General features: G+C 40.4%; 1 long non-coding RNA gene and 1 pseudogene across 1 annotated transcript; one reads left to right on the forward strand and one right to left on the reverse strand.

Annotated features, from left to right (window-relative positions):
- Positions 1–26290: 26290 nt before the first annotated feature.
- LOC121478226 lies at positions 26291–60386 on the reverse strand (annotated as a pseudogene).
- Positions 60387–88671: 28285 nt separating this feature from the next.
- Positions 88672–106790, forward strand: LOC121475914. The gene is made up of 4 exons (XR_005983851.1): positions 88672–88777; positions 94279–94361; positions 99163–99304; positions 105094–106790. It is a non-coding gene; the product is annotated as an uncharacterized LOC121475914 (long non-coding RNA).
- Positions 106791–144179: the final 37389 nt, after the last annotated feature.

Here is a 144179-nt window from a genome sequence, read left to right on the forward strand (position 1 = left end):
CCTTCAGCAACTTCCGAGTCTCTGCCTCAGGGAAACTTTCTGGGCCTTTTGCTCTCCAGGTCAGACCTCCCTACCTCCACATGCTCTTAACACTATGATCTTTCTTTGCATGTCACGGATGTATCATCATGAGGATCTGCATGAGCACTTGCTTGAAGTCTGTCTCTACCCCTGCTCTGTAAGCTCCACAAGCATTGGGGCTTTGATTTTCTTCACCTCTCATCTAATGGCATGTCTGGCCCATATTTGGTAATTACTATATTGCTAAATATACTTAATAAACATTGGTAAATAAATGGATGAAGAACAACATTGTAAACTAAGCATTTCTAGTTTAAAAGCCTTGTGCTAAGAGACTTATTATTATGAAAAAAAAGATGATGTTTCACCAAATATCAACTTGTGCCATTCAAAACTGACCATGTGCTCAGTGGATTGACCACAGACCAACCCTCATGCTCAAGAGCAGAATGTACGGGGTGCTTTTAACAATCAAGAGCACTTCCACATAGAAGTATTTCAGTACATGTGGTGAAGTCCCGTGGAAAAGGGACTTCAGATGTTGAGTTGCTTTTGCATATAGTTTTTTCATTCAAAGGCATGAACTAGGGCACTCGTTATGCCATGGTGTCAGCAGGAAATACAAGTCTACCCAGATGGTCCAGGTAAAGCGACTTCAGGAAGGCACTCTTTGCAGAGAAGAGAGACTAGACATGAGCAAGAGATGTCCAGACATGTAAAGATGTATAACAGCAGGAAGTCATTACCATCTCCCTCAGGACTGCTGGACCCTGGGGGGAAACAGTGCCATTGGAGCCCCCTAAGAGCTGGAAGCCTGAAGAAGATGGCTACTCTCGTGGGGACAATAGTCATGGAGAAATGCAGGTATTGCCAAAGATGTGGCACCAAACAGGGAGGAAACAGAGAAGAAATACTCTAACCCCCTCCTCTTTTCCTACCTGCTACCAGCAGTACCCCTGTTGGCTGAACCCAAGCAGAACCCAGTCAGAGGCAAGCCCCTGGCAGGAGAGCCCAGATGTTGAGCCACCAGAGAGAAAGGCTGAGAATAGCTCATGGGAAGGGGTGAGAAGTGGAGAATGACAGCACATACTCTCTGCTCACGAATCTATAGGGAGAATAATCCCTGTTTGAGAAAATTCCTTAGGTATTACACTAAGCCCAGAGTGAAATGACAGTGTTCACTTGTAGGAGACTATCTTTGACCCATCTCACAAGAAAGGTTCGAAAACAATCCATAATTACAAAGGCACTGAACAGGCCAAAACTTGTTAAATATCATTGGTAGCACTTTTGTTATTTTTAAATCTGTTATGTTTCAAAATATGTTTAAAGTAGACATATCATTGTCATATATGTTCAGTTTTCTCTTAAGCTTTATCTCTCTGGATATTTTTCTATCACTGTTTGACTCAAGAACATTTTTTTTCCTATAGGAAGGCAGGAAATGGAGAAAATTCAAGGAGAGAAATAATAATAATATACAATTTTTTGAGGTACTCTGAAAATCTATGCTACTCACCCTCAAATGCTGATCTGAGTACACCAAAGGTTGTAAGGCAGATACTTTTTAATATATTTTTATGACTCTAAAAAATGAAAGAGACTCTTTTCCTACCTGTAGTTCAGGGGTGAGGGGCTGGCTTTGCCATTTCTAATCAATAGCATGGCTATGTTACTTGGTTGGTATTTCATTTGGCAACCTATAACTAATTCTACATTTTTAAGGATGATACAGGAATTTGATGCCAAATTAGTCAGGGGTGGAGAGGTTTTCATTTTTTGGTTTTGTTTCTGTTCAACATTAGTTGAGAAGCACTAAGGTGTGGCTTGGGAGGGAGGAAAATGAGTGCAGTTTGAAGGCTCTTTTGATGGTGACGAAGAATGATCCAAAGGAGGAGTTGACTGTCAGGGCTCTCTGTGGGTTTAGAGTGAGGTAATTGGTGAAGCTCAAAGCCCAGGTCCTTTAACAGAAAGTCCTCCAAGCCCCTCTTTGTGGGCTAATCTTTTGGGAAGACTGTCCAAAGCAGTCTGACTGTATTGTTACAGTCAATACTGACTGTATTGTTAAGGCATCTGAGCTCTGGCCAAGTCAGACATTCCAAGGCTCCTATTTGCTGGACTGTGAATTTCAGTGCAGTTTTTAAGTAGTTGACATGGTTTTCCAGTCTTGTCCTAACACCCTAACAATCAGGGCTGGTCCTCTAAGTAGAGAAATCTCTTTGCTAAAATGCTCCATTCACTTCGATAGAGGTGTGTTTGTGTTACCAAATCGAAGCTACTGAAATCTTCTCTTTAAAGATATGTTAGCTATCTCCAAGAATTAGATCCCAAATAGTAACAGTTTAGGACAGAAGTTTTAAGGCAGAGAATTGAATGATGGGGACATAATGATCCCAAAACTTTCTTTCATCCTGTGGTGTGCAGACATCGTAGGGTGTATGCTTCCTAACATTTTCATTCTTTTCATTCCTCCTTTTTAATTATTTTATTACATTTTCATAGAATTTTCATAGTCTCAGTGACATGTAATAGGGCAAGCGCGAAGTTTAGGGTCAGAAAACACAGGTTGCAAGTTCTTGATGCAATGGCAAGTCACATAGCCTCCAGGGGTCTTACTTTCCTTATCTGTAAAATAGAGCTGTGATGTGTCATGGGCTCTACCAGGCTCAAGCACTGGGAAGTGAGAAGGCAGTTTTAGAAAGTACTGAAGCTTCCTTGGTTCTGGTGAAAAGGTCCCACTGAGTCATGGCAGCAGAGCATGAGATGAACAGAACCAAGTCATCAGCGTCAGACAAATTTTTCCCAGCTCCGAAACCTTTTGCAGATTTTGATCTTTAGAGCATAAAGTCCAAATGCTTCAGTGTGATGCCTGAAGACTTCCTTTCTCCAGCCACACCCGACTTTCCATTGCAGCTGGAGAGGCAGCAGCTCCTTCAGCTACATGTTCATTCTACTGTCTCTCCTTCTTACCTCAAAATAGCCCATGCTTTTCCTGTTGTCAAGAACAGCCTCCCGTTTTTCCTCTGCCCACCCAATTTCTACTGACTGCTTCTGCAGTCTTGAATTAATTCAGCTGCCCAACTGCTTGTTTCTTGAGGGATAATGCTTTAGAGAGGGAAGAGAGAAGAAACCTGGCATCACTGAGTATGAAGAAATGCTGTATCTCTCATCTCAGTTTGTGCTCGTACCCACCCTGCAGTAGATGCTATTTCCTTATTTTACTTATGAGAAACCCAAGGTTCAGCAAAGCTAAGTAACCCGGCCAAGGTCACATGCTATTAAGGGGCTAGTGTCTCACCAAACCCAGGTCTGTGCAGTGCTTGTTGCTGCCTGCCTTTACCGATGCGCGGCTCTCTCCTAATGCTGATGTAAGTAAACAGGCATTTATTGACTGATACAGCCTCAAAGGACTTCAAACCTTTTCCAACAACCAATGGTCAATCAGAGACTGTTAATTCCTTTGTAAACATTTGACAAGAACAGATGCCTGCACATGATATTCAGGTAGTTTTCACTTTTTCTAATCAGGTAAAGGATTTGTGATTATTTTTCTTAAACTGTACAATGGAGGAATGGTTAATTTTGTTCATATTTAAGCCTAATGAGTTGTTAGGGTGTACTTAGAATGAGCTGGCAGTCACAGTTCAGAGAAATAAATTCCACATAATTTTATTGCCAATGTAACTTTTTTAGAATTTAATTGGCTAGGTCTGATTTTTAAAATATGTCCATGTTAGGGCCTCCATTGACACTCGCGGCTAGTACTTCCTTCACGGTGGAGTGAAACTGGCCCCATGGAAGCAGGTGGGCTGCAGCTGGCTCCTGCTGAGGTTTAGGGGGTGGGGCATTTTAGACTCTTTTCTGGAGAAACTAATCTCACACCAGGCTACACGCACACCAGACAAGAAGTTACCAAACCCTGACACTCTGTCAGACACACTCTCAGAGATCTGAAACCGTGCTGGTTAAGGTTTTTTTGTTTTTTTGTTTTTGTTTTCTTCTTCTTCTTCTTCTTCTTCTTCTTCTTCTTCTTCTTCTTCTTCTTCTTCTTCTTCTTCTTCTTCTTCTTCTTCTTCTTCTTCTTTCTTCTTCTTCTGCTTTTAAGCTGCCTGAGGTGATGATGACTCATTGCAAGGTTAACGCATTTCACCTTTCACCAAAGCTGCAGCCAAAATATTTTTCCACCTTTATGACTCACCCTTTTCCCAGGCCATTAAATTAGTAGGAGTTTAGAGAAAATATACCAGGAAGGCTGAGGCTGTCCCCCTCATTCACCTGATGAGCATGGGTGTATCCCAGCTGTAACCTGGAGTCTCCTGTGTTGGCCAGGTTCAGGTTGAACTTGGACTTCAGGACTCCATGGGGTTCGGATGGAAAAGGCACTACGGTTTTTAGAACGCTGCTTTTCCAGTTTCGGAGTCATAGACTTTCTCTGGTTGCTATGAAAACAAGGGTCTCCTTGATGAGAAAGTGGATGTCATGAGTCAACCAGAGAAACGTGTTTATTTGTGGTGCATTTCTAGGTCCAAGTCTTCAGAGAGCTTCTGAGCGTGCACTCTGACCTAGCTTGACCGCACCTCCCTAAACGTGTCTTCTGCCGGTTTCCTACATTATTGTTTCAGCTAGACCATTCTTTCCATGGACTTGAAGCCTTGCCACCATCTCTTCACTGAGGATTTCCTTCCCACACCTGTGGCCAGAATGTCCTCCCTTCCTTTAATCCATCCATCTAAACCTTAACCTTCTTTCCTTCTTTCCTGGCTCAGGCTAAATCCTACCTTTTTGGTGACATCTGCTTTGACAGAAATTGCGTCCTCTCCTTTGCCACTATAAAAGTCTTTCACTGCTTTTAAGAACCTCTCTTTGCCAGTGATTCTGTGGCTTTACCTCGATGTACCTATGTGTAGGTTTCTTTTTATTTACTTAGCTTATGATTTATACCTTTCATATATTCTCAGCCTTCATTTCTTTGAAAATATTTTCACCTCTTTTTTCTTTGCTTCTTGATTGTCTCTCTTTTTGGAACTCTGACTAGATATAGATCAGACCTTCTTGTACTTCTGTCCAACATTCTTTGCCTCCATCATATTTTCCATGTCTTTCTTTTCTGTGCTTTGTGCTGTATCTTTGGATCTGTATTCCAATTTTGACAGTATCTAATCCAAACTTCCCACTGAGATTTTTTAAAACAAGTTTATTGAGCTATAATATAAACATATAATTTGTATACATGAATTCAACCATTTTAAGGACTTTACAGGTCAATGACTTTTAGCAAATTTACCTAGTTGTGCAACCATCATCATAATCTGCTCTCAGAACATTTCTGTCTCCCCATAAAATGGCTCATGACCATTTACAGTTAATCATTATTCCCACAGCCCTAGGAAATCCACCAATCTAAATGTATCTACAGATTTGCCTCTTGTAGATAAATGGAATCATATAGTATGTGGCCTCTGTGGTTGGTTTCTTTTACTTAGTATAATGTTTCTGGGCTTCATTTATGTTGTAACTTATATCAATAGTTTGTTCTTTTTCCCTACTGAATAGTATTCCACTGCATGGAAGATACCACAGTTTGTTTATCCATTCATCTCTTGTCCACTGACTTTTCAATGTCTAAGACTCTATGTTTCTTTCAATAAGTTCTATCTGATTTGATTTCAAGTTGATTTCATAATTGTATTCAATCTAGTTGTTTTCTTATATTTATGCCATCATTTCATGTTAGTTATTTTAAACATATTTTTAGTTGGTTTTGAAAAATTCTAGAGATGAAAATCTAAGCAGTCTGAATCTGGTGTTTTCTGATGGTGTGATTCATGTTTATTCTGCCTCTGTTTCTTATGTTTGGATTGAATTCATGTTTTGTGGGAATCTTGTGTGTTCTAAATTTTAAGTCTCCTGGCCAGCACCCAGGATGACCCTTTTTCAGGTTCATTTTCAGGTTTAGAGTTTCCTAGACTTGGTGGTAGTGTAAAAATTCTATAAAAGACTTTTTATAAAAATTTTATAAAAGACTTTTTTCTCCTGAACAAGAGTGGAAGAAGGACAACTTTTCTGGTTTGCTCTTTTTTTTTTAATCCCCCTTTTCCCTCAAAGTATGGTTCTTTGAGTCCCAGCTCAAATAGTATATGCCAGTGTCTCAGTTCTGAGTCTTTGATTCAGGCAGGTCCAAATCCTTGACTCTTGGTCTTTAAAACAACAACAACAACAACAACAACAACAACAAAAACCCAAGGTCTTACCTGAGGCTACCTGAGGGTAGCCAATGTACTAGTTTCCACTTATCACTTGTGTTTTCATCTTACTCTTAATTTTTGGTCCTTTATTTTATTTAGGAATATAATCACATATACCTTTTTAAAGTGTTTTTTCTATTTTATATAGAATTTATGAGTGTTTTATACCATGAAGTTTTTCAGTATTTAATGTACTTTGGAACACAGATGAACGTAAGCAGTCAGTGGTTATCTTGCTGTCCAGACATCAGTGTGTTCACATCTGAAAGTGTGTGTGTGTGTGTGTGTGTGTGTGTATAAACTGTCAGTTTCTATGTGTGTGTGTGTATATATATATATATATATATATATACATAAATATATATATATATAGTCAGTTTCTATGCTAGAAACACAAGCTCACTTATCATTAACCCAGAATTAGTGCCTGAATAGAGGAAATGTAGGTGTTTATAGAGCTAAACTGTATTTTAAGTTTAAGTAATAGCTTTTAAAGGTCACACTGAATACTTCTGGAAGGGTCTTTTTTTGTGTTTTTTTTTGAGCTTTTTGACTTGTGGTATGAGACAGTAAATTTCAAGGAAGTAATACTGTAATAATTTTTGGATTTTGTGGAATATTTTCTATCTTTATTTTAATAGTTTTTGTAATACAATGTTATGCATTAAAATTCACAAACATATATTTTTTTTTTATTCCAAGGGTTGTATGCCCAGAATAAATGTTCCTTCCCAAAGCTGTTAATGTGTGGCACACTGGGCCATCTTGTCTGCAGCAGGGAATAGAAGAGTTATCTTCTGATTATCCCTTTCATAGTGAGGTTCCTATTTGAAGAAGAACATAAAATTATCTGACTTTGACAGGACCCAAGGAATCTATTTAATGTCCTCTGAAGGCCTAATTTGAAAGCTTCAGATATATCTGTCTTTGAAGAGTTCTATCTTATTCCTATGAATTTCTTAAGAACATTGTCTCCAGCTACTCATGTATTAATTTCCCAGGGCTGCTGTAGTGAATTATCACAAACTTGGGGGCATAGAGCAATAGAAGTTTATTCTCTCACGGTTCTGGAGACTAGAAGTCTGACAGCAAGTTGTGGGAAGGGTTGGTTCTTCCTGGAAGCTCTGAGGGAGAATCAGTTCCATTTGTCTCTTCTAGTTTCTGCTTTTGACAGCAACCCGTCGCATTCTTTGACTAGTAGACACATTGCTCCCATCTCTGCCTTCTTCTTCATATGGTGTTCTCTTCTGTAGTATCTGTGTTTCCACATGACCTTCTGATAAATTATTAGATTAGAGCTCACCCTGATGCAGCATAACCTCATTTTTAACGAATTACAACTGCAAAGATCCTATTTCCAAATAGTGTCACATCTTATGGTCCTGGGTAGATAGGATTTATAGAGAGATACTCTTCAATTCAGTCCAGTCCAGTGCTGTGGGCTGGCCAGAATGAGTACAAGCTCCAGAGGTCTCCATTCCAGAGACCTTGTCAACACTATATGTATCCTCTCTCAGTTGATAAGTAAGGTATCAGTAGCAGTTTCAAAGACCCAGAGATCCCTAATGTAGAGCCCAGATGTAAAAGCCCTCGGAGAGAAACATCATTTTTATTGTGAAAAGCATTGGCAATCCACAGTAGCTGGGCTTTGCTGGATCCATCCATCTGGATGTCTTGTAAAGATGCATTTCAAAAGGTGAGAAATAATACAACTTACCTATAAAAGAAATAGGGCTGGGGCTATTGGGAGCCACTGGTAAGGAGGGAGACTTAGTTTTCAAAGCTGGCAGGCACCTTCTCTAATTCTTGAGAGTTCCTAACATTCTGGGCAATTATGAAAATAAATGGAGCAAAACTGCCTCCAGCCATGACCTTCCACCTTTTCCCAGTTCCCGCCGGATCACACAGCAAAGATCCCAGGGTCTCTACAGATATTCAGCTCCCTTTAAAACACACTCTCATAAAAACTAAGCAGTGTCATCAGAGAAGAAAAGCAAACATATTCAGATTTTTTTTAGAGCCCAGGAGGACTTGAACAGTACTAATTTTTAGTTGGTCTGATGAAAGCAATAATGTGGTTTTTCACCAAGAAGCATTAAATGCCAGATCTAAAGTCTCCCATCTCCCATTTCTCCCCAGAAAGCAAAAAAGCTTTTTTTACCCCCTTTTGCATTGTTCTAACTGCACACCTTTTATGCTATAAACCTACACTAGCTCCAACCACACAAACCTGTGGTTTCCAATGAAGCCTCTTCATGGATCGCCATAACTCAGGCATAGAGAAATTGTGGTACAAAAGAGAATGCTTCTTGGAATTCATAACACTTCCTTACTTTGCTGACTTTATTTTAGAAAGTAATACCTAACTTCCCAGGGGGATTTTAAAGGAGTCGTTGGCTACGTACAAAAATGAAAAAATATGAATTAATTTTAATTCCGTAATAGATCTCTATGGTTGCTGTCTATCTTAAAGGAAGGATTACAATAAGGAAAAGGTTTCATTATATTCACAAAAATCATAGTTAATACTATTCTGACATGAAATCTTTGTTTACCTCTTGTAGGCGGTGTAATAGATTTGTCAAACTAGTTCTATTAGAGGTCCTGATTTAAATCTCCTATAAATCAACTTTAGTTGGCTCAATATCCTCACCCACAGTGATTTTAATTCTGTAGAAATAATGACTTGGCTTTCCACTCAAGCTTTACCTTTATTTGTGGCTTTAAAAAGTGTTGTCAAGGCCAACACTTTTCCCCCTGGGCTTTCCTGACTAGCTGGCATAATATCAGTATACCCAGGTGCCCCAAGCTCTGAAACTTTTTAAAGTCAAACGTTGAGGTAAGGGATGGGGATACCAACACGTTACTTGAACTCATGATGGGCAGGGATAAGGCCAATTGTTAATCCCTTCCTATTCTGAGTAACCACTTCTAATTCTTAATCACTTCCTAAGATTGAGGTTTAAGCAATTTTTGGTGGCAATATGTTTTCCTACTTTTTGTAAAAATAAAAAAAATTTTATGTGCTTATGGTTGTTAAAATAATATATTCAAATGGATGTCTGGGTGGGTCAGTGGTTGAACATCTGCCTTCAGCTCAGGTCATGATCCTGGGGTCCTGGGATCGAGTCCCACATCGGGCTCCCTACAGGGAGTCTGCTTCTCTCTCTGCCTGTGTCTCTGCCTCTCTCTGTGTATCTCTCATGAATAAATAAATAAAATCTTTAAAAAAATATATGAACTGTTAAAAAGTATTCCAACAATTACAGCAAAATAGCTAAAACATCTACCCTTCCAAAAAAGCTTTAAAAAGTTAAAACATCTTAATTTGGGTCACTTTGAAATAACAAGCATTAGTATTTTAGGGTACATCTTCTTGGATTTTTTTTCTAAGACAGTACATATATTGAATAATATGTAATAGATTATAGTCATAAAAGTTGTATTATAGCATATATTAAATAAATATCAACTTCTTTTTTTCACTCTGCATTAGCTCATGTATATCTTTCAGTATCTAAATACAGATCCTCATCATATGTCGAAATGGCCCAATAGAATTCTCTAGATTTTATGGATGAACTTTAACTAGTTTCCTCTTGGTAGATCTGTTATTTTTCTCTGCTACAAAAATTAAACATATTTTGAGCTTTTATTTCCTTATCCACATGCAGTTTGTATTTTGTGCAGCTTGAATCAATTATTTGTCGCCTTACATGTTTGTTTGTTTGTTTTTTCTCCTATAAATAAATTTAAGCACCCTCAACTAATCACTCATGGGCAACTACATCTACAAGAGTTGGCCTGATCCTGTAGGGATCAACAGGAGGGGATGTGAATCTGGGTGTCACTGCCACCATTCTTTTTCACAGCTTATTGAATTATCCTCCCTGTTCCTCATTGTGATATGCACATTCGTCAGTGGGTATACATGTATGTATGTGTGCACACATATAAGTATGCAAGTCCATAACAAACCATTTTAGGAAACTGAAGTTCTCCTTCCACATAACGCTGACCAAATACATTCCCAAACATGCTGATTTCAACATTTTGTGGATACTCCCACAGTTGGCTATTATCTTTGGAAAGTATGTTTCAAATATCAAGTCCAAATATGAAAAATATTTTGAGTGTTCTAACAAAGCAAAAAATGGCAACACCAGCATTATAAATAAAGCATACTGTAGTCAAGTTTTTCAGAAAATAACCTCACTTGGAAAAATCATCTTTGAAATTCTTCATTTTAGAGACACATATACATCTAATGCAATTGCTGGGAGATAGTATAGCGGTTGTCACTACCAGCATAATACAGTGTGACTTTTTTGCTGAGTACTGTGTTCATATGCATTTTGACTTTTGTTATTTATAATAATTCTGTGAGGGGAGCTGTGCAATATTATTATCTCCATTTCATAGATTCATAGATGAGAACCCTGATCTTAGAAAGGTTGATGACTTGTCTAAGGACACCTTCAGCATGGGATGGGAAGGTGTCTGAGTCAGACTCTGGAGTTTTTGTTTTTGTTTTTTTTTAAATCTCATATGCTTTGCTAGCGTAGGTGCCACTGGTTCACTTATAACTCCATAAAGTCTGTCTGTTGTGGTAGTTTTCCCTTACTGCTGAGTTTGGGTCCATGAGCATCATTTGGAATGAGATCATTTTCCTATAAGACTTTTGTTAATAAAACTGTTCCACAACTGATTCACTAGGTATCGGTCAAGCATGAGTTTGCCTCCTTGGTCGTTGGCATTTTTAAATGTTTCTAGGGCTTGGTTATGGGGAAAAGAGTTGCCTCTGACATACTTTATTTTCCAATAATTTTGTCACTGGGCTGGTGTGACTGTTAGATGTACACATCCCCTCTACGTCCATTGCTAGCTGCCCTCTCTGGGTGCCTCTATAAGACCATGCACCATAGTTCTTTATCAATCTATGTATCTTATTACAAAAATATATCAGACCATGCTTTGCTGATAATCCTTAAGCCAATCTATGTTCAGTTGCAACCACTGTTAACATTTAGATGGAGTTCTCCCATTTTTTTTCCCACATCCTCTCCATTTTTTTTTTTACTGCCATACTTGCTTTTGGTTTGTTTTTAAAAATTTGTGTCAGATTGTAATGAAAAAAGTTTGTATCCTGCTTTTTAAATGTAGTTATATCATAACCATTTCCCCATGTCATTAAATAAATCAAAGCACATTCTTATGGTAGACAATTTTACAGCTACGTTTATAAAAATATTTAACCATTCTTCTATTTTAGGCCCTCTGATTGTTTAAGCAAGATTGTGACAATGACGAAGGACAGTAAGCCTGGATCATTTCCTGAAAGTTGCTGGCAACTTATGTTTCATTGATGGTGCATGAGAATGTCTTTGTCATGGACTCTTCTAAAAGTCTCATCACCTTTAAATATTTTATTAAAATTCCTTGCCAATTTTTAAAACCAAAATAATACCTTATTTTATTGTAGTCACTGGATGTGGACATGTTTGCTCTTCTGAGGTCTACTAGAAGCCATTCCAATTCCTTTGCTTTGTGGTATTTGCCATCCTTCCCTTTGGCCCATTTCCTACCTTAGGAAGAAGGGAAGGTGGTCGGCCCAGGCACTGTTGGTGAGGTGTTGACTTGCACAGCTCCCACTTACCGTTCATTCACAGGTTAAGGGGAATGTTCTCTCACCTGCATCTCCTGGCCCAACCGATATGCCACCCAGTTAGGTTCTGCAAAACTGAGTTCTCTCCCCTCTCTGACAAATGGGAATGCTCAAGTACACAACAGAGCTCCCTTCTTCAGAATGTCCTGTGACTTAGTCTGTTTTATTGGTGTTTTACTTCATAGGACCATAGCTCCTGGGAGGCACTGTGTCATAGCCACCATCATGCCAAGCTGTCTTGGGGTTAGGAATTGCACTTGTTTTGATGAGAATGGCAGATATAGGATGAAGAAAGAAGCATCTAAAAAGAAAAAGATACCTCTTGGGCATCTGGGTAGCTCTGTCAGTTAAGCATCTGCCTTCGGCTCAGGTCATGATCCCAAGGTCCTGGGATCAAGACATGCATAGGGTGCCCTGCTCAGCAGGGAGTCTGTTTCTGCCTCTCCCTCACCACTCATGCTCAAGCTTTCTCTCTCTCAAATACATAAATAAAATCTTTTTAAAAAAATGATACTCCTGCAACAGAAGGAGGGTTCTCAAGTTGCTTGAAGTTCTCATCCTTCAACAAAAGGGCTGACAATAAGGAACACACGGAGTCTCAGGCTCTCTTTTCAAGTGTCAGAGGTAGTCTGTTTCAGGTGGCCACGCATGAGTCACCCACTAGTCCATAGTTATGGAAGTAATAGAAATCTTCTCTAGGTTGGTGGCCTGTATCTGTTTCAATGTGAGACAGTTTCTTCTTTCATTGGATGCATCTTTACAGATATTTTGGATTGGAGTATCAGAAGATTCCATCAGTGAATTATAACCACGCTCTTTAATTTTTATTTAAAATTAGAAGCTTCCATTGGTTTATTTTATTTTAAGGGAAGTATCTGTCACCTGGGACTATTATTTGTACAGACAGCATACCTTTATGTTTCTCTTGCCTTTAAAACTAAGAGAACTTTTTGCCACCCAGAGAGCATGTCATCCATTTCTTGTTCCATGTTCTGTAACAGCATTTTGCACAGCAGATGGTTTTTCATGCTGACTTCCTCAGAAGAACCTGCCAAGTAAGGGAGAGAGTTGATATTTTTTCCTTCTTTGGAACACCCACCGTGTTCCATTAACCACCATGGAGGCCACCAAGCTCTCTGGACAGTGACCCTTATGCTCTGTAAGGCTTATTTGGCCCTTACACACATCAAAAGACAAAAAATAATGCAACATCAAGCACCTTTATTTTTTTTAAATGTTACAAGTTTGGTGATTAAAAATAATACCTCTAATTCTAATTTTTCTCTTTTTGATGTGTATAACTTTGCCATTTTTGGTTTTCGTGGATTGCCTTGGAATAGAGTTCCTCTTTCCTCATTCATGAAGTGTGGTTCTGTTTTATCTTTTCATTCCCTCTGGGGAGGATTTTTCCTTCAAGTTGCCTATACCTTCTAGTTTCCAGTGTCTTCTCCCCACCTCTGACAGCCTGTATGACTTTTAAAAATCATATTGCACCATCCTGCCTTTCTCTTCCCAGAAGCTTTCCTTGATCCAACCTGTTTAGAAAAACTCATAGTGTGATTTCTGCTTCCACTGCTCTTCTGGTATTGCTTTCTGAAAGGCCATCTGTACGTTTCTGAATCAGTGGAGTGTCCCTGCCTCTATTCTTTGAACCCTCTGTGGCATTTGGTACCTGTCATCCTCTCTGCTTCCTATGGAAACTGTCCTCTTTGGAGTCTCTGACCTGGATTCTGCTCCCAAGGGTGATCTGTGACACTGTCAGGGCCACAACTCTGTTAGCAACTTGTGCATGGCACTGAGCGGGGTGCATGACACTTTAAGGTTTTCCTGTTTGTTAAAGTTGGGTTATAAAATCTACTTCAGAAATACATTATTAAGATCATAATGAGAAGGCATCATGGATACAAGGATGCTACTTCTCATTCTTTCCTTGTAATGACGGCTCTTCCTTCTCTTGACCCTTAAATGTACCCCCTTTCTAGGATATACAATTTATATCCTAATTGTACAATACATCCTAGTCATACATCCTAATTGTAATGACTTGCTGGTATATCTTCCTAGTGACCTAGAAATTCAAGCTGCTCTCCGCAGATGGAGTCTAGAAAAATAGCTCCAACTTCCCCCTACCGTGGCCCTCATGACCCATCAGTCAGTCATCACGTTACATGGTGATATCTAGTGAATCCAGTCAACCTACCATGCCTCTGTAATAATTTCCTGGACCATCATGAGATTATCTCTGTGAACCCTGTCATGGTCCTCAGATTTGCTTGGTTCTACTTTGTCATACACAGGGCCACTGCCAGGTCAGTATTTCAATGGGCATTTTTGATTATGGCTTTTCCCTGCGTAACTGCCCCTAACTCTTTACACTGATCCTACATTCTAGCCAAATGGGTTTACTCACTGTCCCCTGCCTCCACCTTTGAATCGGATGGATGTACTGGTTTGCTCCATTCCAATGCTATTCTGCCTTTATTAACATCTGTTGCAATTCGGATCCTTGTTTATGCCTCAGTTGAAATACCACTGTTGACAGGAGACATTCGTGGACTCATCCAATTCTACATGAAATTTCCTTCCTCTGACCCTCTTATAGCACTTTACTTCTTTCTCTCTAATGACACATATGGCACAGGGATTTGTAACTATGCGCATATTGTATATTTGTCTTACTCTTTCTACTGAGCTCTTTCCCCCTTGAGCTCTGGGACCACAGATTACTCACCTGTGTATTAGTTATAATGCTTATATCTTTGGCTTGCATGAGGAGGATGATTGATCAGTATTTATCAAATCAGCCTCTCTGTTGTGATAGTAAATAATGATGCGTGTATAATGCAAACTCACTTTCCTATTTTTCACCACATTTGCTGCATCCTTTTGGAAATTTGGAGGAAATACATTTTTAATTATTGTTAAAAATTATAATAACTCTTTACATCTTCAAGTGTATAAAGAAGAAGAGCAAGATATTCTTGAACTTTAGGTTATAAAGAGAAGAAAGAAAGAGGCACACTGAACAATTCCATTTACGTTTCATCCTGGTTAGAAGCCAACGTAAATGCTTGTGCTACATGAACAAGCATATTTCCTGCCGTGAAGCCTTGGCTGTTTATCCTGGGACCCCTCTCCACCACTGGCTGCCCTCAAACAACTATTAACCCCTGCTTTGAGCCAGCAAACCAGATGTGAGTTTTTTTCAGCAAATTATTGGTTATTTCGCCACATGTCGTTTTTTTGCAGTTAAGTGTTTCCAGCTTCTCAGAGCATTCCACAAGAATAACATCATATTTTTCCTCCAACCTGTTAATTAACATAATTATTTATCAGCTCTAAACCACAGCTTGAGTTTGTTAAGTGGCTAGCAGAATGTATATTCACTGGCTGGAACACAGTTCTGCTAGAGAACAAGGTAACATTAAAAAGTAATTAAAATTAATTAATTAATTAAAAGTAAATTTAAAAATAAAATAAAAGAGAGTTTTGTCAGGGAGGAGGGACACTTCATTCCTCCCTTTGCTTCTGGGGATCCATCACTCTTTGCTCAGGCTATACCCCAGGTATTGGCTTGATGCCCCCAATACTTTTCTTGTCATTGAGGCAGCATGGTTTCCAGAATGAAGGGTTTCTTGTGCCATCTCTAGCTCCAGTGTTTGAAATCTGTTTTTGTAGTTCCAAAGGGTTAAAGGGTGAAGAGGGTTAAGCTCTATTTTTCCTGCCATTCCCCAAATCTGCAGGTTCTTAGGCTTAGCAGAGTTCCTCTTGATATCCCTGCTCACCATACTCCCCAGAGTTACTGTTTTTGCATTTACTGGGTGAGAATAATTGTGCCTTTCCTCTACATCAGCAGTTCCCAAAGTGCTTTCCAGGAGCTCCGAAAGTCCCTCTTTCGGGGGATCTGCTAGGTCAAATCTATTTTTTCAAGATGGTCAGATACTACTTGTCTTCTTCCCTCTCGTCATTCTCTTACCAGGATACAATGGAGTTTTCCAGCAGATCAAATACAGAAACAGAAATGAGAGTCCAGCTATCTTCCATGGAGCCAGATAGGAGTGTGATATACAAAAGGGCAAAAGCAGTGCCATCCTTCTCATTCATATTTTTTTGTTTTGAAAAATATACTTATTCACAAAAGTATGATTTTACATTAACACATAATGTTTTCCTGTTATTTTGTAAAGATTTATTTATTTATTTTAGAGAGAGAGAGCTGGGGGAGGGGCAGAGGGAGAGAATCTCAAGCAGACCCCCTCAAGCAAACTCCCCTCTGTTGAGTGCAGAGACTGATATGGGGCTCTATCTCAGGACCCTGAGATCATGACCTGAGCTGAAAGCAAGAGTCAGATGCTCAACCAATTGAGCTGTCCAGGTGCCCCTTGCTGTTATTTTTAAAGTAAATTAAGACAAGTCATCGTCAGTTTTAATTTCTAATATAGTTACCATTTATAGATACTATACCCACATAACCAAAAGCACTCTGGGAGCCTTAATAATTTTAAAAGTGTGAATAAGCACTGAAACCAAAAAGTCTGAGAATCAGGGCCTGTCACGTATCATTTACATGAAATGTCCTTGTCTTAGCAAGCTTCCATTATTACATGAGTCCAGTGGCATGTTCCTTAGAAGAGAAGTCAAATACACCAGGCATGTGTAAGTGTGTTAACACTTTGACAAGGGCTATAACAAATGGTTCCATCATCCATGGAGATGACCTCTGACCACCCTGAGCCAGCTTGCTCTAGAAAGTAACCTCATGCATGATCATGCTCTTATGGGCAGAAGCCAAAGGGCTGAGCATGAGGGAAGCTGGTGGCTATGGGGCCAGGAGAAGGGAAAGACAGTCTTGGACTTGGATTGGTGCCTGGGGATACAAACACTCATGGGGAGGAACACTGGCTATCTACAAAATTTTTCCCTTTGGTATTATTCCTTGAGAGCAGAAAATCCATTTTCGGAATTCAGCTCTTGCCTGCACTGCGGTTTTTGTGAAGACAATAATTAGTAGCTTTCAGTGGATTTCATGTGAAAGTCAAAGTGGCTCCAGGCTGGACCAGAGATGGATACATGTCCAAATGTTTAAGCAGAAATTTAAATAGCTGAACCACAAAATATTTGGATTTGATTCCAATTCCCGTAAAGTAGGTGCCATCTTGGAACTTCCTGTGACTGTATTCTGCTTTTCTCAGAGCTCATTGACAAAAAGTCTTTCCAGCAAGCAGTGCTTTATTAGCACATTAGTGCTCCCCCTCACCATTCCATTCTAAGAAAAACCTCACACACCCACAGCCAAAATTCATTTCCATTCTATTTGCAGAATCCAAATAATAGCTTATTCACACCAGATTTGACAAAAGTCATAGTCTCCTTAGGAGTAGAAACAATTATAGCTTTATTCAACTAATTAGTTTTTATTGAATAACCCAAGACATCACATGATAAGAATGAAGAGACACCCAGCCCAGTCTTTGAGCGCTGGGTTGTAAGTCCCTTAAACATTAATATTCAGATTTCAATGATTCATTGTTTCTTCCTGCTCATGCATTGCTACACATACCTCAAAATTACCTTCAATAATTTTAGGACCCCGTAAGGTGAGGATGCTTGGTTATGTCCAATCAGCTTAGAAATTAGCTCCTAAGTACATTCCTTAATTATCCAACCTAAATAGCACTTTTCCAGCTCTGATACTTTCAGAATGCTATATGTAGCACTGAATTCTACTCCTGAAACTAATATTACACTGTATGTTAATTAATTAGAATTTAAATAAGAGCTTGAAACATAAAAAATACAGAATGTTATTTGTCATTATTTGAGCTTGTCTTTCTTATTTATAGGTGTGTATTTGTTCTGACACCCTCTTTTTGTTAGAATGGAACTCCATGAAGCAGGAACGTTATATTCCTTAGTGCCAAAGCAGTGACTGGTACATAGTAGGCTCTCAGTATTTGTTGACTAGAAGAATGAAGTTGCAATATACATTCTGAAAACACTTTTTCTCCGGACACTGCCACTTACCTCTGATGGGTCCACTCTGAATCTCAGGGTTTTAAGTTCTACTAACATCTGTGGTTGTATCTTAGCGGGAGACAGGCTCAGAGAGAAGCATAAGGCAGGGGATTCTATCACCAAATTGCCCATAGTCAACTTGTGAACAGTATTAGTCAGAGTCCTTCAGGGAGCAAAAGTTAACCCTAAGTGGACAATTTGAGGAGAGGGTAATAAAGGGACTATCTATAAAGGTGCAGGAAAGGTTTAAAGAATCTAATGAAGGATGCTGTTGTCCACTTTGGCTAATGATTCCCGGAGCTGTTCTCTTTCTGGAATCCCGAGAATGTGATCATAAGGAGAGGGCTACCTGAGAGGGGTTGGGGCATTCGGGAGAGAAAATATGGCCCCCTTTGCAAAGTGCTGCTGGAACAGAGCCAGAATTATGAAGGGAAGCTTGAGAGGCTGCCAGTAGGGAGAGGACAAAGAGAGATTGGAGAGTAAAGCCCTCTTGGACTTGCTTGGTGGGAAAAGAAGCATTATGTACAGCAACTTCTGGATGTGTGTTTGTGATTGCCTGATGGTAATGTTGTCATGTTCTCAAAGTGACGACAACCACAATTACGGGCTTTATCCTGAAAAATTACCTGTAGATCCTCAGACCTGTGCTATTCTAAATTGGGAGTAACAGAGATCTGCCTCCATTCTCACCCAGGGAGGATGAGGAGGACAGAGCAGGCAGTGTGTTGGGGAACAGGACACCCTGTCTCCCCCATACAGAAATCATGTGTTAAAAGTGTCTGGCAACCAGTGAGTGACCACAACATGGTCAGTAATAATTGTATTAGACTCCCAATAGATAGTTGGGCTTTTGTAGGTTTTTGTGGCCTCTCTTGGACACTTGAAACAAGTGGAACTGGAATTTGTGAGTGATCTTTCAGTGATATAATCCAGAGTTGTCCTCAAAAGAAGCAGATCTAGCCCAATTCACACTCAGAAAGTCTGGCTCCAGAGCCTTTGCTCTTAAAGCATTTGTGGGTGCCATACTTGTGTCTCTTTGGTTTCTGCTGTTCTTGGGCACCAACAGCTACTTACTGCTCCCTAGGCTCTCTCCTGATGAATCTCTGACCGGAGGCTCCAGTAGACCAGAAGCACTGAGGAGTTAAAACTAAGGAACATCCCTCCACCAACAGTCAAGATTTAGTCACTGGAGTGACTCATTCCTCCAGTGGGAGAACTCCCATACCAGTTCTTCACCGTCTTGCATGGCTTCCTGGTGGGACTCAGCCCTGGGAGTCTTGCTCACCCACAGCATGACCTTACTCATTCCTGCACCCTGATTTGCTGTCTTCCCTTCTCTGGCCTGCTGCCAACTCCTCTCCTAGTTCTTTGTGGGATCTTCACCCTCACAAACTGTTTATACTAAGATTCCTGTCTCAGGGCCACTTCGGGAGCAAAACAAGCTTAACGTACTGCCCAATCTGATCTCCTTACCTTAAATCTCCCTCCTTGCTCTAGTGTTTTCAACCTTCTCGTAAACTCCTCCATTAGGAAACAATCTTATATTGATTATTCATACCTTCAAGTGAATTGAAGTTAAAGTGTCATGATTCTCAAAATTTCTTACATTTAATGCAGTCAACCAAACTGATTATGCTTTACCTTTATCCTTCATGAGCTCTAGGAAGAATTCAACAGAATTGACTTTCTTTTACTTAAATCATTCTTCTGCTTTGCATTCCAAAGTGTCACCAAGCTCTGTCCCTCCTTTCTCTTCAATGACCTGCTATGTGTTCATTCTTTGGAAAACAGCTACTTTTTGGAAAAAGAAAGGAAGGACACGTGTATGATTCTTGTCCCTTTGCTCTTCCTCTCCACCTGCTGGAAGTAGTCCGTTGGTTTTTATGGTGTTAGTGATTGCATTTAAGCTGATCTAAATCTGTATCACCATCACTGGCTTTTCATCAGAATCAGGGTCTCCCATTTTTTATGTTTCGAACATTTCTATATACATGCCCCTTTTTCTCAAGTACAGCCTGTGTATATAAAGGAGAATTCCTGATCTTCACTTTAAAATATCTCCTTTTGGGATGACTGGGTGGCTCAGCGGTCTGCCTTTGACTCAGGATGTGATCCTGGAGTCCTGAGATCGAGTCTTGAATCAAGTTCCCTGCATGGAGCCTGCTTCTCCTTCTGCCTATGTCTTTGCCTTTCACTCTCTCTCTGTGTCTCTCGTGAATAAATAAATAAAATCTTTACAATAAAACAAAATAAAATATCCCCTTTTATTAAGTTGCCTATTTATACGAAAGTTAACACCATTCTACAATCATCTATCTTTAAAAGTCAGCAGTCAGGTGTGACTCGTCCTTCTCTTTTGGCTCCTCAACCACTTATCACTTCCTAACTCTTCTCTAGCCACAGAATCTCTCTATCTAGTTTGCCCAATAGAAGACTGGGCTAATTTTCCTCAAATTCTGCATACATCATGTCCCTATTGTAGCACAAAACAAAACAAAAAAACCAATAGTTCTCAACTGACTTCAGGATAAAATTCAAATTTCTCAAAACTGTGTGTGTGCTTTCCTGTCTTTCTTCTTTTTAAATTTTATTGCTTGAAAAACCTGTTCTGGTCTAATTAAAAACTCTTTATTCAATTTATTTTTCTCTATTTTTCCAAAACAAATTCTCCTCTCCAGCCAGACTGGTTGATCCAGTGTTCCTAAACATCATGCTCACTCTTATCTCTTTCTGCTCACTATGTATAGTGGAGAACATATTTTGAGCCCTTACTGTGTGGTAAGTGTTACATAAAATACTCTCATTGTATATTAGCTCATTTGTTCTCTACTGTAGCTCTACAAGCTAAAAATTATTGTCTACACTTTATAGATAAGAAAGTGAGGAATGAAGAACTTAAGGTACATTGCACATCACGTAGCTGGTAAGTGGTAGAACAAGATGAGAACTCCCTTCTGCCTCAGAACTGTTAAGGAAATACCTCCCCTTCCCCCAAACCTGAAGATCTTTTCAATATCATGTCCTTTCAGTGTTATACTGGAGTTTTGTGTAACGGGCTTCAAGAAAGCACCTGATTCCTCAGGAAAATGTACTTTTGTTTGACTTCCAATTGACCATTGATCAGGACCCAGATTCCATAAAGTTATGTTAACTTAGTGAAGATTGTTAAGTTGCAAATGATATTTATGCAGTAGAGATGTAAAGATTTGTGTCCAGTAGAAAAGGGAGCCCCAAAAGTTATAGTTTTCTTGTCCTATAGAAGAAGAACCAATTTTATTTTTAACTTTGCAATTTCATTTCGACATTCTGACTCTAATTAACAACAAGTCTTTTGATTTCTTCTTTATTCTGTTGAGTCAGCGTTATTATACTACTGATTTCCTCATTAATGGGCTAAGTGAATCTTAGAAAGATGTATGTTCTATATTTTTACAAAAGTCATACTTTTAGCTTTTTGAAAATTATGCTTTGACAGCAAATAGCTTGCACTCTGAATTATTGTGCTAATATTATTAACTCAGTACCTACCAGTTCCAGAATGCCTGCCCCTTCTCTAGACAAACTTTCAAATTTAAATGAAGGCTCACCTCTCCTTTTGAAATCTTCCCTAAATATCCTAGCTCATGCTCATCTTTTTCTTCTCAGAACTTCTAGAATACTTACTGGTTTTAATGACACACTATTTAATTTTACCTTAGTGTCTTACTCATTTATCTAGATCTAGATGTAGCCATCCATCCATGTATTTTCTATCCCCTCCAGGTGAATAGAGAGAACCTTATGGAGTATTACTTCAAGAAGATTTTGAAATTATTCATGCATTCTCCCAACCTACTCTGTCCCCAAGGTGCCTAGAATAGCTTTGGGCACAAGGTATATGTTCAATAAATACATAATGAGTAAAATTGAATTGAACTTTGAAGATTAGCCTTTGCTATAACTCATACTTCTCCTAAATTATATTTAAGCCACTCCAGACAAGACAGAGAGGGACTGTATCCAAGAATGAGTAGCCTTTAAGAAAGAATACTAATGATGAGGAAATTTTGTTATCACACAAGGAGGGGGAAAACGTCTTATGTAAGCCCGAGGATCCTAACAGTTAACTTTAGAATTTTCCCTCATAGTTAAATCTCATTCCAAATGCCACTTCTCTCAAAAGCCAGCCCAGTGGCAATCTGTGCTTTCCCCTTTTAACCACAACTCTGTTTAATTTCAAAACAAGGGCAGATAAAATATGCTAATACACAGCAAGTCTCCTATTGCTATTCATTAGGAAGTCCCTTTCCAGTGTGAAAGTCCAGTCTTCCGTGAATTCACAAACAAATGATTGCCCTTGTTACTGGCATTCCACACCGGTGATAAAACATGGGAGAGAATCAGCCTTGGCCCAATTGTGTGGGTTTTTTCCTGGAAGGTGCTGTGTTCTTTGTCTTTAATATATATGGAAATGTATCTATGTACACTTGTAGGATGTTTTAAAATAAGTGTATTTCTACCTGCAGAAACATTAGTAGAAATCCTCTGAGATTTCCATTTGGTGGTGGTGGTGGTGGTGGTGGGAGCAGCGGTGGCGATGGTGGTGGTGATAGTGGTGTGTTTTATGAGTTCAAAGTCTTTGCGCTTGAGCTATAGGAGCCTGCTGTAAGCTGTGGACTATTTAGCATGCCATGTGGGCCACAGTCTCTGACATCTTTAACTAGAATAGCAAAGGGCTGGGAAAAGGAGCACGGTAGAGTACTAGCAGCCACGAGAGAGCAGGGTTGGAATGTTGGTTCTGACCACAAATTGGTACACAGAACTTGTGTTTTTCATTAGAGTTGCTGCAGTAATGCTGGTTTCTAACATTCCGAAGGCTATTCAGACTTATATTAAATTAAATTCTCCTTTAAAATCACTCTGTGTTGGAACAACATGAAGGATCAGACTGCAATCAAGAAACTTCAGGAAATAAGAAAAACTAAGTCTAGCTCTGGCCTTTGCTTATGCTATTGGTATGAATGTGCAACACGCATTATCTGTGATTCAGTAGTTAATTTGGAATGTATCTGAAAGATACAGTATTGCTTTGAGCTTTTAATTGACTACTTAGTTCAAGTTTAATATATACAATATATGCAATTTGTGGATTATAGAAGCAACTCTGAGTGACCATAATACATTTATATACCAAAGCACAAAGATGAGAGAGTATGTTTTATACTGTGTATAAATAAACACTTATGCAAACCACATATTTGTTTAAATATACTTAAACATTCATTTGTGCAACCTACAGCTAAAAGTTCTGACTGGCAAAACTCAAGCATTAAGAAATTTGCCTCTTATTCTATAATCAAACCCTCACCATAGTCAATTCTATCATCTAGCTAGCTAGCCAGCTCTTTTTCTCAAACATACATATACACATACCACACACATACACAGAATTTATACCTGCACAATGTTTTGAGATCCTCAATCAAGCACATGTATTAGTCAGGCTAGGCGGGGCGATGTTGCAGTAATGGACAAATTTCAGTGGGTTAACACAATCAGAGTTTATTTCTCCCTCATGTATGTAAAACACCCAAGGAGTACAGACAATCTTCCGGACCACTGTCCTCTGCGAGTTGGCTGAACAATCCAGGTCTCTTCTATCATATAACACTTCCACATCAACATGTGCATCCAGAACTGTAGTAGAAGAGAGGTAATAGCCTAGAGAGTCAACCATAGTATTATTGCCTGTTGTTCCCATGCATACTTGGCCAAAGTAAGTCATATTGCCTTATGTAACTTCAAAGAGGTAGAGAAAAGCTATCCTCCCATGTACCTGAAAGTACATATTGGTATGTGACAAAATCGTATCACATGATTAATATAACCTAATGAATGTGACTGATTTTGAAATCAATCAACTAATCAATCTGTCTCTCTGTCACACACACACACACCTGTGTGGGGGTGCGAGATTTCTGGGGCACAAGTGAAGGCCATCCTTTCTTTCTGCAAAATATACCAGCCCAGATTGACTACAGAGGCAAATGGGACATTTCTTTAACTGAAACTTTATTTATTTATTTTTTTAGGTATTTCACATTAGGCCAACATCCAGTCTTTAATGAGGAAGATTTTCAGTTCTCTTTCTGAAAGTAAGTTGTAAAACAATGATAGCAACAACAAAGCCACAAGTTTCTCTTTCTCAGTAAGAGTCAAGATGAGAAAAGAAAAGAGGAAGCCAAGCAGGACTCAGGGAGTGTTTTTTTTCCTTTTTTTTTAACAATTTTATTTACTTAATCATGAAAACCACAGAGAGAGAGAGACAGGCAGAGACACAGGCAGAGGGAGAAGCAGGCTCCCTGTGGGGAGCCCAGTGTGGAACCCAATCCCAGGACCCCGGGGTCATGACCTGAGCCAAAGGCAGACACTCAACCACTGAGCCACTCAGGTGCCCCAGGAAGTGTATTTTGTTTCAAGCCAAAAGCCTGAAGGCTTGTAGGCTTGGGGTCCTCCCAAGAAAAAAGTGTATTTTCAGCTGTGATGGGTCTAACAATGAGTAGCATGCAACAGGTTTTTCAGGTTCTAGAAAGGAGGAGTAAGGGAGTCCACTTACAAAAGGCCTTCTCAGCAGTGTTTCTCCCATGAAGGCTGAGAGAGATTGGGGCATCAGGGAGAAAAGAGACATTCTCTGTCCAGGAGGGCTTCACAGCATCCAGGCACACTGCACGCAAGGACAAGTGCTGTTGTATATACCCAAAGCCCTGCATGATCTAGCCCCTAGCTAGCCTGCTCCAGCTTGGTTTCAGGCCACCTGCACCACTTCATCACCTGCCTATTGTCTCTGTTCCCACCATGCCCAATCTTATTCTAATTCTTGAGTGAGTAATGTGCCCTCCTGAACAGGGCCTTTGCATAAGCAGTGCCAAGATTGCCTTTCCTCATCTCTCCCCACGTAAGTAAAACCTATTCATTCTTCTGACCTCAACTCAAATACCACTTCTCAGAGAAACCTTCCTTGATGGTCAGAACCATCATTATTCATGTATCACATGCCCTGCCTTTTAACAACTTCTACGGTTTGTGATTATATATGGATTGGTGTAGTGGTCTGAATAATGTTGCTCTTCTACGGGTCTTCTAAGCTTCCCAGGGACTGTATCTTTTTTTCCCTAACTTTGTATCTTTATTCTCTTTCTCTCTTTTTTAAAAAAGATTTTATTTTTTTATTCATGAGAGACACACAGAGAGAGAGAGAGAGGCAGAGACACAGGTAGAGGGAGAAGCAGGCTCCATGCAGGAAGCCGGATGTGGGACTCGATCCCGGGACTCCAGGATCACACCCTGAGCTGAAGGCAGGCGCGAAACCACTGAGCCACCCAGGGATCCTTGTATCTTTATTCTCTATCCCAGTGGCCCAAATGTGTTAGGACTTCAATAAATATTTGCTGAATAAATGCAATATCATACAAATAAATGACCACAATTTCTCATATTTTTATAGCTCTATTTAGGTATCAAGTACTTTGCCTATATTTTCTGATCTTATATTCAGAATAGACAAGTTGAGCAGTGATACATGCTTTTAGGGCCAAGGTGGATGGTGCTCCAAAGCTATAATTTTCTATCCAGTGCTCTGACCCTGTAAAAGTTACCACACTCCCTTGAGTCTCATCCCTCTGTATGTAAAATAAGTGCCAGATTCAATGCATATAAAGTGGTCCTCCAAATAAAGAAGAAAAAGATCAATCCCCAAGAAACAAATGGACAACTGTATAAATAGAAAATTGGTAACAGAGGAACTATGATTAAAATATATATAAAAGATATTATTCCTTAGTGAAATGCTGGGAAGCAGGTCACAAATGTACTCACGTTGTTCAGATACCCAGAGGAAATGTTTCTTTATTCTAAAATGTAATCTGGTCTCCCTCTAACTCTTACTCACTGTGCACCAGGAAAAAAAATCCGCATCCTGATTTCAGAAAATCCACATTCTAAGAAATGTATCCCAATTTAGTAACTGTAGTCTGCAATGATGTGATCATTTAAACAGTCTGCCAATAGTTTTGTTCAACGGCCCTAGGTAAAGAGGCCTGTGTCCCAGAATTCTACCTATTTTCCTTGTTTCTCTGTAACCTGACATTGGATATAAAAAGAACCTTAGTGGGTACCTGTGGTGTGAGATTAATGGGGAGGAAGCCCCAAACCTGTATATCATGTCTGTGTAATGCCTTCTACTCCAGTGTTCCTGTCCACCTGCTTTGCTGGGGACCCTGATGAAGACCATGAACTTGTCCACTATCTTTACTGACTTGGTCATAGCCAGCTGAACTCAGGGACTGGCTATACCTCATCTCGGTGCTCACTGGCCCTCTTTCTGTCTCCTGACCACACCTTTACCCAGCCTCCTGCCTACTTCCATAGCTTCTTCTGGGGGGCCAGTACACCATGCCACAGTTGATCCCATGTCAGAACTGTTGGCTGCCAACTCAGCATCTGTACTATGAAGGAACCATGAGAGGCTTAGAATGTCAACTCAAAAGAGAGCATCCTCCAGCCTCTTATGTGAAAGCTTAGATTCAATGAGGGTAATTTTGCTGGGTTGACCAAAAATGGTGTGGTTGGAGCAAAGTATTTTGAGTTTAAGAAGCAGAAAATGCTTAAACCTGCAGAAAGAGGTGGCATTTAGCCAGCCAGTCTACATGAAAGAATGGGCTTCTTAGAGTTGTCTGAGGAGACATCATCTAGCATCCACTTCTCTGCAGCATGCAGGTGGGAACTGAACTGGGATGCTTTGGGGTTGAGTGAAGGATGTATCCTGGCTGGTGGTATTGACAGCAGTAGCCAAGGACTCTGGGGACGTCCCAGAGACTGTCTTCAAGAGAGATACAGACAGGCAATGAGCCTGTCAGAATAGATCATTGTGAAACGAAAATACAGAACCCTCCTAGAAGGCTCTGGAAGGCGTGAGACTTCTAAAATTAGTCCTGATGGTGTGAGGCCATAAGAGAAAACGCCCAGAATCTACTGGAATGGAATTTCCCACCAGCACAGTGAGATGGGGTTTAGAGCAGATTACATTTGTTTAGGGCTAGAAATAAATGTGCTATTTCTCTCACTCTAGTGGGTGAACTAAAATTGTTACACACAAGAATGTAAATATGTAAAGAGAGGTCAGGAAAAGAGAAGAACTGAATGGTTTTCCAGAGTAACCTTTGCGGAGCAGTAGGGGTAAGCTGGAAGAGGGGAATGGCAATAGGGACCTTTCTGGGTTTTATTTATTTATTTTATTTATTTATTTTTTCTTTTCTGGGTTTTAATCTGTATTTATTTTTATTGTAGATCATTGGCCTCAAGACTCCTTTCTTGTCACTTGTGTAATAAACATATACACTAACAAGAAAATGCTTGAGTCTGATGATCCCTGTGAGTTTCTGACCACTCTGCCATCCTCCCAGCTATGTGATGGTGCCCCCTGAGGCAGCTGGCTCAGCTCTGTAGGTGCTCCGTAGGTGCTCCCCACCAGGGGCCATAACCCTCCGCCACAGGACCTTGCTACTTTTCCTGCTTCACCTGTGGTGCTCCCAACTTACCCCTTAAGGTCGCCTGAGGGAGCTATCAAATCACAGGAGACATCTAGACCCCCCTCCCAGAGACTCAATGTCCATTGGTCTCAGGAGGGCCTCAGGCCTCAGAGCTTTAAAAAGCTGCCAGGTGAGTCTAATAGCAGCCACACTCAGAACCCTGAGAGACACTCTCTGGAGGTCAGCCTGAACACAGCAATTGCTTCCTACCTCCGTTTGTCCTCCCTCTGCCTCCTCCCTAGTCCTTGCTATCTCCTTCTGTCAAAATCCTATCTCTCCTGGAAGACTCTGCCCAAATCCTCCCTTCTCCAGGAAGACTTTGTTCACTTCCATCCTAAGCGCCCCCCAATGGACTTTATTCATCCTTCTTGTGTGATCTTTATTTTGGCACATTTTGCACTGTAGCTAGTTGGCTGTTTGCTTATGTCCAAGACTGGAAGCTCCTTGAGGCTGGTGGCCGGGGTTTATTCCTCTCTGCCGAGCCTCTTGGGGAATACTTTGGGTCTTACACACAAACAGTGGGGAATCGAATTGCACCGAACCTTCACACTTATTTTAGTCCAACTATATCCACACAGACTAAAGTACATACGTTTTTGAGGGAAATGGAAGGATAAATGAATCATTCATTTTCAGAAAAACACAGCTAAATGCTTCTTCCTTAAGAATGTATTCCGTAGAGTTACAATCTCTGTACTTACTGGGTGTCCTGCCCATTGTTGGGACAGTGTCTACTTGATTGGAGGGTCTTGGATTTAGAAATTCTGACTTCGTGGAAATAAACTCATAAATTTAATCTTGTTAATGTCCTCTGGGAGGAAAAATATATCCAAAATTTTAGTTTAGTCCTACAATTACAGAGAAAAACCAAGTCCCTAAGAATCGGGAATGCATTAAGTGGGAAAGGAGAGAAAAAATACATTCATCCTTTCCAAAATATGCACTCATCTCAAACTCTGACTCTTGGAAATGAAAGTGATAATGGAAACATTGCCATGAAGTGGTGTCATCCCATAGTCCTTGTCGGGATGCAAATCTAAATCATGCAAGCCTCTGGATTTAGCTACCAGTTTATTGGAAACACAGGGATAGATAAATACATTAAAGGACAGGACAGGGATACAGGCAGCTAAATCCAGACTGGGAAAATGTATAGGGTAAATGATCTGGTTGTGTCAACAGATAAACTGCAAAGAGTGATAAAAAATTGCAAAGGGGAATAAAAGAAATAGAGAAGTAAGGTAAAAGAGAACTTAGGGCCATTTTCTTTTTTTTTTTTTTTTTAAGATTTTACTTATATATTCATGGGAGACAATACACACACACACACACACACACACACACAGAGAGAGAGAGAGAGAGAGAAGCAGAGACACAGGTGGAGGGAGAAGCAGGCTCCCTGCAGGAAGCTCAATTCGGGACTTGATCCCAGGACTCTGGGATCACTCCCTGAGCCAAAGGCAGATGCTCAATAGCTGAGCCACCCAGGCATTCCTAAGAGCCATTTTCAACCTGCTGCAATAGATGCCTTCATTATGGTCCTGATTCAAACAAAAAGCTATAAAACAAAAAGCATCTATGAAGTAATTAGGGAAATGTGAATAAATGAAATATATTTGATAATAGTAAAAAATTATATATCTTGTGATAATGGGATTATAAATATAATTATTACATATTATATAAAATACTGTTATTAAATACATACATATATAGTAGTATATATTAATATATACTGTATTTATTAATTATATCATTATATGTTAATATATGAGAATACGTATCTTATTATATGTCATAACATTATTAATATAATACGTAGTTTTATTTTGCCATAAAATGAAAGTGTTTAGCATCTTGTCTGCTCTCCCAACTCTTGACAAAACTGTTGAGGTCTCCAAGGCTGTGCTGAGCTCCACCAACTCATCCGCAGAAGTGTTATTCACCACCCCTCAGCCTGCCAGAAAATCCATTAGGTGGTCATATAAGGCCCGGGCCAGGGAATGGATGTTGAGTGTGTAATTCATGTCCTTCCATTCAGACTCTCCAGGGGACTGAAAGCTCACTTTCCTGCTGGACAAGATGTCATTCTTGTCCTCTTCTTGCCCAAGCTCATCTTCTGGATTGTGACAGTCCAGCAGAAGGGCCTTCTTGCCACCATTCTTGATAACTTCAGCCACAAACCTGGGAGTGGCCGTCAATTCAGGCTCCTGTTCTTCAACCATGTGTCCTTGGGAGGGCTCCTCCTTCCTATCAAATGTTGGTGAGATGGTCTTGTTAACGTTCCAAGTGACAGTGATCTTTTCTCCAACAGTTTTCTGCACTAATTTGGCTTCTGTCCCATTCACTTCCAGCTCCCAACCTCCAGACATCTTAGGGAAGGGACTTGTGCTTCTGTATCTTCCTTTTCTCCTTAAGCCCATCATTTAGGAATTCAACAAATTTGTCCCCTTAAGTGTGCAGCACATCACAGCTGCAAGCGCAGGCCCCAGCACCTGGGAGTCCCAGAGCTGCCAGGCCAGTGCCCTACTAGTGCCTTGGTGCCCTAGTCTTGAAATCTCAGAGCAAAAAAAAAAAACAAAAAAAACAAAAAAAAAAAAAAAAAAAGAAGAAGAAGAAAGAAATCTCAGAGCAACAACATAGAGTTGAAATTATATAGTATCTGGGATTTCCTTCAAAATAATCCTGGGTGGGGCACCTGGGTGGCTCAGTGGTTGAGCGTCTGGTCTGTCTTTGGCTCAAGTCATGATCCCTAGGTTCTGGGATCGAGTCCCACATCAGGCTCCCCGTAGGGAGCCTGATTCTCCCTCTGCGTGTGTCTCTGCCTCTCTCTCTGTGTCTCTCATGAGTAAATAAATTTTAAAAATCTTAAAAAAAACAACAACAATATAATCCTGGGGTAAGGGAGTAAGTGGGGGCATAGACAAAATGAAATTGTCCTGAGTTAATTTTTGAATGAGTACATGAAGTTTATTATATGATTCTTTACTTATGTCGTATTTTGCAAGAGCATCTAAAGTATTTTTTTTTAAGATTTTATTTATTTATTCATGAGAGACACAGAGAGAGAATGAGAGGCAGAGACACAGGCAGTGGGAGAAGCAGGCTCCATTCAGGGAGCCCAATGTGGGACTCGATCCCTGGTCTCCAGAATCAGGCCCTGGGCTGCAGGCGGTGCTAAACCATTGCGCTACCAGGACTGGCCGAGCATCTAAAATATTAACAAAAAGGCATTAAAACACATCACACTCATTTAAGTAAAAGCAAATTACTAATAAAACTGTATAATCATCACATTTAAAAAAAAATATCTGGGACCGGATTAATGTTAAGAACTGTCCGGGCTGCTCTTGATTTCCTTGCAGTATCTAAGGGATAAAGCATATTCTGGCTAATAATAGGGAAAGGGTAGGGGCTGGAGGGAGAAATGGTGTTGATTCAAGAAACTGTTTGACTCTTGCCTTAAAAGCTGATTAAAACAGAAATCAGAGTTTCAAAAAATTAAGACAGTCTGGAGGGGCGGTAGGTGGGGGGAAGGGATAATTGGGTGGAGGGCATGTGATGGAATGAGCAGTGGGTGTTATAAGCAATTGATGAATCACTAAATTCTACCCCTGAAACTAATAAAAAAAATTAAGGCCGTTTGACTTATGATAAAAAAACACTATCTGATAGTGAAAAGTAAACACCTGGAGGTTTCATCTAAAGGTTACAAAGTGAAAAATATAGCAAAGAACAATTGGTTTTTACAAACTTTCTTTTTTTTAATAATATTTTTTTATTGGTGTTCAATTTGCCAACATAAGAATAACACCCAGTGCTCATCCCGTTAAGTGCCCCCCTCAGTGCCCGTCACCCATTCACCCCACCCCCCGCCCTCCTCCCCTTCCACCACCCCCAGTTCGATTCCCAGAGTTAGGAGTCTCTCATGTTCTGTCTCCCTTTCTGATATTTCCTACCCATTTCTTCTCCCTTCCCTTCCATTCCCTTTCACTATTATTTATATTCCCCAAATGAATGAGAACATATAATGTTTGTCCTTCCCTGATTGACTTACTTCACTCAGCATAATACCCTCCAGTTCCATCCACGTCGAAGCAAATGGTGGGTATTTGTCGTTTCTAATGGCTGAGGAATATTCCATTGTATACATAAACCACAGCTTCTTTATCCATTCATCTTTCGATGGACACCGAGGCTCCTTCCACAGTTTGGCTATTGTGGCCATTGCTGCTAGAAACATCGGGGGGCAGGTGTCCCGGCGTTTCATTGCATCTGTATCTTTGGGGTAAATCCCCAACAGTGCAATTGCTGGGTCGTAGGGCAGGTCTATTTTTAACTCTTTGAGGAACCTCCACACAGTTTTCCAGAGTGGCTGCACCAGTTCACATTCCCACCAACAGTGCAAGAGGGTTCTCCTTTCTTCACATCCTCTCCAACATTTGTGGTTTCCTGCCTTGTTAATTTTCCCCATTCTCACTGGTGTGAGGTGGTATCTCATTGTGGTTTTGATTTGTATTTCCCTGATGGCAAGTGATGCAGAGCATTTTCTCATGTGCATGTTGGCCATGTCCATGTCTTTCTCTGTGAGATTTCTCTTCATGTCTTTTGCCCATTTCATGATTGGGTTGTTTGTTTCTTTGGTGTTGAGTTTAATAAGTTCTTTATAGATCTTGGAAACTAGCCCTTTATCTCATACGTCATTTGCAAATATCTTCTCCCGTTCTGTAGGTTGTCTTTGAGTTCTGTTGACTGTATCCTTTGCTGTGCAAAAGCTTCTTATCTTGATGAAGTCCCAATAGTTCATTTTTGCTTTTGTTTCTTTTGCCTTCGTGGATGTATCTTGTAAGAAGTTACTGTGGCCGAGTTCAAAAAGGGTGTTGCCTGTGTTCTCCTCTAGGATTTTGATGGAATCTTGTCTCACATTTAGATCTTTCATCCATTTTGAGTTTATCTTTGTGTATGGTGCAAGAGAGTGGTCTAGTTTCATTCTTCTGCATGTGGATGTTCAGTTTTCCCAGCAGACTGTCTTTCTTCCAGTGGATAGTCTTTCCTCCTTTATCGAATATTAGTTGACCATAAAGTTCAGGGTCCACTTCTGGGTTCTCTATTCTGTTCCATTGATCTATGTGTCTGTTTTTGTGCCAGTACCACACTGTCTTGATGACCACAGCTTTGCAGTACAACCTGAAATCTGGCATTGTGATGCCCCCAGCTATGATTTTCTTTTTTAAAATTCCCCTGGCTATTCGGGGTCTTTTCTGATTCCACAAAAATCTTAAAATAATTTATTCTAACTCTCTGAATAAAGTCCATGGCATTTTGATAGGGATTGCATTAAACGTGTAAATTGCCCTGGGTAACATTGACATTTTCACAATATTAATTCTGCCAATCCAGGAGCATGGAATATTTTTCCATCTCTTTGTGTCTTCCTCAATTTCTTTCAGAAGTGTTCTATAGTTTATAGGGTATAGATCCTTTACCTCTTTGGTTAGATTTATTCCTAGGTATCTTATTCTTTGGGTGCAATTGTAAATGGGATTGACTCCTTAATTTCTCTTTCTTCAGTCTCATTGTTAGTGTATAGAAATGCCACTGACTTCTGGGCATTGATTTTGTATCCTGCCACACTGCCGAATTGCTGTATGAGTTCTAGCAATCTTGGGGTGGAGGCTTTTGGGTTTTCTATGTAGAGTATCATGTCATTGGCGAAGAGGGAGAGTTTGACTTCTTCTTTGCCAATTTGAATGCCTTTAATGTCTTTTTGTTGTCTGATTGCTGAGGCTAGGACTTACAGTACTATGTTGAATAGCAGTGGTGAGAGTGGACATCCCTGTCTTGTTCCTGATCTTAGGGGAAAGGCTCCCTGTGCTTCCCCATTGAGAATGATGTTTGCTGTGGGCTTTTCATAGATGGCTTTTAAGATGTTGAAGAATGTTCCCTCTATCCCTACACTCTGAAGAGTTTTGATCAGGAATGGATGCTGTATTTTGTCAAATGCTTTCTCTGTATCTAATGAGAGGATCATATGGTTCTTGGTTTTTCTATCGCTGATATGATGAATCACATTGATTTTTTTACAAATGTTGAACCAGCCTTGCGTCCCAGGAATAAATCCTACTTGGTCATGGTGAATAATTTTCTTAATGTACTGTTGGATCTTATTGGCTAGTATCTTGTTGAGAATTTTTGCATCCACATTCATCAGGGATATTGGTCTATAATTCTCCTTTTTGGTGGGGTCTTTGTCTGGTTTGGAATTAAGGTGATGCTGGCCTCATAGAACGAATTTGGAAGTACTCCATCTCTTTCTATCTTTCCAAATAGCTTTAGTAGAATAGGAATGGTTTCTTCTTTAAACGTTTGATAGAATTCCCCTGGGAAGCCATCTGGCCCTGGACTCTTGTGTCTTGGGAGGTTTTTGATGACTGCTTCAATTTCCTCCCTGGTTATTGGCCTGTTCAGGTTTTCTATTTCTTCCTGTTCCAGTTTTGGTAGTTTGTGGCTTTCAAGGAATGCGTCCATTTCTTCTAGATTGCCTAATTTATTGACGTATAGCTGTTGATAATATGTTTTTAAAATCATTTGTATTTCCTTGGTGTTGGTAGTGATCTCTCCTTTCTCATTCATGATTTTATTAATTTGAGTCTTCTCTCTCTTCTTTTTAATAAGGCTGGCTAATGGTTTATCTATCTTATTAATTCTTTCAAAGAACCAACTCCTGGTTTTGTTGATCTGTCCCACAGTTCTTCTGGTCTCGATTTCATTGAGTTCTGCTTGAATCTTTATTAACTCTCTTCTTCTGCTGGGTGTAGGATCTATTTGCTGTTTTTTCTCTAGCTCCTTCAGGTGTAAGGTTAGCTTTTGTATTTGAGTTGTTTCCAGTTTTTGGATGGATGCTTGTATTGTGATGTATTTCCCCCTTAGGACTGCTTTTGCTGCATCCCAAAGATTTTGAACGGTTGTATCTTCATTCTCATTAGTTTCCATGAATCTTTTTAATTCTTCCTTAATTTCCTGGTTGACCCTTTCTTCTTTTAGCAGGATGTTTGAAATCCTCCATGTGTTTGAAGTCCTTCCAAACTTCTTGTTGTGATTTAGTTCTAATTTCAAGGCATTATGGTCGGAGAATATGCAGGGGAAGATCCCAATCTTTTGGTATCGGTTCAGACCCGATTTGTGACCCAGTATGTGGTCTATTCTGGAGAAATTTCCATGTGTACTTGAGAAGAATGTGTATTCAGTTGAGTTTGGATGTAAAGTTCTGTAGATATCTGTGAAATTCATCTGGTCCAGTGTATCATTTAAAACTCTTGTTTCTTTGGAGATGTTGTGTTTAGAAGACCTATCGAGTGTAGAAAGTGCTAGATTGAAGTCACCAAGTAGAAGTGTATTATTATCTAAGTATGCCTTAACTTTGGTTATTCATTGATTTATATATTTGGCAGCTCCCACATTCAGGGCATATATATTGAGGGTTGTTAAGTCCTCTTGTTGGATATATCCTTTAAGTAAGATATAGTGTCCCTCTTCATCTGTCACTACAGTCTTCGGGGTAAATTTTAGTTTATCTGATATGAGGATGGCTACCCCTGCTTTCTTTTGAGGACCATTTGAATGGCAAATGGTTCTCCAACCTTTTATTTTCAGGCTGTAGGTGTCCTTCTGTCTAAAATGAGTCTCTTATAGACAGCAAATAGATGGGTCCTGCTTTTTTATCCAGTCTGAAACCCTGCGCCTTTTGATGGGGTCATTAAGCCCGTTCACGTTCAGAGTTACTATTGAAAGATATGAGTTTAGTGTCATCATGATATCTCTTCAGTCCTTGTTTTTGTGGTTTGTTCCACTGGACTCCTTCTTAAAGCAGAATTTTAAGAGTCCCCCTTAAAATTTCTTGCAGAGCTGGTTTTGAGGTCACATATTCTTTCAGCTCCTGCCTGTCTTGGAAGCTCTTTATCTCTCCTTCCATTCTGAATGAGAGTCTTGCTGATAAAGTATTATTGGTTGCATGTTCTTCTCATTTAGGACCCTGAATATATCCTGCCAGCCCTTTCTGGCCTGCCAGGTCTCTGTGGAGAGGTCTGCTGTTACCCTAATACTCCTCCCCATAAAAGTCAGGGATTTCTTGTCTCTTGCTGCTTTAAGGATCTTGTCTTTATTTTGGAATTTCCAAGCTTAACTATTAAATGTCGAGGTGTTAATGGTTTTTATTGATTTTATGGGGGGGAATCTCTCTATTTCCTGGATCTGAATGCCTGTTTCCCTTCCCAGATTAGGAAAGTTTTCAGCTATGATTTGTTCAAATACATATTCTGGACCTCTGTCCCTTTTGGTGCCCTCAGGAACCCCAATTAAACGTAGGTTTTTCTTCCTCAGCTGTCATTTATTTCCCTTAATCTGTCCTCGTGGTCTTTTAATTGTCTCTTTTTTCCTCAGTTTCCCTCTTTTCCATCAACTTCTCTTCTATGTCACTCACTCGTTCTTCCACCTTGTTAACCTTCGTTGTTAGGACCTCTAGTTTGGATTGTATCTCATTCAATTGATGTTTAATTCCTGCCTGATTGGATCTAAATTCTGCAGTCATGATGTCTCTTGAGTCCTTTATGCTTTTTTCTAGAGCCACCAGTAGCTGTATAATAGTGCTTCTGAATTGGCTTTCTGACACTGAATTGTAATCCAGATTTTGTAACTCTGTGGGAGAGAGGACTGTTTCTGATTCTTTCTTTTGAGGTGAGGTTTTCCTTCTAGTCATTTTGCTCAGTGCAGAGTGGCCAAAAACAAGTTGTATTGGGAAAAGGAGAAAAAGAGAGAAGAGAAAGAAGGAAAGAAAAGATAAAAAAAGAAAAAAGGAAGGAAAAAGAAAAGAAAGAGAAGAAAAAGAGCAAGAGAGAGGAAGAAAGCAAAAAGAAAAGGGTGGGGGAAGCAAACAGACATCAAAAAGCAAAAACAAAACAAAACAAAAAAACAAACAAACAAAAAACCACGGGGAGTATCTTCTGATTCTGTACACTTTAAGTCCCTTGACTTCCCCTGGAACTGGTCCGTCTCGCTGGTCTTCTGGGGGAGGGGCCTGCTGTGCTGATTTTCAGGTGTTAGCATTTGGGGGAGCTGCTCTGCCCCTGCCTGGTGCAGGGCTCAGGGGGGTTGTTTACCCCGTGAGGCCCCAGGAGGAACAGCCCCAGTGACGGGGCCAGCTCTGGAGCCCTGGATTCAGCCCTGGCAGTAACTCCGGGGCTCTCGGTCTGCAGGGCCTGGAGGCTCCGGGGCGGAGCCGCTGATCTGCTCAGCTCTGGGCAGGAGCGTCCTTGCTGTCCTGGGCCCTCCCGGCCTCTGCCTGTCCCGGGGGAGGCCGGATCCTGGGCTGTGTCCTGGCGCCCTGTGCTCCGGGGCCTGCGCTGTTGGATTCGCGCTCCCGCCCCGCAGCCCCCTCCGCGGAGCCGCCGCCCGAGCCCCTCCGAGCTGCTCCGGGTCCCGCCGTGCGCGCTGCAGCCCTTAGGGAGCTCGGCGCATCTCCCCGGGGCGCAGGTGCCTATTAGTGTCCCAGGGAGCCCGAGGGCATCCCCGCCCTCCTGGGTCCTGCCCTAAGTCCCTGCGAGCCCCTTTCCGCCCGGGAAGATGGTGCAGCTCCTGCCTCTCCGGGACGGGGCTCTCCTGTCCTGGGGACACTCGCCCCGGCCTCAGCCCGGCTCCTCGCGGGGCCCCTCCCCCTTGGAGGCCTTTTGTGTCTTTATTTCTTTTTCCCCGTCTTCCTACCTTGATAGAAGCGGGAACTCTTCTCTCTGTAGCATTCCAGCTGTTCTCTCTTTAAATCTCAGGCCGAATTCGTAGATTTTCAGGATGATCTGAAGGTTATCTAGGTAATTTGTTGGGGACAGGTGATTTGGAGACCCTATTCTTCTGCCATCTGGCCCCTCCCTCTTTCGGTTTTTACAAACTTTCAAGCTGACTGGGAAATAAAAAGTGGAAAGAAAGAGAAATACAGAATGAGGGGAAATGCCAAATCAGAGGCTGGAGGCTGGAGGCTGGATGGCAGAGATGGGGCCCTTCATGGATGGTGAGATGTTGCTTGCTATCCTGTTATGACGTTTGCAAGGATACCCACGAGTCCATTCTTTTCCAATCTAGTCACGTGTGTAAGATGAGAAAGAATCCATAATCCGCCTTTGAACGTGAACTTCTGGAGAATGACAAACAATGAAGAGAAATAATGATAAAGATCAACGTCAAGCTGGAATGGAGCAAGCAGAGGGGAAAGAAGTCAGCATGGCTTAGTGTAAGGAAATGTGTAATTCCTCCCCACTCTGAATTTTTCGTTATTCCTGCCCCTTCTCAGCGTGGATCATCGGCTGCCCTGGTTAGCTGTGATCATCCCAGGACAGGATTGTCGTAGGAAAATGAACTGGGAAAAGACAACTGACTCCGAGCGTCTCAGGGCAAAGAAATAACTTGTGGGGTGACTGCATTCACATCACTCGACACACACACCCCCTAAGAGAAGACTCCCCGTGCTTCAGGAAGCGGGAAAGGCAGACAAAAGGGTGAGTGAGCTCAGCAAAAATCATGGAAATGCAGGTTGAGGAGGCATCAGAGACCACCCAACCTCCCTTCAAGGATCCACCCCAAAAAGCATATCTGGGGGCCCTTGAAATCTTGGGTGGCTGCACTGTGTGCCTTCTACATCAAGAGTTCTTGTGGGACTGTCCCTTCTATCCTCCAGGAATCTCTGAGAAGCCTCAGGAACTGGAGCAAGAGGAATGTCTAGAAAAGGCCCATTGAGGGTTTGGGGGCATGGGCGACTTGATTGAAATTTTGCACAAGAAGCTGTCAGATGTGTGATACAACTGATAAAGTACCCGATGTGTAGAATATCTGTGTAAGAAACTAGGGATGGGTTCATAGAAATTAAAAAAAAAAAGTTTAAAAATTTTTAAATTAACTCCAGAAAAAGCAAAATTTTGTTCAAGAAGAGAATGTACTTTCAGTATATTACATGGCTCAGTATGAATAATATTCATGTTACCATAATAATGGAAGCAATGGAAGCTCATTTATTTAAAAAAAAGTAACAACTCTGTTGGGTAAAAGGGTAGGATATTTATGTGGGAAGGTAGGGAGAGCTAAATCTTCAATGATCATAATATGAAAACAATGAATATTTAAAGGTGGTTGGAATCAAGAAATTAGCAGTATATTCGCTGGTTATTTTGAAATAAGGATCTAAATACCACAAGAAACATTAAGAATATGTGGATAGTGGTTGCCTCTGGAAAGCTGAAATTGGGGACAGAAAGCATGAGGCAAGGATTGCTGGATTCTTTTCTTTTGGAGGGATGACACTTATATTTGAGCCTTTAAGCCATAAACATGTATTACTTAGATTAAAAACATTAAATAAAAATGTATAAAGTATTTGTGCGTCATTATATTACTGACCTAGTCATTAGTAAATTCTTCTAGCTTTTAGAACCTATGATTCTCCACCAAAATATGTAAAAGCCTGCAATGTAGTGCTTGGGGCAGAGGAGGCACTTAGTCATTGTTAGTTCCCAGAAGCTTCCAGAGTGACAAACATTGTGCCCCTATTGGGAGTGGATTTGTCTGTTGAAATGGGCTTTCACTTTGGCCATGAAAATCTGCTTTAGCTCTCTGCTTTGCCTTTGTGGTGGTGTGTACGCGTGTGTTCATATGTTACACCGTTGTCAATCAAAAGAGACTTTTATTTTTTTTCAAGATTTATTTATTTATTCAAAAAAGACTTTTAAAAATAATTTTGTTATTGAAGCATAACATACACATGATAAAGTACGCAAAGCTTAATTGCCTAGCTTGATAAGTTTTTGCAAAGTGAACACACCTACACAATCAGTGCTCTGATAGAGAAGCAGAGCATTACTAGCAGCCCTACCAAATAACCCTCCCCTCCACTCTCTCCAACTAACCAACCAGTGTTCTCAATTCCAAACTAAATATAGTATGTATCCTTTAGTGTCTAGATTTTCCCTTCCCTCAACAGTTTTCTTATGTAATTCATCAATTGCCACTTATCACAATGTATCTATGTTGATGGGTGAATAATGCTACTGTGAATAATCTGAATTTCTCTTGGGCAATTACCTATGGGAGGAACCACCATGCCACAGGTGTTCTTAATGGTCAGCATTAATAGACATTATCAAGTTCTTCTCCAAAGTGATTTTTTCCAATTTACAGTCCCAAAGGTTGGATATGACTGTGGCCGTGCACCTCAAGCTTGCCAACAATTATACTGTCAGCTTAAAAATTACTAGGCTCCTTGGTGAGTCGTATCTTATTATGATTTTAATTTCCATTTCCCAATGGACTAACAAGTTGAGAAATTTTTGTAGATTTTTTATGATTTTCTTTCTATACTTTTGGCTTGTCATTCATTGTGCACCTTGAACCCACAATTTGATATCTTTATTCAGGTTCTAAAAATCATTTCAAATAATACTTTTATTCCATTTTCCTTTCCTTCCTGGGACTTTAATAACGCATGGATTAAAATTTTCTACTATGCCTCTTGTCTTACCCTCTTCCCTAGATTTCCTATTCTTTGTGCTTCATTATATATGTATCTGATCTAACTTATCATCAAGTGTCTAATATAACAATAAATTCATTTGACAAGTATTTAATATCAATTACTACATTTTTTAGTTCTAGAATTTTCATGTTTAAAATATTTTCCATTTTACAAAAAAAAATTTCATTTAATTTCTCAAACATAACTCAACATCATGTTTTTCAAGTCTGTAGTTGATAACTTTAGTTTCTAGTTACTTTTTTCTCTTTGTTTTCAGTCAACTGATTTCAAATAAACTCATATTCTTATATGTCAGGTTTTTAAAATATATAAATATATTTTTACTTTGGGATATATTTAGATGTACAGAAAAGTTGCCAGAATACAGAGTTCCCATATGTCCCTCATCCAGTTTTAGTTTCTCATGTTTTCATCTTAAATCACCATGGTACAAATTTCAAAACAAAGACACTAACAGTATTAACTGAATTCTAGACTTTTCCTGGCTATTCTTCATTGAGTGCCAGCCATTTTTCTTTTCTTTTTTTAAATATTTATTTATTTATTTATTTATTTATTTATTTATTTATTTATGAAAGAGGGAAAGAGAGAGAACACAGAGGGAGAGGGAAAGGGAGGAGTGATGTCCTGCTGAGCAGGGGGCCTGATGTAGGGCTCCATCCCAGGACCCTGGGATCATGACCCAAGCCAAAGGCAGATACTTCACTGAGTTACCCAGGTGCCCTGTGTGCCAGGCATTTTTAATGATACATTGTAAAGACAATTTGAAGCATTGATGCCATTATCTTTTTATAGTGAGAATTTACTTTTTCTTCTTTTGGCAGGTTGTTAAATTAGGGGAAGATCATCTTATTCCACACCAGAATAGAAATAATCTGAACGTAGATTTCAATCATCCTGAAGGCCAGTCCATGTTTGGTTTACCTTTATCCTTTGTTACTGTATCCATTTGGAATCCCAAACAAAGCCATGGAAAGTTTATCAGGATACTCCTCTTTCTTGGCCCATGAACTCCATTTTTTGTCCTTTATATATATATATGTAAGGTGACCAAAAGCTCTGTCTAGTTTCTCAGGCTTGCAGCCACTACTTTCACTTTCAGAATTAGTAATGAGTTTGAGGGGAAAAGTGGCCCCATATGTGGGCATCTTACCTTAGCCTCTTTCAGTTCTTGAGCCTAGAAATCTTCCCTGTCTTGTTTACTCTCTGATGACTTAAAGTGGAGTATATATATATATATATATATATATATATATACACACACACACACATATATTTATATTTATATATTCATCTATATCTATATATACTATTTTTTTCCTGAACCCAACTTTTCTATTTGTTCTTAGAAAGTTGGCCCCAAGTAACTATTTAGCCATTACTAGAAGTTAAGTTTTCTGAAGCTTTTTAAAAATTAAAATTTTTAATTTTAAAAGTTGGCCCCAAGTAACTATTTAGCCATTACTAGAAGTTAAGTTTTCTGAAGCTTTTTAAAAATTAAAATTTTTAATTTTAAAATTTATCTGTTGATGTTCACTTGGGTTGCTTCTATTTTTTGACTTCTGTCAATAATGCTATTATGCATGTGAGTATATAAATATCTGCTTTCAATTCTTTTGGTTACATATGCAAAACTGGAATTCCTACTTTTTGAGGAACCACTACAGCTGCCATCCTATTTTCCATAGAGACTGCACCATGTTGTGATCCCACCAACAGTGCATAAGTGTTCCATTGTCTACACATCTTCCCTAACTCTTGTTATTTCCTTTTTTCTTCCTTTTTTCTTTTATATTAGCTATTCTAATGGATGAAAGATGGTATCTCATTGTGGTTTTGATCAATGCACTTTTGATGTTAACCGCCTAAGTTTGCAGTTTGGAGTTTGTTTTATATCTGTAGATTATCTTAAGAAGGAACCTATATGTCTTCCTAAATAGTGTGTAGCAGGGACTCAGCTTGAGCCAAGCTGAGAATTTTATTCGTTAGGGCTGCCAGGTGAACTGATGTGATATGCCAGTTGGAAGTCTGTCTTTATGATGACAGAGCCTCAGTTAAGGCCTAGGGCTCTTCTTGTCCAATGCCATTGCTTATTTCTGCCCCAGGCCCAGTCCCTGGGACTTCTGTATCCCTTGGATCCTAAGAAAAGGCTCACATTAGTAAAAACTAAAAAAGGTGATTTTAATCAAAAATCTATTTATGACATTGCTTCGTGTTTCCCTAAGGAGTAAACACACTCAGAGAGAAAAGGAGTTGTCTGGCTTTGAAAACATCTTCCAAAGTGGGAGCAATTGGGTTATGAAACACAGAGAAAGTGGTCAGAAGTGGAATGGAGTCTGTCCATGTGCTCACTCTCCTCACGAGGAAGCTGACTGCATTCTGAGGGGCAGTGGATTTGGTAGGAATCATGCTCTATTCTGCAAGTGACAGCAGCGCCTGGGGGATGTCAAGAAACATCTGACTAGACTTGTTAGTAAGCTCATCTGAGCCACCCTGGATTATGTCAGGAATATTTTGGGGAATTTTTTATGGAGAATAAATTTAGAGTGCAAAGGAGAGGGCTGGTTGGGTGAAATATGGACTATTTTTGTTAATGTGACTTCATCTGTACCCAGAGTTGGTGAAATATCAGGAAACTTAAGATGCACACAGGTAGAAGGTTTTGGGATCTAGTTGCTAAAAGGAGGCTAGCTGGAGCCTGCTGGGGTTAGCAACTGTCTGAGGAAACCTATCCCCTAGCTCTTCACACACATTCCTGAGACATAAATCACCCATGTTTCTGGAGGCCATTTCTCCCATAGCATTTCTCACTTTGTTGTACTAAAAAAGCAACAACAAAAAACCCTCATGTTCATATATTTTCAGGAAGTGATATCATATGTACATAATGGTGGAATTAGCCCCAGGATTTTGCTCTATTGAAATACAACAAAAGAAAGCTTTGTCATAATTACTTACAAACTTATTGTTGGTGTCATGTAACTGTATAGGCAGTGATTGCAGCAGAAAAACAAGAATTGTATGCAGCTATGCCAAAGTACCAGCACAACCCACACATTATCAGTAATAATGGTACTCAAAGTAGCTTACTCTCAGGCCCTTAAAAGATCTTGGTTTGTATGTAATGCTTGTGTCAACTGTTGAAATATAATTTGAGATAGGCCCATTTTTAATACCTAGGGTGAATAGAGAGTAAAGTGATGTGTGTGTATACGCGTGTGTGTGTGTATGTCCAACCTGCAAGAAATCCTTTTCTATATGGGTAAAGCCATGTGAACATATATGTGTAAATGCATTTATGAAGATTTTAGAATATGGATGAATATAGCTTCATTTTTTTGCCCTCAATGAACATAAAATCTAATTAGACACAGTGTTTATCAGACCTGGGAAAACAGAACTGCCTGGGAGTGGGGTAAAGTTTGGGTTATATTTTGAAGTACCAGATGAGCTAGGGCTCAGGTCTGATCAGGCCTGAAGGGTTAGGAAGAGTCCCAGCACCAAAAGTTAAAACAGGAAGGTGGAAAAATGAAAGCTGGGTAGATTGATATATCCCCAGAAAGCTTGAGGGAGAATCTGTGACATAAAGCTCCCCTTGCCCTGGCGAAGAAAATGGCCAGAATCTTTCTCAGAGCAAGGGAGAAAGCTGATCTCTGAAAGTAAGGCAACTGTGTTGAAGTTTATGCATTGAATCTTCTGTGTGTGAAAACTTTATTTTCTATTACTGAACTCATCTTTCTCTGGAGTCCTCCAGCTAATGTAAACTTGCCAAATTGAAGGTAATCCAATCTCTTTTGGTTTAAATTCAAGTTCAGTTCAAGGTTAAGTCTCTATCAGGATGGCCCCTTTCTTCCCTCCTCTCTCTAATCTCCCAAACTGGAGGTTATATGTGTGTGTGTGTGTGTGGGCAGGGGAGGGAGGCGTGGGGAGACGGGGATGTTTCCACTATGTCCTGGCAGTAAGAGCCAGAAGGACCAGAAGTTTGAACACTGTGTGCTTGGTCTTCATAAGTTTCTAATATACTAGGGCCAAATAATAAGGAAATGGTGCCATCTGGTTCTGGGCATTGGTACTGGCAGCCAAAGCATGTGTGGGTAGGATGAGTTATGGTCCCTCTCTCCTCATACATAAGATGTCATGTGGATTGTTTTGGGGAATTTGTCCCTTTCCTCAAGTTGGGCCGAACTTTATTTCTTGTTATGTAGATCTGGCAAAGTCTTGCTGAGTCTACCATATAGTCCTAGGGGTGGGCATACCATGTGAGAGCCCCAGTGGTTTCTCTGCCCCACTATGGTAGATCTCCCTGGCGAGCTAGCTAGCATTTCCCTACTAGTTGTCTTTTGTGCATCAGCTCCAGCACTTGTAGAACTTCTGGATCCCTCATGTAGTGCAGGGAGACTAGGGAATGCCATGTTAGGCTCATCTGCTTAGAAATCTCATACTGCCCTTGCTATTCTACTGTGCTTGGCCATATTGGTTTCCATGGGAAAGTGGAAAGCCAGTCTGGATGTTCTGAGATTCCCCTTCATCTATCCAAGATTTCCATCAGTTTCTGTTGTCTCATACTCTTCCTTTGGCTGAGCCTACGACTGTCTGGCACTCGGTTAGACTTCTCAGTTAAGTCATATGTTTTCCTTTTCTCTATCTCCTGCAACTTGTCCTATCCTCTTATTCAACCCTATGTCCACATAAAAACTCTGTTTTCTGAGTAGACAAGGACCAATATATAATGGTGATATTTATAGAAGGGAAGACTAAAAATATATAAGGAGGAATTCAGAGGAAAAAATTATTCTCAGAAAAGCCTGGCTTTTAACAATATTGTCTTCCTATGAATCCAGAATAACTAACTTTGTGAATGGAGGTGGTATAATAATCTCTTTACTGAAAGTATCTACCCCTCCTTCCCTAGGGTAATAGACTCCTGAATTATCCTCAGTATAAGATAATTCACAAGGCAGTTTATTTGCGGGAGGATGAAAAGAACATTGCAGCTATTTTTGACGTATCTACATACCTTCAACTACTGAGTAGATACACTTCTAAAATACCTTCATGCCCATCTTTTCAGCAATGTTCTCAGTGTGTCCACTTTGAGTTGGGCAATAAAAAAAAAAGACAACTAGTGCACCTATATGGCACGGTCAATTAAGCATCTGACTCTTGGTTTATGCTCAGGTCCTAATCCCAGGGTCGTGAGATGGAGCCTGGTGACAGGCTCCAAGCTCAGTGCAAAGTCTGCTTAAGTTTCTCTCTCCCTCTTTCCCTCCCCCACCTTAAATAAATGAATAAATCTTATTTTTAAAAAAAGCAACTTGTTATACCTCAGGAGTATGGACAGGTGTCCTTAATAAGTAATCACCTAGAATGATGTGTGGGTGCACAGATCCTGACAGGCTCCACACACATCCTACTCCATGTCATAACTTTGATATTAAATGGTACATGTCAGGGATCCCTGGGTGGCTCAACGGTTTAGCGCCTGCCTTTGGCCCGGAGCGGGTCCTGGAGTCCCGGAATTGAGTCCCGTGTCAGGCTCCTGGCCTGGAGCCTGCTTCTCCCTCTGCCTGTGTCTCTGCCTCTCTCTCTCTCTATGTCTATCATGAATAAATAAATAAAATCTTTAAAAAAATAAAATAAATGGTACATGTCACTAGGTTTCATTTTCAAAGCATTCCCTCGAAGTTCAATTTTTATTTTCTTCTTCAAGCAATGCTGCTAATGAGATAGAACATCAAGTCATCAAGGTGAGGCTCTATTTCCCAAGGGCTCTTCTCATGTAAAATTTTTTTTTTTTAATCTAAAAAGGAATTTAAATAGTATAAATTCTTCCTAGATGTAAATAAATCATTTCAGTTTTATAGGTGAGTTTTAACTTCCTACTACTCTTGCCTGAAATTCTTCCTACACACTGAGTTAGATTTTCCTTCTAAGTACAAGGCACCCGGGAGACAACTGTGATTCCTGAAATCTTCCCATAAATAACAATAGTCCTCTGGAGCTTATGTTCCAATCCTGGATATTTCCATATTGTTCATCATTACGGGTATAAAAATAATAGAATTTTGTGGAGGCAAAAGATAAAATTAATTGGGAGTGGCAACCAGATTATAGTGCCTTGATGTGCCTTACATTAATTTAATTAAAATATATTTGATAAATATTTATTATGTGCCAGGCATTGGGCTGGAAGGAGATGCAAAGTGATACTATAATATTTTTAAATGATTAGTATTAAAACCATGACTTACTAATATATAAATATCTGCACCTATGTTAGGTCAGTTTATTACAAGATAAAATATATTTATTTAGTAACCATTGATCAGATCTGGCTTCTTCGCCAAGGATTGTGCCCACTGGGACAGGAGCAAGTGAGACGTTATTATCCTAATTCATAATTCTATTACTAATCTCACTATTTTTATCTTTCTACATAAAGGTTTGCTGTGAGTCTTTAAAAAATAAAAAATTCATAACTACCTTAACACAAGTCAACAATGAATTATCTGAATTTGCCAAGCAGTGTTTAGTGAGAAGGGCTTTATGTGAAGTGGTGCTTCTTTGAAGATGTTCTCTTTGCTATTCGTTTCAGAAGACAACTCATAGCATTTTTAGTCTTGGTAGCTGCCATTTCTCTTCTGCTTGAAAATATTTCTTGCAGGTTATTATTATTATTTTTTAATCATACAATAGAAACAAGAAGACAAAAATGTCTGCTCTTGGTGAGGAAATGCTGACAGCATAGATTCATAAAAATAACCACACACACATATATATAGGGCTTTTTATTTCATAAGGTACATCTGCATGTATTATTTTATTTCTCTCATAATAAGAACTCTGGCGATATCAAAGACTTTTAAAATAGAAAATAGAACTGGCTTGGAGCCATCAAAGTCAGATTCAGGGTAGGAAACGGATTTCCTTTTGGTCTGAGGAATAAAGTCTCTCTTTGATTTTTTTTTTTTTTTCATGCTATGCTGGCCTTTTGAATGTATGTGCTTTGGCTTATTTAGATCATTGGAATATGTACACTTCAAACCATCCAAAAGGGCAGTTATGGTAAAGGGGCTTTGACCCAATTAACCAAATATGTGAAGTCCAAGCCAGGGAGAGTTTACTTCCCGTGGACTGTAAGGGTACATTTTATTATTTCTCTATCTGTACATAGTGAGATGTTTCTCCTGATACATTAGAGCATTAGAGGCCCTTTCTTTATTACAGAGCCGCACTAGCTCATTATGGTGTAACAATACTAGGTGATGGAGGGATTGGAAGACTATGGGCAGTGGAGGAAGGCAAGGAAGAAAGGAAAGAATGAATGAAAGCAGAAGGCAAAAAAATCTGCATTAAATAAAGGGAGAGAAACAAACCAAGTGTGCAAGTGGGAGGGGCCAGGGCAGGGTTGGGTGTCCAAAGACCCTCAGCTTGATTAGAAAGGATCTAGTTATTTCTTTAAGAGAAAATTTTAAAACTATATGCCTTGTACTATCTCTAGAACTATATATATCTAGATAGAGCAAAAATTAGCAACAAGTATGCTAAACATTAATAGTGATTAGTTCCAGGCTGAAATATGAGTGATTATTATTATTGTTGTTGTTGTTTTCATTTTTGCACTTCTCAGATCACATCTGACCAGACCAAGCCAAAGTCAGCTCAAATGAACCCTCATGAACTCCTTTCTGGCTTTATGATTGACAGCTGGCCACATTATTCCCTCTCTGGAGAAATTGTTTTATTTATGCCCAAATGCAATTACTCACAGCCATGACCATATCATAAGTCAAAAAAGTTGAACATGTAGTATGTGCAACTTGGGCTGGGTCAAAGAGAAAATTTAGAGAGCGTTTTATAAAGTGAGTTTAAATTTCTAATTCCTAAAATAAAGCTTTTTTTTTTTTCTTCTGCCAGCAAGTGCTTGTATCCCTTTGGTTCATTCTGGTCTTTGGAAAGTAGAACTTAGTATTAGTAAATGTAGGAAAACACATTTATGCACCCTGGAAAGTTATTGTTGATGCTGGTCATCGTCCAAATAAACAACCGAACTGAACTTTATTGAGATGAAAGAGTTATTACAGTTAACTCCCAGAATTACTTGGTTCTGTCTGGATTCTTGTTTTAATTGATTTAAATACTGTATGCTATCAAATTCCTATTTCCCAAGTTCAAAGAGAAGTGGATGATCCAGAGAGATGAATGGTAATGATAAGAAAAGGACAAATTCAATACTCCCAGACTATCCAAATAAAAACACAATATATTTTGATCCTTGGCCTACTAGGGAAGGAATTTAATCTTTAGTAACATAAGGCTTTTGGCTCAAGATTTTTAGACTGCTGACAAAAAAAGATGGTTGTGAACAATTTATACTTGTAAAAATAATTTGTAACTCATTATTTATTCTTCAGTAATGAACTCATATTTATTTAAGACCCAGTCACATGGATGACATGGATGTTATTGCCACAGGATTTACTTGTTTATTTAAATGAAGTTAAAACCTTTGGGTTTTGGCCACTTTATATGCATTTTGCAAGCTGGGAGAATGAGTTTTTTTTAGTTTGATATCAGAATCCAATAACATATCTCAGAGCCTTTGGTCATCATTGTGCACTTTCACTGGAGAGAAGATCGTTTTTAACTTTTAAAAGACTCAGTTGGATGTAGTTCATTCTATTGCTAGTTCATTCATTGACCATCAATATAATATGGGCATGGCCCCAGCCTAGAAGCAGAGTGTTTACTAGTGAAGGCTTCGGAGGTAGTCTCACCTATTCTCTCTGGGCAAATCTCTTTCCTCTCTGAGCCTCATTTTTCTGCATCTGTAAATAGGGACTAAAATGTTATTACATGAATTAAGCGAGATGATGTAGGGAAAGCATTAAGACAGTTTCATAATACACATTTAACTTTTAAGAAGAGGCTTAAAGCTATTTTGTTATTAACAAAAATAGCTTGTTCAAAATCAACCAATCCCCCAGTGTCCTTATTGAAAACCTACCTAAAGCCATTTCTAAGCTGCCATTTCCTTCTCCACCCCTCATGTCTCTCATCTGTTCACTCAAATCTCTTATTCTGTATGTCATTTCCCACATAATCACTCCTTTCTTGAGTCTCCTGAAGATCTTTCCCCTCTTTTAAACAGACTTTTCATGCAGCAACATGGATAGACCTAGAGGGTATTATGCTAGAGAAAGACAAATGCCATATGATTTAATTTATATGTGGAATCTAAAAACAACAACAAATGAACAAACAAACAAAAAGCAGAAACAGACCCATAAATACAGAGAACAAATAACATCGGCTACTTCTTGATAAGATACATTGAAAAGGATAGAGAATCACTTCTGTGCAAAAAAACCAGGAAAACAATGCACAAACTGATTTTAGTCATGAGGAAACAAGCCCAAATTGCTTGACTTCTTCAAAAACATCAAGGCCATGGAGGAGAAATGAAGACTAAGAAACTGCTCCAGATAAAGAGACAGAATAAACATGTCGAGTAAATGCTTGCTGCGTGTGATTCTGGGTTTGACCCTGGGTAAGATTTTTTTTTTTCTCAAAATGACATTAGAATAATTAGTGATATCTGAATAAAGCTTGTAGATTAGATAATAGTGTTCTATTGTTAAGCTCCTGGTTTGATCATTGCACTCTGATTTTGAAAAATATGCCAGTTCATAGGGAGTATGCACTGAAGTATTTAGATGTATCTGCAACTGGATCAGACAGTTCACAAGAAAAAAAGAGCATGTACACATATTTACAGAGACTGAGAAAACAAACATGTAAAATAATAATAGCTGAGAAATCTATGTGAAACGTATATAAGAATTCTTTGTGCTGTTCTCATAACTGTTTTACAATAAGAAGTAAAAAAAATGAGCTCTTTCTATGATGACAGCCATGATGAGTAGTATGCCACTTAGTAGATATTTTGGGGAAAAAAAACCTGTAAACTGCTCCTATTAGGAAAAGTGATGTTTTAAACAATAAGTCATTAAAAAAATGCTTTTAAAATAGAAACTGGCAGAAAGAACATTTTGCTAATGAATGTTTGAAAATATTTCTTATTATCATGACTTTAAAAATTTTGAGTATACCAATAAAACATTTCCGTGTCTACACCACTTGAATGAAAACATGAAAATAAAATTAACCCATTGAAAAGTCTTCCAAATGTAGCATTTCAGTAGAATTCTTTTCTACTGTTTGTTATGCAGCAATATTATCTGTTTGTTATGCAGATAATATTGCTGCATAACAAACCACTCCAGGACTAGGAGGATTAAAATAGTTTACTATTATCTCCAACAGCTCTGGGTACAGACAGGCTCAACTAGATGGTTCTCACTTGGGGATCTTTCACACAGCCACAGTCACAAGGCCACTGGGGCTACAGTCACCTGAAGTTTCTTTCATCCACGGGTCTGGTGTCTGGGCAAGGTTGGCTGGGAGTGTTGGGGGCTGGCCAAGCCTCTTTCCTTCCCTACCCACAAGAATTGCCTGGGTTTCCTCATAACCTGGAACCTCCGGGTACTTCATCTTATATGGTGGCTGGCTTTCCCCAGAACAAAAGTTCTAAGAAAGAGGAACAGATGGAAGTCCAAAGGTTTCTTTATGATCAAGTCTGAGAAGTAAAGAGCTTCACTTTAACAATATCTTATTGACTAAAGCAGTCACACATTAGCCAAGATTCGAGGGAATAGAAGAATAGACTCCACCTCTCGGTAAGGAAATGACTTGCATTTACAAGGAGGGAAGGAATTGATGGTGGCCATCTTGAAGACAAATTGCCAAACTTTTGAATCCAATTTGTTAAAAATACAAGAAAAAAAAAAGTGCCACATCTTTATTACTTTATAAGGAGAACATACTGACATACAGGAAAAAATGGACATTTATCAGTCAAACTTTAAGAAAAGGCTATGATTAATTAATTGGTGGATGGGATTTAAAAGTGAGCATCAAGATTTGGTCAGTACAATCAAGCATGTACTTCTTCTCTATAAGTTTATCTCTGTGGGATAACATTTTCAGCTGTGACAGACAATTAACTGAACTTAGAACAGAGTTTTGAATTCTGTATCATAAAGCATAGAGTCAAATTTTTAAAAAAGGGAGCATATTCGGGTGCCCGGATGGCTCTGTTGGCTAAGCATCTGCCTTCAGCTCAGGTCATGGTCCCAGAGTCCTGGGATCGAGCCCCACATCAGGCTTAGTGGGGAGTCAGCTTTTCCCTCTCCCTCTGCCCTTCCCCTTGCCTGTACTCTCTTTCTCACTGTGTCAAATAAATAAATAAATAAAATCTTAAAAAGAAAAGGGAGCATATTCTATTGTTTATTCTTAAAAAAATTACTATTAAAAGAAAAAGCTTTTGACTAATAATATTGTAAAATAGTAACTAGGTTATTTCATTTCTTTTAACTTCTATTTTTGTTTATAGTTTAGGTACATAATATGTCCACACAGTTACACATTCAAGACAGGCAACCCACTATTGTGCTAGGAACATATATTCTGGGGTGAGGTGACCAGATAAGAATTCTGGTTCCTATTACTTGCTGTGTGACTTTGGACAAGTTACTTGACCTCTGTGCACCTCAGTTTTCTCAACTCTAAGTAAGGGCAATGTTAGTACCAATATCATAGTTGTGAGGACTGAGATAATATAGATTCAAGAATGTAATATTTAGCTATAACTACTACTATTTAGCAGTATCTTTGAAAATGAAAACCTGCAGGGACACCTGGGTGGCCCAGTCAGTTAAGTGTCTGCCTTCAGCGCAGGTCATGATCTCAGGGTCCTGGGATGGAGCCTGGAGTCGGACCCAGAAAAGTCTGCTTTTCCCTCTGCGCCCCCCACCCCCCACCATGCTCTCTCTCTTTCTCTCTCAAATAAATAAAATCATCAAAATAAAATAAGAACGTGCATCCATTTGACCGACGACTCAATATCTAGATATGACTTTGGAGAAACGCTCATGAGCACAGAGCAGCTTTGTGCAAGGATGCCCATGGAAGCATCACTTGCAATAAGGAAAAATGGAAAGTGTGTAAATGTACATGCATAAAGTACGGTCGATAGACACAATGGAATACTTCACAGTAGTTTCAAAGAGTGAGGTAAATTTACACGTATTGATGTGGAAACGTCACCATGACATTAAGTTAAAAATCAAATTATGGAACAGTGGGGATAATATGATTCCATATATGTAAAAGATAATCATAAAATTAAATCATGTACCTTTATATTATAGTTGTGTATAATATAAATATTTGTATTTCTATATAAATATTAGTGTGTTTATATATGGATATAAAAAACGGTCTGGAAGGATATATGCCACACTTAGTTTACAGAGGAATGGGTTAAACAGGACTGTGGGCTGTTCTCTAGTTTATAAGTGTTTCATAAGACTGTGTCAACATGGGGCACCTGGGTGGCTCAGCGGTTGAGAGCCTGCCTTTGGCTCAGGCCCGGATCCCGGGTCCTGGTATCAAGTCCTGTATTCCGCTCCCCTCAGGGAGCCTGCTTCTCCCTCTGCTTGTGTCTCTGCCTCTCTCCTTGTGTGTCTCTCATGAATAAATATATAAAATCTTAAAAAAAATAATGTGTCAATATAATGATTGTATAACTTAAGATAAATGTTACAAAGTGTGAGAGTCGTTCATCTAGGTGGTAGAAGGGGGAGTGCATAGAACTTGGTAATTTCTTACATAATGTGGTCAGAATGGGGGAAACAGATAAGTAGGGTTTTGATCTTTCTTAAAGACTGTTTCATCCCTCAGCTTCAGGATAGTAAGAATTTTTTCCTTCATTTTTCAAGTTCACAAGTGATGGAGACGGATTTCTTGAAAACATTTATGTAGTCAGTATGACAAGCAGAACATCCAAGTATTCCTGCCTTTGTTCTGTTCAAAACTCATCATTGATCATAGTTTGTAAACTTAAAAAAACAAAACAAAACACAGTACCGATTAATCACATCCATGGCAAGAGATTTCTTTTATTACTGTAAGTATTCCACTCCCTTCTTTGAGGAAAAGAAAAAGACAGCAGTATGGCAGATTATTAAATTCATATCATGTATTATTCCTGAGTGAGAATCACTTTTCAGAAGTCCTGAGTGTAATCTTGTCTTAATACATAACTTCACTACATGCCTCCAAGTCATTGGCAGGTCTCCAAAGAGACCAAACAGAACTTCAAATATTATTTCAGACCACTGAGGGAACTTGGGAAAAGTGAGATTGATTTTGCTTTAAGTGACTAGAGTCCGGCCCACACGGGTGAGTCTGGGCCACCTCATTCTGGGGGTGTCACCTGCGTTGCACCAGAGCTCCGCAGAACAAAGAGGCAGAGAGGCGCCCTCCAACAGGTGTCCGCCGCCCTCTGGCCAGGTCGCGGCCCACCTGTGTCCCCGGGGTGGGGGTGGGGGGGTAGGGGGGGACGGCTCAGGGCAAATGGGAAGAAAAAGTGACTCCTGGGATTGCAGGACCCCGTGAAGGAAAGGGCGAGTGCTCAGGGGTAGACAGGGTCCAGGGAGAGGCCCCATCCGCAGACTCTGCCCTGCCCCAGGCACAGCCACCCTGACAAAAAACCCAAACACAGCTCGGGAGCCCGGGAGGCATCCTGCCACGTCGGGGTGCTCGGAGCCGGCTGGGGGTCGCGGGGCTTTGGTGCCTGGAGGACGGGAGGGGAGGAAGAGCTTGCTCGCTCTGCCTGGTTTCCCGGTGAACCCAGTAACCCCGACTGGAGAGCTGGGAGCGGGGCGCACGCTATCATCCGCAGCCCTAGGGTGTTTCCAGAAAGAACGTCTTCTCAAAAGGCACGGGGCGACGTGTGAGGAGCACAAAGCCGCGAGGGGCTGGAGCGCCACGGAGGCAAGTGTCCAGGCGCCAGTGGCCCAGGCCACCGAGAAAAAGGGGTCCCGCCAGCAAAATGCATTCATGCCCCGCTGTGCGTCTGGGGTCGCAGGGCTGCACTTCCCTGGGGGGCGGTGGACGGGGGATGGGGGGATGCTGGACCGTGGAGGGGGGATGGGGAGATGATGGGCAGTGGAGGGGGGACAGGGGTCGCGGGGCGGTGGACGGGCGGCTGGGGGGTGGGGACGGGGGGCGCAGAGGACGGTGGACTGGGGACCAAGGGTGGGCGACGGGGGACGGCGCAGGACCCACACCCCGAGCAGAAGCATCCGTGCTCATGCTGAAACCACGTTCTTGGAAACTCAGGTTTGGCTTCCCGCGTCCAGGCGCCCAGGGGCCTCTAAGGCACAGCCCTGGGATTGGGCGGTAGGACTATTTCTGCTTTGTGGGTGTGTGGGTGTGTGGGTGTGTGGGTGTGTGGGTGTGTAGGGGGTTAACTCCATTCAGTTTCATTTCATTCAGATGGGCGATGCTTCCCCGCGGTTCAATAGGCAGACGTATTAGTAGGCATCAGGATTTTTTCCATCCTCCGGGCCCTGCCCCTCCCCCCGGGCAGTCACCTCCCGCTAAGGGTCCTTCTAGCGTCTCTGCAAATACACGCACATGACACATGAACATAGACTATGCTCCCCTTTTATTTACGCATTAGCGTTAACTTAATAGAGAATTTTCATCCCGGTTTTTTTTTTTTTTTTTTTTTACAGTTTTATAGTCTCCTATTGTATGACATATTCATGGACTAATTCAACCAGCAGCCTGTAGATGAACCTTAAATTATTTCTAGTCTTTAGTGATCATACAGCATAGCTAAGGATAACTTTGTCATGTCACCTGTAGGCAAATATTCTATATAACAGATCTCCAAAAGTAGAATCATAGGGCCAAATGGCATGTGGATTTTAGAGATGTGGCCAAATTAGTCTAGATGCTCATAAACCATAAACTTACTTCACTTAGCATTATACTATCGAGCTCCATCCATGTTGTTGCACACCCACCCAGTGATTTAAAAAAAATTGGTTACTATATTTTTCTTTTCTAGAACTTTCCACTGTTTCCTCATTGCATTTTCTCTCTTTTGGCTGTGACTTTCTATCTTTTCATTTGTTTCAAGAGTTTATAATCACTTCAAAATTGCAACATGTGTGGAAGGGCTGCTTTAGCATTCTCATCAGATCATACCAATATCTGTGTCATCCGACGTCTGTCGATTGCCTTTTTTAAGTTAAGATTTTTATGGGTCTCAGTGTGATAAGATTTTGGATTGTTTCCTAGACATTTGGGTACTATGTGACTGATTCTTACTTACATTTTTATTTTAGCAGGCAGTCAACCTATATAGCTGAGAATCATGTCCTGATCCACTTTGTGGGCTGTGGTTCAAGTCAATTTCAAAGCCTTGGCAGTGATGGCATGCCCTACCGTGTGTTCAATCCCGAGGCCAATCTGGAAGCAGGGTGATGTTTCAAATCAGTATTGAGCTTTTCTGTCTTTTTGAACCATTGCTGTGTTGTTCCTTGTGTGTTTTATGTTCAGGTCACTGAGTGTTCTGCCTGGATTCATACACCGATTTAGAAATTTACTCTTTCCAGTTCTGTCCTCCATATAACCTCCCCCACCATGTTCTAGTTAGGAGGGGAGGGATATTGCCTCCTTGTTGCAGGAGGAAGAATGGCTCCTACCTGTAGCACCTGGTAGGGAGGGGAAGGGGCAAGCCTTTTTTTTTTTTTTTTTGACATTTGACTGCCTAAGGGCAATATGTAGATACAGTCATTATGTTTTTGCCCTACTGGAAATTTTGGTCCTTTGTCTATAGAAAGAAGACTTTTCTTGGGCTTTAAAAAATCTGTACTCATGTACCATGCACCCATGGTGTTTCTGGGTGGTCCTCTCCAGAGCTCTTGTGGTCATATATAGGAAGTGAAAATTTTAATGAAACAAAGCAAACAGCGAACAAACCCTAGGGACTCACTGCTGGATGGGTTCTTGAGCCTGGAGGACCCTCACCAGTCTAGCTTCTTTTCTGTAACTTCTCAGTCTCCTATCAATCACTTTATAAATTTTGTCCAGGGCTTTTTAATGTCATTGGTGGGAGTAACAGGGTGGAACATCCTTGTTCTATCTCGTTTGGAACCTAATCTAGAACCTTATTCTATCTAGTTGTAGAGATCTACTCACCTTTGAAGAAACGATAACCCAGAATCTACTCTTTACATGCCCAACTTCACTGGTCCCTGAAAACCCTTGTAGGCCATTTCCCTAAGTCTGAGTCACTCAGTTTGGGTTGTGGTCAGGGCCACTTTCTGATCCCACCTCTGTCCAGCAGGAGCTGTAGTGTGCACTGACTCCAGCTCCACTTGTCTCCCACCTGGGTGAGTTGAAGGCTTTCAAGCCCTCGTAAACCATGCTCTCCCCATGAACCATGGTTATTGAGGTAGTAACTCTTGGATCAGTCCTCCTGTTTATCTCCGGAGGGCAAATATTAATGTTCAGAGGCAGCTGCTTAAGCCTGTAAGAAGGAAATACTTGCATAACCACCTCATAATATGCAAAATCCTCTCCCACTAAGTCTTCAAATTTCACATTATTCTGCCTCTTCTAAAATCCTGCACCTAAATTATGCTCCCACAAGGCTGCCAGGCAAGGAAAGGGACCCCTCCCTGAGCCAGCTGAGTCCCTGATGCTTCCTTGCCTGTCAGTACTCTAGATCTCCCTCTGCAGGACTTAATTATGTTCTCAGTCAAGGGTCTTCACTTGAAGCCCTTGCTGTTTGTCCCTCCATCTGGTTCTTTTACTCACATCTCTTCCTTTTTAACAAACAAAAAACCCAGCATGGAAACAGCAACAGCCACAAGAAGAGCAATCAAGCAAAAACTTTCTTCACTTTGCTCTTCTCCTCGAGCTACCTTCACTTCTTGTCTTTCCAGCCAAGTTCATTTCTTTTTTAAAAATTAATTTACCCATTAAAAAGAATTCTTTTTTTTTCTAGTTTTATTAAGATATTATTGTCTTACAACACTGCATAAGATTAAGGAATACAGCACAATGGTTTAACTCACATGTGTTGCAAAACAATCACCACTATAGGTTTAGGTAGCACCCATCATCTCATAGAGATACAGTAAAAAGAGAAAAAGGAAGAAATATTTTTTCCCTCGTAATGAGCACTCTGAGGATTTATTCCCTTAACAACTTCCCTGTATCTCACACAGTGTTGTTGTCTATAGCCATCACACTGTGCGTTATATCCTTAGTGCTTATCTGTCTTGTAACTCGAAGTTTGGACCTAGTGACCACTTCCTCCTATTTTCTCTTCCTGACCCCTGCCTCTGGTAGCCACAAATAAGATCTCCTTTTCTATGAGCTTGTGGGTTTTTGTTGTTGTTGTTATTTTTAGATTCCACATGTAAAGTGAGATCATACAATATTTGTCTTTCTCTGACTTATTTCACTTAGTGTAATGCCGACAAGGTCTATCCATGTGGTTGCAAATGGCAGGCTTTGTTTCTTTATATCCTTCCAAGTTCCTTAAAAGAACAATCTCTGAGTGTTCATATCCCAATTCCTAGCTTTGCTAAACTCCTACCATATCTTTAAAAATTCCACATCAAGGTCCCCAGCAACCTGAATATTGTCAATTCCGGTGAGAATACCCTAGCTCTCCCTACCCTCACTCTTTCTCAAAACTGTGAACTCTTGTGCTTCTATGACCTCCTCCATTCTTTGCCCCACCTCTCTAACAGTTCTTGGTCTCCTTCTTGGTTGTCTCAGCAGCCCATCCCTTTGACACAAATTATGATAATGATAATATGAATAACAACCAACTGTCATTTTTATTGAGCTCTTGACCAAACTCTAGGCTAGGTACTTGGACAGTATTATTACATCAAATATCATCTATTCTCATTAAAAACCCACATAAAAATCCATTGTGGAAATGTGGACACTGAGAACTGTCAGGCTATTTGCCTAAGTTCATGCAAGTTATTCCATGACAGAGAATATTCATAAGTTTTCTCAAGCTGTGCATCCTTAACCAATTTCTGAGTTCACTTAATATCCTCTCCTTGTCCACTTTCATGGTCTTTAATGAGTGATATCTATGAAGTGTTTTTCCCACTAGATTCCTAACTCCTAACCAAGTTTCCTTCGAACTTGTCAATCTGGGTGTTCCTAGCAACCTCTAATTCACCATATATCTATCTTGCCTCATCCTATTCCTCTCCCTACCGTACCTGATCATCCTTTAGTATTCTAGATCCTTGGAATTGGGATACCCAACTTCCACCCACTGTACAGGAGACACAGAGACTCTTCCTCTCTTCTTTGCTCATCATTTAACATGAAGTCTATCAATTTGCTTCCTGTTTCTAGAATACTGCTTTTCTTCGTTGTCCCCACTGGCAATCTCAGATCCAGGCTCTCATCTTTCTTTTGACTATGGCAATGGGGTCCTACCAGGTCTCCCTACTTCCTAAGTCAGTTACTTGAGTCAATAAGCTGTACTCCAAGGGTTTTTTTCCCCTCTAAAATATAAAAATGACAATTCTGGTTATCTGTTGCTATGTAACAAATGAAGACTTAGAAATCTAAGACAAAATTGATTATCTCTCAAATTCTGTGAGTTATTGGGGGCAGTCCTCCTCTGGGGTCTCTCATTCAGATGGTAGCTAGGACTGGAATCCTCTACAGGCCTAATCTTGGCTGTCCAGGTCATTCATGATGGCAACCCACATGATGGTTTTTGTCTGGGAGCTCAGTTGGGTGATTGAGTGGAACATCTACATGTGGCATCACCCTTGGTTTGGGCTCCTGACAGAGTAAGTTTGCTTCCAAGAAGAGGTGTCATGTCCCCAGAGCAAATGTTCCCAGAGACGAGGAAGAAGCTGTAAAACTTAAGAGGTACCCTTGGAATGTTTTTTCTGTTACCTTCTTTTAGTTAAGCAGTTGCTCAGGCCAGATCAAGGTTCATGGGGAAGGAAATTAGACCCCATCTTTTAAAGTGATGAGTACCACACATGTGCAAAGGAGGGAGGTGCTGAGTTGATTTTTGTGGAGATTATTTACCTCAATACCCATATTATTTTTGTGTGTTTATGTCTTTCATTCATTCTCAGTTTCTAGAAAGTGAAGCAGAAACTCCTTAGAACAGTGTGCATAGACTTTCCATGGTTTGTGACACCTACTTCTCCAACCTTTTTTCCTTCCACTCCCAACCTCCCACAACTATTGCTTATAAATCTCTCCATCCCATCTCTGCCATAAGTCTTAATGGTTATTTCCTCCCCAGTCCATCTTAAAATTTTTACTTATCCTTCTTCGCTTAGTCAACTCCTACTTCAATCTTAAAGACTGTCTAGACACCACATCCTCCAGAAAAGCTCACCTGGGTAGAATGAGCCACTTTTGTGGGCTCCTATTATACCCTGGGTGCCACTTTTGTGGGCTCCTATTATACCCTGGGTGCATTCGCTTATCATAATACTTGTTATAATACCTGTATTGATGTTTTGTTTCTCTTTCTCCACATACTCCCAGACAGCTAGCCTTTTAAAGATGGGACCCAGGTTCCATTCACCTTTGCAGCTTTGGTGCACAGCCCTTGTGCAAAGGAGGCACTCTAGGCATCTGTTGGTGGCAGAGCCGGGTTTTCTCCACTGTCTGTGGTTACATACTTCTACATAGAATGTTGAAGCTCCTTTAATGCAAGAAAACAGGGAGAAAAGAGTGTGTGTGCACAGTGGCTTTGTAATGTATCAACTTGCCTAGACTGAGCTTCATTTCCCACAATTCCTTCCCCTGTATGTGTCGGGTTAGGGTTGGCCACAAGAGAGACACGGTGGGAGATGTGGAAGGTGGAAGTGAAGGAGCAGTCGTGATGTAGCTCGCACATTGTTGCTGTCTGCTGGCTCATCTCGCTGGTGTGGGGCAGCAGCCAGGTCTGCAGCTGCTCCTCCTCTCACATTCTCTTTTGGGTTCTCTGACTCCTGGGCCAACTCTGTGATGAAGGGCACCAGCTTGTCCTACAAAACATTAACACCAGCAAATTCAGAGACATGATATGAGTTTCTGTTTGTCCTTATGGGGGGCTCCAGCTTGTCCTTGCTTTTCCATGGCCTGCTCTGTGGACAAAAGCCTTATAGAGACTGATCCGCTCCCACAATTTTGTAAGGTAACAGAGATGTCTGTCTGTGTCTATAGCTATGCATATGTGTGCATGTACATACATACTCATGTATTACCCCCTGGTGCTTCTGCTTATCTGATTGAACTATGACTGACTGACATGGGTGGGGGAGTTCACTGGGCAAAAGTCGAGACACATCAGAAACAATAGAAAACCATCTGGCTTTGCTGATAGCCATTGCTGTAATAATAATAATACAACTCAACAGATCTCCATGATAGCTCTTTACTACCTCACAGGACACCACAGAGTCAGTCACAAGCCTTTGGAGTCAGAGAGACTGGATTTTATGTCTGGCTCCATTATATTCCCGCTACGTTCATTGGGCAAACTCTTAATCTCAGTTTCTTCATGTTTAAAATAGAAGGAACAATTATATCCACCTCATGTGTTCATGGAGGATTAAGGGATAATCCATATGTTGGGTGACAGGCACTGAGGAGGGCACTTGATGGGATGAGCACTGGGTGTTATTCTATATGTTGGCAAATTGAATTTAAATAAAAAAGTAAAAATAAAGATAATCCACATGTAATTTTTAAGTATGTAACTAGCATGTATTAATGCTTAAACCAAGTTAGCTAATATTAATTATGAAAAATACATAAGTACTTGTAGAGACTACTTTTGTCCTTAATGTATAGTCTACTGATTTACATTTTTATCCATAACTCATAAATTAAATTTATGAAGTACATGCACACTCCATTCTATTCTTAAAGATCATACATGTATTTTGAAACCATCCTTAGTCATTATGGGCTAAAGAAGTTAGAGTAATTAAAAAGTCAGAAATATTAATAAGATTAAAGATTAAAATGATATAGTCAGCTTGTTTTGATAATATAAACTCAGAGTTCTAGAACCCTTTCATTTCTTTTGCTCCTCCAGAAATCCTCCTTTAGCCTTAGATTAAATTCCACCTGCCTTAAAAATTGAATCAAGTGACCTACCAAAATAAGGAATTAAACACATGTCTTCAAAGTCCAACTGGCTGTCAGGAATGAGGTTTGCAGGAATATGCAAACCAGAGAGTGAGAAAAGGATCTTGGAATGATTTGACTTTTCTTTTTGCCATTTGGAACATTTGATTTTTCTGAGTTTTCTTTGTTTATGAATTGAAAATGCTTTTGTTTATTAAGCTAATTAAATTATTTTAAGAACATAAACAATGCGAGATAAGGGACTCAAACATTGTGAGCCTCTCTGTCTCTCTCTGTGCTAACAAACGGTCCGTGTCATAATAAAACAAGTCTATTTCTAAATAAGGCAAAAACGACTGGGTCTTGTCTGGTGAAGCAAGACACCGAACACAGCATCCCACTGTGTCTGCTGCCCCTGCTACATCTTGGGAACTTCATGAAACCCAGTATTATGTAGCAGAGACCAAAGGTCACTTCCCAGACCACAAAACACAAGGCTCCTGATATTTGCTTATCACCCTCAGTTATTGGGGAAGGCTCTAGATTATGAGAATTTAAAGTAAGTTCTTCTTCATATCTTCCTGAGATTGTGATAATCTGAATTTATTCATGTTCTTACCTCTCAAGCCCATAAACACCTTAAGAAAACTACATAGTTTATATTCCCACCTGTCATATAGGAGGCGTTAAACATTGATTTTATTCTACAGAATAGAGAAACAATTTGCATTTTTTTTGGAAATGAAACTGTAGTCAAATGTAATCTTATTCAAAACACCAATTTATGAGAAAAAGCAAAGACAGAGCTATAGCCACTCTTCTTTCTTTCCTCTCCAATGGGATTCTTAGGAGTCTTCGAACAGTGTCTTGACGATAAAAGATGAGTTGAAAATTCTTGCATTTCTAAATGTTACTTGCCGAAAAACATGGGGTAATATTCTTCAGGTCCAAGAAGTTAGGGGGGATGTATGTATCTTAGGCAGAGACAGAAAATATACATTTTGCTTGGTGCATCTTGGAAGGTGTGCATCAATACTGGGCACTGTGCAGGACTTACAGGTTCTGAATCCCACCTGGCTCAAGTGGCATTTCCAAGGCCACCTCCTGAAGGGGTCCAGGGCAGGACTCAGAGCCCTGATATGCACTCTCCATATCTTTCCTGCCTTCCCATCCACAAGCCTCCTTCCACGACTTGATTTACTACAGCTCCAGGGAATTCACTGGAAGCATTTTGTTTACCTAAAATCCAGGAGCAATAAATAAATAAAATAAAATAAAATAATAAAATAAAATAAAATAAAATAAAATAAAATAATAAAATCCAGGAGCAAATACAAGCTGGGGAAATCAACATTTTTAAGGAAGCAAAAAGAATTAGCATTTGAGTTGCTACTATGGGACACATAACATTCTTCCATCAGAAAGCAAGCTCTATAGTTTAGAATATGCAATCTCTTCGAGAAATGGTGTCATTGGAAAGGTAGCAGGTGCTGCCTTGTGCTATGGATTTGTCCTGAGGGCTAGATGATGCCATGCCTATTGCAGAGCTCTTTGGTGCAAGAGTAGGGTTCTAACCATGCCTGGGACTGTTGATCATTGTGAGCATGTGGTTGTGATGCACAGACATGATCTAGTCCATTCTTAAGTTTCTAAGTACATTTTAGGAGTCCTCGGTGTCATGATCTCAAAGATGGAATTCAGAGATGACGGTCTACATTTATCTGCTGTTAAGGGGAGGCCCAGGTTACAGGAAGCAAGGACCAAATGTAAAGTCCTCTTGTTGTGCTTTTGGGTCCCTCCTATCCTGGGTGATTTGTCAGTCAGGAGGGTGAGAGGAAGTGATATACTATGTCTGGGCCATAAAACAGAATTTATGAAGATCATCATTCTTGAGAGTCATGGGTCTCATTCTTGAGTAGCATGGGGTTCACTGCTAGCTATTGTAAAGTAAAACCTCCACAAGTGGACACAATCTCTGGTGAGTTCATGAGACTGTAGCCATGGGACTGGCATCCAAGATGGTAGCTTGGTGCCTGTCGTTTCCTGTTTAGGTGATAGAGTATGTGAACACCCAGATTATAGCCAAAAGAGTGAGAAAGCTGACTTGCTTCGTGTATAGCTGAGTAATGTTTTTATAATGACTACTGACAATTTTTCAAACATCAGTGATATATACTATGAGGTACTCAATACTTAATACTTTGCTTCTACCTCAAAACATAATCTATTGTGCTTTCTCAATTCTTCACCAGGAACCCTTGTCTGGAACATAAATGACATGTTTTTCATTATTTTTTTAAAATGGTTTAGGCAGGCCTTCATTTAAGAAGATCCTAGGCCCCAGAAGGGATGTGTGTGGATACTTTCTAGTGCTTTTTCTCACACCCATCATGGCCAGGATGCAGAATTTTCTATTTTCTTCTTTTTTGATGTGGCCCAAGCAAGCAGTCTAACCTGTCCCCTGTCTCAACACTTGGGTGTGGGGAGCAGCACCCTATCAGGGAAGGAGAGAGGAAAGAGGTAATGGTGACCCTTTGTCACCAGGACCTTTTCCAGCTCTGCTCACTGGCCCAATGTTGGGCTCCTCAGCACCATCTTCCTTTTGTCTCTCTTCTCCCTTCTTCTCCTCATATTATATGTTGGCAGGTCGAACTCCAAAGAAAAGTATACAAAAACAAAACAAAACAGAACAAAAAAACAAAAAAAAAAAAAAACAAAGTGATGGAGGGGTTGGGCGGAGAGGCCACAAAGTTCCAGATTCAAGAAGACAGAAGGGAATGCTGGTGAGAGCAGGGCTGAAGCCTGCAGAGATGGGGATGGAAACCCCCTCCTCATTCTCTATGCCCCTCTTGATAACAACCCTTAGTTTCCAAAGAACCCAGGGCAGAGATTGAGAGACAGAGCTGCCCAGCGTGTCTGAGACAGCAGGGGGATGGCAGCTGTGGTTGGCAGTGAGCAGAGGTTCTGGGGAGAGGAAGGAAGCTGATACCGGAGGAGGAGAGATGGGAGATTGGTGGGGCCATCCGGAAGCATCTCCAAGGATTTCTGTTGGCAGAAAATCCTTGACCCCCAGCCGCTGGAAGACCCCATCTGTGCTGCTAAGTCTTCCTGGAGACTTTTCTGCTCTGTCCTCTGTGTCTGACCCCTGCCTTCCTGTGGTCTTCTCTCCTGCCTCCATGAAGACAGCCTCTCCCCAGGACACAGGGCCTTCTGCTGCTCTTCACACCTGTCTGGTCCCAGGGAAAGGCAGAGAGGCCTCTGGCAGAGGCAGCTCCTGCTTAGAGCATCAGGATGAGGGCCCGGGTCTAAAGCTGACCCCAAACCCCTGCAGAGGACACCCCCAGCCCAGATAAGAGGGAGGCCATTTAAATATCAGAATGGACTACTGTAATTCTTGAGCCCTCCCAGAATTTTCAGGGCTGCCACCTGCTTGCTTCAGAGGCCATGGTGCTCCCCCGGGCAGGAAGCCCCCGAGCGTCTGCTGGGGCACTGGCGGAGAACTTCTGCTGCCTGGCACGCTGGGAGGAAGAGCTCATGAAACAGATTGTAAAGCCCTGGGCCATGACTTGCTCTCCTGTGACTTGGCACTTACGTAGCTTTTTCCACTGGTGCAGACGGAGCAGGAGGCCAGGCCTCCCTCCTCAGATGGACGCCTTGCCCAAAGCATGCTTATGAGGCTCTAGTCCTTTGGCCCTCGATTCTCCAGTTCTGCCCCCAGGCCCCCCAGAGGGTTTATTGAGTGGAGCTGTGCTTGACACGGAGGTGGCAGGTTGGAGGCCATCCCTATTACACATTCCAAGTGTGAAATGGCTTGAATCTGTGGGCCTGGCCCCAGGAGGCCCAGAGGCACAATACTGGCTCCCAGATCACAGCCAGTCCCAGTCACTGGGTATGAATCTGCTTCCCCACTGGCCGCCCTGCCAACATGGGGCTCCTGGCTGCTGGACCCGGGGTTGGGGGGGGGGAGTGCTTTGCTTCCTCCCCTCCCCCCCACCCCCGCAGCGCTGGAGTTGCAGGAGAGCACGTTTCTGGCCTGTGGGGGAGGGCCCCCCGCCAGCTAGTTCCAGGCCTCCAGGGTGGCTGCAGTCACAGCTGTGATGACTTCATGATTCTCAAATGGCAGAGGGGCTGGGAACAGGGCTGGATTGTATTTGCAAGGTGCAAGCAATAAGCGTGGAGGAGCCCGGGCAGACTGGCCCTCCTGCCTCTTGGGTTGTGAAAGTTACTCCTATCTCCAGCACCAACTCTCTGAGTGTCTCCTCTCTTCCTCCAAAAGCCCCTTTGATGGTAAAGAGTGAGTGGGGCCTTTCTTGGCCGGGTGATGAGGAGGGAATGTTAAATGCCAAACTACTGTTAGGTGGGTTTGCAGGTTTTAGGGGGAACAATGAATAGTTCATTTGAATCTGCAAACGGGCCCAAGTCTGTTTGAGCTGGTTGGGGGTCTACCAATAATAGATGGCTCTGTTTCTCCATTAGCTTCTCTGCCCCACCCAGGAGGACAATCTGATGGGAAATGGGACCACCAGACCCCCCTACCAAAAGCCCTGCCTTACCAAGGTCTAAATCAGGTGAGAATCAAGACCTGGGCACCATGTCACTAGGTTGTCAAACTTCCTGACATTTCACCGTGGAGACAATGGTCTTGGACACGATTGGGGTGGGGTGTATGTGTGTGTGGAACACGTGTACACAGACTGTCAGATATGATTACGTCCATTGCAGCATTGTTTGCAATGGTGAAAATTGGAAAAGCCTAAGTATCTATCAACAGGGGAATGGGTAAATAAAATATGGTGTATTTATATGATGAAACTGGATGCAGCAGTTCAAATAAATAACCAGCCTGGCATAGAGCTCAAAAAAGAAACAAATGAGCAAGTTGCAGAATGATAACTACAGGATGAAACCATTTATGTAGAGAGAGAGAGATAAAAAAAAGAAAAATCCTTACAAAGCACAAGGCAATGTTATGTTCTCCATTCTGTCCTGCATTAGGCATATTTATGTACACATTTATATTTATGTTTATATGTATATATGTACATGTGTGTGTATATGATCCAGAAGCCAAAACCCCAAACCCCACATTGTCTATGAGAGGGTGGGAGGGACTGAAATTTGGGAAGGTGGCAGAAAACTCCTTTTGAGTAAACATTCTAATGTTTAAGGGGAGGATGATTTCACTTCTTTCTTATGTAATTAAAGATTCATTATAAAATAGAAGAAAATGAGGTGTTAGTGGTTTACAAACTTAATCCATCCAGATTTAGCAGATGTAGCTTTGAGTGTTTGGCCTAGTTGTGGATCGTCAGTGGTTTGGGTTCTTTATTCCCTTTTCCTCTGCTGAGATGCAGCAAATTGATATGATGTAGAGGGTGACAGAAGGCAGCACTAATGTGTGTTCTTAAATCAACAGATGATGCATTAGGTAACACGCAAGAAGGTCCTTTTCTGAGTAGTTAGTCTGTCACACTAGCAAGATGTGGCCTTGCTGAGCCACAGGGCCATCATCCTGTCCCGCCAAGTATGGGAGTGCAGCACTCATTGCTGTCACTGGGCCATCTACAAGGGGTGGGGCCGGGTGAGCAGACGTGGTGTATGGCACGTAGTCCTGACATCTCCCTTTGCCCCTTCCACTTGGAAAATATTGCAAGTAGATGTAAGTCAGCAATGCAAGCAGCATCTTGGAGATTCACTTTATTTGGCGATTAAGTGAATAACAAAGTGAAAACTGCAAACCTACAGGTGGTGATTATTAAAGTCACAGATTTTCAAATACAAGGTGTCATTTCATGTGTGTTTATATGTGTGTATTAATACTATATAATTTTAACGATAATACAATAAAAATGCTTTTTTGTAGAAAACATTGAAAATCAAAAAAGAAATGACAATAGTTATTTTAAAAAATAATCTTTTCCCTAACTTAAAATAATTTGTGTTCTCATTGTAGAAAATTTAGCAGTTAAAGAAAAGTATAAATAACAGAATTAAAAGCAGACACAGATGAAGCAGTGGCTAAGTCTTGATGCCTTGATTATGGATGTTTTCGATTATTAATATCACAAAATTGCCATCCTACGAATCATATTGTTTTGTAGCCTATTTTTATCCTGCTGTTATTAATATCTGAAAGCCCATCACCCCCTAGATTTCCCTCATACACTTTTCATACACTTTTCTAGTCAGTTTTCTACCCAGAGTCCCTGTCCCATGCTCTCAAACCACCACACAGCTTTCCTTCTGAGCACTAGCCAGAATTGCCATTTTGTTAGCATTTTACTTAACTGTGAAGTTGTTTGCTTCCTCATCTAGAACATGACCTCCATAGGACAGATGTGGACACAAGCCCCATCTTTGTTTATTATTGCTTCATCCTCCATAGTCTGGTGGCTGAAATATCATAAGATCTTAATATTTTTGAAAACTATGTTGAATGAGTCCCTCTCCAGCTACTTGGGGGCCTGCCTCCTGAGATTGTTCTAGTTGTCTCATCATAGGTCAGAGTATGCCATCTATGCCTGCACACCAAGCCTCCCACACTCAGTGATTCTTTTTTTTTTTTTTTTGTAGATTTTATTTATTTATTTGAGAGAGAGAGGGAGAGAGAGAAAGAGAGAGAGAGTTGGGGGAGGAGCAGAGGGAGAGGGACAAACAGACTCCATGCTGAGTTCAGAGCCCGATACAGGGCTCAATCTCACCACCCTGAGATCATGACATGAGCTGAAATCAAGAGTTGGATGCTCAACCAACTGAGCCACCCAGGTACCCTAACTCAGTGGTAGTTTTTTTTTTTTTTAAAGATTTTATTTATTCATGAGAGAGACAGAGCACAAGAGAGAGAGGCAGAGACACAGGCAGAGGGAGAAACAGGCTCCATGTAGGGAGCCAGACATGGGACTCGATCTCAGGACTCCAGGATTACAACCCAGGCTGAAGCGGTGCTAAACCACTGAGCCACCTGGGCTGCCCTCAGTGGTAGTTTTTATGGTAGCATTTCTTATGTACTGACTTAGTTGACTTCCGAGCTGGAAGATCCAAACACTTCTAGGAGGACAGACACACTGGAGATTCTTCTGCTGTAGCATAGATAGAAAACCACGTGAAAGCAGAGAAACAGTTTGAATGTAACTATAGTAGACAACCCTTGGACTCATGGGAAACTGCTGGCTCTTTTGGCTGAAATCTTGGTTATAAACTTCTAATTTTGTGGCTTGACATAGCATTTCTCATTTCTGGGAAACAACTAAACCAATTCAAAAAAGCTTCAGCTGCTTGTGACTACCATTAAGTTGCCACATTGCCTTCTTTTCATTGCTGTGCCTTGGGAGAACACAATTTATTTGTCCTATCTTTCCCTTCTTTGCTTTTTCTTTCCTCTCTCTTTCCATACCTTCTTCCCAGGGGAAGGCAAAAAAATCCCTAAGTCCAAACAGTGAAATTAGTATTTCAACCTAGGAAGTTCTACAAACGCATTCCAGGGGACATAGAGTTTTAACTGGCAGAGAAAAATGAAATAGGACTTCCTACATAATGTATCTAATTCCACAGGAAGTGGGAAACTCCCCATGTTTCCATATACATACATATGGAAATTTGTGAATCTATAGAGATAATAAGGGTATGGAGAAGAAGATAAGAGTAAGAACAGCTAAGATTTACTTATGACATGTGTCTTCTTAATCCTTCCATGTATCTGCACAGGAAGTTATTGCTATTGTCCATTTATAGAGAAGAGAATGAGATGCTCGTTGCAGGACATCTGTGTAAGACTGAGAGGAAAATCATGGAGATCATGGATGGTGCTACTTTTATGTTAACCCTTGTTTTTAGGGAAAACTGCACTGTTAGCAAATTAGTTTGCCAATGCATAGTTCTGACCAAGTTCCTCTACTGTTTAAAATGTCCAGTGGTCCCTTAACCAATTTTCTAACCAAGGCCAGGCAAAGTTTACATGTCATGTGACTTCCCAGACAGTTTGCTATTCTAGTGCACACTGGGAATTTCAAAAAGACTGTGTGTCTCAAACTTATTTGCCATGGAATGCATTTTCTTCTGGAGCATCTTCCAGTTTTCCAATGACCTTTGGCATGCTGGCCTATAAAGTAAAATTAAATGACTAAATCTTGTTCCTCATACCTTGGTTTGTTCCCTTCTGACTATCTTGAAGGTTTGCAGGGGCCAGACAAGCAATGTGAATGAAAGAAGCCAGAAGGAATGAAGTAATACATGATAACTAGCCGACTGCAATGAGAGGAAGGGTGGAGCATGATGTGCTAGGAAATGTATGCCTTGTCCAGAGGAGAAAGCAGCTGCTAGCTCTGGCCAAATGTTGTCATGTGAAATGTAGAATTGCTTTGGAATTGCCAGAGATTTTGATAATCCAAGAGAATTTGGGAATCTGGATTTTGATTTAAACTATTCTTATTTTTAAAGGATAGCAATGAATGCATGTTTAAAACTCCATATAGGTGAACACTGTGTGAGCCAAAGCAAAACACACCCATAAACTGTATTTGTTTGGTTTGTGGATGGCCAGTTTGTGACTTCTACTTTTCTACTTTATTCTATTAGAGGATCTCGATTCCCTTTTTCTGCTTTCTCTCTAAAATAACACAGGATTGTTGAATATAAACTTCTTATTTTAGGGAGCAGTATGTCAATTATTTTTATTTGTTTTCAATATCAAATATTAAATGGGCATCACACTCACACATTTACATGTACATATATGCAAATAGAAAGTGCAGTCACACCCATATATTTGGCTCACAGATTTTCTAGATTCACCTTCATTTTGAAGTTTGCTAGTTTTATGACTGGGCAGCAGACTGCTCTTCTTTTCCACATTCCTTGGAGACCATGTGCAGTATGTGATAGTGGTCAGCACTCTTCAATCATAGGCCCCCCAGACTAATGTCGATTTGATCCTACTTTTATAGGATCTATTTGTATGTGTAATATTGGTGGATGTTTCTGAGTGCCCACAGGTTTGCAACTAATGCCTCCTAAAATATCTGCAGAGGAAGATGAAATTTACATTGTGGGATGGACTCATTTGCAGCCACATGGACAAGAAATGGAATGGACAAGTAAGGAATGGATAGAAGTGGGAAACTGAACAGAAGAAAAGATTTGATATTCCCTTTAAGAAATGCCATGCTTTTTAAAGTAGATAATAAGTCATTCCTCATAATCCGATTTAAATAGTGCTCTGGTTAGAATACTAGTGGAGCACACATTCTGTTGGTGTGAGGATGGCTATTGTCATGCCTACTGTTTGGAGGAGATTAGATATGGCCATTGGGCCTGTGCTGGGTATGTCTCTCCTACCTTGTCCCGCTTATAGTCAGGCTTAACCTCCTCTAACTGCCTCGCTCTCCCCACCTGTGGTGCGTTACAGACTTCCTTTTCTGTAGCATGCAGCTGGGCAATGGGGCACTTTATGAAAAGCTGCATGAGAATAAATCATGATGATCCATCTTCTTGTGGGCATGCATTTGTGAGAGCTTTGGTCCTGTTCCTTGCGTTGCATCTACCACCTAGGAGATGGGGAATGAATGGTCATTTGAACAAACATGGAAATTTAGAAAGTATCGGTAAGAACAATAGCTACAACTATCTACACGCGGCCTGGGCAGCTTTGATGGCTGAGCCCCCGCCACTTGGAATGTTAGGGTAGAAGTTGGATGATCCCTATAGAAGATGTTTCTGCACGGAATTAGGGCTGGTGGAGACCCTCTCTCTGCTTGTTTCTAGCTGTGACACTGAACAGGGTTTTTAGCTTACCCAGCTCTTTGCTCTGGTCCCTGGGGTGTGAAGTTAGTGGGGTAGATATTGTGGGTATTCTGCTCTATTTCTACCCCTATGAGCACCCTCCCACACTCATGCACACTAGCCTTACCATTTTTACACACAGACCTAACTTTTACTTGCCAGCACCTACATTTCTCTGCTGGGAGCTTTGTCGGGCCCCTGGAGCCCACTCTGCCTGCAGACTCTGCAGGCCAGAGGTGCTGGAGAATTAACAGCTCCTGGAAACATCCCTTAACACAAACACCACAGCTCCCTTGTCTGTCAGGTGCCACCCTGACTCCTAGTGTCCCCGAGGGAAGTCAAGCTTCAGGGCTCACAGTGGAAACTGGCCTGATAGTTCACCCTTTACTGCCTATCTTCCTTTCCCAACTCCCCTACTAGTGATTCCCGGGCTCACCTCCCAGACAAAATGGCTTGCACTCTAATCCTTGCCACGGGGTCCTCCTCTTGGGAAACCCCCAAAGACCGCTGGAATCTCAGTAGGTTCTTTCCATGGACTAATTCACAGAATACCCACATCGGTTGCCCAAAGTAGGATTCAGTTCAACAAATAGCGGCTCCCAGATGGAAGATTCAGAAGTCACAGAGCCAGGGGCCTTGGCTAGAGAGGCAGCAGCAGGAATACAGCTGCGTTGTTTCAGATGCTAATTTACAGCTCCCACACCTCAAAGCTGAGGCAACGTCTAGCACTAAAGCAAACAGTGTGATTGAAACTCTCCACAGTGCCCACATCCCGGGCCAGCAATTCCGTGTGTGTCACCTTTGCTGGCTTCTCTCCTTATGCGACACAGTGCGATTGAAAACACTGCTCATGGCTGAAATGATAGTAACCAAGGGTTCGGTGATCTCCAGGGATAATTGTGTGGGAACTAGGTAAGGAGACAGGTGAGAAGTAAATTAAAACCCTCATAGATTGTCTTAAACTTGGAGCCAGTTAATATGCTGTGGCAACGTGGGCAGTGTTTACAGTTAAAAAAACACCCACGTAACAGCAGGGGGTGGGGGTTTTACAGGATCCCTCCTAATGACCAAGCTATTAAACATCAAGCAGGAACTGGCTTCCCCCCGCCCCTCATCTAACCTGAGATTTCTCCAGGGAAAAACACAACTAGAGGCAAGTACAAGATGCCATCCTCAAAGCAACCCAGCCCCGAGAGTGGCATGTGTCATGATTAATACTGACTCCCAGGGCCCCCAGCCTTGGGCTGGCCACATGGACAGCCAAACCAGGAAACACGATATGGGCAACGCGTGATTGATGAGAAACCCCAGTCCACTGGGAAATGGCATTGGAAAGAACAAGCCACAGAGTTTGACCAATGTGAGAGTTCTAGCCTGGCGTGGCTCCTGCTGGCAAAATCTATTATCAGAACTGGAAAGAATACATGAGTGGTGGATAAAGAGGTCCCTTTGATTTCCCTCAGTTAAAGAGGGTTTGTTGCTCTTCTAAAAACAGAACTCTGAGAGATTCTAATGAAGGCCGCAAAGCTGTAGGCTGAGCATGGGGTCATTGGCACACTGCCTGCTTGAACTTGACCAGACTTTCCAAGCCAAACCAGGCTTTTATATGCATTGGAAGGAGTTTCTCTGCTTCTACTCAGTTCTTGAAACCTAGACAGTTGTAGAATAAAGAACCGGGGGGGTGCAGTTGGGGGGACAGTGGTTTCGATGGCTCCATGTGTATAGATGCCGCTTGGAAAAGAGTCCATTTGTTTTGTTTTGTTTTGTTTTTAAAGGCAACAATAAACAAACAAATAAACCTCTAATTTTATTAAAAGGCTCTGAATACAGACTGCTGCTGAGCCAGGTCGGATTAACTCAATATTTGTGTTGAGTCTTTGGTTGGTTCCTACTTATTTCATGGTATATGAGAATCCAGATGACAAATAAGCAAACCTAATCGTTAAACATAAGATCCTACAACTCTATCCCATCTGACTTGCCTACCCCCCTGCTCTTCCCTCTCCCCAATTTTCTGACTGGCATCTATTTTTCAATTCCAAGTTGGCCTAAATAAATTCAGTGTTTGGGGAAGGCTTTATAGGCATTTCCACCTTTCTAGCTTCTTAAAAAAATGTTGAACTCGTGCTTATCCCTGCTCATTGTGTCCCCAGGGCAGATAAGTCAGTGATTTCCTCCTGAAGCCCAAATCAGTTTGCCTCCTGTGCAAAATCCTGAATTTGGAAACTCAAAGCTTCAGACTACACAGGTAATAGGACTCTGTCTTAATCATGTGATGATTAAACCTGGACTTGGCTAACTTGTTAAGCATTCGCTCTGGGTCACGTTCATGACTCTTAAATCTTTTCATCCACATGTAATGAATGTAGCACTTGGGACTTTCTTGTCTCAGATAAAGAAACAACCTCTGTGAGGCCTTGGTCACTGGTTTCAGGCTCTGTCATCTGTCCAGGAACAGATTTAGAAAGACCCAAGCTGGAAACCCGCTCTAAGCCTCTAGTTTTTTCCATTACAGATGTCTGACTAATAATTAAACTGAAATGACAGCAGAGAGGAAAATTCTAATGTACCAATAACTTCATTTTCCTGGCTGCTCTTAAAATGCAAAAGAGTATAATTTAAACAATAAATCATATTAAAAAAAATGGATGTCTGAATTTTTTCCTTCTTGCCTAGGACAGACTCCTCCTTTCTCAGTTAGGCTTCTCTCCTTTCTCTGTTGGATTTCTTTTTCCCTAATGTGTGTAAAAGTGCCACAACCATGTGTACTACATGGGGGGTGGGGTGGGCGAGGATAGGCAGTATTCCTTTTCGAATGCCCCCAGCAAATCCAGTGGTATACACTCACCACTCACTGCACAGAAATGGAATTTCCAAGTGCTGCACAGCACACACCAGCCATGCATCAGACTCAAACATCAACTTTTCAGATTTGAAGCTTCTGATTTTTCCTGCCTTCACTAGGTACTTTTCCTTTTTTTGTGAACACTGGGAGATTTTGAGTAAGGTGATCTTGGCTGGTAGGATAATATATGAAGATTTGGTGCTGGTTTCAAGTTTGATAAAAACAAATGATTACACACCAAGGAAATGTGAATTGTTAAAAGGTTTTTGTGTCATCCACTTAGGGAATACAGGTGCTTCTATTTTAAATACAGTATTTTTGTTACAGGGCTTGGAACTCAGAGTCTTAATTTAACTTAATTTTAACCGAAACAGCAATTCCCTGAAATCTCAAAGTGGAGGAACTTCAATCTGAGACACATAAATTTGTTTTGTGGCAGTGTCTACCATTGCAAATAAGATAGTCAAGTTCTGGAGTGTGAAGCCAGTTAAAGATAAAGGGAAAGGAAATACCTTTAAAAAATAAATATTAAGGTATATTTCTCCCAACTCTTTCTACCTTTTAGGGAGAAATTACAGAAGTAATTCTCATACAATATTAAATTCTTATTCAGAAGACCCCACAAACTCTCAACGTTTGGCATGTGATTGATTCACTGATTTGTGTGTAAAGCTATGTCACATTTGAAATCTCCAGAGAAGCACTTCTGAGGCTGCAAAATTCTAGATGCAATAAACAGGAGTTGTTTTTATCATGAAGTTTTTGGATGTTGGATGGTTTTGTTGTCTGACCAAGTAGACCAGACATTCTTGAGATTTATAGTTCAGATAAGGTTTCTTATGTTTTAAAGTTATTTCTTGTGTTGTTATTATTATTATTTAAGTGGAAGCAAGTTTGGCACTAATGAATCGTATAACGAGTTAAGGAAGTGTCCAAATAAAGGAGTTCATTGCTTCTCCAGAAACAGACAAACACCTACCTCATTGAGATACCAGACCCTGTGTCTGGGTTGAACCAGCACCTGCCTTGATCGATAGACTGTGCTTATAGTACTTAATGACTTCGCTCTTCCAGGATTATAAAACACCTGCAAACCTAACTATACAAATGCTTACACAAAGGTAAGAAGTGTCAGCTGCAAGCTTTATAAATTTAACATTTTGATGCCTATTTCTGTTGAGGAGTTTAGTTCAAATCCTATAGAATCTACCTGCAGAAGGCAGGAGAGTGGCAGGAAGCTGGGGCACCATTCTCCACTGAATGATTGGGGTATTGGCTTCCATCCAGTGCCACTCGGCACTTGGAACCCCGTCTAGCCCAAAGCCCAGGTCCACAGTCCCTTCCCACAGCTCCTGCTATATTTTCTCCAGTTAATGCGACCAATAAGTGCCTGGTAGTTACAAATTTCCTTTACCCTCACTTTTACTCTTTTTTTTATATGGGCTTTTACAGCTATAGGCATTTCATGGGAGATAAATCACAGAGAACAGCCTGGGACACAGCTATCAGCAAAAATGCACAGGCTGCCATTCTCTCTAATCCAGCAGCAGACCTGGATTCTTAGGTAACTGAGCAACAGTATAACCTGGGAACTGAACAAAGTAAAGGCATGCCTTCAAACCCAACTACAAATATGGTTTATTTATACACAGACATTTAAAAGTCCCCAGAGCCACACACACACAAAAAATCACACTTTTAATTAAGGACATTTCCTTTTATGAGTTCCTGAAGGTAATGGCATCATGTGCAGGGATTTAATAGTTTGGGGGATTTGGTTTAAGTACCGATCATTTTGTCACACAACTGAAGCCTATTTTATGGATAAATGTCTTTAATTTTCAGATATTTTTCATGATGACTGCCTTTTTCTAAAGTAAGAAGAAAATTTACTGATTTGAATTTAAGGATTCAAGGTACATGATGACTTCAATTTTTCATCATCAATAAGCATTTAGTGAAAACCTAGCTGTGCTCTCCGATGTGGTAACCACTAGTCATGTGTGGCTATTTAAAATGAACTTAAAATTAATTAAATTAAATAAAATATTTGGTTTCTCAGTCACACTAATCACATTTTTTTTCTTTTACCCTCCTCTCTCTTTTTAAAAATTCCAGCATAGTTAACATAGAGTGTACAATATAATGATTCAACAGTTCTATACTTTGCTCAGGGCTCATCATGACAAGTGTACTCCTAATCCTCTTCAGTTGAATCACCCATCCCCTGTCCACCTTCTCTCTGGGAGCCATCTGTTTGTTCTCTGTAGTTAAGAGTCTTTTTAAAATTTATCTCTTTTTTTCTTTGTTCATTTGTTTTGTTCCTTAAATTTCACATATGAGTAAAATCATATAGTCTTTGTCTTTCTCTGGCTTGTTTCACTTAGCATTATACTTTCTAGCTCCATTCATGTTGTTGCAAATGGCAAGATTTCATTTTTTTATGGCTGAGCAATACTCCACATTCCATATGTGATATGTATACCACATCTTCTTTATCCATTCATCTATCGATGGACACTTGGGTTGCTTCTATAGTTTGCCTATTGCAGATAATGCTGCAATAAACATAGGGGTGTATGTACCCCTTTGAATTACTGTTTTTATATTCTTTGGGTAAATATCCAGGAGCATGATTACCGGATTGGAGGGTAGCTCTATTTCTCTAATTTTTGAAGAACCTCCACGCTGTTTTCCACAGTGGCTGCACCAGTTTGCATTCCCACCAACAGTGCAGGAGGATTTGGTTTTTGTTTTTGTTTTTCCTCACATCCTCACAACACTTGCTGTTTCCTGAGTTTTTGAGTTTAGCCATTCTGACAAGTGGGAGGTAGTATCTCATTGTGGTTTAAATTTGCATTTCCCTGATGATGAGTAATGTTGAACTTCTGTCTGTTGGCCATCTGGATGTCTTCTCTGCAAGAATATCTCTTCATGTCTTTAGTCCATTTTTTTTACTTCGATTGTTTTTTTTTTTTGGGGGGGGTGTTGAGTTGTATAAATTCTTTATATATTTTGGATACTAACCTTTTATTGGATAACATATGACATATCATTTGCAAATATCATCTCCTATTCAGTAGGTTGCCTTTTAGTTTTGTTGATTGTTCTGCTGTGCAGAGGCTTCTTAATATGACAAAGTCCCAATGTTTATTTTTGCTTTTGTTTCCTTTGCCTCATGAGATGTATTTAGAAGGATGTTGCTATGACCAATGTCAGAGAAATAACTGCTTCTGCTCTCTTCTAGGATTTTTGTGGTTTCAGGTCTCACATTTAGGTCTTTAATCCATTTTTTTTTTGTATGGTGTAAGAAAGTGGTTCTGCTTCATTATTTTTGCATGTAGCTGTCCAATTTTCCTGATATCATTTGTTGAAGAGACTGTCCTTTTCCTGTTGTGAATTCTTGCCTCCTTAGTCGAAGATTAATTGACCCTCTAATGGTGGGTTTATTTCTGGGTCCTCTATTCTGTCCCATTGACCTATGTGTCTGTTTTTGTGCCAGTACCATACTGTTTTGATTATTACAGTTATGTAATAACTGTAGTCTTAATTTGAAGTCTGAATAACTTGAAGTCTGGAATTGTGATACCATTTTTTTTTCTTTTTTAAGATTACTTTGGCTATTTGAGGTCTTTCTCCATACAGACTTTAGGATTGTTCTAGTTTTGTAAAAATTGCTACTGGTATTTTGATAGGAATTACATTAAATCTATAGATAACTTTGGGTAGTATAGGCATTTTCACAGTATTTGTTCTTCCAATCCATGAGCATGGAATATGTTTTCATTTCTTTGGGTCATCTTCAATTCCTTTTGTCAATGTTTTATAGTTTTCAGAGTATAGGTCTTTTGACTCTTTGGCTTAGTTTATTCCTAGATATTTTATTATTTTTGGTGCAATTGTAAACGAGATTGTTGTCTTAATTTCTCTTTCTACTGCTTCACTATTACTATGCAGAAATATGAAGGATAGGGGATCCCTGTGTGGCTCAGCAGTTTAGCGCCTGCCTTTGGCCCAGGGCCTGATCCTGGAGTCCCAGGATCGAGTCCCATATCGGGTTCCCTGCATGGAATCTGCTTCTCCCTCTGCCTGTGTCTCTGCCTTTCTCTCTCTCTCTCTCTCGTCTCTCATGAATAAATAAAAATATTTTAAAAAAAGGAAATATGAAAGATTTCTGTACATTTTTTTTTGTTTCCTGTGACTTCGCTGAATTCATTTATCTATTCTAGTATTTTTGGTGGATTTTTTTAGAGTTTTCTATACATAGTATCATGTCATCTGCAAATAGTGAAAGTTTTACTTCTTCTTTACCAATTTGGATGCCTTTTATTTCTTTTTGTTGTCTGACTGCTGTGGCTAGGACTTCCAATACAATTCTGAATAAAAGTGAGAATGGACATTCCTGTGTTGTTTCTGACCTTTGGGGGAATAGCTCTCAGTTTTTCCCCATTGAGAATGATGTTCACTGTGGTTTTTTCATATATGGCCTTTATTATGTTGAAGTATGTTCCCTCTAAATTTATTTTGTTGAAGGTTTTTGTCATGAATGGGTGTTGTACTTTATTGAATGCTTTTCTGCATCTATTGAAATTATCATATGGTTTTTATATTTTCTCTTATTAATGTGATATATCACATTGGTTGATTTATGAATATTGAACCACCGTTGCATCCCAGGAATAAATCCCACTTGATTGTAGTGAATGATTTTTTTAATATAGTGTTGGATTCAGTTTGTTAATATTTTGTTAAGGAATTTTATATTTATGTTCATCAGAGATATTGCATGTAGTTTTTTTTTGTGGTTTCTTTATCTGGTTTTGCTATCAGGGTAATTTGGGCTTCATAGAATGAATTTGGAAGTTTTCCTTCCTCTGCTATTTTTTTTAACAGTTTGAGAAGAATAGATATTAACTATTCTTCAAATGTATTGTAGAGAGGAGCCTGAGTGACACGGTCAGTTAAGTGTCTGACCCTTGGTTTCAGCTCAGGTCCTGATCTCAGGGTCATGAGATTGAGCCCTGGATCGGGCTCTGTGCTCAGCACAGAGTCTGCTTAAGACTCTCTCTCCTTCAGTCCCTCTCTCCCATTCTCTCTCTCTCTCTAAAATAAATAAATAAATAAATTTTTAAAAACAAGTTTGATAGAATTCACCTGTGAAGCTACTTGATCCCAGATTTTTTTTGTTGGGAGTTTTTTGATTATTGATTTGATTTCATTGCTGGTAATCAGTCTGTTCAAATTTTCAATTTTTCCTGCTTCAATTTTGGTAGGCTATACGTTTCTAGGAATGTGTCCATGTCTTATAGGTTGTCCAATTTGTTGGCATATAATTTTTCATAATATTCTCTTATTGTTCATATTTCTGTGGTGTCAATTATTTCACCTTTTTATTTGTGGTTTTGCTTGAATCTTCTCTTCACATTAGTAACATTTCAGGTGCTCAATAGCTACATATGGTGAGTGAGTACCATGTTGGACATACAGATAGGACATTTCCTTTATTGCAACAGTTATGCTGGATGGCATTGAGTCCTAATGCATGAAGATGGATAGATTGCCCAGTGGGCACTCCAGAGATCTGGGAAGTTGTCAGCCCTCCGAAGGTGAACACCATTTAGTTAAAGTGGCAAATGATGAAACATGATATTCTGTATGGGCAAACTACCCAGGCAGAACAGGGGTATCAATGCGAAAATGAAGGCATGAAGTTCAAAGCTGAACAATCCTAGGCAGGGTGGTATAATCTAGACCATATACTGTGACCAAACTTGGGGCTGAAAAATGAGTGATTTTAAAGTCTGTGGGGCAAGAGAGAAAAAGGGAAACCATACACAATTGTAATGTGGAAGTAACCTAGAATTCTCAAGGGGTGTTGTATTAGATTACTGCTGCTGTGACAAGTTATCACAAATTTTCTCTCTTAAAGCAACACAAATTTATTCTTATAGCTCTAGAAGCTGGAAGTCTCACTGTGCTTACAATTAAGGTATTGTTGGCAAAAGCATTTCTTCTACAGGCTCTAGATTTCTTGCCTTTTCCAGCTTCTAGAAACTACTTGTGTTGCTTGGCTTTATAGCTCCTCCTCCATCTTCAAAGCCAGCAGCGTAGCCATCTTCTAATCTCTGATTCATCCCTAGTTCCATCATCATATCTCTTCCTCTGACCCGCACCTTGCTGCCTCCCTTTTATTATCCTACTTGGATAATTCAAGATAATCTCCCCTAGCTCATGTTCTATAGCCTTAATCATATTGGCAAGGTTTCTTTGCCATGTTAGTGACATATCCAGAGGTTTTGAAAATTAGGATGTGGACATCTTTGGAGGAAGCATTAGCCTGTCTACTATAAGTGTGGTAACACCATACGGTCTGCTTGAAGGTCTGTGACCTCATGGGTATTTGTAATTTAGAGGTTAGCAAGCTCAGACTATGAGAAAGTATTTATTAATTTATATTCCACCTAGTTCTAAAAAGGAGTTCATAGCTTTTAACAACATATACATATAAGATAGAGCTTATGATATAAAAAGGATACAAGGAGAACTATGGAGTATAGTAAGAACATAATGGTGGAAAGAATGAGGCCTAATGACCTCATATTCTCAATTAGTCCAGGGCCATCTTAAAGGCAGAATACTTTGAATGTAGAATCTAACAGCATGTTGTAAATGTTACCTTTGTGGGATCCCTGGGTGGCTAGGCGGTTTAGCGCTTGCCTTTAGCCCAGGGCATGATCCCAGAGTCCCAGGATCGAGTCCCACGTCAGGCTCCCTGCATGGAGCCTGCTTCTCCCTCTGCCTGTGTCTTTGCCTCTCTCTCTCTGTGTGTGTCTCTCATGAATAAATAAATAAAATCTTAAAAAAAATAAATAAAATAAATGCTACCTTTGTGATTAAGACAAGGGGTGCAATCAGAAATTCCAAATAATCACATCCTGAAGGCCAAAAAAATAGAGATGGGAGCTATAGGTATAGGGTAGGATATTTTTTTCAACATAGCAAAATGGAACTGCCCCCACCACTTTCCTTAAGATTTGGAAAGATAGTCTCTGTAAGAAGTGATGCAACTTACATCATTCACCGATTTTTCAGGCACTGACCTTGAGGATATGCAGAACTTAAAGTTCATTGATCTTTTAGACTTTACAAAGTTATTTATTAACTTATATTCTTCCTAATTTCAGGAATGGGTTAGCTGATTATAATAACATGTATAATAAAAGATATGATGGCAACTATAATTTAGGTGAAAGAAGAAAGATGGGTCAGGATAAGAATATAATGAAGGCTTCAAAAATGTGTATTTATCTAAACCTGTTTTGGTTGGGTTGAACCAATGAACTTGGTCATTAAGCAATCAACAATATTTTTAAGATGGAAAACAACAAAACACATTACCGAGAAAAGTTCTAATTAATATTCTTACTAAATATAGGTAATTTTTTCTGGGACACTCACAAACATGACATAGTGATTGATGTCCTCAGCAATATCCTTTCCTTAGATGTTGGAGTTTTATAAAGCTTTTTCTAGTAATGATTTGGGCTCTTGAGATCCCCAAAGCATAATTCATAAAAAGCAATTCTTTGGGGATCCAATAAAATGAAATCTGTTTGCCTGGATTCTTTCTAATCTTCCTAAGCCAAGAGGATAGTTGTGTACACCTAGAAGAACAAATTGACATTGATCCTTCAAACAGTTCTGAATATTGCTTCTTTCTATTGGACTTTTGAATAAGTATTGGGCCCATGTCAACTTGACATCATTCTCCCCAGCAAATGTCTGGATTGTGTTATTTCATATTACTAACTCAGTATAACAAGAGCCTTAGAAGGCCTGAATAGCATCTTCCCACCTCTTCTCAGGAGAAAACAGAGTGTCTGCAGTGACACAGGCTTCTCAAAGCATAACTATAAATCTTCTCCAAGTAATAGAAAACCATCAGACATTTGAGAATGAGGTAGAGCTAGCTGGGTGGGTTTTGTGCCAGGTTAGGCATCAGATGCCCTTGACTGGCCACACACACCAGTTCTTACACCAAACTATGTTGAAAGTGTTCCTTTCTTCAGCAGTGTTCTCCTCTCTAATTGAAGTCAGACTCCTGTCTTTATCTTTATCCTTCCAGGACTCAAGAATAGTGCAAGCATTTCATGGCCTTACAGAGGGCTTCAGGAGGGGGCTTTACCCATATTTGATTATATTTCTTGATTCACAGGCCAAAAAATATGATTTGTGAACTGAGAGGAACATAGGAAGAAAAATGTGGGGGAGAGCAGAGGTGGGTTTGTAAGAGGAAGCAAGTAGCCTTTGTATGGCTCAAGTGAGAGAAACCCCTCATGTTTCTGAGTATGTACTCAAGCCCTGCTAACAAGTTAACAAGGGCCTAAGTCAGCACAACACTTCAGGGATATTTCCAGAAAGTTCCAGCGTCCCTCCATGGTTCATGGGGAAATCTTTTCTACTACTTCTCATCTCTTTAGCAACTTAAAAACAACAAACTCTTTGATTTATAACATAAGAGTCTGGTAAAACTGTGAATGAAGTATCTTGAGGGAAAGAAGATAATGTTTTTCAAGTGCCTTGACTAATATGTTCAGACTTGGGTCAGACGAGTCTGTGTAATTTGTGAGCTCCCATCATGGATTTCACAAAGGCTCCTCTGTCTTGTCAGCAGTACAGAGGGAAGACAGGGATAAGAGGAGAACCCATCCAGAGAGCACATTATGCTGTTTCCCAGTGTCCGACTTTCTTAACTAAGAAAGAAGAAGCATTGTGTTTGGGGTCCAGTCTGCTGTGTGGATGGCACATATGTGACCCTAAATGGTAGAAAAAAGGCCTTCATTCCTTCTGTGCTCTCTGATCTGTTTAAGATCCAGAGAAGTGTAACTATAGACCTTCCTGGGGTGGAGAGAAGCTTCTTTCTTGCCATCCTTCAGGTGTTAGCCTAAATGTCCTTTCTGGAAAACTCCTCTGAGCCCCAACTGGGATAAGCTGAAGTAACTGGCCCCCACATGACTTTCAGTTCCAGCTTTTTCTGCACCACAGATGAGAGGCAGTCTAGTGTCAGGTTTAGAAGCACAGATAGTGGAGGTGAATGGAAATCCAAATTAAAATCTCAGCTTTCTCATAATTGGTGAAACTTTGAGAAAGTTATTGAACTGTTTTATTTTTTAACTTCATTATATGTAGAATGAGGATGTTAATTGCTCCTACTTCACAGAGAAATTCTGATGATTGAATGGCTTAAATCATTGTAAAGAGCTCAGCACCTCACATAGGAAGGCTCTGTATGAATATTCACTATTACTATTTGTATACTTGTTTACTTATTTATTGCTTCTCTTCCCTAAAAAACTGTAAGAGCTATTAGGATGAAGGTTATAAATATAAAATTTTGTTTTCATATTCAATGAAAGACAAGATATCAATCTTCTAGCATAAAAGATAAAGTATTATCTTTGCCTCAAACCATATACAAAGATCAAGGATTAAAGGCCTTAATGTAAAAAATACACCATTCTTTATAAAGTTTTAGAGAATGCCATGATGACCTTGGGGTTAAGGAAGGATTTCCTAGGCAATAAAAAAGTGCTTATCATTAAGGAACTGCTAAATGTGTTAAAATTCTGTATAGTAAAAACCATCAGAAAAAAAGGAAAAAGTCACATTCTTGGGAAAGATATTTACAACCACATAACTGATAGAGAATTAGTACCTGAGTATACATATTGTCCCTCTCCTGATCTGATCAAAGTAAATAAATGTTTAAAAACAACTCCTTCTACTTCTGAAATATTTTCAAGATTGTATCAGAATAATGGTCAGAGATATTAACTTGCAAATAAAATTTTTGGGTTTTTTGCATATAGAGTTGTTTTCTTTCTTTTGAGAACCAAGGACACAAATTATTAATAGTAAAAAATAATATATTTACAATGACTCAGAGTCTTCTACAGATCATCAAAATGTCAAATGTATATTTTCTTGAAAAAATTATGTATCTCCTCTTCATATATACATATATGTGTATATATACATATATATTTAAATTCAATTAGCCAACATATAGTATATCGTTAGTTTCAAATATCTATGTCCCCTTTTAGTTCATTTAGTCAACATGTATGTATTAAGCAATTGCTATCTTGGCATTTGTGTCTTTCTTTAACTGATGGCTATGTGTCATACTCAGTGTTCTCCTTTTGACTAGGATATGGTTCTGGTATATGGATATTTTAGTGTACATACAGAAATATATTTAAATAATTATCAATGTCGTCTTTCGTGAGCAAATTTTCTTCGTGTTGTAATGTTTTTGTTTTGAAGCTGGTTTTGTTGGCCCAAAGAAGATGCTTAAAAAGTGCCTAATGACTAAATCAGTGGTTGAATCTGGTTTAGGGGTTATATTATTATTAAATGTTCTTATTAAAAATTAATTTGTTCATTCAACAGATATTTACTGTTCATCTACTGTATCTCAGAGTGCTTGGGACACAGCAATGAAACAAAACCATTGTTTATATGGAGCTCACTTTCTAGTGGAGGTAACATAATAAATAAATATGTTAGGTGGTAGTGAGGGTGAAGGGAAAATAAAGCAGGGTAAGTAGACAGAAAAAAGATGAAGGACATGGGGCTACTTTCAACAGAATAGAGGGGAAAATTCTTGGATAATTTGACATTGGAGCAAAGCTCTGAATGAAGTGAGATGGACAGATATCTGAGAGAAGGAAGTGTAAATGACCTGTGGTAAGAGCCCAAGTAGCTGGATGTGAGTGGGTGAGGGAGAGAAAGTCACAAGAGATGAAGATAGAGAAATAGCAAGGGGTCATCAGATAGAGTTGTATAAGCTATGGTGAAAATTTTGGATTTTATCCTGAGAGAGATAGAAGCCCTTGTTAGATTTGGAGCAGAGGAACAATAGGTCAATTTTAGATCTTAAAAGCATTTGTTGTTGTGTTAAGACAAACACACACATGCACACTGAAAGGGAAGCAAAAGGATAGAATCAGGAAGAACATTAGAAGGTTATTGCAATAATTTTGCTAAGAAACGATGGCAGAACAGAAGCAGAACAAAGGGCGTGAGACATGGCCAGATTCTGGATACATTCCAAAGATAGAGTTGTATTTCATGATATATTGGAAGAGGGATCTGAGAGAAAGAAGTCAAGGAATGAACACCTCAAGGATTTTGGCTTCACCAATTGTAAATATGGAGTTGTCATTTATCCAGAAGAGGAAGGTGGGAGAAAAAGCGAGTTTGGGTGGGTAATCAAGAGTGAGATCGAAATTCCTGGAAGGCAGGAAAATAAATGTCTGGAGTTCAGATGAATGACCTAGGCTGCAGACAGACATTTGGGAATCATTAGGGTGTAAAGAAATTCTGTGGATAGATCAAGAAAGAAGACCAAGAAATGAATACTGGATTGGATTGACAGGAGTTTTAGTGGCAAAACCTGACTGGTCAAGAGAGGATTAGAAGAGATACTAGGGGGACAGTACATTTAGATAATTCTTTGGAGAATTTATATGCTATGAAGGAGTAGAAGAATGTGGCAAGTAGTGGAGGGATGAAGAGATGCCAAGGTTGCAATTACAACGTGGCTGGGAGCTCACTGCAATAATCAAATTGAGAGAGAAATGGGCAATTTTGTGAGAGGAGGGCACAACTGCAGGAGAGGTGCCCTTGAAAATTCTCTTCCCTCTAAGGGATAAAATTCACTGTCTGAGGGAAGGAGTGACCTTAGGAAGGTGTGGGACAAAGGAACAGGATGAGGGTGTAGTTCATGGGCCCAGACGCAGGTGGATTGGTACATTTGGTACATTTGGAGGTGGGAACTTTTAGGATTTCTCTTATTACTAATTCTCTTTCCTTGAAGTAAGAAAGTCTTTACTTGAGAGAAAGGAAAGGGGAATAAATTTTAGTAGGTTAGGGATAGAAAAGGAATTATGAAATGGTAGATTCAAAGATTCATAGTGTGAGTTGACCAGGGAAATGTGTAGAATTTCTGGCCAGCATTCTGGGCTCACTGAGGTTTGGTTAATAATTTAGATCCAGATGAGACAGAAGGCACAAAGTTGGATTTAATTATGTTGTAGCTAATGGAGGGAGCAAGGAGGGGAAAGGGAGTTGAGAACAGTGCAAGGGACTGAGCAAGGGATCAAAAGCAGGTCTGGAAGGAGAAGAGGACACTAGGAGGTGGGAAGCCATGAAAAAATAGGAGAGGGGGTGCTTAGAAGTCCCAGGGGGCCAAAGGGTTAATGGAGTTTGTACTCTAGAGGTAATGATCTGAAAAAATAGGATGCAGTGGTCATCAGGTGGAATGTTTGAAATCGAGATTATGTAGGGGCACACCAGCTGATAATGATAAAGTCTGGAGTGGGACAGATTATTTGAAATGGGGTGGAGGGCAAGCACATAGGAGGCAAAGAGGGGGAGGGAGGATCAAGAAATGAAATTATTAGAAGAATTCTCTATGTGGATATTGAAATCCTCAAGAATCATAACAAGGTAGCAGTGGAGAGAGTGACAGGATGATAAAAGAACAACTAAACTCTATGAGAAGTGAAGAGGAGTGATTGAGGGTCTGAAGATGACCACCCCAAAGAGACTAGTTTGTAGCATAGTCTTACCACATGGACTTCGGAGGAGCTCAGATGGGGGATGAGAAGGGGGATGGTGGAAGGAAGAGTAGATGGTCCCCAGGATGCAGCAAGGAGCTGGGAAGACAGTCATTTTGTCATACTGTGGGAGACAGACATGGTTGACCTTCTGAACTCATGCACAGAAGAAGATAAAAATACTCGAGCACAGCTCTCTTCTTTTTCCTGGCCTCAGCAGTTAAGACCCAATTGTATTTTTTCTTTTTTTCCCATTTCCAAATAAAACTAATGATCTTCCAAGTCACTGAGTAAGAAGCCCTTAGGTTCTGTTTGGCTGAATGAGACGTGTACCGTCTGTGTGTTTATGTGTGTGTGTATAAAAGCATCTATGCTTGTTCATTTATTATGAAGAACTAGCCAGTTATTTTATGGTATTGTCATTTCCATGGTCTTAAAATAAATGAGTTTATCTAGATTTCTAGTAATGAAACTGCCTAGTTGACATCTCATAGCTGCTTGGGGTCCTCTGGGACTTGAGCTCTTTATAAACCTTTGCCCTATATGTGAAAACAGCAAGGAACAAGAGAGCACAGACAATAACTTACAGAATGAAATGCAGCTAAAAGCTCAATTTGAAATGAATGTTCATCTATTGCTGGAAGTCCTTTAACATTTCCAGCAGCCTTATCTGCAAAATTGCCTGGATTAAAAAAAATAATCTGTCTTTTCTCTCAAATCTGTCAACTCATTCAGTACAAAAGCAAAATAAAATCTAGTTGGGTCACAGCATTCATTCAATTGTTCAAGACTATTGCAAAAAAAACTCCATACAAGTTTTTCATTCTTGAAGATCATTTTCTGTTTTTTCGTCTGTAGAGTCAGATGTAGTTGATGCCGGGAAAGCAACTTCAGAGTGAGAAATGATCCAGTAGTGACTTGGCAGTTCTTCTTACATCCTGTTCAGTGCCTGGAGAATGTGGTTAATGGGGGGAGGGAATGGGTTACTCAGCTGAATATATGCTCGAAGTTTGCCTTAATTAAAATGATACAGTAATGCGTTTCAGATAGAGGTTAAATTTCCCTTTCTGGAGGGAATATAATGTGCTGTTTTCCTCACCTATTTTTATGAATGCTGTGTTAGTCAAACAGAGTAATAATATATTTGGAAAAACTTGGATGTGCCTCTTGCCTCTGGTCTGATTTAACTTCCTCTTATTTTGCCCAGAGACCTCTTTGGCCCATTTGTGAATAAAAATAAATTCTATTCTCTCTTGATAATTCATGATTGCCTTTACAGCAAAGTTTGATCTTTCCAACTTCTTGCTTAGGAAGGAGTGGGAAGATGACTATTTCCTTCACCTGGTAACTATACAGGGAGATGAAGCCCACACCAGCAAACCCCATGCATGAATTTGTTTTTAGCCCATGAAACGATCTCTGATTTACACACAGAACTCAGAGAGGTTGGATATGGGTATTCCATGTACTCTCCCTCAGAAAAAGAAAAGAGAGGAGGAAAAAAGAAACCGGAATCTTATTGTGCCAGAGACCTTTCTTCATTCTCCTTGGCATCATTTTCTCACTAATTCTTGCTTAGTATTTACTTGTTGAGCTCATTTATTTAAAATAAAAATACCTTCACAAAAATGTTTCTGTGCCGTAGAGAGAGTGAAAGGGACGATGCTACCCCTGGATAGTTCCAGGAAACCCCTGCCTGGACGTCCATAAATATTCACAGCCTTCCCAGGGTCCAGGGGCTGGTGGACTGTGGGCAGTAAATTACTGCCCTGGGCCTGTGTTAGGAACAGCCCCATAGGCAGAGATGTGCAGGCTGCTGACATTTTAAAAGCTTTTGTGGAGGGAAAATGATTTGCAAGTGTTTGGCAAACAAAACCTTTCTGTATCTCTGTGTCACTTTCAGAGTCAACTTTGGACTTCTAAAACTTCCATGTTTATGAGAACAGAAAACTATTCTTTAGCCTAATGCATATGAAGAACTCCAAGCTGCCCTGTGTGCAAAGGTGAAGCCTAAGGATTGAGAAGAGGGGGTTTATGTTCTGTAGCTATGAACTTCAGCTGGAGCTCAGAGAAATGGGCATAAGTCCAGGCAAAAGCAGGCAGAGCCTCTTAAAGATGAAATTTACTTGGTCTATTTCGGTCACCCTTGGGTTAGTTTCCATGGACACTGCTTTTGCTGCCAGGGTGGTCAGCACCCAGATAGCGCAGGCATGTGCTCCCCGAGCTGTAGAAAGGAGTAAAAAGGTTGATAAGCAGAGTGCAAGGAAAGGCAGCCCTTTTAAGTAAGGTCAGGACCAAAGGGAATGTGATCGAACAATTATTTAACATGGAGGATGGAAATAGACTGAGTAGAAAAATCACTCGGGTCCCCATTCCCAGGGGAATCCTGGTCATTGTGAAGGTAAGCCCTTAATGAGAACACCCTTGTCTCCTTTTGCAGCCAAAGTTCTGAGTTAGAGATGAACACTCTGCTAGAAACCCACCCGAAGAAATCACAGGTAAGTTACATAAGCAGGTTATTGAAAAAAAACCAACAACAACAGATTCTGATAGTGTAGGCTGATAGTGTAAATGAAAGCTCTGTAGAGAACCAATTTGTTCATTTCAGAGGGCAGGGGACCGGGTCAATCTCGTAAGCTTTCCCAGCTGTTCTGGTGCCGGAGAGGAGACAAGCACCCAGGTCTCCTGGACTCCTGGCAGAGAGGGCTCTGTTCCTGTCAATCATTGGATCCAAACATCACACACAGACCCTCCAAGGTTAGGAGGATTCCTGCCACCCCCAAACCATATCCCTAATGAAAAGAAATCTGCCTCTGCTCACTCTCTCTTCACCCTGACCTTTAGGCTGCTTTTGTAAACTCTTTTCCCCTTCAAATATTTCTTTAGAATTAGGAGATCATGGGGATACAAAGGAAACGAGAGAATCCAGAGCATTTTAGAGCTGGAAGGGAGCACCTAAAATATCCCTGGCCTCCTTTATAGATGAGCAGAAAAGAGGAATGCTTCTAGAAGGAACTTTCAAATGCAGATTCTGATTCAGTGAGGTCTGGGGTGGGACCTGAGGTTCAGCCTTGCTACCAAGCTCTGGGATGATGCTGACCCACAGACCACTCTCGAGTATCAAGGAATAGATCAAGTGACTAGCTTCAGGCTCTACAACCAGTTAGTGGTTATTCCAGTAACCATAATGCTGTTCAACTAATTTCAGATGGTTCAGAGCTGTGTAACCTTTAGCAAATTCCTGAAACGCTGAGTCATAGTTACTTCATCTGTAAAAGGTGTAGTTTATGGGATTTGTGACCTCTTTGGTTAGCTAATAGGGATAGTGTTGCCTTCATATAGATCTTTATTTACAAAGGAGACTAATATCAAGGAAAATTTTGAATTGGGAGTCAGGAGCCCCTGGGTGACCCATCCCAGAGGAAACACTCTGGTCTCAATTTCTTTCCCTAAAAGAAGGGATTGGCCTGGGTCACCTTTAAGATTCCTTAAAAACAAAACAAAACAAAACAAAACAAAAAACTCTAAATACAGTTTATTATTTGTGATAGGCAGTTTTTTAAACAGCTTCCTTCTGGGGAGATATGAAAATACAGTAAGAGCTGACACTTGCCATGTGCCGGGCAGTATTGTAAGAGCTTTCCACATAGTAATTTGTAATTCGTTGTGTCTTCACTACAACCCGGAGAGTTGGACACTGCTATCCTTGCTTGACAGAGCCAAGATGAAGAGGCTGAGGCCCGGAGAGGCTCAGCTTATGCAGGTGTTAGTGGAAGAGCCAAGCCCTAGTGGCTTCAGTCTATGCTTTCACGGACTCAGTTAATAGCAGTGGTCCACTCTGAAGAGTTTCTGGCTCTAGAGCACCTCCACTTGCATTGTTGGAACCAAATTGCCATCTTGTGAATTGTCAGAAGTGTCATCACTGTCTCCATTGTGCATGGGTGAAAACCAAGATTTACATAAGTGCCAAATAGAGAAGCCAGGGTTTCAATTGGATCTGATTGCATCCAAAGCTACATCCTTTGTGGCTTTCCTGTTCTTCAAGCCTGAAGCTCTACCTATGAACACCAAACTTATTCAGATATGGGGAAACTTGATCTCTGTAGCTGACCAGCCTGAAGGAGGTGGAGTCCACAAAATATTTCTAACAGTTAGTGGCTGGTTTTAAAATTTAAAAATAAGTTGGGGGGCATGGGTGGCTCAATTGGTTAAGCATCCAATTCTTGATTTTAGCTCAGGTCATGATCTCAGGGTCATGATCCCTGCTCAGCAGGGAGTCTGCTTGGGATTCTCTTTCTCTTTCTCCCTCTATTCCTCCTCCTTGCACTCTCTCACAAATAAATAAAGAAATCTTTTAAAATTTTGAAAAATAAGCTGATTTATCATCCACTAAACTTGCTATATGTGTTTGCTAAATGTACTAATATAGATACAGAGACTTCTGGGTTTCCTGTGTAGATAATAATACCAATAATAAATTTTTTGTTTTTTATTTCTCAAATTATGTCTAGTTCTAATTGTCTATCACATGGAACATAACATTTCTAGTTTAAGTAAGTACAATGATTTGGAGTCATGGTATCTTTATTCTTGCAGCATATCAATGGTCCATTTGATGCCAAGTTCTTGAACAGTAACAGAGACCCATAATTATGCATAATTTCTATGGGAAAACTGTCCTTGATCCACTTGAGGACATATTTTTTCAAGCACATAATGGTTGAGGGGGGATGTGATAGTGTCTGGAGGCTTAAAACTTTCCAGCGACTGGGAGTATTCTGGAGTTATGCCTCTTTTTGTTCTATCCCCAAGCTGAACACTCTAATTTTTGCATATGATCCCATGAGATCACTACACATCCCTTGGCTGCAAGTTACTCTGATGCCAATCTGCAGTCACTACATACTCAGGTGAACCGCAGGACGTGTACATCTTTGGCTGTCTCACAAGATGAGGAGTCCCAGAGTTAATTTGTTTTTTTCAAAAAAGGTGGGAAAAAAAAGAAGAATTTGGGCATTTAAGCCACCCACCTGCTCCATCAAGAGTTATGTTAACCATCCAAGGTTGGTTGGATATGCCGTTCAGGAAAATGCCCCCTGAGGCCTTCCTGATGATAGTTGACACATGTACAACAGATACCACTTTTACAAACTATATTTATTTCAGCCTGCATTCCCAGAACCAGAAGAAGGAGGTACTCCCTTCCCTTCTATAGGGGACAAACTGAAGCTCCCAGTTCAGTTTCAGAAGGGGCTCCCTTCTCCCTTGCACAGAGCTGTGTCAAGACTACAACTTGGGCCCCTCGTTTTTTTGTCCAGGGCTTTCTTCACTCCACCAAGGCTACGATTCTAACATCTTACAAATGTCCTGTGAGAACGTCCATATGAAATATATGCTCTTTCTAAGTCTGTTTACTTCTGACTCTGTGGAAAAATTTAAGAGACATTAGTAACTTTTTTTTTTCTTTCTTTCTCAAGTCCCTGTGAAGAAATGACCGTCTTTGTAGTGTTTCTTGTCTGGGCCCTGGAAGGAATCCAAAACTGTCATGTGTTTTCCATCTGGCGCTCTTTCAAGAATCTCTTTGCTGCTTCCTATAGCCTGGAGGCCATCCTGCAGAACTCTGTAGAGCACCCCTGGCAGGTTGGCCGAGGCAGGAACATAGGCAATGGGGAGTCTCAAAGAAGATTGGAAAGATTTGTGGGGCGTGCAGCCGCACCCCACTATGTGCAAACTCACTCTAAGACAGAAGAGGCCCCCAGAGAGACTGCTTTTCAAAAGTGGATGACTACCTGCTGATTTGTTATGTGACTTTTTTTAAAAAATTTTATTTATTTATTCATGAGAGACACACACAGAGAGGCAGGGGCACAGGTAGAGGGAGACATAGGCTTGCCACAGGGATTCCAGTGCAGGACTTAATCCCGGGACCCCAGGATCATGACCTGAGCCGAAGGCAGAAGATCAACCACTAAGCCACCTAGGTGCCTTGTCATGCGACTTTTAAATAGTGAAGTACCCAAGTAAATTTTTACAATATAATTCAATTTATGAAAAAAATTCAACTTGGCTTTCCTGAAGCAGTCATGGGTCATGGGTTTGAAAGGCAACACAGAAAGTAAATACCGAACTTCCAAAAGAAGGTCAGTGGAGAGTGGGCATTGCAGTTTGAGCTGTCCCACATCCTCAAGGCCCAGCCAGAGAAGACCAAAGAGACGACAAGAGTCACAGGTTTGCTGAAGCTTAGAAATCTATATTTACAAAGGGGTTTGCAGTAGAGACTGGTGTCCATGTTTTCCTTCTGAAATAGGTCAAGAAAGTGAAACTTTGCAGGCAATCAGTGGGCATGATCTGCATAGTGTATACTGAGGATGACTGAGTCATTGTTACCCAAATTCTAAAAGGCACCTGCAGCTCTCCGTGCCAACCAGTGCCCCACCCCTGACCAAGTTCAAGTTAATTAAGGTGGAAAAGAAATAAAGACAGCCTTGTCTAGATATTTTTATTTGGATGAGCCCAAGTGTGAATCCACTTTTATGTATTAAGCTTGTTCCTGATCATTTGAGCAGACTCTTGTTCTCTCTGCTCCTCTTCACCTCTTCTCTTTTTCCTTTGCTTCCTCTATTAACAACCACTGAAAAGGCATTGGGACAGCCTGTTGTTTAAGGACTCCTGTGGGCAATCCCAGGATTTGGGAGCTGGAAGGGAACCAACAACCACTTTATACCTTTACAAATGAGGCAAACCAAGAGTCAGGACATTGAACCGATGTGTGCAAGGTTTGAGGGCTGTCAGAGCCAAGTCCCCGGCACTGAGGTGCTTGGAGCTGCCCCTTCTCTCTCCTGCTCTGCTCTCAGGAAGAACATGGTCCTCTGAATCCCTGTCTATAGGACCCGGCCCCCAAGGAGAGCAGCCTGGTTCTTAGTCCAGGTGACAAGGTCCAGGTGACCTTCCAGGTGACAAGGAAGTTCCCTTCCATGTATCTTTTCCTTTTTTTTTTTTTTTTTTAAGATTTTATTCATTTACGAGAGAGAGAGAGAGAGAGAGAGAGAGAGAGAGAGAGGCAGAGACATAGGCAAAGAGAGAAGCAGGCTCCACGCAGGAAGCCCGATGTGGGACTCAATCCTAGGTCTCTAGGATCATGCCCTGGACTGAAGGCAGCACCAAACCGCTGAGCCACCTGGGCTGCCCCCATGCATCTTTTCCATTAGGCATGATGGCACCTGTAGGACTTTTGTACAGGTGCGTATATAATTTGTCATAACAAATTACCACAACCTGGGTAGCTCGAAACATTTATTCTTTCACTGTCTGAAAAGTCAGATGTTCAAAATCAAGGTGTACGCAGAGTCACACACACCCGCAAAGACTCTGGAGGGGCATCCTTCCTTGCCCCTTCCCGCTTCTGGTGGTTCCAGGTATACCTTGGCATATGGCTGCATCAATCCAATATCTGCCTCTGTGGTCACCTGGTCTTCTCTTCTATGCCTGTCATTTCTCTTCTTTGTCTTTACAAGAATGTTTGTCACTAGGTTTGGGTCGACCCAGCTAATCCAAGATGAGTTTTTCATCTCAGGATGTTTAATTTAATTACATTTTTTCCCCAAATTAGGTCATATTTGCACATTCCAGGAGGTAGGCCCTAGAAATATCTTTATTGAATACCATTCAACACACTGCAGCATTCATATAAATAAGCTCTCAGAAACACCACATATCCTCAGTGTAGATATAGTAAACTCCATATTTGCATTTCCCAGGGTGTGTGTATTGTACCCAGTTTTGAGGAATTATTTTCCAAATGAGTCTCATGGTGGAATGATTCTGGCAATTTACTAATTTGGTATAACAAACTTAAGCAGTAAGCAGGTTTTTCTATTTTGTTTTGTTTCCTTGTTTGCTTAGGAAAAGGACTTTTTAGAACCTTTAAGAAACTGATGGGCATCATGGCTTTTCAGAAATGGGATTCAGTGCATGGCATTTCCCAGGTGAGTATGTTTAGAATGATTATGTTTTGTTTGGGTTTCCCAGAAAGCAGGATTTAAAACAAATTTTAAGTGCAAGCTTTCTACTGGGGACTATTACTCAGGGAGTCAAGAGTGATGGGTAGGACACATCAAAGACCAAGGGAGAGGCAGCCAAGAGTCTGGCTGCTTCCCAGGCTGTTAGCAGCCTGATCCCACAGAGCAGCTCAAAGAGCTGGGTGAAATGTGTCTGGGGGCTCTCTACTAGGGGAAGGAAGGAGACAGTAGTCATCCACTGGTTTCCTCCATAATTAGTTCACTTTCCCCACACATGCAGTCTCTACACCTAGGTCTAAGCACCTACCTAGCAGATCCTTACCTGCCTTTGAGAAAGAACAGCATGAGCACCTGCAGGAAACAGGTCAGAACCCACCCAAAAGTAGTCCTACCACAGTCACTGGATTAGGAGACACCTGAGACCCTATGAATCTGAAGCTGTGCTCAAGGAGTATCTGAAATGCGCCTGGGCCCATTAGTTCAGGGAACATCCCATGAAACAAGTGCTCCATGAAAGACTCTTTGAGAAACCAACTCATTATTAAATTGCTATGAGATGTTATTTCATTAACGAACTTGCATTAATCCAATTTATGCATTCTGGTATCACCGTATACTCACTCAATTCTATACTTCAGAGACAATCTCATTAGTCTAACTTGACATATGTTACTACCCCTTTTAAAATTTTAACTCAGGAGAAAATTCATTCTTGGAAGAACTACTTATACACATTGGTAATAACATTATATTCTTGGTGCTGATTTAACTTCATTTGTATTAATATCTTCAGACTGTATGCTATGGAAATGGGAAAGTTACTTAGGGTAGGAAATACTTCTATTCCTGTTCATCTGGATGATGCAGTAAATACTATCTTCCCAACAGAGAAGGGAACAATAATACACAGCAGTCTCTTATCTACTGAGTGGGAGAGAAAAAGAGGAAAAGAAAGAGCATTGTCTCGTCCAAATTTGTGGACAGTTACATTAAACAGAAGAATCAGTAAATGAAATGTATTCCTGGAACACCTGGGTGGCTCAGTCAGTTAAGTATCCAACTCTTGATTTCAGCTCAGGCCATGATCTCAGAGTTATGATATTGAGCCTGTATTGGACTCCATGCTTGACATGGAGTCTGCTTGAGATTCTTTTTTCTCCCTCTCCTTCTGCCTCTGCCTTCCCTCTGAAAAATAAATAACATCTTAAAAAGAAAAAAAGAAAATGTATTCCTTTGCAATGATTGTAATTGACTGATGTTGAAGGTGAAAGGAGAGTAGTGAAGGAGAATATGGCAGAAGAGAATATTAATTGTTCTTGGTGATGAAGGGTATATGATCACATTTTCAAGAAAGAATTCAGACATTGCAAAGAAGCTGGTTTTCAAGATACCTGCTCTGCTTGCAGAAGTCTGTTTAATTGGCGTGGAGGAACCATGAATCTCAGCAAGCCCACATCCTCTCCATGGCAGGCACGCAGGAAGCATATGTTCCCAACAAAGCCAACAAAGTAAGAATTATCAGGAAACTCAGAGCTGACAATTTTAGTTCAGTTTGGCTTTCATATTGCCATCAGTGAAACAAGTTAGAACCATAGATGTGGAGAGGGGAGGAGGTAGAGGGGTTGGTGAAGGGTAGGACAAGATTTGTACTTTTTAAGAATCTAGAAATGTTCATTTCTAAAGTTCATAGTAGAAGAAAAAGACCACAGGCTTTGTAGGCAGTGACTTAAACTCAATTTCTGGATCCCCCTGGCTTATGAGCTATGGGGGCCTTGGGATAGTTAGCTTCTCAGTCCCAGTTTACTAGTCTATAAAATGGAGAGAATAATATTATATCCCTTAATAGCAAATAACGGAAAACTCTACTCAACTTAATTTAAATAATACAGGGCATTTCCAGGCAAAATGGCTCCTGGCACTCCTCCAAATACGTAGCATAATAATGGATAAGAAGACATAGTTGGGGCTCAGAAAACAAATAAATATACAATGGAAAAATAATACAATGTGTCTCATGTCCTGAGGGATGCAGCATTGGCTAGAAGTCTGTCCTAGGAAACATTACTACATGGAAAAGAAAAAAAAAAAGAATAGAAAAAAGGATCTAGAGATCAGTTCATTGCCTGGCACTTGGGCCTGAGTGATACTTGAGGCTACACATATATATGACAGAGGAGAAAGGATGAAAGTGCAGCCTCTTGACCAGGATTTCAATCAATTCACCTCCACTTTGTGGTTAAATCCATAATATATGACTGTGGAATTAGGGCCTATGGAGCTAGGGAGAGGAAATACAGAAGTGTGAAATGGTATGCATCTACCAATGTAGCCTCAAAATACAAAAAGCAAAAGATGATAGAATTATAAGGAAAATTGGGAAGCCCCAGTGGCCCAGTGGTTTAGCACCACCTTCAGTCCAGGGCGTGATCCTGGAGACCTGGGATCGAGTCCCACATCAGGCTCCCTGCATGGAGCCTGCTCCTCCCTCTGCCTGTGTGTCTCTGCCTCTCTCTCTCTCTCTTTCTCACTCTGTGTCTCTTATGAATAAGTAAAGAAAATCTTTTAAAAAAAGAATTATAAGGAAAAACTGATTAATTGTTTAAAACTCTGAGATATTCTAGTATGTCAGAAATGATTGGTTGAACAGACCCCTAGTTAGTAAGAATAAAGAAAATAGGAAGAGAAGATAAAGCTTTGTTCTAACAAATATAAAGACAATTCTACAACTGCCAAATGCAAATATATCTTATTTCTAAGTACACATAGGGTAATTATAAAAGTTTACTATGTATAGGTCACAAAAATATTATCTCCAGATTTCAAATAACCATCATCATATCAATCATGATTTTCCAATGAAAGGGAATTAAAAGAGACATAAAAAAAGAGGATAAAAATGAACAAACATACATTGGGAAACTAGAAATGTACTTCCAAATAATCCATGGTATATTAGTTTCCTATGACTGCTATAACAAATTGCCACAAACTTGGTAGCTTAACACTATAGAAATACATTTTCTTACAGTTCTGAAGACCAGAAGTCTGAAATCAGTATTACAGGCTGAAATCAGTGTTTCCAGGACCATGCTCCTTTTGAAAACTTTAGGGGAAAATTCATTCCTTGCATCTTCTGGTTTCTGGTGGCTCCAGAATTTGTAAGGCTTATGGCTCCATCCCTCTAATTTCTACCTCTGTGGTCATATGCCTCCTTCTCCTCCTCTGTCTGTAATGGAATCTCTCTCTGCCCCTATCCTGTAAGGATTGCATTTAGGACCCACCCAAATATCCAGAATAATGTCTCCATATCAAGATCCTTAAGTTAGCCATACTTGCAAAGTATGCAATAAAGTAATATTCCCAGGTTCTAGACATTATACATGGGCATATTTTGAAGAGGGGTGGGGTGAGTATTACTCAGCCTACCACATGAGTGAATGAGAGAAATCACAGTGACAACTGAAAGGCAATGCAAGTCACATATATCAAGCCTTGTAGAATGCAGCAAAAATCATAGCTAGAGGTAAATTGGTAGCCTGAAATGCAAATACATTAAAAAAAAGAACATTTAAAATAAACTATTTGATTCAATGCAAGACATTGAATCAGGAATCAAACAGTAGCCCCCCCCCCCCCCAAGCAACCTAGTTTTATTGGCACGTTTTTGCAAACTTCAAGGGAGAAATATTCCCTATGTTATACAAACCATTTATGAGTCTAAATCCAAAAAGTCAGCTACCCACATAATTTTATCAGGCTAGTAAAACTCTGATGTGGAATTGAGACAGAACAGTAGAATTATAGACCAATATTACTTATAATCAATGAATGCAAAAATCCTAACTAAAATACAGTAAACTGAATTCAATAATGATTTAAAAATATATAGGGACAAAGTAAGGTTTATTCCAGTAATTATAAGTTTAGCTCAATACTAGAAAATCTCTCAAGGTGGCTGGATGGCTTAGTCGGTTAAGCATACAACTCTTGATGTCAGCTGAGGTCGTGATCTCAGGGTCATGAGACTGAACCCCATGTAGGGCTCCATGCTGGGCCTGGAGCCTGCTTAAGAGACTCTCCTTCCCCTTGCTCATGCACATGTGCTCTCTCTCTCTCTCTAAGAAAAAAAGAAAGAAAGAAAAAGAAAATCTCTTGATGCAATACATATCATTAACAGTTTAAAGAAGAAAAATCATATGATCATCTCAACAGAAAGCCTAAGGTAGCCTAAGGTTCCACATTCATAATTAATTCATAATTAAGAAACTAAAAACACTTAGCAAAGTAGGACTGGAAGGAAGCCTCCTTAACTTGATAAATGGTATCCATCAAAAACTGATAATAAGCATTATATTTACTAATAAGATTTTTGAAGTTTACCTGCTAGATCAAGAAGAAGGTTTGCCTGTATTCACTGTTATTTTTTTTTTTTTTGGCATGTTCAGGTTTGGTGGTTTATACTAATTTGCCATTTTTTAAATAGTGTTAGGTTTGCATATGTGGGTGGTAATAGTATAGTAGCATGGCCTAGAGTAGGCTGCCGGTTTTCTACAAAATCCATGCACCTCTTTCTCCATAGTTGGAGAGTCTTAGGTAGGCATGTGGCAGTGTAGCCAGCCTGTGGTTCCTCACTTCCTGTGAAGTGCTGTGTGGCTGTATGCCTAGGTTCTCACAAGTGGAATGTAAGAAGAAGGCATGTGTACTACGTAGGGGTCTGCATTTGAAGACATGAGCATATCCGTTCCAAACTCTCTTTCCTCTCCACTAGCTGGCACTTGGAAGTGGCATGATATAGCTTCAAGCATGCAGGTGGTGACAGTCCCAGGGATGAAGAAGTTACAGGAAGGAGGGAAGTAGGCTGAAGGACTTTGTGGAACAGTGCTACCCCTGCCTGGGCTGCTGGTGTAGGGGTAAGTGATAAAGAAATAAAGCTGTGAATTCTTGAAATGCTGAAGCTTTGTGTCTCTTTGTTACAGCAGCCCTGCCATACCCACACCGTGAAATAACAAATACCTGTCTTTGTGGCAGTTGAGGACATTGGACTGAATGGTACTGCAAATAAGCTGCAACAGCGTCTGATGTCTTAAGAAATATGCAAAAAGAAATAGGCCTTTTTTAAGATGCTGGGTTGCAGATACCCTGATATTTGCTATATAATTTTTCACTCTTTTCTGATGAAGTTAGAGTGAACGACAAAAAAAAAAAAAAAAAGATAAAGGGAATTTACTGGCTACAGATACATCTGACTTTAGGATAATCTCAATTCTGCTGCTTAGTAATATGGCCAAGAATTGTTTCATTTTTGACTTTGTTCTGCCTTACTCTGGATTTTGGTAGCTCCTTAAAATGCCCTTCCTGATTGCAAGATAGCATTTTCTGGAATTCATAAGCCTTCTTCATTCTAAACAGAGACTATCTTTGCCTCCAAGTTGGTAAAACATTCCTTCATAAAACACTGAAAGAGCTTTTATTCTTTGCCAAGTATTCATGACACAGAAATGACTTAGACATGAGTCCCTACTGGAAAAGCTCAGTCATTGCCCTAGACATCCACAAATATTTGTTTTTCTTCCTGCATCAAGTTTGTTTTTAAAAATCCTCATATTCTGCAAATGGTGGTATGTATAGAACTGGCACCCATTATACTTTACATGGTCTCCTTGTCCATGAACATGAGACGTTCACATCTTCTTCCCAGTTTTATTGAGATATAATTGACATACAGCACTGCACAGTTTAAGGTGTCCAGCATGATGACTTGACATATGAACATTGCAAAACTGATTACCACAGCAAATTTAGTTAACAAACATCACCTCATATAGTTAAAAAATATTCTTGTTTTCCTCGTGATGAGAACCCTTAAGATGTCCTCTCTTGGTAACTTCCATTTTTTTTTTTCTAAGAGATTTTATTTATTTATTCATAAGAGGCAGAGAGAGAGAGAGAGAGAGAGAGAGAGAGAGAGAGGCAGAGACACAGGCAGAGGGAGAAGCAGGTTCCATGTAGGGAGCCCGACGTGGGACTCGATCCCAGGTCTCTAGGATCACACCCTGGGCTGAAGGTGGTGCTAAACCGCTGAGCCGCCCGGGCTGCCTTCTTTGGTAACTTTCAAATATACCATAGAGTATATTAGCCATGGTCATCATATTGTACTTACATCCCAGCTTTATTTATCTTCTAGCTTGAGATTTGTTCCTTTTGATCACCTTCATCCATTTCCCTCAAAACCATTCTTTGCTTCTGGTTACCACAAGTATTTTTATACCCAACATCAAGCTACCTCAATAAGGCAAATACTAACAGAACTCTTTATTCATTCCCTTTGCTTTGAAACCCTTTCACTTCTTTTTCATTAGAAAAGCTTTAATGTTTTTTCCTAAGCCCCTTAGGACATCTTTCTAAGGAGTAACAGGAAATGAGGTCCATGGCAAAGTTAGTGACTGGGATAACTTCTCCCTAGCTACAATGTCATTGCTTAAGAGTTAGACTTCCTGGATGTCAACTCCAAGCAAGTTCATTGTTCCCTTTTTTTGTGTTGCTATAAAGCTCTGTCTAGACAACAGTATAATACTTAGCTGTATATAAACAACTCTAACATGGCATGATTTCTCTTATACTGTTTCTTGAGGATAAGAACTGCCAATTATTTGCTTTTGAGTATCAGTCTTCTGGATCATAAAAGAGACTTATGGGAGAGAATGCTGATTGCCTATCTAATTTCTTCTTCCTCAACAACAGACTTGTGTTGGAAATGTCATTATGCTTAGTTAAAAAATTTTTTCCCATCGTCCCTTCCATATAATAGTGGTCAATGTGCAAGTGGATATTTTTGGATGGGACATCCAGAAAAATTCTTTTTAAAAAGGGACTTATTCAACTGGGAGGCAAGTGTCCCTCTTCTCCTCTTCCCTTCTTTTATCTTTCTGATTGAAGTTCCAGCAGCCACCTTGTGACCATGAGTCAATTTTGAAGATATAAGGCATGTGCTAAGGGTGGCGAGCAGAAAGAGAGCAAAAATACAGAAAGGGAGGATAATCATATGGACATTATTATACTGCCGGGCTGTACTATCTTTTTTTTTTTTTTTTAAGATGTATTTATTTGAAAGAGAGAGAGAATACATGTGTGATTTGGGGAAAGGAAAGAGGGAGAGGAAGAGAAATCTTCAAGCAGACTCTCCACTGAGCATAGAGCCTGATGTGGGGCTCAATCCCAGGACCCTGAGATCATGACCTGAGGCAAAACCAAGAGTCGGACACCTAACTGACTGAGCCACCCAGGCACCCTTACCCTTGGACTTTTTTAATGTGAGAGAAAAAACACACATTTATAATTTTTAAGCCTTTATCATTTTTAAGTCATTGTCACGTTAGGTTTATATTACTAGTAGCTGAACTTCATCCTAACTGATATAAAGCTTGATAAAAGTTTACAACTAAAGTAAAGAAATATAATGTCCAAGACACTTATTAGTACAGGCAACGTAAGTCAAAGGTAGCAAATCATCAGGCCGCAGGCTGAATCCAAAAACACATCAGGTTTATTTTTGTTTTAACTGCATTAATTGCCAACATCAGAGAGCTGGGGGAGCTTCATATAAACACTTGGATTTCTTCTTCTTTAAAATCAAGAAGGTTTAGCAAGAAGGAGGGCCCATACTCCTGCCCCACATCAGTTGATGAAAGGTGGCTGTCCCATTGGTGTGGGGCCAAGAGTCTTCATTTCAGCTGTACCTTCACCCACCCAGCTCCTCTTGTCCATGGGAGCTGCCCAGCCCTTTCAGACAATTATTAAGTGTGTGGCCCCAGATCTGAGGAAATGTCATTCCAGGCTAGATTTTTAGCCTTATTTTTTCAGATTGTTTAATCTGCTCTGATCAAAGGCATCCTGTATCAGAAGAAGAAGTGAAAGAAGAAGAAGAAGAAGAAGAAGAAGAAGAAGAAGAAGAAGAGAAGAAGAAGAAGAAGAAGAAGAAGAAGAAGAAGAAGAAGGGAAGAAGAAGAAGAAGAAGAAGAAGAAGAAGAAGAAGAAGAAGAAGAAGAAGAAGAAAGAAGAAGAAGAAGAAGAAGAAGAAGAAGAAGAAGAAGAAGAAGAAGAAGAAGGAAGAAGAAGAAGAAGAAGAAGAAGAAGAAGAAGAAGAAGAAGAAGAAGAAGAAGAAATAGAGGAAGCAGTCATCAGAAGGTAACTAACCAGGTAGAGAGGGGACCCTAAACGAGGTCACAGAAGATCTGTCAGAGGCCCTTCTGACGGTTAGGCCAAGAGGAAGGAAAAGTACACAGAACACAAGCAGCCATCCCCAAACAGCTGCATCCCTCTGAAGTGAGCTGAGGCACCTCTAGGGACCCTTCCACAGGTGTTTTATTGAATATGTGTCAAGTACTTACGTAGATGATGAACTAGGTCAATGAACAGATATGAGCCACTCTGTTCATGTCTAGCTTAAGGCCTCAGAGACAGAAGTGACAATAATCTCACCTGCAGGTACAGTTGTGATGTCTGATGGGGTTCAACGTATTCTCTATGAATCTGAGGTAGAATCTTAGAGAAATGATTTTGTTGCAGTCTGAACCACCTGGCAATGCAGTTGGTCCTTGGAGCTTAAATATCAGAATCTAGACAAAACCAAGAATGCTGTAGGTAAATGCAAATTTGGATTCAGGGATTGAGACAGCCGATTTTTGTCAACACTACCAACCTTGAAACCCAATCATGTCTTGTTTTCTGCCTCCCTTTTTGCAATATCCCCTTTCTTCATAGAACTCTCTAGAATCATTGAGAGTTGACTCCATAATGTAAGAGACCAAGCAGCAAGTAAAAGATTTTCCATGTAGCCTTTCAATGGAATAACCAAAATGACCTATTAGCTGTTTGCCTCTCTCCATGCATTTCTCATCACTTTCTTGGTCTTTGGATAAAAAAAAATGTATTTTAAGAAATGTGTATTTAAGACACGGGTACTGGAAGAAAGGGTATGGAGTATATGAAAGCTCAATGCAATAACTCTTCAGGCACACATGTTTAAAACAGTGTGACAGTCACATCTGAGCCATCCAGCACGTTGCTGTAGTGAATACAACAGAAACAAAGAATCAGAGAGGGCAGAAACCCCATTTAAGGTCAAAAGTGGCAAAGAGAAGATATTTTAGGATAAAAAACAAATATCCAGTCTTCTGTGCATCTTTGCACGACTTACTATTTCAGCAACAGTGGGAAAGTTTTAAACCACTTATGTGGGGATCTTTGGTCAGTAATGAACTTCATGTTCACAGGGGAAATCTTTTTTCTCAACCTGAGGCCTTATGACCTAAGTCATGATAACTCATTTTTTTTTAAGCAAGGTCAGTTTCAAAAGCATATGGGATTCGATCTGTGTTTCTTTAAAACATGGGACATACACCAAATCCAGAATTTTATATTTCTCCTTAATAACCTGACATGAAAACTAAATGCATAAAACGTTTGACCTTGTAAAGGCCAATCTCTTTTGAGTTATGGATGAGGAAAAAGAATTTTAAAAAACCCTGAAACACAGCAAAGAAAAAAATTTCCTCCACACAGTCTCATTTTTCAAAGTGCTGAAATTTCCAAACAGTTTGATGATTTATCTACAAGCTTTCTCCCTAACAAAGGTTTTTCTTCTAGCTTGAAACCAAACCCAAAGAATTCCAGGCTTAAAAAGATCATTGTCTCCCTGTCCCTCTATTTGTGCATGTGTGTATGCGTGCTTGTGTACGTGAGTGTGTCTGTGTGAGTGTGTGTGTGTGTGTGTGTGTGTGCGTGTGTTGCCATCAAAGACGGGTCAATGGTACTCTCCTTAAGATTAAGTGACACTATTTTGGACAGCAATCTTGCCATTTTGGTAAGACCTGTACTGGGGTTCAGCACATCACTTGAACAAAGAGGATCCATCTGCCTTGGGCTTAGTCCAAACTCCCCATCAATGACAATGGTCTACTTGAGTCCTTGCCTCTTCTTGGTCCTATTGAATTTCTCCACACAAGAGACAGGTAGTACAAATCAGAGAAGAAAGAACCCTTATGTGAGCTGGGAATTCTACCTTATTGCAAACCCAGTGGGAAGCCACAATCCCAGGCCAGTGCTAGAGAGAGGTTTTACCTGGTTCCCCCAGGCCAGGCAGCAAGACAATGCCTCTCATTTCAATAAATCATTCCTTTGCCCTTCTCAAGGGGAAAAGGAATTTTACATTTGCATGTGTTTCAGGTCTTCCAGACAAAAGCTGGACTTGGTAGGAGAAGGACATGTTTTGGGAGGCTCCTGTCAACTCTTTGGTGCCACAAGTACTCTTTAGGAAATGATTGTTTCCTGGACAGTAGCCAAAGGCACAGCTTCCAAGTGATGGACAGCTCCCAAGGGTGGAAGTTGGGGCAAGGACAAACTGAGAGAACTAGACTGTGCATCTGGGGAGACTGAGCCACGCAGGGTCAGAGCGTGTGAGGGAGGAACAGAAAGAATGCTTTTCTGGGAAAGAGTCTGAATTTGAGGTATTTGACTTCTATGGGTGAGATCTTTGCTCCATCTTGTGATAAGAAAGGAGTGGTGTGTTTACAAGTACATACATGCTTAACATATTTTTTGGGGATTTATATGCTTTACTCTCCTTAAATGCTATAATTTAGATTTAAATTCAGAAAATTAAAAGGAAATGTCTAACAGTGCTGTGTCAAAATTTTTCAGATTCCTGCTATTATGGAAGCTGATTTCCTGTGATGAAAAAAATGTCATTTCGGCGGAGCTCTGAGAACTTTTAGAATGTGTGCACCAGGTCTGAAAATGCAAAGTGGACTATGACACAGAAAGAAAGACATGTGTACATGCTTTTGCAGGAGCAAGCAGTGGATGAAATTAGTTTCCTCTAGCAATACCTCATGATTGAAATATCCAAAGATCCCAAGGAAAATTTAAAAAATCAGAACAGTTGAAGAAATGGATGATGGGAAGAAACTATTTCTTTCCCCAGCTCCCCTGTCCCTCAGGCAGGGCTTTTGCACCAGCTCCCAGAGTTTCCCTATTGGAAGATGATTTAATAACACTCCTCCCTGTGTCAATGTATTTCAATGTATTCTCTCACCACCTAAACTAATTGCTTGCACTTGAACCTTTGTCCCAGCACCAGCTTCCAGAGAGACTCAGAGTAAAACACATGTATTCTGGGCACTGAAATGTTGGTATGAACAAGCATGTAAGGGCCATGCTGCTCAGGGTCTCTTGTCTGACAACACCTGACATAGTTCCACATCATCTTCACAAATAACTGAGTTACCTGGCCTTGCTGAGCATAAGCTGATCTAGATACTAGAATTTAGCTTGAGCATAAACACATGGACAAGAATATGATTCTGTGAAGCAGGGAGGTCAAAATGAGAATTTCTTTTCACTAAGGAGTTAGTGAGAAGAGCCATGAGGCTGAGTGAGCCACCTTTGCACCTGCCACGAGAATGTGTGCATTACTATGCCTCTTGTTTTATGCTGTGCAGCCTTCCTCTTCGGAGTGTCTCACATGTTCTTACCCTGCTCTGGGGTTTTTCATTCCTTGTTTCAGGATCTGCAACAACTCTCATCACTCCTGATGGCAGTTGTTGATGTTACCAGCTGCAGGTACCCACAGCCCACTTGATGGGCAACCCACTCACCACCCCTCCCAAAGCCATCTCTAGGAAGGTGAGGTTCTTGCTGAGGGCACTGAAGACTCCCTGGACCATTGCTCAAAACCAAGTGAAAGATGGGATGAAGCATCCAGGAGAAAACCTACCCCTGAGAGGCAGAGACTAATTTCCCAATTGCTGATGCCAGCCAGTCATCCTTGCAATGAGTGCCACAAGAAGGTACCATAGGCATTGACCAGAGACGAAAAGCAACTGCATCTTTTCAGGAAAAAAAAATGTGGTTATTTCAGGGATAGCAAATCAATCAGCAGTTGTTGCCATTTTTGAATATCCACTTTGTGCCAGGAACCATACTAGGTATTTTCTTATGTTGTCTCTGACCCATGTGTCTCCCAACACCAACACTGAAAGAAGAGTCTCGCCTCCCTCCTACCCTTCCTCCCCTCCTCCTCTCTCTCTCTCTCCTTCCTTCCTCCTTCTTCCTATTCTCCTCCTCCGTTCCTCCCCCTCCTCCTCCTTCTTCTCCAGCCAGTCAGCCTGCATGCCTTCCTTCCTTTTTTTCTTTCCTTCCTTTCTTCCTTCCTCCCTTCCTTCCTTCCTTTACAGCAGAGATCACCAAGCTGCTGAGAAGTTAAGTTATTTGATCAAGGTTACAGCTACACTACAACAAAACTGTGATTTGAGCCCAGATTTGTCTGATTCCAAAATCCATTCTCTCTTGTACTCCTTGAAAGATATAAAGTTTTGTAGCTTAAAAAATATATATATATATATATATATATATATATATATATATATATATATATATATGCCTGGAAAATGCTTTTAAGAAGATGGCCATCTCAGCAGAGGCTTTTCTAAAATAGAAAGAGAGGAATTCTCAAAGGATTGTTTATGAAAACACAAATCACTTGCATTTCTGCATTTGAACTTCTGGGTAATGAATTACAATAGTTATTGAGGACTTACTGCAACAAGTAAAGTTTAAAATATATTTTCTCTTCTTTTCCGGACCACTTATAAATTCACCCACTACACAAGTATTTATTGGACACATATTCCGTAACAATTGATTGTTTGTTATCTTGCATCTGAAAAACTCCGAGTTGAACCTTCGACAAAGTATTTGAAACAGAAGTAGTCATTTCTGAAAGAAACAGAACTTCAAAAGCATATCGCCACCCGAGAAGGACTTGGCTGGGTAGTTCATTTCTTGCTATCACCGGTTGGACGAGAAGGCCCAACTCAGAGCTGTACAAATAGGAATCAGTTTCAAGGTTTCCAGTTACTATTATTCGCTTTCCTGTATTGAGTCACCATCGACAGGATAGCCAGAAAGATAGATAGCTCACAAGTATCTAGGCACTATTCAGTCATTTATATTTTAAAACTGAGTCCAGTCCAGTTTAAATTCTGAAACTCAGAGTTTCCTTCCAATTAGCACCAACAAGACTTGAAATCAGCTTGTGGCAGAAAAAGGCTTCTATGTCTCTGTCTTTCTCTGTCCCCCTCTTCTTTCTCCCTTTCCCTGTCGTTCTCTCCCTCCCTCTCTTCCTGCATCTCCTTCTCTCTCTCAGCTCTGTGGTCCCTCAACACTGACCCCACCAAGAGAGTTTCTGCTTTCATCTTTTGCCTCCTCCCTCCCTCCTCTGATCTGTCTGCAAAAGCAGTACCCGGATCTCTTTCCTGAGGCTCTGAGACTCTAGGCTGAATGACAGAAAGGATTGCAGGGGAGGCAAATGGATAAACAAAACAAAGTAGACCACTTGGAACAAAGAGTCAGTGGAAGGTATTTCAAAACCACAGTACCCATTGCACTTATTTTTTCCATGTCCTTTCTCTTACCCTTAAATTTCAGGAGGGGTTCTGGGTTTTTCACCACAATCCCCCAGCAAAGTGCCTAATGTAAAGTAGGCCCTCAATGAACGTTTGTTGAATGAATAAAATTCAGTGTGGACATATCAGTGCAGTCCTGGGTCTTGATGGAAGTGTATGACAAAGGGGAAAAAGACAAATGAATGCGACAGAATGTCCTGGCTTCAGTGACTAGGTACTGAGCATGAGTGATGCACCAGGCACTGCTGCTTGGGTTCAGCTAGACCTACTGAAGAATAAGAAATGTTCTGTGTCCTGAATTCTCATAGACTAGTGGAGAGACAGCATAATGAGTTGTAGTGTTGTTGTTTAACTTGTCCAAATTCTACAATAGAGATACCACAAAGTTGTAATAAATGAGATGGAGACATGCAGGTACTAGACTTTGTAACCAAGAGTTGAAATTCTCTTTCTCCAGAGATGAATGCCCCCTGGGAAATACAAGGAGGAAGGCTTGTCCCTAGTCAGTGAAGGTGAGGAAAATTATTGACAGTATTGTCTTCAGCATCCACATGGAAAGAACTAATGCGATGTGCAGTTTTCTTCATCTAGAAAACTCTACCCAATAGCTGGACTTCTAGCAATTTGCAAAGTTGCTATAAAATGCCCTGTGCACATTAAGAAATACTGTATAAAACACATCACAGAACGTTTCACTATTCGGTAATATATGGTGATAGCTCTCATTGGAATAATTTGATGGGAGGGGGAAAGGATTTAGGTTGGAATTAATAAAATCAAGCAGTTCTTCTTCAATTAACTGCTTACTCTATACCAATTGATGTTTTGCTGAGGAAGGAAGAAGTATTATAATAGAAATAGCTACTACTTGACAAGTCCTATACCTCACAGAACTGCTATGAAAATGTTCCAATACTCGGACTTATTTTCCAGTAAGACTTGGAGTCTAAATGCTTTCTCTCTTTTAAGACTAGGCAAGAAAATGGAAATAAAAGTGAAGTGTCAGCATAAAAGATACATAGGCCAATGTGGCCAATATAGTAGCTAATAGCCATGTGTAGCTATTGAGCACTTGAAATGTGGCTCACCCAAACTGAGGTGTGCGGTAAGTGTAAAACCACACTGGGTTTCACAGACACAACTCCACACACACACAAAAAGGCAAAAAACCTCATTAATAATTTTCAATATCTATGACATGTTGAAATGATAGTATTTTGGATATCTTGGGTTAAATCAATATCATTAAATGAAATTTCACCCATTAATTTCGCATGTGTCTTTCCTTTTTTAAATGTGGCTTCCAGAAAATATAAAGTTATATATATATAGTTTGTACTATTATCTAGTTTTCAGTACTACTTCAGGTTGTGATGTAGGGCTTATTCTCTCTCTCTCTCTCTCTCTCCTCTCTCTCTCTTTATTTTTTTTAACCAAGAATTGGGCAAGATTTCTATTCAGAGCAACTGACCTGTTTTAAAAGAAAATCACAACCATGTGGGAATATGAAAGACACTTAATTCAGTTTTATGTTTTGTTTTTGAAAGACAAAGGTATCTAAAATGTCATGCTAAACCAATTTTAAAATTAAGAACAGAGATCATAAATATCTTTTTGTTGTTGTTGTTGAGTAAAGACTCAAAATCCACTTCAATTCATGTGATGGCCGAGGAGAAGTAGGAACCCAAAATGGCAGGAGAGGGAGGCAGGCCACTGGGGTGGAAGAAACTTGTCCTTCCCTCAGAGTATTAATTTCATGCTCATACTCCTAAGAATCCTGAAAGAGAAAGGTATGCCTAGAACACAAATACCTTCTTGGGCCATGTGCCGATTATCCATGCTAATCATGGTTATTCAGCTGAATTACCCCAAATTACATACAAGAGATGCACCAGAGCGTCCTCTGGATTTCTCCTTTGTGGTATAGCCACTCTCCGGGGATGACCAGAGATTCCCTCCCTAGAGCATACAATGGGCTTTTCCAGTCGGGAACCAGGGTGCTGCTGGGTGAGAAGAAAGAGCTGCAGGATAGGATTGGCTTTCCCTCAGCATGTCTGAGGGTCTCCAGTTGCATCCACTTCCACAAAAAACTAGAACTGTAGAATCATAGAATTGAAACACCAATCTGATCTCCTGGCTGCATTTGCCCAGGGAAGAGCATGAGAAGGAAGGTGTCATGAACCCTGGCCTTGGAAAGAGGCCTCCTCAGGGAGGATGACTACTCAGGCACTCAGAGCTAAGGACACAAAGCCATGGGGGTAGGCCTCTCAGTGAAGGTTTTCTTCTCCCATCCGCAGGCTCAGTAGCCGGGCTCAGGGCTGATGCTGAGAGCTTCCAGCTGTCCCCTCGTGTCCCTGTTGTCAGACTTTGCCAGCCCATCACCACAGGATCCAGAAGCAATCGATCAAAGCTCTTGTCCGAGGCCCTGGGCACTGGTTTCCACTCCCACTGCCAACCTAGAGGCCACAAAACAAATTCCAAAGCATCTGCTTGATTTCAACACTGTTATTGCTGCTATATATAAACAATGTTTTAATTTTAGGTATTCTACAAAGCAAAATAAAACAAACAACCGCAAAAACAAATAAAGAGATCATTGACTTTGAGATGAAATTGATCCACATGGTTTTATTTTAGTTCAAACGTCACTTTTCACAGCTGGAAATGCCACATTACCAAGGGGCTGGGTAGCTTTTCCGAGCCTCGTCACCGCCTGGGATCAAACATGTTCTTAGTGAGGGCCCTCGACTCTCTCTATCCTCCCCAGTTGCTCCACAGGCCCTCCAAGGGGGTTTGGGCAGGGCGAGAGTGTGGGCACTCTGGAGGCCTCGGTCCTATCTGTGAGCATCTTTGATTGCCTGCCCTACAAGTCCCAGCCAGAGCATCTGCTCTTCATCCTACCTGGGAGCCAAACTCATTTAGGGCTTTTTTAGGCTGAACTAACTTCCCATGATCCACCTGCTATCAGTTCCTTCCCTAAGTAACCACTGCCCACAGCATGCTACATATTTGCTCTCCTAAATCTTACTCGAGCATCCTGTGAATTATTTTCTTGCCACGTGTGTTGGATGCTTGAGCGGAGTTGGTTGAATTGTTCCCAGAACTGTTTATGTTGCTGTCTTTGTTATTACAACTATCTAATTCAATTAAATATAACATAAATCAGTGGAAAATGAATTTGGAAAGAGAATTTTCTGTCAAAATTAAGTCAAATGTTTTGAACTGTCTTAGGAGACCTGTAAAGTTTAAGGGGAAAAGAAAAATCGTAACAAGGGGAGGGGCAAAAAAAAAAAAAAAAGAAAAGAAAAATCGTAACAATCTAGAGGGAGTCGGTGTGCTGATTATTTCACTGGTTTTCATTTAAGACTTGCTTCTGTTAAGAAAAAAAAATAAAACTGGAAATGAGATGATATGTATTATTGCTGTGGCTCATCTATGAAAGACAATGCAAAGCTCAAAGCAGCTGTCCCGAACTCAAAGAGTAATCTTTGGTCTTATATTAAATGTTAACAAATAAATGTAAATGTATACATTTTGAGTTAGAACAAATTTTGTAAAGTGTGCATCACTTGTGATGGATGAGTGAGTCCATAGTAACTGACTGACCTATCATGTATTTTCATATCACAAAGATAAGAAGGTCCTATATTTGAAAAGCAGGAAGGGAGAAGGGCATACATGTATTTCAAAGAACAAAGGTTAATATCTTTTGCGACTGTCACATGACTAAAGCAGCCATTTTTATTGCCAGAAACTTTGAGAAAGTTACTTTCCCATACTTGCTTCTCCCTAAGCCTTTTAACAACTGGTCACAGAACAAGTTTTACTCCACAGGTTAAGTTCTTGTTTTCTTGTTCCTTTTTCTCAAGACCAATCTACGTGCCTATAACATGTTTCTGGTAACTGCCACGAAGCAGGGCTGCTCACTTTCCGATGAACGCTTCTGCCTCAGCAGCCAATAGAGTTTACCTTTTCCTCCTTTATTTTCTGGTTGATTTTATTCTAGGACTCTTGACAAAGAAAGTGCTTAAAAATATTAATAATCAGCTGATCAAATAGAGTCAAAGCTCAGAGACAGTACTGTCACTTATGCTAACTTTGAATCCCACAGGAGTTCCTTCATGTCTCCTCTAGGGATCCTACACATCATAGGAAAGTAATAATCCTAACTCAGACGAAACTAGGACCCAGCCCTTCAGCAAGATGCTGAACTTAAAAAAAGTGCAACATCCCCCCAAATGTACTTTGGAGATTCACAGAAGTCTCTCAGACTCTAGAATATAAAGCCCCCTCCTCTCCTGTCTCCTCAGAACTCCATCACAATGGCAAATTGCCCCCCCCCCTCCCTTCTACTCCCCATCAAGCATTGCCACTCAATCTAGGCTGTCTGGTTCTCTCCCTCATCCCCCTTCCTAGGTCTAAGAATCTCTTGTTTGCTTATCTTCCAATAACTTCCTTCCAATAACTTCCTTCCAATAACTTCCTTCCCTTGCACCATTATCACACAAGTCAATATCACACAATATTTTCAATATTCCCCCCACTAACCCACCCATTTCCCTGATCTACATAACAAGTCTTAGGTGCAGAAAAGTGGGAAAGGCTTTTAATCCCTTACAATAATAGGAGTTGATTTCTGTGCCATTCACATGAACAGCACTGGCTCTGTTATCTGCTAAACTTTGGTCTCTAACTCTTAACAACAGTCAAACTAAAATTTTCTTATGTGTGTGATCTTTAAAAAGTCACATTATCTCCCTGAGTGTGAGTTTCCTCAGCCTTAAATATAGAAAACAACCACCCCTCACAGACTGTGAACATTGAATTTGATGCTAATTTGCAGGATGCTTTACAATGTAGAAGCACTTTCTCAGATGGTAAATCCATAAGATGGCAAAGACAAGACCCCGAAGAGGAATTATGACTCATTGAAAGTCATGTTCTGGAATGTTTTCAGACGTGGGCTCATAGAATTGCATAAAACTGCCCAAGTTGAAGATGATAATTCACCCTGAACAATTTTTCAAATGGTAGAGGATAAAATTCTTTTTAAAGGTAGTAAAGACATAGCTTTCACCTAAGTATAAAATGAATACATAGCAAAGATTTCCATGTAACTATTAATTAGTTAGGATCCAGACAGATATTACAACAATTTTAAAGGAAATCTAAAGTGTGGACACATATGGCATTAAGTAATTAACCAGGGCGGATGTTAGCCTGAGGTGGGCACTAATGTCTTGGCAGCTATATAATCAAACCAGAACTTAAGCTGGAGTCAATTCCTAGAAATGCCTCAAAGTTAAGAAATCAAAATTTAAGAACAATCAAACAGCCAATGAGGCTCTTCTAAATCAGCAACCACTTAAGCTGTAGCCATCAAATAATCTGCTTTGCTTTGCTTCTGAGCCTGATCTGTAGAGTCTTTCCCCAGCTCCTGACAATGGAGCACCCCCGACCACTTTTGGTTAGAATAGTTGTTTGCTCAAATAAACTCTTGTAAATTTTTTTTAATTAATTATTTATTTATTTATTATAGTCACACACACAGAGAGAGAGAAGCAGAGACACAGGCAGAGGGAGAAGCAGGCTCCATGCACCGGGAGCCCGATGTGGGATTCGATCCCGGGTCTCCAGGATCGCACCCTGGGCCAAAGGCAGGCGCCAAACGGCTGCGCCACCCAGGGATCCCTAAACTCTTGTAAATTTTAACATGCCTCAGTATATCTTTTAACAGTTCATAGGTGGTCAGGAATGGCCAAAATAAATATGCTTAATAGTTGCAAAACTGGCTTCTATGATTGGGAAAGTGGGGGGATAAATCATTGGTATATCCATTAGACACAATACAGTGAGTTCTCATTATTTGCTGATTCAATATTTGTGAATCCACCTACTTGCTAAAATACATGGGTTCAAAAAGCTTCATTCGGGTGTGAGTTATAGTGGTGTTGGCCATTAATTAAAGGCTAATGAATCAACACTGCCTATGAAAGAAGGTGTGTCTAAACAGAAATACACATAAAACAAGGCTATGTATTAATTGGTTGATAACAGTGTAACCAGAGGCTCACAGGAACCTAATACCGTGTTTCCCATAAAAGCAATGTTTCAGTGTTCACTAATTCAGTGTTCATGGCAACTTTATAGAAATAACTACTGTGAATAATAAGACTTAACTGTATTTGTTCTTGGATAAGAATCAGTTTTATTAGCATCAGGTATCTATGATTTACAGAGTTTTAAAGTAGCTCAAAGACAATAAAAGACACAGATAACTCAGAAGTGTTATCCTGTCCAGGCAGGACACCCAGTAGTGTTTTTGCCCATTTCAAAATCTTTCATGATTTTTTTGACACAGAAAAAAAGAAGTTGTTTCAATTAAACAAAATAAGCAGTGGCTATCAGATTACGAAACAAATTCTCTTAAAATTTCCACTTGCTTGCTAACACTTAATCTTCTAGCCTGTTAAAATAAATGATCCCATTCATTGCATTCCTATTTGTATGATTGGTCATACGATGACTTCTTCAGGAAATTATGATAAAATTGGAATAATTGCAGGGGAGGGGTTATTAGGAGAACGAAGGTAGGAAGGAGGTAGACATACAGGCTCTCTCATTCAAGCCTAGAACTTCTCAGCAAGCAGGTGAGATTACAGCTATTTTGCAGAAGAGAAAACGTAAATTTTGACAAATTAAATAATGTTAAAAAGGACACAAATGGGTAGATGGATTGGACCTATTTCTAGATCCAAGTCCAGGGCTTTTTCTACCCCCTAAACATCCACTGTGTTTTATCAGTTTTTGGAAATCACTTGTCTCACCTTTCCCTCTGGTTGGTGATTGAAACTGGAAGGTAGATTCAATCTCAGTGTAGGATCTTGATGTCTTCACAAAGCTGTATCTATTTGTTGATTTATTTGCCTACAGTCTTAACTTTTTTCCCCTAGGAAGGCCAAAGGAAAGGAGAATTTCTGGGCTTGGATCTGAGGAGGAAAATAAGCTACAGGGTTAAAGAACCTAAGATGTGCTTAGAGAGGCAGAAGCTAAACAAATTCCTAATACTCCTATGTGGTAAGAAACGTACCCTACTCCCTCTTCTTTAACTCTGCATTTCCTATCTATAACTATCTCAATAATTTCAAGAAGCCAAGGTGAAGGAACAGTTTACATAACTGTCAGTTCTTTTGCCTTTTGGATTAGTGACAGGTGTTCAGTAGTTGACATAATTACTGAAAAGTTACAATATCAATTTCTCGGTCTGTCAGCTCACCATGTCTAGATATCTGTTTATTATTTTTTAAACAAATATTTTATTTATTTATTTATTTATTTATTTATTTATTTATTTATTTACAGAGAAAGGGGAGGTGCAGAGACACAGGCAGAGGGAGAAGCAGGCTCCATGCAGGGAGCCCGATGTGGGACTCTATCCCAGGACGCTGGGATCACGCCCTGAGCCAAAGACAGATGCTCAACCACTGAGCCACTCAGGGGTCCCCTGACTGTTTACTCTTGAAAAGTGTTCTTCCTTAAATCTTTATAACACTATGATAGATAGATAGATAGATAGATAGATAGATAGATAGATGATAGATAAATAGAATGAACAAAGATACCAACATATTTACTTAGCTACATAAATACTTAAGCATATGGTTCCATAGGTAATTATGTCAAATGGATCCTAAAGTTTTTACAATCCTTATTTATATGACATACATAATATTAGAGGACCTGTTTTTACTGCAGTATTTCATATATAAGTGAAACACAAATATTTCAATATTTTATATATAAGTGATACACAAATAAGCTGTAGTTTTAATCATCCCAAGAAGCACAACAGAGCAAGAAAAGGATTCAAGGCAACTGAGTTCTCAGGGTGACAGAAAAGCAGTAATTCCATAAAGGGAACTGCAGAGAGGGTCCCTATGTTCTCTTCCATATTTGAATTATTCTGTGTTTTGTGTGAAGAGAAAAATCAAAGACATCTGCAAATACGTTGACAAGCTCTAGCATGGTGCAGAGGTTTTTTTATTTAGCTAAGCTGGAGTTGATTTCCCAGAATCCTCTTTGCCAGCAGTTGAGTTCTGGGTTGGGGCTGCAACAAGAGAATCTGCGTGTGATTTGGAAGGTGGCAGTGAAGCAACGGACATTACACCCACAAGATGGGTGCAGGGCCGCAAGTGCAGCTACACCTGTGGATGCTGATCGGTTGGCTCCCATGATGCCTAGCAGCAGCAGCTGGGTCTCATGTGCCCCAGCCTCCAGCTGAACCGCATTCTACTTTTCTGTGGCCTGGGCCAGGTGTGCATGTGACTTGGTGGAGATGGCTTCCAGCTTCTTCTTGCAAGTCAACCACATCGTTGAGGTTGGAGGTGGGGAGAGAGAAGCAGTGTGGAGTTTGTCCTATGGATTCCAGTGTGCACTTGTTTGTTCTTCTTGACATTCAACTTTTCTTCCCAAGTTCAGGTCCTGCTGACTTGCATCCCTTTTAGGCCTACCACAGAACCAGAGCAACATCTTTTTTAAAGACTTCTCCACCAGCTCCCACCATCCATATGATAAATCCCTTATTCCATATCACTCAGAGTGGCTCTGCCTCCCTGATTACACTCTGGCTGATTCACAGATCTCATGGAAAGAGTGAATGTGAAGTTAAGAGATTGGATTCTAACCCCAGCTCTACCGCTGCCTAGTTGTGTGTTGGCATACCACTTGGCTTCTCTGAATCTCTGTTTTGTTAGATAAGATGAATACCAGTGGCCGCTCCAACTCAAAGTCTGAGGCGGTTAGTAAAATACCACCACCTCATTTACAACTTGCTGAGACGTGATTTTCACTCAGAGTTTTAGAATTTGTAAAAAGCAAGGCAATTGCTTTAGTCAATTCAGGCTCTATATCTAAGATCCCTTTTAAAAATGAACTTTGTCTACTGATATTGGCATATGCTTTTGCTATAATGCTTTAAAACATTCGTTAATATGGAGCAAATGCAAATTATAGTGTTCCACGGGACAAACTACAAAAATTCCCAGTGAATAAGTGCTTGTAAAATGGCCAAGAGTATTGATTGTCATAAGGTTTGGGTTATCCTGAATACCTGTTAATGTGAGAATTGCAGGAACCTGGGACTGGGGTCTGGAACACATCAATGGTTATTCAGTGGGGTTAGCGGAAGAATGTCCAGGAGTTACCTGATAGCCATTCTTTCTTTGTCCTGCAAATTTCTGACAGTTTTTTAAGACATCTTTTTCATCAGAGCCATCAGGAACAAGTATTTCCCAAGAGCTCTTTCATTCTTTTGCATCAAAGAGCAGAGATGAAATACAAAGTTAGAGTGAAAAGTAGATTGAAATGATTGTAGGATGGATCAGGGGCTCTCTGACAACACTTTTCAATAGAATGACAATGGGGTAAATTCTGTCAAGAGTCTCCCTCCTCCCCAGTGAAAGGCTGCATGGTGAAAACATGGCAGTGAGACAACTGAATTCGTTCATCACCATCTCTGTGCCATGATACATCATCAAAGAAATAATGATGATAGTGATAAGAGCTACTGCAACAATACCACCCTGCATTTCTGAGCTGCTTTTGTGCTCTTTCTCTCTCCAGTTAATGACACAGATGTCTACAATCCAAATGCACCTGTGTTTAGAAACATAAGGTTCATTATGAGAACAGAGCACTGATCTCCTCCGGACCATTCCTGGATCATGAACAATGGCCACATACATAGCTGCAGAGCCAGCAGCCCCAGAATTAACTTCTCTGATGGCAGATGCATTCTTAGACTTCAAAATTCTATGCCAGTGAGAGCAAATTAGAGGCTTAAGGGATTTATTTCTTATTACATGAGGAATGCATGCACATTGATTCTTTTCCACCAGTGAGAGGTCAACAATGGCTTTCATTTAAAACACAAATATCTCATTTAACAGAAAGGACAAGGGGAGGCCAGAGGATAATGTCTAGGTAACTCTCCAAGGGTTTGGAGGAGTTTAGTGGTGCGGGAATCTTCTGGGGCCCTGGTTTCTTACAAGGCAACAATAAATCACTTTTAATTTCTTAAATATTTAGCCCAAGAGTTAAGCAAACATTTTGGGGGGCATCTAATTTGTAACAGGCACTGAGGCCATGCTTCAGGAACTTTTAGTCTGGTGAAGAAGAAAAATTGCTGCCTTATCCATTGGTTTACCTCCTATCATTAGCTTAGCTTATAGCATCAGTATTAGGGTGCCTTTTTGTGTTACCAGGAAATGTGGCTGATTTTGGTGGTTCTGTTTCCAATATAATCTGTTGGCAAGATGCAGAGAGCTCAGAAACTAAGCATAGAGCTTAATGAATGGTAGGGGATGTATCCCAGGACCCCTGAGTTCAATGTGTTTCCTCACCAATTCAACAAATATTTATTGATTACCTACTAGATAGAAGGGCCTGCTTATATTCCCAGAGAGCAGACAGACAATCTTCAACTAAATCAAGTAGAAAATACTAAATAGTTATAAAGTATGGTGAAGCAAACATAAAGGATGATGTGATCCTGCTATATTTAAGCTGAAAACTGAATGGCAAAAGAAGACAGACATACAAAGTTTACAGAGAAAAGTATTCCAGGTTGAAGAAATTGATAGTTCAAAGGCCCTAACAGGAGAACCCATTGACCTGTCAATGACACAAAGGGAAGGGCAGCATGCTAGGATAAGGAGTTGGCAATGAAGAAAAAATATCTTGTAGAGTCCATAACCCTGAAATGGAATTTTAATTTATTTTAGTATTTCTCAAACTTTAATGTGTATAAGAATCATCTGGAATGTTTGTTAAAACACAGATTGCTAGGACCCATCTTCAGAAATTCTCTAGTGCATCTAGCATTGGGGCTCAAGCACCTGTATTTCTAAAAAAAAAAAAAAAAAGAACCTGTATTTCTTTAAGATCCCAAATGACTCAAATGTTGCCTCCCCCATTCACCAAATTTAAAAAAAAAAATTTTGTTTTGATACATAACTTACATGCCATACAATTCACCATTTAAAGTGTAGAATTCATTTTTGGTGTTAATATTAACAGATATGTGCAATCATCTCTTCCCAGCTCTATGCAATCACCAATGTGATTTCTGTCTCTATAGACCTGCCTATTCTGGATATTTATATAACTGGAATCATACAATATGTGGTCCCTTGTGACTGCTTTCATTCACTTAGCATAACATCGTCAAGATTCATCCATGTTGTAGCATCTATCGGAACTTTTTTCCTTTTGATAGCCAAATAAGATTCCATTGCATGGATAAGCCACATTTTACCTACCAATCTGTCTGTTTATGGATATTTGGCTTGTTCCCATTTCCATTGGCTATACTTTGATAGACAGTGGTCGAGAAGCAGTTGGAAGCTACCCACACCAATTTTCATGTTGAAAAGACCACTCTGATGCTGCATGGAAAATGGGCTCCAGAAAGACAGGAGTGGCAACCGGGATGATGTCAAAGAGGCTACGGTCTTGTCAAAGCAAGAGATAATGGTCACTTGAAATAGGAGAAGTGGTACTAGTAAGGGTGGAGAAGAGTGGATGGATTAAGAATGTGTATGGGAAGCAGAATCAATGGATTTATTGATGGATGAAATATGAGGTGATGAGGGCAAGAGAGAAATAAACATACCTAAGTTTGGGACATAAGCCACATGCTAGATAATGTCAATTTTGGACATAAGCCAAAATTATCCCAAGAGGAAATTATTATGCTGTTAATTGACATGAGAAATTTGATTTCTAAGATTTCTGGAGTCCCTCTGTTGCTGTGGCCATTAGAAAGGTTAGTTAATACCTTCCCCGAAATAAAGAATTATTTTGTTCAATGTATACTAATTCTGTTTTTTCCCCACTATACCACCCAGCCTATTATGAATGTTGCTATAATTTGTGTTTTCTGTATTAAAGGTTATTCAATTATGCAATAGAAGTAAAAAAAAAATCAATGGGATATATGTATGGGCAAGTAGCTTATGAAGAATATATGGAATTCATGAGATGTATTAAATGTATTAAATGATAAGTTAGTAACCTGGGAGACATATTTAGACAAAGTGAGAAAAGCATATATGTACCAAACAAAGAGAGAAATGGAGGATAAAACCAATAGACACTAAATATTCATGAGTTATATGAGGCTCTGAATATTCACAATGCATTAATGTACACATATTCATGAGGTTTCACATCAGCCACCCATTAGTGACATCTATTATGGTGCCACATGTCCTTTCCCCAAGAAAGATAGACAAAATTCAAAGCTATTTGTCACTAGAAGCCCAATGCGCTATCCATTGCGCCACAGAACCACCTTCCAAGCTATTTGTTAGGCTAACTGGCAAGCCATAGCTTCAATAGAGTGAACATGTATCATTGGGTCTAGGCTCCTTTTATTCTTTGGGCCCCCTTGTAGAATCCTCAAGTGCTGGTCTTTGTAGCATGGCTGTCATGGGACGGCTGATGCAGCAAAGGGGAAGAGAGACAGGATGCAGGAACATTGCATAACAGAAGATTCTGGGAGTGTGACCCTTCCACCCCGAGCTACAAGTATGTTAATTTCTTACCCTGTCTTTTTCTCCTTGCTCCTGGCTGTATGTTTTATTTTTTATTTTTTTTTTCTGAAGATTTTATTTATTTATTTGAGAAAGAGAGAGGGAGGGAAAGAGAGAGAATGAGCGGTGGGGAAAGACAGAGGGAGAGAGAGAGAAAAGCAGACTCCCTGCGGAGTAGGAAGCCCAGTACAAGGCTCAATCCTAGGACTCTGGGATCATGATCTGAGCTGAAGGCAGACACTTAACCGACTGAGCCACCCAGGCACCTCTGGCTATATGTTTTAAATTGATTTAATAAATTATGTGATTCAAATATGTTAATTTGATTTTTGAGCCTTCCATTTTTCTGAGCCCTGAAATAGCTGCCTGGTGATCTATTTGGATAGACTGTATCCAGGCAATTTCCCATAAGAAGCTACAACGTGTCATTTACCAGAGCCCAAGAGAGGAAGAGGGCCTTCTCCCAGGGATCCAGGGATTAGCATGGCATGGATTTTATTCTCAGTGTATGAACCTTGTGGGTTGGACACAAATGCCAATTTAAGACTAAAGATTTCCTATTTCTCTCATATTTACCCAACCACCTTCCAAGCTATTTGTTAGGCTAACTGGCAAGCCATAGCTTCAATAGAGTGAACATGTATCATTGGGTCTAGGCTAGGCTTTTGTTTGGGGCCAGCCAATCTGAAATCAAATGTGTATATAATAATAAACTGCATTAATTATCCCAAAAGCACATCAAAGAACCATCAACACAAATGAGATAGCTATAAGTCGAACAACTCCAAAGTGAAGTGAAGGGTTTAACGGGTTTAACACAACTGTGACAATTTAAGGGTAAATGCTGAATTCAGGAGACAAAAACAACCTGAAAATCAAACATAGTTGAAAAGTTTAATGTCCAAGGATGGACCTGGTATTTACTAAGGCCCAATGCCCCAAAGACGAGAATGGCCTGAATGGTTAAGACTAACCCTGAAACTGCCCCCTCTCTCCTTACCTTCTTCTTGTGGAATGTATTGAAAAAATCTTACAGGATATAAGACTTAGCCTTATTTCACATGCCCACAGATACATACAAAAAAACACAAACCAAGACGTGTCCGCTACAACGTATAAATATGAATAAACTGCTTTGGAAATTATTTAACAAAGGAAAGGAGAAGGAAGAGAATTCAAGAAAGAGAAACAAAATGTTATCCTAGAGAAAGGAGGCTTTTTGGCACTTAAAATGAAATTTTCCATTTGAAACTCAGCTCTCCCACTGTGGAATCTGAGAATGTCTAACACTTCTGAGCAGAGCCCAGGTTGAGAAGCAAGGAAAGGGAACAATTTTCCATTCAAAGCTCCCACCTTGCAAATCTATTTCCATTTCTTCATTTGGCACAGCCAATATTGGCTCTGCCTTTGGTTCCACATCCATCTGGGGGAATCATTTGACTGAAATAGAAGGATTAGCAAATGCTTCCCAAATTAGTTATATTACATTACTTTCTATATGGCAATTTGTCCACATTTTTAAGTAAAATAAAGGGAGGGGGCCTAAAATAAAGTTACTTACAACTTTAGGTCAGGGTCCACACTGACTTTTACTGATAAATAAGTTTCTTTGTGCTTTTACATATGTCATCTTACTATTTCATACTCACCACAACTCTGGTTGGAATGTAAAATGGCATTATGCATTTTGCCAGGAACTCATATCTGAGCGATGCTTTGAATAGTGCTTTAATCTCAAAGAAGAGTTTATCTTGCCTACTGATGTGTTTCTCTGTGGTCTGCTGAACTGTGTGGACTGGGTACACAGCTGTCACCTGACACGGTGCAGAGAGAGCCAACAGTACATTTACCTCACCTCATCAGGGGCCACTGTGCTACCATGTGTGTCTCAGCAGTAAGAGTGAATGGCATGAGCAAACAAGAGCCAACCACCTAGGATGGCATCATTTCCCTCTCTAACATTGGGAGTCTGGGGGTCTAAGCAGCAATACATTGAGAAGTATACTCCACAAATCGGTGCAAGATGTCCTACAGCTCATGCTAGATAATGTCAAGGACACTTCTATCCAAATAAATGGATATCAGAATCATTTTCAGGGAGGAATATGGGGTGTGGGATTACTGTTAAAGAGATACAGAATAGCCCTGTGTTCTTAGGCAGCCATCTCCTGGGGGATGGCCTGAGGCAACAGCATGAGCTTTGAATATCGAGTTTGAGATTTCACTGCAAACCCTGCTTTGTCACACACTACTTTTGACTTTGGAAGAGTCTTTGATTTCCTCTTGAAAATGGTGAGTTAGGGCCAGATAATTACTTGTTTCTTCCAACTTCAGCTCAAAAAATAGAATCACGGAAAATCAGATTGGTTTTATAGTGTGCCTGGGCTCAAAGCAGGAATTGCTACTGCCTGCTTCAATGAAACATGAACATCCACATTTAAAAGAAAATGGAATATAACCCAATGACCATGACAAGAACTGATCATAGCAATCCTGACGACACAACCAGACCAGATGCATTAAAGTTGAAGGAAGGATGCAGTACCATCAAAAGAATTAACAGACTTCCTGAACTATAAACTCAGAAAATGTGGAGGCTGCTGCTGTATGAAGGCAATGTAACTTGGCTCCAACCAAGAAGAGAAGATAACAGAGCCATCCTCTTGAGTGGAGACATTAAGATCCTGGCCAGCAGTGGCCATACCACACAGCATAGAAAATCTCATTGGGTCATATGATTTGGGAGTTTGACTCCTGGGTATTTGGGTGGAATGAGACAATACAGTGATAAAGGAACAACTACCAAAATCACCATTGAAAATGTACTCTTCTTTCTTTCTTTCTTTCTTTATTTTTTGAAAATGCACTCTTCTTTAATGGCTCCTTGTATTGGTGAATTGGAGCAGGGAAAAGGGGGCTGATGGAAATGTATTTCTCATCCGAATGCATCTCTCTCCTTTTGCGATCTTTGCACGATCTCTTCTGAACTGAACTTGGCACAGTGGCTTAGGCTGCCTGTTCGTCCAACACTAAGGGTGCTGTCAGCACTCTGAAGATAGCGCACTGATCATATTTGTTTTGGCCTCTCTGCTTCAAGGGCAGATGGTTGTCATGCTGATTGGAAGGGAGGTGTTGTGACAGGGGAAGGGCACGTGCCAGAGCCAGCCAAAAAAAGGATGCTGGGATGTTTCCATACAAAACAACTATCTCTAGAAATGTTGTAGGGAAATGTAGCGTTCTAGAAATTTCTAGAAACAAAGGAGCTAGAACCCCAAGGACCGGAAGTCTCCTCAAATTCACAGTGCAGGAGGACTCAGGTTTGAGTGGAGGCCAATGAGAATACAAACTGATGGGCATGCTCCTGAGGTAGAGTAGCTTCAGATCTCATCACCTTGGAAACTTGATCCTGTCCTTTTGCATCATGTGGGTTCACCTGGCCAGTTTGGCTTTGGCCTCCAGCTCATCTCTAGGACATCAGAAACTCCTCTTGTATAACGGCTACAGGGAAAATATTTGTGGAGGGTCTACTGTGCATCACACATGTTTGTTGGACCAGGTTTAGGTCTTTCCTGAAAATTCAGATGCTACCAAGAGAAAGTGTGAGCTAGGGTCCCATAGGGTCACACCTCTTGGTCCAGGCAGTCCTACATGCCTGCATTCATAAGGAGCTCATTGGCTGAATTACTTCCTGCTGTGCTCTATAAATCAGAAAATATTTGTTGGGCACCTATTTAGCACCTAGTACAGTGGAAGGGGTGGTGCCTCAGGAGATGATAAAGATTTGCAAGGCTTTCACCACCTAATCATACATTTAAAATCAGATTAAGGGCTCACATGCTAATGACATGCCTGTTCTGTGATATGGGAATGTCTCTGGACAACTTAATGCTGATTGTTGGGCCTGTGGGATCAAGGGGGTTTCAGGAGGCACCAACAAAATGGCGGTGGGCCCTCCATCTTGTCACCTTTGCCTCGGGACTTTCCTGCCACTAGCGGACAGCCCAAGGACATGTCATCAGGGAGACAGGACCTATTCAGGAAACTTGAACCGTCCCTCACCCAGACCCATATAAGGGCATCAGCAGTTATCGCCCCATACCGATTCCACCAGTAATATGCCCTAACACCTATCACCCCATACAGACAAGACCCCTTACTCCCTCCCCACTTAAAAAAGCCCCCTTGTCCCCCCTTGGACACCACTTCCCGGGCCCTGCGACTTGCCCTTCACTCCCTTGCGGGTCCCCGGTACCTCGCCTGAGAGCGCTTGCATTAAAAGCCTGTTTGGACCAACCTTTGCCTGGCCTCTCTATTTCATTTCATTACCAATCAGATTAAACCTGACACCCATAAGTGAATATACTATCATTTCTGCTAATACTTATATTTTGCGGCATAGTCTATAACCTTGCAGGGGTAGTGTCCTAGAGCTGCCATGCCAAACTACCACAAACTGATCTGCTTGGAAGAACAGAAGTGTACTCTCTCACAATTCTAGAGACCAGCAGTCTGAAACCAAGGTGCTAGGAGGGCTGCACTTCCTTTAGTGCTGAAGGACAGGTTTTATTGCTTGACAGCAGCATCCCTTGTCCCATGCGAGGTAACACATTCCCAGATGGGATGGCTGATTTTACATGTCAAATTGGCTGGGCTAAGGGATGCCCAGATAGCTGATAAAACATTATTCCTAGGCATGTCTGTGAGGGTGTGTGGGGGAGGAGATTAACATTTGAATCAGGCTGAGTGAGGAAGATCCACCCTTACCAACATATAATTTGTTGTGGGCTTATGTAGAACAAAGAGGCAGAGGAAAAACAATTTCCCTCAAAAAAAAAAAAAGAAAAGAAAAAAAAAAGAAAAACAATTTCCCTCTCTCTTCTTGAGTTGGGCGTTCCATCAGACTTCAGACTTGGTACTCCTGGTTCTCAGGCCTTTGGACTGGGACTGAATTATACTACTGGCTTTCCTAATTCTCTAGCTGGCAGATAGAAGATTGTAAGACTTCTCACCTTCCATAACCAATCCCTATAATAAGTCTCTTCATATATAAATCTATATATACCCTCAGAGCTCTGTTTCTCTGGAGAACCCTGTCATATAATCCCTAGGAACTAGGGTGAGGATATTCATGGTGGATGACCACCAGGTCCAGCCAACAGGAAGTCACAATCCTACCTTTCTAGGTATACATTTTGGTAAACACCACTCAGCACCACACATCTATGTGGGCCACTTCACCTCACTGAAGTGGGAGAATGGTCTCATCTGTGGCGGGGGGGGGGGGGGGGCAGTGAGATGTGGCATGAGAAAGCCCTCGAGAATGAATTTGGCTCAGACAATGTTCATTCATGTTTCCCCCTTTTCCTTCCCTTCCCCTCTCTCCCTTTAGCTATAATTTTCCAGGAAACATTTGCTTTGAAGGTGTGTCTTTTCCTCATCGTTTAGATACAAATTTGGCATCTCTTAGCCCTACCTGCTATTTATGGATTCCTGCTTATACCCAGAGTTCCCTGGCAGGCCTGGGTTAGGCTGATGAACCCTTAGGTTCTCTTTACCCATATTTCACTATTTCATCCAACAGGGGACTTTAGACAACAGTGATTTACTTAAGGGCCAAGCAATCTCCCGTAAGAATAGGCCATTATGTGTTATCAATAGGGGCTTCAGAAACCTCCTGGTCAGGGTTGGCTTTCATTGTCGTTATTGTTGTTGTGGTGGTTGTTTTTTAATAAGGAGGTGGGGAGTTTCTGTCTCAGACAATGAGGATATTATTTAAGAGAGAGAGAGAAAAAGATCACAATAAAATCTGAAACATTACTTATAGTTTTATCCTTATTTCAGCCATATGTTACATACTTATCTTCTAAAAGAACAAAACAATAAAAAAGAAGAGGGAAAATAAAGTAAAGGATAAAATTCTACTTCCACAGAGTAGTTTCTACTTTGAAATATTTTCTTTATCTTGTTTTTTGTGATACACACACACGTGCACATGAATAATGCAAGTAAATTTTTGATATAACTAAGTTATCATAATACTTTCTTTTTATTTTTTTATTTTTTTTAATACTTTCTTTTTAAAATAAATTATAAGCACCTATGAAAGTTATCCCCCAAGTTCATTAATACAATAAGATTTGTAAAGTAGATAAATAGTTTCAAAAACATCCATGTTACTGAATATTTTTGATCAGTAAATTTCTTACTTTGTTAACGATATTCATGGAAAAGTGGATTTAAACATCTTGTGGCTATCCTCTGAAAACTGGTGTAATCTCATAGTTGGATAATTAGTTGAACTAATTATTCCTTTAGTTGAACTAAAGGAACTATTCCTATAGTTGAACTATATTCCTTTCATCACTCATCTGAGCATTTCCACCAGGAAAGGACTATGCTAGGTGTTGAGGACAAAATGATGGAGGTGCCTGGCTGGCTTAGTTGGTAGAGCATGTGACTCTTGATCTTGGGGTGGTGAGTTCCAGCCTATGTTGAGTGTGGAGTTTTCCTAAAAACAAAAACAATACCAAAAACAAAGCTTCCCCACCCTTGCTGGTGTGCCCAAGCTTCAGAGTCACTGATTTATTCTTGAGAATCCTCTACTCTCATCTATCCTCAAGGGGGAACTTCAGGATGTTCAACTCACAGAGATCAAACCACTTCTAAATGGTAACACTGGTACACAAAACTTTAGGACTTTTGCCTACCAGGAACATGGCACAGAAACAACTCAGAGTTTGATCCATGCCACCATAAGAGTCCTACCAAAGGGAAACAGACAAGTTATTCTGACAACAAGACATTGGTCCCAATCAACAATCCTGTTTCCTGGGATGCCTTAGCTCAGTGGTTGAACGTCTGCCTTTGGCTCAGGTTGTGATCCCTTGGTCTCGGGATCGAGACCACACTGGGCTCTTCATGGGGAGCCTGCTTCTCCCTCTGCCTGTGTCTCTGCCTCTCTCTGTGTGTCTCTCATGAATAAATAAAAAAATCTTTAAAAAAATCCTGTTTCAATGTGTTCTTTAACTTTGAGGATCTGCAAGAGATCACCCAGCACTTTGTTGTCTGTCATGAGGATGCCCTAGGCCAGCAGGAAGGTGTACTTTTTTTTCCCAACAGGGTCCCAGTACTCTGTGGTGAATGAGCTGGCTGAAATGCTGCCTCCTGTTCTTACCCACTTAACTCTGAAAAACATCATTGGGATAGGAGTTGGAGCTGAAGCTTATATCCTCAGCAGATTTGCATTCAATCATCCAGTGCCTGTGGAAGGCCTTGTGCTCATTAATCTTGACCCTTGTGCTAAAATCTTGATTGCCTGGGCAGCTTCCAAACTAAGCACCCAATGGTGTTCATCGGCTCATCTCTCCACCCTCTCTCAAAATGTCTTACTCACATTTTTATTTTTCCACTAAAGTATATAGCAGTTAAAGGCAAAAAAGTTTTAGGTATACAGCTTGTTGAATGTTTACATATGAAACTGCCACTCAACCAATATACAGAATATTTTCAGGGCCAAGGATTCTAGTACCTTTAATTAACATTTCCTTTCCACACATAACTGTTATTTTGACTTCTGGCACATTTGATTGGTTTTACCTATTCTTAAACTTCATAAAATTAGAGTGACAGAATATGTATTCTTTTGTCCCTGGCTTCTTTTATTCATTATTGTCAGTGATCTTCCTTCATGTTGTGTGTAGCGATAGGTCTTTTTAATTCTTGTTCAGCAAGTTGATGGTGTGAATACACAAAGTGAGTTGTTTGTTATTTGGTTATTATGAATAAAGCTCCTGCAATTATTCCTTAAAAAAAAAAAAAAAAAAGATCACCAGGCCTATCTCTGCCTTGAGGAATTCACAGTAAGATAATTCATAATTAATGAGGAAAAGACGATGAAAGAAATCACAGGGCCCCATGAGAGAAAGAGGAGGGTATAGAAGTCCCCTTGGCCTGAAGGAAGGGACATCTGAACTAAGTTTTAAGAAAGAGCAGGCATTTTCCGCATGAAGGTGAAAGGAACATGGGAACATAGGGGCAGAGAAGATGAGCAGAAGGAAAGACAGAGAGCCAGGTAAGTAGAACAACATGGGAGGAGCAGTGTAACATGGAAAGGAAACTTCCAACTGGTGCACGTTCTTAAAGCACCACGTTGTGCAGGTCTGCAGTGGACATCTGGTTTGGCTTATTTGTCTGTCTGTCCAATGGGACCCCTCTTTATTTTGGTAAATCCTTGATTTTCCTTTGGGAAGCTGCTACTTCCCCGCTCTGTATCTTTGTGGTTTGGGACAGGGGTCTATCAAATTTGGGGCTCCAAAGACGAGTGCATGACCATGGTTAGCCAAGCACACATCCCATCATTTCTGGAACAGGCACAAACCCAGTAGATTGTACAGGACAAGTAACCCTAATGTTGTAACAAACACGTCTAAATCTCAGTGTGTAATTTCTCTTGCATGAAAAAGCCCAACACATGTATTCTTAACAAAGTGGCTCTTGAGGATGTCTTCCTCCAGATGGTGACTTAGGATCCAGATTATTTTTATCTAATAGCTGTGTCATACCCTGGGACCTCAGAGTCCCCTGAGGCCCTGGGACCACTTGCCGACACCTCTGTATGAGCCAGCCAGGGAGTGAAGCCTTAAAGTTGAGCATCCAGGCCTTGGGGAAGGAGCTTCACTCCCACTTCCATTTCATTGGTAGGGACTGGTCACATGGTGTGACCCAGCAGCAAGGGACCTTGAAATGGAGTTAAGTGCATGCCTGGGAGGGAAAGGGAGTAGTTCTGCGAGTGCCAGTGCTTAGTAGTAAGTGATCCTGCCACACCCAGGCTGAGCTGATCAGAGCCAATGAGCACAAGCCCTGAAATTGGTTTTCCTAAAATTACTAGGAAACAGGCTTTATGGGAGTTGTGTGTGGGAGAAGAGAAAGTCTACTAAAGTGGTAAAACTATATCTGGAGGTTCTGGTCCTCAAATGGAAGAACTTATCTGAGAAAGAAGTCAACACAAAATGACAGCAGAGAGATGGGGGTACGCTAGGCCTGGAAAGGTGCCTAAGGCTCAACGCAAGAAGGCAAAGCCCTGCAAATAGGTTCTAGCAAGGAGGGCAGAGTCAGCAGTACCACAACTCTGTGGCCTCAAAGCCTACACCAAAGGCATCTCGTCTGCCTCAGAGAAAGACAAATTCTTGGCAGTATTGTTTGAACTCCTGGATCCATTCGGAACCAGATCCATGCCTTGGAATTTTTAGTCTCATAATATATATAATACATATATACATATACATACATATATATATATATATCTTTGCTACCAACAAAATCCTGCTAAATAGGCATTACTGTCACAGGGAACTAGTGAAAGGCTTTAAGCAGGAGAGTGGCACAGATTTGTGTTTGAGAGAGGCCAGAGTGCGAACCCAAGCTCTCTGCAGCATATCCCATGTATTGTCCCTGAAAGTAGACAAAGTCATCTCACCTCTGTGTAGATTTTTCTCTACATAATTAGTGTTCTTTTGCCATCAGAACTCACATTTGAATGCAAATATGAAAGATCTGTGTAAAGCACAATAGCTTTTATGAGACTACCATTGAGGTTCCTGAGTTTCTTGCTTTCAGCTCAGAGATTTTGAGGCCGGCACTGAAAACCAGGGCTCTTCTGTAGCTTTTCTGGCCCCTCCAGGACCAATAAATGTTTAAGGTCTTGCAGCAGAAAAATGTGCTAGGATTTTAGCACTGGGTCTTAGGGAAGAGATTGAGTGAAATGAATGTTTACCTTTGGGGATGAAACTGATGCTGGGAGAGAACCCCAAAGTTTACATAGTCTCCTTGGGGCATTGCTAGTGCTACTGGCATAGGTGGGCCCATGGGACAGTGGTGGACGTTACCCCTAAGGTCCAGAAAGTGGGAAAAACCCCACTGTCACTGTAACCTATTTCCCTAGACACTGATATTCAGCATTCCTTCTCCTTGCTAGCTGGAAAGAATACTTGGTGTTTGAGCTTCGATCAGGAAAGTGTCAGTGTTTAAATGAAAGTATGGACAGCCTCAGTGCACACAAACAGGACGAGCAGGCTTTAACCTAACAGGAGACTGTGGGGAAGACAAGATGGCCATGCAGGGGGCCCTGAGCAGGGCGGCCGGGGCATCGACCACTCTCACCACACAGATAGGTCTGTGTTTACCCTGAACATCCCTAGAATACTAGGATACCTGCTGCCTTCTTCTGATCAAATACCAACATTGCTTCCTGTCAGCTCTCCCTTAATTTTGAAGAGACAGAAAGCAGACATTTCCCTTGAAGCTGCTCCTACTGATAAGTCTCCCAGATCACCTCAAGAATTCCAATTTATCTTATCTGCTCAGCAATACCGCCAGGGGAAACGTCAGACTTCTCATTTTGAGAAGCTGGCAGGTCACTCGAGTTCATGTAGGAGATGAGCAGTTTATGTATTTTTTCCTTCCACCTTGAATTTTAGACTGTCCTAAAACGTTAATGGGCGCTTTCTCCTTCAACTTTTTTCCTTTGGTCGCTGGAGTACTTTTATGTAAATCTGAGGATGGCATTAGGAGGCTTGAACCTGCTATCCCAGGACAAAATTCCTTAAGTGATCTGTATCTGACTGGCCTGGTAGTAAAACCCACGTAAAGCCCTTTCTTCGTCAGGATCTGTGAAACACATTGCTACCTTGTCTTACAGTTTTATTTAAAGATAAATCCTTACGAATTCACAAGACATATATTTCTCCTATAAAAATTCCCTGTAATCAATTTCCCCTTGTCTTAGACCATTTTATGGGAATTTTAGAGGAGAGCCAACATTCCAAAGAAGAATGTTTTTGTTAGGAGAGGTACATCCAAAAGCTTTTTGCTTTGCATTATTTTTAATCATGATAATTCATCTGGGGATTCCTTGAAACTCTTTAAGGAAGACATAATGAGCAGTTGTATGCGTAGGGACAACCAAAATCAAGTCTACGCTAAACATATGGATGTGTTGTCGTTAATCTAAGTATTTACCAGGCTGATCTCTTTTTTATTTTACCCAAAATACTACTTGCGTTAATGGAGTCTACCTGCATTCTAGAATCAGAGAGAAAGAATTCTTTCTCCTTTACTGAAGTGATCAGAGCTTGGAAGCGGAGAAAAGCAGGGAAAATGAGCCCATTTTGGAAATGTTTCAAGTAGTGTTTATTCATACAAATTTATAACCATTTTGCAAGGCAATTTGGAAAAGTGGTGTTTACCCCACTTAGAAAGGCTTTCCTTCCGCTTTGGGTTCTCAATAGCCCTCTCATCATATACGGCAGAGTTCCAGGCTCCTGCCATTCATTCATTCATTCATTCCATCAGTCATTCCTTCATCAAATATTCATCAAGCTCGGACTAAGGGCCGGGCAATGTCCTAGGCACTTGAGATGCACTGGTGAACAAAGTCAACAAAAGTTGTCAGCCCCTAGGATGCTTACCTTCCTCCCTGCAGCCCATAACCAGCCTCTCTTTCATTTGACGTGCTTCAACATTTAGAGGCTGAGACACTGACTTTAATTCTTGCACCTGTACTCCATGTGCAGTGACCTGTTTTTCACAAGCTAGACTTCATGGCATTGAGTTAAATGCACAGGGTCTGGGGTCAGGCCTGAGTCAAATCCCAGCTGACAGGGCCTCAGTTTGAGCAACGACTTACACTTCTCAGCCCCATTTTCCTCATCGGTGGAATGGGGAAAACCGAGCTACCAAATCCACAGAGTTGCTCTGAGGATTAGATGAGATACTCATGCAAAATACTCATGCAAGATACTCATGCAAAATAGCCCTGGGTGTGGCATGCGGAAAACACACAGTAAGTCTTAGCTTTTTATTCGATGTGGAGTATGAAACACCCTACAAATTTGAGTGGTCCAGAAATATCTTTAAAACTGCCTAAAACCGCCCTCATCCCCATCCCACTGTGCAGGCTAGAAAGTCATTTTTGGTCACTACTGATCTCTCTCTCTCTAGATTTCTTAAGAATCTGAAAGTTTGGAAGTGATGGGGAAGGAAGTTTCCTTGTGTCCCTTTTATAGCCATCATTGTGGTGGCTCCCTGGTTTGGGGCCACACATGAGCCTCCCTAGGGGTTCAATGCCACCACCACCATTCCCTCAGAGGCCCTGTGAACTCAACAGGGTGATTCCAGGAGACAAGCCCTCTGCGTTCCTATTTCTCCAAAAACTCTGAACCTCCACCCACTTCCTGGTGTGGGGGAAATCTCTGCTTCTCTTTTGTTGCCCTGAAAATAGACCGCTTTCAGTCCTTTATATCAAGGACACCTGGAAAAATGTGTTCATCAATCCAGGCTTTTACGGAAGCAAGAAGAGCAGGACTACTTACTTCTAGAAACTTCAGCTCCTGCCTTGCCTCCCTTGAGGTAAAGGCGCTGAAGGTAGGAAGGAGCCCCTCTGGAAACAGAGGGCCTTGGAAGGGTAACTATAGTGCCAACAAATTCAAACAAATATCTCAGTACATTTCCTGCAACTTCAGGTTATTCTTTGCAGTTGAGTTCATATCCTATGCCTTTCGATATCACATACGTCACCTGACAAACAGCACTGAATACAGAGAACCCATTTGGATGCGCAAACCTATTCTGTGTGCACTTGAGTAGGCCAAAATGGTTGAAATGGACGTGGCTTACCTCCACGACATCATCTATGAGTCATAAACCCAGGGAGTCTCCTGTCTTATCACTCCAGATGGCATTCCATGAAAGGAATGTCTTCCTTGGGTCTTGCTCATGGAGGAACAGTTACTAGGAAGGGCCAAGAGGACTACTTCATCCAATAACAAGGTCCCATTGATTGGACTCTGAGACTTTCTACCATTTACTTTCATGCAAATGTTGTCAATAAGTAGCATGACTCATATTTTGAGAGATACCATCTGGGACACAAAATTCCACTCCTGACTATAACAAAGTTCCTAACTCTTTCAAATATAACAATTTCTATTCTTATTTTTCTTTTTGAGTAATTTTTGTTCAATCTTTTTTTTTTTTACTTCTTTTGTATTTTTAAATTCAAGTATAATTAACATACAGTGTTATGTTAGTTTCAGGTGTATAGAATTCAGCAATTCTATGTTACTCAGTGCTCAGCATGATAACTATAGTCTTGATCTCTTTCATTATTCCCCCATCCTCCCACCCAACTCCCCTCTGGTACCCACCAGTTTGTTCTCTATAGTTAAGAGTCTGTTTCTTGGTTTGTCTCTCTTTCTCCCTCTCTCTCTCTCATTTTCCTTTGCTCATTTGCTTTGTTTCTTAAATACCATATATGAGTGAAATCATATTATTTTTGTCTTTCTCTGACAGACTTATTTCACTTAGTATAATACCCTCTAGATTCATCCAAGTTGTTGCAAATGGCAAGATTTCATTATTTTTTATGGTTAAATAATATTCCACACCTTTTTTATCCATTCATCTGTCAAATGGACACTTGGATTGCTTCTGTATCTTGGCTATTGTAAATAATGTTGCAATAAACATAAGGGTGCATATATTTTTTCAGATTATTGTTTTTGTTGTCTTTGCATAGATGCCCAGTAGTAGAATTAGTAATTCTATTTTTAATTTTATGAGGAAAGTCCATAATGTTTTTCACAGTGGCTGTGCCAATTCAATCTTAATATAAAAAGTTTCAGACTTTATCCCAGAGGGTCATGCAAGAAAAAGAACACATTCAGAAATATTTGTTCAGAGGTGCTAGAGAAGGAAAGGACATATTATTATTACCAAAGAATTTTTCCTTCATTGAATTAGAAAGTATGCATAGGTAAGACCTGCTTATATTTTGAAGTGAATAGGGAAAAAAATATGCAGAGGAATAAAACTCATTTTGATGATCATCACAGTGATTACGTATACAGACTCTGTGACCAGAAAGCTGGAATCCAGCTCCTGTACTCTATCCCTCTGACCTTGGGCAAGGTCATCTCACTGGGCCTCTGTTTCCTCACCTGTCAGATGGGTTGCTGTAAGTGACACTGCTGCTGTAAGTATTGTAGCAGATACTGGCTGTCCCCATAAGCCCCCTTGGCACTCATTTTTTTGTGAATGCCAGTGTCTTCTTATTGCAATCTCCTGTGCAGGGGTTTTCTGGCACCAAGTTATGTACATATAGTGTGAGGCAGGCCAGAAGTGCCATGGAGTTAAGGACCCCTGGGTGCAGTCCCCCTAACCAATGAAGGAAGAGTGGGTAATAAATTATCCTTCTTCCTTGCCCCTGTGGGGAGAGAGGGATAGCCTGAGGTACCTGTCTTGCATCCTATCTCAGAGGACCCCAGCAGAATTGAGCCCAACTGCCCACAGTAGTAACTATTCATTAAACCACTGTGCATCTACTATCACTTTGTTATTTGGGGAACAAATTACTTCCTCCAAATCCTAATCACAGGGAAACCACAACCTAAAACAGCTATTAAGTGTTCATATTGTAAGATGCTTAGAACTATTTTTCAGTCATGGGAAGAACTAGATAAGTATTTGTTAAAGGAGGAAAATAATACGGGGCACCTGGGTGGCTCAGTTGGTTAAGTATCTGCCTTCGGCTCAGGTCATGATCCCAGGGTCCTGGGATCAAGCCCCAGTCAGGCTCCCTGCTCAGTGGGGGAGTTTGCTTCTCCCTCTGCCCACCCCACTCCCACCCTGCTACTCATGCTCTCATACTCTCTCTATCTCTCTCTCAAATAAATAAATAAAATCTTTAAAAAAGAAAAGAAAAATGATAAGTATGTAAATTATCTTACCAGCCTGAGATAATCTAAGTAGGGGGATGGTATGCTTTACTGGTTTAGAGTAGGGAATTCAAGACCAAATGATAATAATAATTAATAATAATAATAATACTTGAAAGCATCTGGCAATAGATGACTAAGTACCATTTTTGAGTACCTATTATGTGCACAACATTTTAACTAGCAAAGATAGAAGATGAGTCTTAATATTTTTCCTCCAGACCCAGAAATGTCTTGGGCATATACACCAACACACATATATGCAAGTATAGATCTATCTGTATATGCTCTCAACACACACATACTACGGGCATGTAAGCACATTCATATTTACGTGCTTTCATTGGTGAGCAATGATAAGAAAGGTCATGGTCAATGGCAAGATAAGTGTCTGTAACAGGCAGGCTGATATTGAGTTGGCACGGTATGGAGTTAAAATACTGAAATACCTCCATACTAGTGACTCAGTAGCCACTGCCCTTCGTATCCCACTATTTACAACATTTCATTAACAGAAAGTAGTAGTAAATGTACAATAAATACATGTTCCAATCCTGAGTCCAGGAATAACTGGTTTACATACCCATTAAGAGTGGATTTGCTAACGTTGCCATGCTAAAATTAATCTTCAAGTAAATATCGCAATTTCATAAAGTGACCCAGCAACTCACCATCAAAAATGGTATTAAGCATGAGGTCAGATAACCCTCAACTGGAAATATAGTAATTATAATAATAAAATAATATAAAATAAAAATAATAAAAGTATCTCAAAATTATTAACATCATTTTATAGTATGTGCTCATGTGTTCAAGAACTCCCCACCTACACATATTAAAATCAAAATTCAGAGACCATAAATATGGAAAAAGCTATGACTTATGTTTTTGTACAATTAAATTCAATATTACTTAAATTTGAATTAGTTGAATTGATTTGATTTAATTTGAGCAAAACACCATCTATTGCATTATTGTTCACTTGAATTTAATTGGCCTTGTAGTTTCATTTGTATTTAACCTGAGAATTTACTTTGATTTTACAATTGCATAAGAGCTACAAAACTAAAGTGGTAATGCTTAGTTTAGGTTCTTACATATTTAAGTGACATTACAGTAAAGTTGTTTTAGTTGATCCATAGCATTTTTCTCCTTTTCTAAAGACTCAGGATCAAAGTTGGAGAAACATGGAGGCCGTGAACTTTAGTGACCACCAGCCCAAATTTGTATCCTGCACTTATGTCAGTTTCTACTTTTCTGACCCTTTGTTCTCTTACCTTTAAAATGAAGCTGGTAACTCCTCCATTCCAGCCCCTGCCCCAACAAAACAGAATCTCGATGGAGATTTGATGGATGGTGTTGGTAATGGCCCAGCCTCTGCCTGGCTGGGAAAGTGTACTCAGTAAATGTAACTTCCCCTCTGTTTTCCCTCCCCCTTTACTGGGGAGATGGGTCCTTTTTCTTAAGATTTTGTTTTATTTTGTTTTTTCTTTTAATCTGAGTGTTAAAAAGTGAGTCAAGTCTCTACAATCTGGTAATCTTGAGCTTTCCAGTCAGGGCCACTGCATAGTGTGTAGGCCTAATACAAAACGAAATTGTGAGGTCCTGTTCACAAAGCAGAGAACAATGCCAGGGAAGATAGTGAAACAGAAAGCTTTCTCTTCCTTCCATGGTCTTTCCCCAACTGCCATGATGTTTCCTATTTCCTAGTTAATGCCATGCAACTTGGGCTACCTGAGCCCACTAAGCCCCTAGACTGCAGGACTCTGCTACCCTTCCTTTGAGCCCTCTGTCCAGGCCATCCTGCAACACCCAGCCAACCCCATGCTTGTGTCCAGGCCCTGGGGGTACTTGCTGGCTGGGATCAGGAGGAGGGAGTTGGGCAGGACCTAGATCTCCAGAGGATGGAGAGGGGAAAGCCAAGAACATGTCACAGAGGAGCAGAGGCTAAACCATGTATGAACCAATGTTCCAAGACCCAGAACGTGCTCTATTTGTTGTCCATTGGGTTTCATTTACACCACACACAGTCAAGATCAGATTATTAAGAATGACAAGATGGCAAGCACAGAATACTGAATTCTAAGACTGCCCCTCCTGAAGGCAGGGCTCTGTGCAACTGGGTGGCCACAGGGCCCCGAGGCCCACTCTGTTCTCAGTTAAGGTGACCAATAGGTGTGCTATGGCAATGGTTATTTCCGTAAGTTAAGGGCTCTCCTAAGGACTGCACAGAAATCTTAAAACAATTCACACATGAAAAGGCCTGTAGCCAAATGGGAGGAAATAAAAGAGTTCAAGAAGCACTGAGGGTATCAGAAGCCACCTCCTACATGGAGCCTTCCAAGCCTCCACTATTTGGCTAACACCAGGCATGCTGCCAGTTGGCTCATCGCATTTCTGAATAGGTCGTGCATGGAGACAGAGTTGGCTGGGTCACGTGGGACATAGCTCACACAGGGCATGTTTTCCTTCTGCTGCACACAAGGAAGTGATACCACTGTCATGGGAACTGCCACCCTCCAGACAACCAGGATTTCCCTTGATGTGTTATATCCAGGCTGGGCTCCATTGATCCCTTTTTGGTTGTTTTGGTTTTTGTTTTGTTTCCACACATTCTGTGGCTAAATGTAAGATGACAGATCCAGAACCTCTTCAAATATTCAATTCTGTTTGTACATGCTCTGTCCTAAACAGTAATCTGACAAAGTTCATGCTATAAAGCACCAACAGGCCAAATTGAATTTTAGTCCAGAATCTTCTTCCCCTGGAGTAAAGACTTTGTAGCCCCAAGACCTATCATGGGCACAAGCACAGGGTACATGCCCAAAATATGTCTGTTGAATGAATTACTGAATGAAAGAATACATTGATCTAGAGTTTTGATGTGTGCCCTTGCCCCAATTTCTTTCCCCCCTTAATAACTATGGAAAGTAAGCAGAACAAGTATTGTTCTTCATTGTACATATGTGGAAACTGAAACTCACAGGGTTTAAGTGCCTTGCCCAAAGTTATAGGACTGGAATCAGAACATAGGTTTCCTGAGCCCAAGGGTAGGATTTTCTTGCCTCTCAAGTGAACACAGCAAAATTCCACTGTCAGGTTGATCTAGGCTGGTTCTGCAGACAGCCTACTTTTCTTACAAGGCAAACTTGCTGTTATCTTGGAAGTTTTCACTTAATGTATTTTGTCCTTATGTCTTGTCCCTTTGGTGAGCCAGGACAGACAAAACACATGTGAGGTGATCATGTTTCATAAAGTAAAAATGATGGCTGGCCAACAGAAGTAACGCTTTAAGGAGGTCATTTTCACTGCTGTCATCAAAAAGGCATTTTTTAAAAATGATATCATTAGCTATGGACTTTGCTCTCCAAAGTCGTTTTGGGGCAACCACTAGAAATAAGGCCCCATTTCTGAGGAGCATGTGCTTAGACAGATAGGGCAATGGAGAATCATGATTATACACCTTAGTTCCAGAACTAAATACTAGAATTCCTGTTCTGCCACTTTTTAGGTGGGTGGACTTCAGGGGAAATTACTTAATCTCTCTTAGCTTCAGTTTCTCATATGTGAGATTGAGATAATAAAAAGAGAAAACTTAGAAGGTCGTTGTGAGCTGGTACTGAGTCCATGGCATGTGGTAAGGGTATAATGTGGGTTATCTTGTACTAGTGAAGGCAGGTGACCTCTGGAAGGAAGAGTGAGCAATGCATTCAGACATAGATTAATTGGTGAATTACTCCTCTTACATATAGGTCATGGCACATCTGTCTGTGAGAACATCAAGAGATTAAATTCCCTTGCCGTAAGGCTAAAAAATAAGTTAAATATATCAACCCAACTTGAATAAAGGCACAAGGTCAGTGTGATTTTTAAGCCCATCATTAGTTGCTTCTCTGTGTTTCATAAGGTTCAGCCGTAGGACACTAGACTTGCCCCTGGATATCAAAACACAAGTCCTTCTGTGTTTCTTTTTGGTGTGTGTCTTTGAAAAATAAAAGCTGTTTTCTGGCCTTTTGAAAGACCGTTTCAGAAAGTACAGCTGAGATCAAAAAAGAAAATCTTTATGTTATTTTTTGCTAAATTCATCCCCAACTGTGATCAGAGATTTCACTGAAAATAAAAGGACTCCAGATATTTTTTGGGGGAAATTATTCCAGGCTTCTGTTTTCTTAAATGTATGCATGAGATAGAGTCTCTTTCTACAATTTCTAAATCTACAGTTGCCTTGCAATCTTTCTCATATTCAACTACAGGAAACTCTTACTCCTTGCTTAGTTTTCGTCCTTCAAGGGTCAGCCCCAAAGAGGGTTAAAGAGCATGGCAAGGGCCATCCAGCAATCCTCAGACAAGTGGAATGGAACTGACCCTTTTGGATTGACTCCTCCCACAAGCCTGGCTGTAGCTGTAAATATAAGCCCAGTATTACAATCACAAATACATCTCCATGCAAGCTCAGGTCTCATGGTGACTTTAAAATTTGCTCATTTCTGGTGTGTGGGAAACAAACAAAGCTATCCAAACCTTCAGTCTTGTTGCTTCCCTTTAGAGATAAACCCTGTTAATGGGTACCTAGGTGAAAGGCCCATTTGATTAATATTAAACCTCCAAATAGTAGGAAAATCTGGGGTATCTGGAGAAAAAACACACTGACTTAAAAGGATATTTTGTGACTCATTTATTCGACAGATACCGAGAACCCTCTGCTGTCCTAGGCTTTGGGCATGGAGCCATGAACAAGGCAGACACCGTCCCTTCCCTCTGGGGCACTCAGGTTAATGGGAGAGATAGCAAACAGACTTTTTTTTAGGAAACACCCTATGGGGACATATATGTCAAAACAAGCAAACAAAGCAGCAGCTAATACAATTTGGCACCTAAGCCTTCTTATGAAGGAGGAACATGCATTGCCGTACCATGATAATTGGGAATTAACTTAAGCCCAAGACTCAGTTTCTTCACCAGTAAAAAAGGAATGATTCTATTTATAGGTCTATGGTAATGCTCAGATCGTGAGCCTTAAATCTTTATGATGAGCATTATGTTTGTTTTTCAAATTTTGATAATATGGGCCTTTACTGAGTTGCCATTTTGTATCATGCAGTATACAGAACATTTTGACAGAAAACATCTCATCCAGACATGACAGGACAACCCCCAAAAACTAGAACAACCTCAAATGGAAGAGTTTAGTACTAAGAACTGGTTTCCTATGGACTTGTTGCCTTGGTTGGGATACAAGATTAAAGTAAGCCAGTTTGGGGGCACCTGGCTAGCTCAGTCAGTATAGTATGAGACTCTTAGTCTCAAGATTGTGAGTTCAAGCCCCATGTTGCATGTAGATTACTTTAAAAAAATAAAATTTTAATTAATTAATTAATTAATTAATTTAATTAAATAAGCCAATTTGGAATAGCCTCAAATCAAACCAAGCTGTTAATTTTTTCTTTCCCACATCCACTAAAACTGATATTCATTCTTTGTTGCTAGCTCTGCTTATTTGTCAAATTATGTTGGAATGAAACCAGTTCTGATTTTGAGGCTTCTCTTTTAAGGGAAATGTTGATCCGCTATGCTTCGTACTTGAAAGCCTAAGAGTCCACCAAGACTTAAAAAATCAATTTAAAGTTAATACAGAGAAGCCTTAATAAATGGCTCAACTTTTTAAAGCCTGTGAATCCCTTTGATGGTCGGTGAGTCACTTAATTTCAATTAACGTGGGAGAGAGAAACAGAGGAATTTAGAATGTGGCCATAAATAATGACATTGTCTTAACATATTTTTTACCCTGTGTGTCTGAGTCTTGGCCATTACAATCATAGACACAAACAAGTTTTTACTTTTCAGCATTAGATTATCAGTTAAATCACCTTGAACAAGCAGTCAGGTGATGTTCTATCTCAGGCAGCACCAGCAAAATTTTGACTATGCTACTTGGCTGCCAAGAGAGAAGCATCAGAGAAGGGGAGAAAAGAGCTGCAATCTTTGGATGGTAATTGAATCCTCCAGGGCCTTCTCATTGCCTTGTCCTTCATTCCGCCATTTTTATTTTCGAAAAAAATGACATCACACACACAACAGGCACATGCACGTACATGATGTCTCAAGGTACTTCCAATTTAACATACACCGTGACATATTCATGGTTTGTTTATTTATTTATTTATTTATTTATTTATTTATTTATTTACATTCATGTTTTAGAGTATAACTTCTCCTATACCTGGGATACTTCTCTCTATATATTCTACCTCTCAGAATCTTCTTCAAGTTTTAGCTCAAAAGTTAGACCTTAGTAAGATCTTCTCTGATCTCCCCAACTGCAGATGAAATTGCTTCAGATTCTCTTCTCCCCTGCTCTGGGGTTTGGGAGCAGATGGGATACTGGCATAGATATTCTGCTTTATGGTTCAGACCAAAAATATCGCCACTGCCTATTATCTAGGACAGACTGACTGCAGTTGAGGACACATGTTCACTAGACAGCAGCAGAACAGCTTTAATTAGAGGTACCTCAGCACCTTAATCCACATACTGACTGATTCACCCCAGGTCATCAAGAAGCCACAGGGTTACACTCTCTTGCTGGGCTTTCACAAATTCAAAGACACAATTTTAAACCCAGAAGCAACCTTAGGGTGAGGCCCAACACACTCACACAAATGGCAGCCTTTGTCTGGTTCCAAGCCTTGCCACCCAGTGCCAACTCTAGGGCAGGTGTTAACCATATTCTTTCTTGTTCTGTAGTTCGTCACATATCTATCATAGGTTTTGTAAGTTTCTGGTAATGAGGACCAGGGATTCTAAAGTTTGCTTAATTTGGAATTCCTTAATTCTTTAATTTGGAATTGAATCCCACAGCCACGGCCACATCATCTGATAAAATAAGGCCATAATTTTCAACTAGCCTGAGTAATACCAGCACTCATCTTCTCTTGACATCAAAGAACCTCAATATTTTAAGAACCTGGTCATAACAAAATGTTGGGTAAAACTAATTTTAGTTTGGTTTCCAGTTACAGAATAAGTAAATCATGGGGGTGAAAGATACAGCATAGGGAATATAGACAGTAGTGTTGTAATAGTATTGAATGATGACAGATGGGAGCTACACTTGTGATGAACACAGCATAACATATAAACTTGTCAAATCACTGTATTGTACACCTGAAACTAATGTAGTATTGTGTATCAACTATACTTCACTTTTTTAAAAAACTAATTTTAGTTCACCAGTCCTCAAAAGGGGTCTCAAATAGCATTGTCATATGAAACTAACATAGCATTGCAAAGGTCCATCTTTCCTACATTACTATTAATTCCTAAAGCTGTTATTTTCATGACATCTCTCTAGTTCTTCAGGATTATTCTAATAACCGTCAGAGATTGGGCCTCATTGACCCTTCTCTGCTGTACCATTGTTTCCACAGTTTGTCTGCTTTGGAGAACATACGCTCTCAACTTAGGTCTAGGGCAATTTAATGCAGGTCTAGAGATTAGCTCTTGGTATAATCTCATTTGTAGCCATGCTTCTTACATGCAGCCTCAAATCAGTGGCACAGTCAGAAAAACACATTCTGCTGGCCCCCTCAGTAATTTTTTAATTACCCAAATTCTTGATTTTCATTATAAAGGATACACAAAGGCCACTGCCACAGCATCCCCACCTCTCTCCCATGATATTCCAACAGGCACCATTATCCTGCCTATCACTTGTTGAATACCCCAAGCTCACTCATTTCATGTCATTTACTGTGTTTGGTGATTAATTCATATTCTAGTCTGTCTTTCATGACAAAGTACTGGTGGAGGTAAACTTACCAGAAACTTCTCTAAAACTAAAGCTGCATGAAAACCCCCAGGAAGGTCTCTGCTTCTGACTTTGATGCATCTTGGCTTCAGGTCTCTCGAAGAGTTGCCTTTATTCCAATCTTTTCCCACTGATAAATCAGAATGATGTGTTTATGCCAGTTATCTCCCTTTCTGTTCTCCTTCTGGCCCACAAAGGACTTTGGCTCAGTATTGCTCTCCAATGACAGGACAAGTCTGATTCCCATTAATTTGGGTATATTAGACCACGTGACTCCCTTAGTATTGTTGGACACGTAAATTTAGTTTTTTTTTTTTTCCAGACTAGCAAGAATAGCAGCTCTCTACTTTCTTCTTGTTGTTGTTCATTTGGATATTTTATACTAGTATTTGTTTAGGGAGTTTTTGAATTGAATTTCTTCCAGTGATCTTCCTAGTTGATTTGTTACAGTTCTAACAACTCAGCTTTGAAGAGAGAACTACCAATCAGTTCTGGAAAGTATTCTTTGTCAAATGTAGGACGCCATTTATAAGACACATCAGTATTTTGTGATGTGTCTTATAAGTGAAAACTCATGACGTGCATTCAGATGCACTCAGGGTTCAAAGATACTAAAATGTGAAAATGGTCCATAGTACATGCATACATAGTTTTTTTTTTTTTTTTTTTGGTTATCTCAGTTTTTTTGAATGAGAGGAATGTATGTATGGCACAAAATCCAAGAAGTCCTGAAGGCTATAAACCCTGTAGTTCTCCTTTGCCCCTTCGTCCCTCCACCACTCCTGAGGCAGTCAATTCTATTAGTTTCTTGTACCAAGCATACGTTTTTTCTGTTGTTTCTGCTATTAATTCTTTTTTAAAGTCAGATTTGTAGAGATATGATGTATAGTTAGTAAGATGCACTCTTCCTAGTGTATAATTCCTCATGCTCCTTTGTACCCACCCCTCCCCACCCCTCAGTAACCACTGGTCTTTGCCCTTATAGTTTTACTTGGTCCAAATTTCAGATAAATGGGGTCATACAGTCTATAGTTTTTGTATTTGGTTTCTTTCATCAGCATATTGCACATGAGATTTTGGTGTGTTGCTGTGTGCACCAGAAGTTCATTCCTTTCTATATGTAAGTATGTTCTCAGATACAACTCTTCAA

The sequence above is a fragment of the Vulpes lagopus genome, chromosome 2 (assembly GCF_018345385.1).
Source record: "Vulpes lagopus strain Blue_001 chromosome 2, ASM1834538v1, whole genome shotgun sequence".
NCBI classification, from domain to species: Eukaryota; Metazoa; Chordata; class Mammalia; order Carnivora; family Canidae; genus Vulpes; species Vulpes lagopus.